The sequence below is a fragment of the Monodelphis domestica genome, chromosome 4 (genome assembly GCF_027887165.1).
Source record: "Monodelphis domestica isolate mMonDom1 chromosome 4, mMonDom1.pri, whole genome shotgun sequence".
Lineage (NCBI taxonomy): Eukaryota > Metazoa > Chordata > Mammalia > Didelphimorphia > Didelphidae > Monodelphis > Monodelphis domestica.
The window spans coordinates 361,677,764-361,821,942 of record NC_077230.1 but is presented as its reverse complement, the minus strand read 5'-3'; the positions used below and the strand labels follow the sequence as shown (position 1 = coordinate 361,821,942).

The following is a 144,179-nucleotide window of genomic DNA, read 5'->3' as shown; positions in this document are numbered from 1 at the left end:
AGGGAGAATTTCAGGGCATTTTAAATGGGTCTCAGTGCATACATAATTTGCCAATCATAGTTTTAAGTTCTTTGTTCATCCTCTCAACTTGTCCTGAGCTCTGGGGATGATATGGAACATGGAATTTGGGAGTTATCCCCAAGCAAGTATATATCTGATTTAGAACAGAATCAGTAAAATGACCCCCTATCGGAATCAATACATGCTGGCAGACCAAAGCGAGGAATAATTTCTTTTAAAGCACCTTAGCAACAAAATCCACTGTGGCTCGGGTTGCAGGAAATGCTTCTGGCCATCTGGTTAGTTGATCTACAATTACTAGACAAAATTTATAAAGTCCAGCCTTTGGTATTATTATGAAATCTATCTGTAGATGTTCAAAAGGTGTCTAAGCCAGAGGACTGTAAAAAATAGACTCGAACACAGGACTACAATTCCCATGAGCCTTTGCTCCACTTCCCCAGAATGCCTTGTAATCTCACCTGGGCTGAGATCGAGAAGGTATTTAAGCTGATTGAAAGGCTTTTGAGGGGCTCTCTCTCGACTCTTGGACTTCCATTTTGGAGCAGGCGTGGCTTTTTTTCATAATATAGGTGAGGTTGTGTCTAGGCCACTCTATGGCCTGGAAACGTGTTTCTTATCCTGTATTTTCTTTAATCCTTAATCTTCAATAAACCTCTAAAAAATATAATACTCCTTGCAGAGAGAAACTAATTTCTACCTGCTTCAGATGCCTCAGTCTCCCCCATATTCCTAAATTTTAACTGTTACAGGACATCCACCAAAGGCTTTTCCACAAAATGCATGTTGGTTATATGCCTGGCAGGTAGAGCAGGCTGAACATACTTTAGAGGCTATAGTAGTTATACCAGGGGCTATCCATACTCTCTTGACAGAGTCCACGATGCCCTGGGTGCCAAAATGACCGTTTTTATGAATAGGTTGGCAAATTTGGTTATAGAAACTTCTAGGGAGCAGGGGTTTTCCTTCAGATGACACCCATACTCCATTAATCTGTTTTGTTTTAAATTTTTGTTTCCATTTTTCCACTTCCTTTTCATTATAGGAAAGTGGTAGATTTAAATCATTAGTGGTTGTTAATGTTAAAATTAATTCAGGCCCTTCTATGGCTGCTAGCTTTGCAGTGGCATCTGCTTGATCATTTCCTCTAGAGTCAGGGTCAGTGCCACCTGTATGGGCAGAACAATGAACTACAGCTAGGGCTTCAGGAAGCTGGAGAGCAGAAAGAACTTCATTAATAATTTCTGCATTAGCTATAGATTTTCCAGCTGAGGTTAAAAATCCTCTCTGGAGCCATAACATTCTGACTGAGTGACAAATGCCAAAAGCATATCTAGAATCCGTATAAATTGTGGCCTTTTTTCTCTTGGCAATTATACAGGCATGTTTCAGAGCTATGAGTTCTGCTCCTTGAGCGCTAATGTTAGAAGGTAGTGAAGCTGACCATTCAGTAGCAAATTCTGAGACTACGGCAGCTCCAGTGTAACATATGCCATCCCTCATAAAAGAGGAACCATTGGTAAATAAAATCAGATCTGCATTGTCTAAAGGAGTGTCCAAGAGATTATTTCAAGACTTTTCTGCCATGGACACTAATGTTTCACAATTGTGTAATGGTTCTCCTGAAGTTGGTAAATCTGGAAGCAAGGTTGCAGGGTACAATGTTTTAAGGTAATGTTTTCACTACTTAATAAGGTCATTTCATACCTTATAATTCTCTGATCCGAGAATGCCTGTGTTCTATGTTTTATCAACAATGCTTCTACCTCGTGTGGGCACATTATTGTTAATTGACATCCCAATACTAAATCAACAGTTTTTGTTACTAGTAAGGCTGTAGCAGCTACTCCTCTAAGACATGGTGGTGCTCTTGATGCTACTGGGTCCAGTTGGGCAGAATAATAAGCAGTTGGGTGCTGAGAAGGTCCCAAAGTCTGAGTTAATACGCCAGAAGCTACTCCTCTTCACTAATGCACATATAAAGTAAATGGCTTGTTGTAATCTGGGATGCCTAAACCAGGGGCAGCCATGATAGCCTTTTTTAGATCTGATAGAGCTGACAAGTGTTCAGGCTCTAATTTGAGGGGTTCAGGAACCAAATCCCTTGTTAGTGCTATAAGGGGTTTAGTAATTTCCCCATAGCAAGGAATCCATTGTCTGCAAAACCCTGTTGCTCCTAAAATGGCTCTCAACTGTTTCTTAGTGGTAGGAGCACTTAAATTTTGAATATTCTCAATTCATTTTGGAGAAATATAACAAGCACCCGCAGACAGGATGAATCCCAAATATTCTACTTTAGGGAGACACCACTGAACTTTATCCTTTGAGATTTTATGTCCTCTTTTGTACAATTCCAAAAGAAGGTGTTTGCTATCTTCTTGACATGTTTTTGCATCTGTTGAAGCCAAGAGTAGATCATCTACATATTTGATTAATTTGCTATTTTTAAATGTTATATTGTCTGTGTCTTGGCTCAAATTTTGCTCAAATAAACTCGGACTTTCTATATAACCCTGTGGCAGCCAACTCCACGTATATTGTGAGCCCTTCCAGGTAAAAGCAAAAATATGCCTGGAGTTCTCATGTATAGGTATGGAAAAGAAAGCTGAACACAAGTCTACTACTGTAAAGTATGTAGCTGTGCTAGGAATAGAGGAAATAATAGTATTTATGTTAGAAACTACGGAGTGTCTCTTTATAACATGATTATTCACTGCCCTCAGATCCTATACGAATCTATAGAGGTGCTTGCCATTGGGCCCTCTTTTTGGTTTTTTAACTGGCAGAATGGGCATGTTGTATTCAGATTTGCAAGGGATTATTATTCCCTGTTCTATTAATGAGTTAATAACTGGTGTAATACCCTCAATTGCCTCCTTTGAGAGAGGATACTGAGGGATAAAAGGAGGTGGGCTAGATTTAGTTTTTATCTGCACAGGAACAGCAGATTTAAGTAAGCCTACATCAGAAGAAGATGTGGCCCAAAGAGATTCCGGTATATCCTTAGGTATTTCAAAAGTGGAAGGCTCTTTTGCCTCCTGGTTTTCTGAGAGAAGTACAGGGAGTAAATTTAAAGGTTCCTCTGGTACTTCCAATGATAAAGAACCATCTGGTGAACAAGTTATTGTGGCTCTGAGTTTGCATAGAAGGTCTCTCCCCAGCAAATTTAAAGGGGAGTCAGGCATTAAAAGAAAGGAATGTTGTACCTCTAGGGGTCCTACAGACACCATTCTAGAGGAAGGTTTTTCAACTCTTTGGGGTATTCCTGATACCCCCACTACACTTTGTGAATCAACGGAATAACAATTTAAATCTGGTATTTTCTTCAATACAGACCTGGTAGCTCCAGTGTCTAATAGACAATCATAATAAGTGCTACCCACATTTAAGGTAACATGGGGTTCACTAGTATGGGGAGGGCAGTGGATAGGGACAATGGGTAGTAGGACATCAGGGTCCAGAAAGTCAAAGGTTGTATCCTCTGATTCCTGTGCCCCAGCACCACCAGATGCCATCATTGTGTTTGGGATATCCCTTGGGCACCCCCCTGAAGGGCACCTCGACTATTTTTTGGACAAACTCCATTTCTTATATTTTATTGTTGGGTATTATCATTTTCTTCATTTGGAGCATTGTCATTATTTTCCCAGTTCCTATTTCTATAATTCTGGTTTCTAAAGTTCTTATTTCTATATTCATTATAGTTATTTCCATAGTCATTATTATAATTTCTAAAATTTCTAGAATTCTGGTTTCTATGACCATTATCATCATTTCTATAGTTGTTATTTCTAAAGCTATTATTAAACTGTGTATTTCTTCCAATCATCTTAAGAAAGGTTCTACATTCCATCATTTTGTGGCCCTTCTTCTCACAGAAGTGGCAAGTTACTGATTTATTTGTGAATTCCTGCAAAGGGACTATAGTCTCGCCCTTATTTTTTAATTGTCTCCTTAACATTTCAATTTCTTTCTTTAAATCTTCCACTGATGTATCGTCTTCCTCAAGTCTTTTTACATGACCTTTATAAACATAGGTTGCTACTTCATCGAGGTCCATAGAGTCCCAATTAGGACAGCTAGTTCTAAAGTAGTCTTTTACCACTGAACAACAATTCTTAGCAAATTGCCAACATATTTGTCTAATGTCTCTTTCTCTGGATAAATCAAGGTCCATATATGTATTCCCTATGTCAATAAGTCTGTCCATAAACTGGGAGGGTGTTTCATCAATATGTTGTCGGGTTTTTTAAAATTTTGACCATTTTTCAGGTCTATCAGAGAAAGCTCTCATGGCTGTCAATAATGCTTCTCTGGCCTGGTTTAGTTTTGTGTAATCTAGTTCAACATTGGGGTTCCAATGTGGACCTTCAGTTGGCCAATAATGTCCTCTTCTACCTCACTTTTCATTAGCCAGAGAGACGATATTATTTTTCTCTCTCTTTGTCAATAATGCTTCTAATATATTCTCAACATCCAACCAAGTGGGGTCAAAAGTTCTGAATATGTTCTCTAATTTTTTTTATAATTAATATTGGTTCGTCCTCAAATGATGGCATATCTTCCTTCAATTTTTTTAAATCCTCAGGGGTAAAAGGTGTATGATGTTTTACAGATACCAAATTTCCATTCTTATTAAAAGTGGGTACTTCCCTTAAAGGAAATAAGCTATCTGCATTATTTGGTACTCCTGTGTCTAGGCTTCTTGCTCCATTTTCAATTGGGTAAGTCTGAGAAATAGAAGAGTTGGGCACATTAAAAGGAAGGGTTTGTTGTCTCATAGTGCCAGAAAATTCAGAGGTAGGGTGTGAATTTAGGTTGGAATGTGAACTTAAAGTGGACTGTGTAAAATGAGAAGGAGGAGCCAAGGAAGAAGTGTGAAAGGATACAGAAGTGTTTGGATTGGAGGAATCAGTAAGGTTTGAAGTAGACGGATTAAGATCAGAAGTATGGGTAGGGTGTGAACTTAGAGTTGATTGTGTTGGGTCGGAAGCATGAGCAGTGGGAGGAGTGGGTGGGTTTTCTGAGGCCGAGGGCGCAGGGGGAGGGGTGGGTTCATTAAGAGGATTATTGTCCAGAACAGGGTGGGACAGAGATTCTGATAATGTTCTTAACTCTCTGTTAATGCTTCTTATAAAAGTTACAATCTCTCCCTGACTTTCCTCTATAAGCTCCTGTCGAGTATTTAGTTCTTCAATTTGTTGAATATTAGAGGGAGCAATTGGTTGGTTTGACTGAGAATTGAGTTCTTCAAGGAAATACAATATTAAAATTACAAGAATAAAAAACTCAGGGGAAAGTAGTATGTTGATTAGATTTTGCCATAAGTTTCATGGGATGAGCTCTTTCAGACAGACAAGGAATTCTGTATTTATAAGATTGGTCATGGGGCTGATGAGCCAGCTGTTAAGTAAGCTGCAGACCAATGCTTGTACTAAGAAAAGAACAAAGTATTTACTGAAACGCCAGTTGTTAACTAAGTTCTGAACTGTCTGTGACTCCATATTTCTAAAGTAAACATGTGGGGAGAAGGACAAGGCCAGAACTTTCCCCAGGTTTGTCTTAATCTTAATTTAGGCAGTTGTTCCCTAAAGGAAAGGATTTAGAAAAAGTTCTCCTAGCCAGGACTTTAGGGCCCTCTTGCTAAGATCTAAAACAGCTTAATTTGAGGAGAATCAAAAGGGTTTTTTACTCACCCGTTCTTGCAGCTGTAATTTTGAAGCCAAGTTAAAACAGAAAACAAAACTGACTGATAGGCAAGTAATAAAGCAAAGAGATAAAGGAAAGAGATTTCACAGAAGTCTTTTGAGGGCTTTATCACCAACTTTGTGATCAGCCATAAACTGTTATAATTAAAATAGTGGATGCCACAAACTGTAATAATTAAAATGGTTCTCATGTACAGGAATGGACAAAAAAGCTGAGCACAAGTCTACTACTGTAAAGTATGTAGCTGTGCTAGGAATAGAGGAAATAATCATATTTATGTTGGAAAGTATGGAGTGTCTCTTTATAATGTGATTATTCACAGCCCTCAGATCCTGTACAAATCTATAGAGGTGCTTGCCATCAGGCCCCATTTTTGGTTTTTTTAATGGGCAGGATGGGCATGTTGTATTCAGATTTACAAGGGATTATTATTCCCTGTTCAATTAATGAGTTTATTACTGGGGTAGTAACCTCTATTGCCTCTTTTAAGAGGGGATACTGAAGAATTGAAGGAGGTGGGCTAAATTTAGTTTTAATCTGCACAGGAATAGCTGATTTAAGCAAGCCTACATCAGAAGAAGATGTGGCCCAAAGAGACTCTGGTATATCTGTAGGTATTACAAAGGTGGGATGCCCCTTTCCCTCCTGACTCTCTGAGAGAATTACAGGGAGTAAATTTAAAGATTCCTCAGGTATTTCCAATGATAAGGAACCATCTGGGGAGCAAGTTATTGTGGCTCTGAGTTTGCATAGAAGGTCCCTACTGTGGTAGAGACTTGAAGAGAGAGAAGTTTTGCAGGACAAACCAAGATGCAAGAACCAAGGCTGTCAATCAGGAAGAAGATCCCAAATGGAATGTTCCCAGGAGTTGGCAGTTGTGGCTGGCTGAGGACCCTTGTGGAGCTGGCTTGGACTTTGGGCTCTCTGACTAAGGGAGAAACCTCTGTTCTCTCTGAGATTTGACTGACCAAGAGTTGGAGGAAAGCCAAGCTGAAGAAGAGACTTTTCTTGGTAGCTTGGTGAAGAAGAAAGATTTTAAACTGTTGTCCTCCATCTCTGACTGTCTCTCTGCCACAGTTTGTGACAAGACTGATTATTTCTATAACCTTCCTGAATTCTCCTTGAAGTTTAGGGAAACCCTCATCCCACTTACCTCAGTTTTCCCATCCTGTTATCACAATAAACCCCTTACATAAGAGAAAACTAGAGTATTTTATAGTCCACTCAGGGGGGAGGGAGGAAGCCAAAAGGCTTCCAGAAGAAGGTGATTAAGGGAGGGAGGGAGGAAGGAGGTTAGGAAAGATATCAATCTACTAGTCATCACTAGGGATCAGTAGGCAGACGCCAGAGCATTCCCCTTTAGCAATATCCTTGTGGCAACATTCCCCTGTAACAGTATGTCTGTAGCAAGTGTGTCCCCATACTTAGTAGCAGCTCTCTCTAGTAAGCCAGAGCATTCAGTTATTGCAAGAGAAATAGTTTCCACAGATTACCCATTTTCTATTTCACTATCCAGCAACTTTAAAGGGGAGTCAGGCATCAAAAGGAAGGAATCTTGTACCTCTAGGGGTCCTACAGACACCATTCTAGGGAAAGTTTTTTAACCCTTTGGGGTATTCCTGACACTCCCATTACATTCTCTGAGCCAACAGAATAACAATGTAAATCAGGTGTACTCTTTACTACAGACCTGGAAGCTCCAGTGTCTAAAAGACAATCATAATAGGTGTTACCCACCTTTAAGGGAACATGGGGTTCATTAGTATGGGGGGGCAGTGGATAGGAACAACAGGTAGTGAGACATCAGGGTCCAGAAAATCAAAGGTTGTGTCCTCTGATTCCTGTGCCCCAGTCCCCCTTCCACCCAGATACCTTCATAGTATTTGGGAAGTTCCTTGGGCACCCCCCTAAAGTGCACCCCCCTGAGGGGCATTAGCACCCCAAGTATTTTTTGGACGAGCACCACTTAAGTTATATTGTTGTGGAGTCATTTGGTTTGAGTTATTATTTTCCCAATATCTATTTCTATAGTTATCATTCCTACAGTTGTGGTTTCCATTATCATTATTATAGTTATTTCTACAATTATCACTTCTGTAGTTGTTATTAAACTGCAGATTCCTTCTGATAACCTTGAATAAAGTTCTACAGTCTATCATTTTGTGGCCTTTCTTCTCACAGAATTGGCAGGTAATGGATCAATAATTAGATTCCTGGAGAGGGGCAAGTGTCATTGGTTGAGTATCATGCCCATTTTCTATTTTAGCCATCTTATATTTTAAACATCTCAATTCTTTATTTCCTTCATGAGATCATTTTTTCTCTCCTTTTCTTTGTATCCCTTTGAAACATATAGAGCTATTTTCCACAATTCTTTGAGGTCCATCTCTGGCCATCTTGGGCAATGTGTTCTAAAATAATCCCTAATCACTTTGGAAGAGTTATTGACAAAATGCCTTCTAACTTGTCTTATGCAATTTTCTTTAGATAGGTCAAAATCCAGGTATCTACCCCCAAACTCGATTATTCTGTCCAAGAATCTGGAGGGTGTATCTTCCTCATTTTGCTTAATTTTTTCAAATTCTATCCACTTATCTGTACTGTCTGCACATTCTCTCATTGCTGTTAAGATGGCCTCTCTACAATGGTAGAGTTGTAAAAGAACCTCAGAGTTGTTATAGTCCCATTCAGGATCCTGAGATGGTCAATGTGTTGCATTCCACCCCTGGGTTTTGTTGACATGAACAATTATTTTATTTTTCTCATGTTCAGTTAAAAAAGCCTGTAACAAGTTTTCAACGTCCTTGTAAGATGGATTATACTGAAAAAATATGTCTGTCATATTTTTTGTTAATAGAAAGGGATCTTGTTCATGTATGTGAATATTTCTTGTAAATTCATTTATTTCTTGGGGAGTAAATGGTATATTGTGCCTTAAAGTCACCACATCCCCGTTCTGTCCTATTTCAGGTACTTATCTTAGAGGAAATAGGCCTCTAAGTGAATTTGGTACCTGTGGGTCAGTTTGATTAAGACGAGTTTCTTTAGAAGGATGAGATTTCCTTTGGGCTAGAATTTGGTTTTGTATAGGAGAAGGAACATGAGAAACTGGGATTTCAGGAGAAGGCTCTTAGGGATTAAATTCAGCCAAGATGTGCAGACTATGAGAGAACAAGTCTGTTAACTGAGCTATAGGAAAGGTGTTTTCCATCTCTATTTCGGGGAAGGAAATTCCTCATTTAGAAGTTCAGAAACAGGTCTGTCAGGTCCAGACCTGTTTCTGGTGGGGTGGATGTTTGCCAGTTTATCCTGTAAGAAACATTTTTAGTTATCCAATTGGGCTTGTATGTTCTCCTGCATTTTAGCCTCAATTTTTAAATATTTTCCTGTTTTATCTTGCATGTTTTTTTAATAATTTTTGTATTTTAGCTTCAAATTCTTGCATAATTTCTTGTATTTTAGCTTTGGAATTTTTCCTGTTTTTCTGAATTTCAGCTTCAAATAATTTTTTTATGTCAGCCTCTATTAACACAGTACTGAGAAGTACAAAAATGACATTACCTAATAATATAAAAAATTGGAGGTATATCAGTAGAATAAACTTGGGGTAAGTGACCTCAGTAAGACAGTATATGACAAACCCAAAGACCCCAGCTTCTAGGACAAAAACCCACTATTTGACAAAAACTGCTGGGAAAACTGGAAGACAGGGTGGGAGAGACTAGGTTTGGATCAATACTTCACACCCTCCACCAAGATAAACTCAGAATGGGTGAATGACTTGAACATAAAGAAGGAAACTATAAATAAATTAGGTGAACACAGAATAGATTACATGACAGACCCGTGGGAAGGGAAAGACTTTAAAACCAAGCAAGACATAGAAAGAGTCACAAAATGTAAAATAAACAATTTTGATTACATCAAATTAAAAAGTTTTTGTACAAACAAAACCAACGAAACCAAAATGAGAAGGGAAGCAACAAATTGGGAAACAATTTTCATAACAAAAACCTCTGACAAAAGTCTAATTACTCAAATTTATAAAGAGCTAAATCAATTGTACAAAAAATCAAGACATTTTCCAATTGATAAATGGGCAAGGGATATGAACAGGCAGTTTTCAGCCAAAGAAATCAAAACTATTAATAAGCACATGAAAAAGTGCTCTAAATCTCTGATAATCAGAGAGATGCAAATCAAAACAATTCTGAGGTATCTCCTCACACCTAGCAGATTGGCTAACATGACAGCAAAGGAAAGTAATGAATGCTGGAGGGGATGCGGCAAAGTAGGGACACTAATTCACTGCTGGTGGGGTTGTGAACTGATCCAACCATTCTGGAGGACAATTTGGAACTATGCCCAAAGGGTGATAAAAGACTGTCTGCCCTTTGGTCCAGCCATAGCACTGCTGGATTTGTACCCCAAAGAGATAATAAAGAAAAAGACATGTACAAGAATATTCATAGCGGCTATCTTTATGGTGGCCAAAAATTGGAAATGAAGGGATGCCCTTCAATTGGGGAATGGCTGAACAAATTGTGGTATATGTTGGTGATGGAATACTATTGTGCTAAAAGGAATAATAAAGTGGAGGAAATTCATGGAGACTGGAACAACCTCCAGGAAGTGATACAGAGCAAAAGGAGCAGAACCAGGAAAACATTGTACACAGAGACTGCAACACTGTGGTACAATCAAAGGTGATGGACTTCTCCATTAGTGTCAATACAATGTCCCTGATCATTCTACAGGGATCTAGGAGAAAAAACACTATCCACAAGCAGAGGACAAATTGTGGGAGTAAAAACACCAACGAAAAGCAACTGCTTGACTACAGGGGTTGAGGGGACATGATTGTGGAGAGACTCTAAATGAACACCCTAATGCAAATACCAACAACATGGAAATGGGTTCAAATCAAGGACACATGTCATACCCAGTGGAATCGCACGTCAGCTATGGGAGGGGTGGGGGGGGGGAGGAAAAGAAAATGATCTTTGTTTCCAAGGAATAATGTTTGAAAATGACCAAATAAAATGTTTTTAAAAAATTGAAGGTATGCTGAATTCCTCAATGTCCCTAATTCTTCAACCACCATATAAATGTCAAAGAATGTAGTATTCATTTTATATATATATATATATATATATATATATATATATATATATATATATATATATATATATGTTTTGTAATTATTTGCCTAGCAGGCTTCACAAAACATATGGGGTGCAGGGCAAGGCCCAAACTCTCTTTAGGTCCCCCTCACTCCTAATTAAGAGTAATCTAGGTATTTGTTCCCTGAGGGAAGGGGGATTTGTAGCTAAACAGATTTCCCAGTCCTGCCTCTTTGGATTTAAAAAAAAAGAAAAGAAAAACAGCTATATTCCATCTAATTTAAGGAGAGAAGGAAAAAAAATCCAAATTTACTTACCTCTACAGCTGATCAAAATAAACTATTAAAAGCTAAACTTAGGGATAGTCACAGTAGAGAAAAGGTTTAGGAATGTTAAGAAGATTGAGGGTATTTTGTCACAATCAATGTGGTCAGCCAAAAGTGTAAAGGATAATTTTAGCGTTGTGACCTAAACTATATTAATTATTGGTTGCCATGGCATATCCCAAATTAAAAAAAATACCCAAGTCAGCTTTAAATTTATGGTGTTTTAATTAATATAGTGGAAAGAAATTAAGAAAAAGGGAGAAGGAAAGGGTGTAAGATTTCTCCTGCCTGGCTTGTGCCAGGGGGCGATTAGAGGCTCTAGGAAGGTAAAGTTTTGGAGAGTAAAGGAGGAAGGAATCAGCCTGAACTCCAAGAGGGCTCAGCCAAGATGCCTGAACCTGAATAGCTCAAGGGCAAACTCACTGCCAAAACCCAGACAAATAGCTGCCACCACACCAAGATGTTGGAACGCTTAGCACGCTGCCAGCCAGAGCCACCTCTCTGGGAAAAGAGACCAATGAGAGCAAGCCCCACAAAAAAAGCTAGATGATTCTACCTCACTTTCCTGCATCTCCTCTGCACCAATTGTAGCCTAAGCTTGACTTAGGACAGCCCAGGAGTCTGTCAGCTGTTTCTGATTTGTCAGTTTCTCTATCAAAGGCCACCCTCTTAAAACTCAATCCTCAAGCATGGTTACAGACATCCCCGATTTTGTTAGACAAAGTAGGGTGGAGTAATTCAAAGTTCCCAAGACATTCCTGATTTTGTCAGAATAAGCATCTTCATTGTTACAAATCAGGAGATAGCTAAATCCAATCTTCACAGAACTCTCTTGTGTTGCTGATGTTTTGCAAAATTTTTCAAATACTGGACCATATCACCTGGTTGAAAATTATGAAGAGAATAACCAATGGATCAGATTGGATCAATACTCCCATATCATGTAGTTCTCTAAGCCATTGTTGTAATGCACTTAAATATGAAGCAAATTGACAATCTGCTTTTAGAAGTAATGTATAAACAGTCTTACGAGATTTTGCCAACAATGGAGCATGTCCAAAGAGCATTTCATAAGATGATATATGTAAGTCTGCTCTTGGTCTTGTACATAGGTAAAACAAAGCTATGGGAAGAATATTTGGCCATTTTAGATGAGTTTCAGGACAAATTTTCCCCACCATAGTCTTGAGTTCCCTATTCACATGCTCCACTTAACCTGAACTTTGTGGATGATAAGGAACATGATATTTAGGTGTTATTCCTAGATTCTCACAGACTCTTTTCAGGATATCTCGTGTAAAATGAGATCCTTTATCAGAATCTATGGTAATTGGTACACCAAACCTAGGAACAATATCTTTAAGTAACACTTTCACCACAAAGCTAGCTGTATTAGTATTAGATGGAATAGCCGCAGGCCACTTTGTTAATCTATTTACAATTACAAGACATAACTTGTATCTTCCAGCTTTTGGCATGCTGATGTAATTTATTTGCAAACTCTCAAATGGACAATATGCCAAAGGTCTACCAACCAAATCTTTCTTTCTGAGTGCACCTTCATTGAATTTTTGGCTAGTTGTACTAGAACAACTAGTACAGATCTTATTTGCAACAGTACTTATTCCTGGTGCTAACCACTTCCTTTTTACCGAATCTACTACAGCTTGAGTACTAAAATGACCTTTTGTGTGAATGGCTTGACGTGAATAGGTATATAAATCTTTTGTTAACAGCATTTTTTCAGGGTCTGCAACCCATATTCCATGTTCTTTCCTTGCTCTGAATTTCTCCTTCCACTTCTGAATTTCTGAGTCTACTAGACTCAATAGTTGACAAATTCATTACATACACTGGGGAATTCTGAGATGCAAACTTAGCAGTTATATCAGCTCTATGATTTCCTTGAGAAACTGAATTTCTGCCACAAGTATGACTTCTACAATGGGTCACCACTAGTTGTTTAGGTTTTTGGATGGTATCCAGCAACTCAGTTATTATTTCTGCATGTGCAATTGGTTTTCCCGATGCAGTAATAAAACCTTGTTTCCAGATTTTTCCTGTTGCATGATGTAACAATTGAAAATATTTCTACCCAGATATATATATTTTAAAGTTAATTGGAAGGGTAGACAGACATTCCTAAGTAAACTGACCTCATGGTGCCTAGCCTACCAGTCTCTTTCCTCCCCTCACCTGCCTACTCTGTTCTCTTCTCGGTTCTCCCCCAATTCTTTCTCGATTATCCCTCTCAGAAGCCCCAAACCATGCTCTTGATTGTAAATTTTATTTACTGGAACATGTGTGTAAGATTTGTGTCTGATCAGGTGAGTGGGGGTGTGTAAGAATGACCGAGATTTTGTGAGTGTGGGTGAGAATGCGTGTAAAGTATTTTCTTTGTTGCTATAGGCTTTTTGATTGTGATAGTTTTTCTTTGTTAGAGAGAGAGAGAGTAATGGGTTTTTCTCTGTTTTATAACTCAGTCCTTCTGTCATTATTTTATGTCTCAGCATCACTTTTATCTAAGCATCAGTAGCTTGTGTTTTTGTATTCCTGTCAATCTCACTCTGGATCATTTCATTTTGAGGATAGTCTGGGATGTTTTCTGATCTTGTCTCATTTGGGTTAGTGTAATGATTAAAATAGTGGAAGGCATAAACTGCCCAAATAAAATAGTTGGAGCCTTAAATTGTGACCACAGAAAATATGTTTTCAAGACAGTGTCTTGTTTTTAAATCAACAAAATTCCCAATTATTAAAATATACCCAAGTCAACTGAGTTTTATAGAGATTTTAATTAATACAAATGAGGAATTAAGAAAGAGAGAAAAGAGAAAAGGGAATAATGAGAAAAGGGCTATACCAGCCTAGGCCAGCATGAGCCAGCCTAGGAGGAGAGGGATCAGTCAGTCTTTTATCACTCACCACAAGATCTCTCCAAGCAAGGATTCAGAGGGACAGAGTCTTCTCAGAGGGAGTTCCAGCCAGAGTCAGCCTCCCTCAGACTGTCTTCAACAGACTGTATCAAGAGACTTTCTCTGCTCTCAGATTTTCATCTCCTTTTAAAGGGAATTTTTTCCTATGTCACCTCCCCTAAGTTCTCCCATCTACCAACCACAGTAGATGTTTTTCAAAAGACAGACCATTCTAAGTTCACACCTAAGAAGATTAATCTTTTGAGTAATTCACACCTGAGTAGACTAGAATCTCTGAGTAAGTTCTCACCTCTTTGCTCCTTGTAAGTTCACAAGTTGCCTGACCTTTATAGGTACTTAGCACCCTTTTGTATTATATTCAAAAATAGGCATAGTTTAAGAACTTTTTGTCTTACTATAAGTATGGGTTTAAGTACTTTTCATTGTTCAGCAAAGAGTTTACAACTTTATCTTCCCCTAAGGCATGCTTAAGTATGGTGAAGTAGAGTTCTCACATTCCTGATCAAGTACCTTCACTGCCCAAATGGGGAATAGTCCCAATGGGGAATGGTCTTAACTCAACCTTATGAAGTAGGGTCTGGGAATTTTTTAAGATTTACAATCCTAACCTTATGAAGTAGGGTCTGAGAATTTTTAAGGTTCACATTAGTCAAGGCAATTTAGCATTTAATGTGTGAGGCATGATACCATGGGTCTTCCTCTATGATTCTGATCAAGGTAGGTGTTGTGAATGCCACTTGGTGTGGTCCATTCCATTTTCGGTCTGCTACTGTCTTTCTCGCAAAGTTTTTTACATATACCGTGTCTCCAGGGTTGATGTTATGTAGTGCAAAGTCTAATGGAACTCTTTGCACAATTAAGCCAAGATTGTGTAGCTCTTTCAGCCTGTCTTATGTGGTTGTTAAATAAGTGTGTAGTTGGCATTCCCCTCCCAGTATGGAAAAGTAGATGGTTCTTCCTTGCCAAAGTGGCTGTCCATATAATAGTTCATAAGGAGATATGTGTAAATCTCCCCGAAGCTTCGTTCTTAGATGGAATAGTGTAAGTAGGAGAACTTCTGTCCATTTGAGATGTGTTTGAGCACATAGTTTTCCCACTACAGTTTTAAGCTCTCTGTTCAGATGTTCCACTTGCCCTGTACTCATTGGGTGATAGATTGCATGGAGATTTCCTTTTATTCCCAGATTCTGATAGACTTATTGTAAGATTTTTAGATGCAAAATGACTTCCTCTATCAGAATCTATGTTATCTGGAATGCCATATCTGGTAATGATTTCTTTCAAGAGGGTTTTAACTACAAAGGTGGTGTTGTTTTTCTTGGCTGGGTAAGCTTCAGGCCACTGAGTTAGCCTATCCACGATCACTAGAGCATATTTATAGCCTTTATCACTGGGCATGTTAATAAAGTCAATTTGCAAGCAATCAAAGGGTATGAAAGCTAAAGGTCTACCCCCTAATGCTTTGCTTTTAAAGTTCCCTTGATTGCATTACTTGCAAAGAGCACATGCCTGGCATACCCTTATTGTATATGTTGATATCCCTGGAGCCATGGAAAATCTCCTTATGCTCTCTATCAGTGCCATAATGGCCTTTTGAATGTGACATTGCAGAGATGGTAGTACAACATCCTGGGCAGAATGGGTTTCCCTTCTTCTGCTATCCAAACTCTGTGCACTAGCTTGGTTCCCAATTGTTGTTTTCATGACTGAACCTCTCTTTCATTGTAAGCTTGTGTGATCTCTTGCTTTTCCACTAGAGAGAAGTTCAGCACATGTATGGGTCCAAACCTAGCTGCAAATTTTGCAGTTATATCAGCTCCGTTATTCTCCTGGGATATCTTGTCCTTGCCAAAAGAGTGAGCCTTGCAGTGGAATATGGCTACTTTTTTTGGCAACTGAACTGCATTTAAGAGTTGTGATACGAGTTCCCCATATGCTATATTTTTTCCTGCAGATGTTATAAAACCCCTGTTTTTTAATATATCTCCTGTCCCATGCAAAACTGAAAATGCATACTGTAAGTCACAAAAAATGTTAATTCCCTTGTCCTTTCCTAAGGTGAGTGCCATGATAATGGCTTTCAGTTCTGCTCCCTGTGCACCAACATGTCTAGGCAGGGATGCATGCAATAGCGTGTCCATTTGGGTGACCTCTGAAGCTCCCATGAATCTTGTACTGTGATGTACGTATGAAGAGCCATCAGAGAACATCTCCAGTTCAGGAATTATGAGTGGTGTATCTTTTAAGTCCTGTCTGCATTTCTGCACTAGTTCTATGGTTTGTACACCGTTTTATAGTGGCTCTCCTGCTAAGGGTGACTCAGGAATAAGAGTGGCTGGATTTCATGGTGCACAGCGGTGTATGGACAGGTTCTCGTTGTCTAACAAGATGATTTCATACTGGGATGATCTGGCAGATGTAAAAGTTTGCATGTTACTCTTTTTTCAGTATTTTCTCTATTTGATGTACAGAGTATATATGTAGTTTATATCCCAGGACTAGGTCATTTCAGGACCCAGGACTAGGGTCCAGCAGAGCTTTTTCACCACTAGAGCTGCTGCTGCTATGCACCTTAAACAATGTACCATACCTTGAGCTACAGAATCCAGTCAGTATTGTGCTATAGTATGCAATAGGCCTCATTTGCAGTCCCAGAGTCTGGCTAGGACTCCAGAAGCTATCCCCTTTGCTTCAGGGACATAGAAGTGGAATTCTTTGGTGTAATCTGGAATTCCAAGGGCTGGGGCAGTGAGAATGGCTTGTTTTAGTTGTGTTAAAGCATTTAAGTGTTCCTTTGTGAGTTTCAAGGGTTCTTTCACTTCATTCTTTGTTAGGTCAGTCAGGCATTTAGAGATGTTAAGAGTACCCAATCACCCTATTTCTTGAAAACTCATAAACCCTGAGGAACACTCTTAGTTGCTTTTTTGTTTTTGGCACTCCCAGTTTTTGGATGTCTGCTATCCTTTTGCTTGAGATCTTTCTAGTGTCATTCTCTAGGATGAAGCCTAGATATTTTACTCTCAGTAAGACCCACTGTAGTTTTTTCTTTGATATTTTGTGCTCTTTCTTGTAAAGTTCAATTAGCAATGCTTTTGAATCTTACATGCATACTTATAGATGGTGATGCAAGCAAGAGATTGTCCACATAGTACCCTATTTTGCTATATTTGAATTTTATTGATTCTAGGTCCTTTTTCAATAACTGGCAAAATAGAGCAGCACTTTCAGCACAGCCCTGGACCAATTAGGTCCAGCAGATCTAGCTGTCCCCCATGTGAATGTGAAGATGTTCTGGCTCTCCTTATCGAGAGGAACTGTAAAATATGTGTTTGCTAAGTTAATAACAGTGTACCATTTAGCTGAACTAGGGATCTCTGATATTATAGCACTCAGGGATGGAGTGATTGTATGGGTTCTTTTTATGAAATTATTGATCACCCTGAGATCTTGCTCAAATCTCCATTTTGTTTTACCATCAGCTGATGTTTTGTTTTTCTTGATTGCTAATATTGGGCTATCGTATTCTGATATATTTGTATGTATATGTATGTGTATGTATGTATGTATAATATGCCTTTTCTATTAGGCTCTTGATAATTGGAACAATGCCCTCTGTGACTTCTTTGCTCAGCTTACATTGAGAGATTTTTGGGAGGTGGTGTTCCTTCGTTTACCTCAGTCTTCACAAGTGTAGTGAACTTGATTCTACCTACATCATTTGCATGTTGTAGTCCATATGCCTTCTGGTATATCTTTGGGGATTTCAAAAACTGGTTTGTCTATGTGCAGCTGATCAGGTGTTTCATCTAATTGCCGCAGGAACAGAAGAAGATAGTGTTTCAATGATTGCTTGGGTAGATGCAAATAGACTTTCCCTGATTGCTCACATTGGATAGTTGCCCCAATTTTACATAAAAAGTCCCTCCCCAAAAGGTTATCCAGACATTAATAGGAAGGTGTGATCGATCAAGTGTTAAAACACCTAGCTTTACCATCGATGACTTGAAGTTTTGGAACTCTTTGCATTTCCCTGGTAGCTCCAGATATTTTCATAAACCCATCTATGGTGTTGTTCTCTGGGGATGATTTGAGAACAGACCTAGTTGCCCTGGTATCAATTAAAGCTTTGTAGTTTTCTTCCCCAACTTTTATCCATACATAAGGTTCTTGATTGTTATTGCTTTGCAAGACAGGTAACATTGCATTGTGATTCTGTGTTTTCCATGCCTTGAACTAACTCTTTCCCAATGATTTCTTGTTTTAAACCCATGGCTTCAGTTTGTAAATCTGTTTCCCCTTCTGTTAGATGTTGATTCTCTACCCCGTTTTGTGAAGCTATCATGATTTAGTTTTCATTTGTATAGCATGATGTTGTATTGGGTGATGTAACTATTTTGAGGTACACTCTTTTGCATTCATGTCTGTGCCCCTTATTAAATTACTTATGTGAAGATTGTCTAGTGTTAGTTTTTTCTGGCTTTCTGTTACAGAGTGTGACAAAGTTGCTTCTTGATTTGAGTAAGCTCAGTGTTACAATTATGTAGACAAGGTAAAGTTGTTTGATCTTATTTCTTTTCTCCCTCACCCGTAACCCTGGAGTTTACAGAAAAACTGGTCCATGGGAAAGCATGTCTTTCTGATTTGAAGTTTGGACAGTGCCCTCCTTTTCCCAGTTTTCTTTCAGTGATCTCTTGTGTTGGTTTGAGACCATTGTCTGATTCTATGTTGTTATTTGAGAGTTGTAAATCAGCTATTGTTTTGGGGGGAAAGTCTTTTGCTTTAGGATCTAAATTGGACTTTTGTTCACTATCTTTTGGTTTCCTTATTTGTAGAGACTTGTTATAGCTCTTCGGAATGTGGGGGTATAGATTTTTGCATGCTAGAATCTGTAACACTGGACTTTTCTTGGGCTGTCTCATGCTTTTTTTTTCTATTTCCTCCTCTTTGGGGTTTGTAGAATCAGTAAGAAGTTTGGGTTTGTTAATTTTTCTGTTGTGATGCTGTATGTGATTTGAGGACTTATGAGGAAATCTTGTGTTGCTTGTTCTCAACCCATATTTGCATGGCAGAAAATTCTCTAAGTATCTTTTGATTTGTTCTTTGTTCATCCCATTACTCTCTTTTGTGCCTCTGTGTGTTTCAAAGATTTTATCTTTCATGTCTAATATCTTTTTGTAATTCTCTTCCTTTTTCCTCTCCCACTGTTTTAAGTTTCTGTTTTTGATCTGTCTCCCAGATTCTATTTTTTCTACCAAGAATTCTTTCAGCACCCTCTGTGGTGTGGTATCCCCTGCTTTGCATCCCTGTACTTTTTGAAGTATGTATGGCCTTTTCTTGGCTTCATAAGCTATGCTGTGCATTTCCCTTTGATACCACTGTTGCATATCTAGGTTTTGCTCCATCATTGATTAGTTTTTGCATTGTCTTCAGATCAGGGGTTGTTTGATTTCTCAGTTCACAATGGTCACAGCATTTTGGTTTGTATGTATTATAGGTGTTTTCTTAGTAATTATTTCTGTAATTTCTATTGTGACTGTAATGGCTGTTGTATTGGGGCCTCCTATTATTTCCTTGCTCATATTGTGACTTCATGGGACAGAATTTGATTATGTGACGGATTTTGTTGCACAAGAAGCATTTCCTTGCATCCCCTTGACCTCTCTGTTGGTACTGAGGTCTTGTTTGTGAGAAAGTTCTTACTGTTGCTAGATCTATCTCCTTTTGTTTTAATGACTCTTTGGTTTCCTCTAATTTTTGCTTTAGGTTCCTGATCTGGTCATCCTTCTCCCTTTGCTGATCTGAGTTTGTGTCATGCATGTTGCAGAGTCTCACAATTCTTACAAAGAGAGTGATTCAAATGTTGGACAGTAATTCTTAAAGTTTTAAGTGTGCTATGACACCTCTGTAAAAATTGTCTCTTCACATGTGGTATTGCCTGTTCACTGTCCTGGGGGTACCCTAAGATGGACTCTGCATTCATTAGGAACCTAGTTAAATAAATGGATGGGTGTTCTTTGGGGTCCTGTCTAATTCACTTAAATTTTCCCCATACATTCGGACGAATGCAGAAGGATTTGATTGCTTCAAGCAAATCTTCCCTAGCTTTTCTGAGGTATGTTAAGTTTTGGGGCCTGGAAAATTTGATGTCATTGTAAAACTCTGGCCAGCTGGTAAGATTTGTATTCCCTCTCATCTTCCTAAGGAATTGGGCTTGCTCTTGGGGACTAAATAGTTCTTGTAATAAAAGTTCAATGTCCTCAAAATTTAGCTCAAATAGTCCGAAGGCATGTTTCGGCTCCTTAAGGCACTTGAAAGGTTCAGTGCAGAAACAAGGAATTTGCTTACAAAGTGTCTCCAAGTCCTAGGCTGAGAATGGCTTATGAACTTTCATATGCACGATGCCAGAGTTCTGTGTTATCTTTGCAAAATCCTGCAGAGGCATATGTGGATTCTGTGTTGGTTTATTTGTACACCATTATTTTCTCTGTACATAGCCCCACAGTCAAAGCTGTTGATGTCACCTCCCCATTGTCATAGTCTTTGCCTGTACCTGTATTTGTCATAGTGTCCTTCCCCATTCCCAGTTTGTCCATCTTAGTCATGAAGTCTTGATACATGTCTGTCATGGAGGTTATTTGGGAAAGTCCTCTCTCTAGTTTACTGTCCATGTTGCTGTTGTCTTTGAGTCCCTTCCTTACAGTGGTGTAAAGTTGCCAAGCCATCATGAGAGACCCATAGATGGCTGGGAACACTGGCCATAAAGTTGTGATCTCAAGTGTTAGTTGTTCCCAGTACTTGGTTATGTTCATTGCTGCCCCCATGACATCTATAAATCATATTGGTTATCATCCCATAGAGTGAATAATAAATGTGTGCCATTATCAATAGCACTAGGACAGTCCACAGTATCTTTTGGTACATTTTGTTTTCCTTTGTACCCCACCCTCACCCCAGTTTCTGTGCAAGCCTCCCCCATAGGAAAAAGTTGTTCATTTGAATCTGCTGGTTTAGTCCTTCCCTACTATGAGAACTCTTCACAGGATTCTATGTAACAAGATGGCTACCCCTCCCCCCAGTCACTCCCAACTGCCAGTTGTAACTGCAAATTCTTTGTTCTCTGACTGGGGTGCCACTTGTAATATAAGGATTTTAAGGGGAATAAGGATGATGGCGGGAAAGGAAGAATGAGTTTGAGAGGATGAAGATTTTGTTCTTCTTCTCTCATCCTTTTGCGGGAAGATAGCCAAGTCCTGTCTCCATGACAGAGGGAGTATGTCTACTCAGAGAATGTCTTTTGGGAGATGGAGGACAAGAGATTAGAGGTGGAAGCCTTAGTAAGGCCCAATCTATTGAGAGGCAAGATGAATTATTATGCCTCTGTTTTCCTCAAGAACACCAACTGTCAGTTCCCTTCAGGATCTTGGGGCTATTCCACTACCAAGGAGAGGTTTATTCCTTGGGTCTGGTAGTCTTAGATCTCTGGGATCCAGAAGTCAACCCCCCTTTTTGGGGAAAGGTGTGACCCTCCCCAAATTTCCAATCCCCTTTACTATTAGAAACTAGTCCAGACCTAAATCTAGAATAACAGGTGATTTATTTGGGTTCAAACAGGGAAGGAGTGGTAAGGGAATCAATAAGGGAAGAGGGTGAACAGGAAGCCCTACAACTTGTCCCCTCTGGCAAATTGGCCCTCCAAAGTCTAGGCCCGGCAGGGGTCCCCAAAATTTTTACACAGGGGGCCAGTTCACTGTCCCTCAGACCATCAGAGGGCTGGACTAGAAAAAACAAACTATGAACAAATCCTTATTCACACTGCACATCTTATTTTAAAGTAAAAAACAAAACAAAACAAAATGGGAACAAATACAATATTTAAAATAAAGAACAAGTAAATTTAAATCAACAAACTGACCAGTATTTTAATGGGAACTATGGGCCTGCTTTTGGCTAATGAGATGGTCAATATCCTGTTCCATATTTGTCACTGCTAGCCATAACAAATGATGCAAGTGTGCCATCAGTTAGAGTAGATCTGGTTGGAGATTTCAGATGTTTCATTCTGGAAAAAGTCTGTTCACAGACATAAGTGCTGCCAAAAATGGTTGTTATTTTGAATGCATGGTTCCTGAGATTAGGATATGGCTCAGAGGGGAGAGATGCATAGAAATTAGGCAAGCTGCTTGACTTGAATGCATCTTTCAGAGAGTCACAATTCTGTAGTTCAGCCAGTTCCATTTGAATGAGAATGGTTATGCTTGTCCATCTCTTGGTTAATGTGAGCAATTACTTCTTTCTTAGACCCCACCATGCTAGGAGCACCATCAATTGTCACACTGGCTAGTTTAGCCCAGTCCAGCTCCAAATCCTTCACTGTTTGGGAAACCTTTTCATAGATATCCTCTCTTGTAGTTGTTACTTTGATGCTTGCAGTGCAGCAAGCTCTTCTGTGACTTCAAAATTGTCATTCATCCCACGGATAAAAATTAGAAGTTGTGCAGAATCACGAACATCATTGCTCTCATTGAACACCAAGGAAAAATAGGAAGTTTTCTTGTGGAGTTTTGCAAATTGTCTCCCATTTCTTCAATCCTTCCTGTAATTGTAGATCCTGAAAGAATAAGCCTGTCTTTTCTGGACACATCTCTTTGGTAACAGAAAGAAGGCACTCTTGAGCAAATTCTCCCTCCACGAATGGTCTGCCAGTGCATGCTATTAGCTTAGCAATTTGAAAACTTGCTTACAGTGATGAAATATTTAGCTGCTTCTGCTTCACAAAAGTATTTTGCTGAGTTGTCAATGTATTTTTCAGTTTTAATATTTTATCTTTTCTCACATCTCTGACCAAATAATCATATTTATCTTTATGTTGAGTTTGATAGTGTCTACACAAATTATATTCTTTGAACACAGATACTATATTCTGGCATATCACACAGCTCTTTCCTTGTACTGCATGAAAAAGTAATCATAAGTCCATTGTTCTTTGAATATCCTACACTCCGCGTCAATTTTTCTCTTTCTTGACATCATTGTTTCCTAGGGATTCCAAATTGCTATTAGTAAAATATCTATATCTCTATCTATACAGCCCTACAAAAACAACATACCAACAATAATTTTGCCCACACGAAGGCATGCAGACTGCACTGACCATCAATGCAGTCTGATCTGTGTCCATCAATGCAGTCTTTCCAGTCCACATCATTTCAGCCTCACCAGTGACCATATTGGTGGAACTCTACTTTTACCTAAGGCTCACACTGGTGCAGTGTGGGAACCAGCATGATTACAGAGCCAGTTCTTCTACCACCTTTCCAGTTCACACTATCTTGTGTGAACCTCACTGTGATCTTTGAACTCACACAGGAATCTGATCACATGGGTAAAACCCATGGCAGGAAAAAAGAAGGCATGACACTAGTATGTGTCCTCTTGCGGTCCATATTTATGGATCTGTAATTAAAGACCGTAATACGAAAAACACATGCCTCACTTCCCCTACATAGTACAATAGCCCCCATGTTCCCCCAGATATACAACATAATGGCCCCTATTATACACTGTCTTATATTAATTTGACCCCCCCAAAACAGGGGGTGTCTTATAAAACACCCAGTGGCAGTGGTGGGCTTCTCATAGTAGAGGCCCACCACTGATGTCACAGACCAGACCTCCACTATCTGATGCCTGTATACAGTACTGGAGGTGGTGCTGGGCCTGTGACACTGTATACTGCTGTCTGGGATATCGGAGGCTGCAGCACTGGCTGTGATGGGCCTGTCACACCTTGAACAGGCCCATCACCACCACCACTATACCAGGCAGCTTCAACATGCTGATGTCTTCCATTGTGCAGCCACATAATCCTTTGCATGGCACCTCATTTTCATTCAGTTACTCTCAGAACAAGGCGCCATGCAAAGGATTGTCACCAGTAGTACTGTATGTGAGTGATACCATCCTTTGTGGCACTGCCACATACAGTGCTCCTCTCACTGACCACCAAGGAAAGAGGTGCCCCTTCTGGAGGTGCGGTGGAGGCTGGATAAATAGCCTCAGGCTATTATATTACAAATGTGGCCCACAGGCCATAGTTTGGGGATCCCTAGACTCTAGGGGTTCAAGGCTTCTCAGCCTTGATCTCTCTTCTTGTCAGCTGCCAGTTGGTTCCTACTCCTCAGCTAACTAACTTGAATACAGGAGTCCACGGACAAGTAAGGGAGAGATAGAGAGGGAGATCCTTGAAAGGGATCTCTATGGATGGCTCTGATTGCTGTTATTGAGAGTTGATTGAGAGGTATCCGGTTCAGAAAGAGACAGTTGATCTCCAGAGAGACAGGCTTCTTCCCAGCCTAGAGATCTACCTCCTTCCTCAGGTTCCCAGCTGGAAGAAGTGGCCAGTTTGACTTCTCAGATTCTGATTCTCCCTTGGAATTTTCGGTTTTTCCTTCTTGCTCCTCCCCCACTCTCTCTTCAGCTAGTCTCTGTCAGAGGCTGTTTTCTGCTCAAAGTGGACTATCTCTCCTCCTATCTTACATTAGTTAAGATTAGGGGAGGGCATGTATGAACAGGTACAAGGCCAAAGGAGTCTCATAACTGTTGTCTTTTTGCTGATGGTTCTGGAGAAGTCCCAGTAGAAAAATCACCAGCAGAAGCTCTGTTGAAAAATCACTCTTCAGCAGCAGCAGTAGGGATAGGCAGAATCTCAAGAAAAGTTACAGGAAAGGGAATATCTCGCTTTTTAGATCAACCCCAGAATAACCAGACAGAAAAACCCTCCTGGCTCTTCTGTTAGGGAAAGCAACAGCCTGTCAGCCAAGAACTGCCTTCTCAGAGCTCTGGAATGTTGGCCTGTAGGATCTCCTGATTTATAGCAAAGCTAATCTTATATTTCCTACAACATGTGCCAATCGTGGCTGTATTGGTTTTTAATTTTGAATGACATTGGGAAGCCCAATGCTTCCCCTTCCTGCACTTTGGACAAGTGCCAGAAGGCTGCTGCCACCTTAATGTGGGACATGACTTTTGAAAATGACCTGGCTTCCCACATGCAAAGCAAGGACTTTTGGGTCTGCTTTGCTCAGCAGCCATCATTTTCTTATGAGTTATAGTGCCCACACCTTGACATGCCCTGATGTATTCTGTCTTGATTCCCATCATTCTTATGGGGGCCAGGGCACATCTACAGTCATTATTGGCATCCTTATAAGATAGCAGTTTAAGAAGTCTATCAGTCACACCATCATGGGCTACTTGTCTTTTGATAGCTCTTGTTAACCTATCCACAAATTATGGGAACAGCTCATTAGGTTCTTGTAATACCTTAGTAAAGGAATTAGTCAAATTTTCGTTTTCAGGCAATCTCTCCCAAACATTTTTAGCTGCTAAGCCAATTCTGTGAATCCCAACTGCTGTGGGATTGCTGAGAATTGATCTGTCCCTGTGAGCTGCTCATAACTGATGTCAACATTTGCCCTCTGATTAGCCTTAGATTGGTTTTTAGCATAAATGCTGATATGTAAACTTCTAGATAAGATAATTTCCATCATCAAGGGCTGCCTTTGCCAATGCTACCCAATCAGCAGGTGGTAAAAGCTGTTGTCCAATTGTGTCTAATAAAGATATAATGAAAGGAACAGTGACATGGAGCATATATCAAGGGTCACATGGGAGCCTGAGGGATCTGGGAGAAGATTCTATCTGCCCAACTGTCTTCTCTCCTGAAGGATTTGAGATTAAGGTTGGAAGAGGATTTTCTCCTGTGACCAACAGAGGAAAGAGGTTTTCTGGATCTGTTCTGCTGGCAGCATCAGTGAGAAGATCTCTGGACCTACTTGGACATCTACCAACTTGAGATCCTGGCCCTATTTAATTGGACTCCTGGTGTGAGACTTGGATATTGGGAAATTAATGTTTAGCTTAGTAATATATTTAGTTATAGATATTAGCTTTTAAATTAAGTATAAGTTTATTCCTAACCACTTATTCTTTCCTACCCTTCCCAAACAACAAATCAGAATTTATGTGTTTCATCTTGTTTTTTCCTCACCCCAAATCCTACCATAACAGAGGATAGGGAAAAGCTTCTGCCCTTTCTTCTGCAGGCATGCTAGCTAGTGCCTTCTGCACAGGACACATAAGTGTAGGAATAGCAGGAGGAGGTAGGGGAGGGAGAGGGATAGGCTCAGGAGTACAGGGATTGATGGGTATAATTAGAGAAGGTGGTGGGGGTTGCAGGGGAATATGAGGATATAGAGGAGAAGGAGATGGAAGAGGTAAAGTGAAAAAGAATCTTGCATGTATGAGGGAATGTCTAATAAAGATACATGATTTTTAATGTCTCTTGGTGGTTCTAAGGCAATTTTAACAAAACCCCAAGTCTGCCAAATTGCTGGCGGGATAATCTTACTCTGTTCCTGGTCTTTTAAAAAAGACTCCTACTCCTATCTGCCCCCATTTCTGTGCATCTAATGTCCTTCTTCCAGGAAATGTGGACTCAACTGCAAAATTACCTTTATCAATTTTTGTAACTTAGACTCTCGACACCTCAGTTCCCTGTTTGTTTGTGTTTTTTTTTTTTTTGGTGTTGCATTTCATTTCATTTTATTTGTTTTTGTTTTCCTATTTAAACATTATTTTATTTGGTCATTGTCAAACATTATTCATTGGAAACAAAGGTCATTTTCTTTTCCTCTCCCCCTCCCACCACCCTTCTCATAACTGACACGCAATTCCACTGGGTATCACATGTGTCCTTCATTTGAACCCATTTCCATGTTGTTGGTATTTGCATTAGGGTGTTCATTTAGAGTCTCTCCTCAATCACGTCCCCTCAATCCTTGTAGTCATGCAGTTGCTTTTCCTCGGTGTTTTTACTCCCAGTTTGTCCTCTGCTTGTGGACAGTGTTTTCTCTCCTAGATCCCTGCAGAATGTTTAGGGACATTGTATTGAGACTAATGGAGAAGTCCATTATGTTCGATTGTACCACAGTGTTGCAGTCTCTGTGTACAATGTTTTCCTGGTCCTGCTTCTTTTGCTCTGCATCACTTCCTGGAGGTTGTTCCAGTCTCCATGAATTTCTTCCACTTTATTATTCCTTTTAGCACAATAGTATTCCATCACCAACATATACCACAATTTGTTCAGCCATTCTCCAATTGAAGGGCATCCCTTCATTTTTCAATTTTTGGCCACCACAAAGAGTGCAGCTATGAATATTCTTGTACAAGTCTTTTTCCTTATTATCTCTTTGGGGTACAAGCCCAGCAGTGCTATGGCTGGATCAAAGGGCAGACAGTCTTTTATCACCCTTTGGGCATAGTTCCAAATTGCCCTCTAGAATGGTTGGATCAGTTCACAACCCCACCAGCAGTGAATTAGTGTCCCTACTTTGCCACATCCTCTCCAGCATTCATTACTTTCCTTTGCTGTCATGTTAGCCAATCTGCTAGGTGTGAAGGGATACCTCAGAGTTGTGTTAATTTGCATCTCTCTGATTATAAGAGATTGAGAACACCTTCTCATGTGCTTATTAATAGTTTTGATTTCTTTATCTGAAAACTGCCTGTTCATGTCCCTTGCCCATTTATCAATTGGAGAATGTCTTGATTTTTTGTACAATTGATTTAGCTCTTTATAAATTTGAATAATTAAACCTTTGTCTGAGGTTTTTGTGAAGATTGTTTCCCAATTTGTTGCTACCCTTCTGATTTTGGTTACATTGGTTTTGTTTGTACAAAAGCTTTTTAATTTGATGTAGTCCAAATTATTTATTTTGCATTTTGTGACTCTTTCTAAGTCTTGCTTGGTTTTAAAATATTTCCCTTCCCAAAGGTCTGACATGTATACTACTCTGTGTTCGCCTAATTGTCTTATAGTTTCCTTCTTTATGTTCAAGTCATTCACCCATTTTGAATTTATCTTGGTGGAGGGTGTGAGGTGTTGATCTAAACCTAATCTTCCCCACACTGTCCTCCAATTTTCCCAGCACTTTTTGTGAAATAGTGGATTTTTGGCCCAAAAGCTGGGATCTTTGGGTTTGTCATATACTGTCTTGCTGAGGTCACTTACCCCGAGTCTATTCCACTGATCCTCCTTTCTGTCTCTTAGCCAGTACCAAATTGTTTTGATGACCGCTGCTTTATAATATAGTCTGAGATCTGGGACTGCAAGGCCCCCTTCCTTTGTATTTTTTTTCATTATTTCCCTGGACATCCTTTGTTTTCAAGTTTTTTTATTTGCATTTCCAATTCATTAATCTCTGCTCTCCCTAGTTTGTTAATATATGCACTCAGGGATATGAATTTTCCTCTGATTATTGCTTTGGCTGCATCCCATAAGGTTTGAAAGGATGTCTCACCATTGTCATTTTCCTCGATAAAATTATTGTTTCTATGATTTGTTCTCTAACCAATTTTGGAGCATCATGTTATTTAATTTCCAATTAATTTGATTTGGCTCTCCATGTACCCTTACTGATCATTATTTTTATTGCCTTATGATCTGAAATGGTTGCATTTATTATTTCTGCTTTTCTGCATTTGTATGCCATGTTTCTGTGACCTAGTGTATGGTCAATCTTTGTGAATGTGCCATGTGGTGCTGAGGTGTATTCCTTTTTGTACCTATTTATTTTTCTCCATATGTCTATTAACTCTAATTTTTCTAAGATTTCATTCACATCTTTTACCTCTTTCTTATTTATTTTTTGATTTGATTTATCTTAATTTGATTTTGGTTGGTTCAGGTCTCCCACTAATATGGTTTTACTGTCTATTTCCTCCTTCAATTCTCCTAGTTTCTCCATTAGAAATTTGGGTGCTATACTATTTGGTGCATACATGTTGATTAGTGATATTTCCTCATTGTCTATACTCCCTTTTAACAAAATATATTTACCTTCCCTATCCCTTTTAATCTGGTCTATTTTTGCTTTGGCTTTGTCAGATATCATGATTGCAACTCCTGCCTTCTATCAGTTGAGGCCCAAAAGTTCTTACTCCATCCTTTAATTCTGACCTTGTGAGTATCTACCCGCCTCATGTGTGTTTCTTGACGACAACATATGGTAGGGTTTTGGATTCTAATCCATTCTGCTATTCGTCTACGTTTTATGGGTGAGTTCGTCCCATTCACGTTCAAAGTTATGATTATCACTTGTGGATTCCCTGGTATTTTGATATCTTCCCCTAATTCTGACCTTTCTTCTTTAGCTATAACCTTTTAAACCAGTGATTTACTTTAAATCGGTCTCCCTAGTCCCCTCCCTTGATATTATTCCCTTTCTAGCCCCTCCCTTTTTGTTCCCTTCTTGTTGGTTTGTTGGTTTTGTTTTTGCTTGTTTTTTTAGGATCTGTTAACTTTCCCCTCCCCCTCCCTCCCTTTTTGTACTCCCTTCCCCCCCACCTTAATTTCCCCTTCTCTCTTGCCCTGTTGGATAAGATAGAATTCAAGATCCCAATAGATCTAGATGTTCTTCTCTCTCAGAGTTGATTTCATTGAGAGTAAGGTTTAAGAAATACCAGTTAGCACTCTCTTCCTCTCCTGCTTACAGGAGATTTCTTCCCCTCCCCTTCCCATGTGTATCTTTGTGTGAGAAAGATTATTCTATTTAGTTTTTTTCTATTTCTTGAAGTATATCTTAGTACCATCAATGATTCCCCCCTCCCTTTTTCTTTCTTCCCCCCCTTCTCCATATCGTCTTAATGCCCCAATCTTTCCCTATGCGTGATTCTTCTAACTACTCTAATGATGCATACAATTTTTGAGTTACATATTACATTTCCCCCACATATTAATATATATAATTTGATATAAATTTAGTCCTCATAGAAGAGTTTGAATAAAAGAAAAAGATAACATTTTCCTCCTTTTCTCTTTCCTTCATAGTTACCTTTTCATGTTTCTCTTGCTCTTTGTGTTTGGATGTCAAACTTTCTACAGAGCTCTGGTCTTTTCTTTACAAATGCTTGGAAATCTTCTATTTTGTTGAATCCCCATACTTTCCCCTGGAAGTATATAGTCAGTTTTGATGGATAGCTGATTGGTTGAAGGTTGAAGACCCAGCTCTCTTGCCTTTCTGAATATCATGTTCCATGCCTTACGGTCGTTCAGTATAGAAATTGCAAGGTCTTGTGTGACCCTGGTTGGCATTCCTTTATATCTAAATTGTCTTTTTCTGGCTTCTTGTAAGATTTTTTCTTTTCCTTGAAAGCTTTGGAATTTGACAATTACATTCCTGGGAGTTTTTTTGGGATTTAGTGTAGAGGGTGTTCTATGAACTCTTTCAATGCCTATTTTGCCCCCTTGTTCTAGAATCTCCAGGCAGTTTTCTTGGATGATATCTTGTATTATGATATCCAGATTACTGTTTATTTCTGGCTTTTCTCCTCAGATTCTCTCTCCTTCCTCTGTTTTCCAGGTCTGTCACCTTGTAAGTGAGATATTTTGTTATCTTCTAATTTCTTAGTCTTTTGACTTTGCTTCATTAATTCTTGCTCTTTTGCAAGATCATTGTCCTCCATTTGCCTGATTCTGACCTTTAAAGACTGGTTTTCCTTTTCAGTTTGGTCTGTCCTGCTTTTTGAGGCTTCAAGCTGTTTCTGCAGTTGCTTGTTTTTGTCCATCAGATTGCTGATTTCCTTTTGTATTTCCCATTTTTCCTGCCAGAAGGCTTCCATCTCTTTTATAACTTCCAATTTAAATTCTTCAAGAGCTTGTGGACAATTTCCATTTCTTTTGGAAAGATTTGGAGCATTTGTTTCCTCTTCTTTTTCCTCTATATTCTGTATTTTCCCTCCATAAAATGTATACAAAGACACCCCCTTCTTCTTGCTTTTCTTGGAGTTGGGATGTTGTGATTCCTGGGCACTGTTTGCCATCTCTATGTTTTTTTTTCTCCCCTTTCCGGTCAGAAATCTGAGTGAGGAGGGCTTGCTCTCAGTGTATAGGTCTAATGATCAAGGCTTCAGCCTCAGGCAAATTCTCAGTTCTCTGCAGCTGCGCTGTCTTCCCCGGGGGAGCCCAGTGTCTGCCCTCCCCTGCCTGCTGGCATTTCAGGTGTTACTGCTTTCAGGAGTAGGTCTTTGGTGGTCTTAGTTAACTCTCAAGACCTGTAGGGGCCCCTTGCTCACTTCAGGGGATCCTTTCGCGTACTCGTTGATCATAGCACGCTAGTTCTGGGTGCCCGTGATCTGAGTTCTGTGACAAGGAAATTACTTTAAAAGACTGATATATATTAATTTAAGGTCACCAAGGAATTCAGCTATGTAATTCCTAAATGAAACTTCAAGTCAGCAGTCAACCTTTTATGGAGTTTTAATTACAAACAGGAGGAAGAAAGGTATTAGAGATAGAGATAGAGAGAGAGAGAGAGAGAGAGAAAGGGGAGAGAAGGGAATAGGGCTTAAATACCCCCTCTGTTTAGGCTGGGCCAAAAGGCCCAAGCCCTTAGATAGCTGAGGCAAAGAAAGAGATCAGTCCCTATCACTCACGTGACCAAAATGGAGAAACAGTCTCAGGGGCCTCCACCTCCAGCCTCCTTCAGAGCAAGCCTTCTCAGAGCACCACCTCTCAGAGCAAAACCTCTCCAACCACCTTCAGTCCTCAGACCCCGCTATCTTTAAGGAAACCATCTCAGTTCCCTCCCCTCAGTTCTCACATCTACCAATCACTGTCCATGTCTTCCCTGTGCCAATGGTGGCTCTAGCTTAACCCAGGACCTCCCAGAGGTCTGCCCCTTTGCACATGTCTGTTGAAGGTCATATTCTCAAATAATTAAATTTTGATCTATGCTGCAGCCCTTCCTAAATCCTGTTAGGACTGAGTAGGGTGGAGATTGTAAGTTCCAAGACCTGGTTCTGTCATTCCAAGTATCTCTATTGTATCAATTCTAAAATCAATCATGACTCAAAGAACTTCCTGTTCTATGCTTAAGCATAGATCAAAGCCCTTTCCATTGTTCAGCAAAAGGTTTCTGTCCTAAAGTAATCTTAAGTAGGGAGGAGAAGGACCCTCCCAGGCCAAGGGGGGTTCACATTCCAATAGACTATCAGTAGGAAATTTTTCAAGTATGAAATTTCCCAATGGTGAAATTTCCAACATTTATAAGTCTAAGAAATTTTAAGGTTTACAGTTCCCCTTGCCCGCCTGCCAGGATTTCAGGTGTTACTACTCACAGGAGTGGGTACTTGGTGGTCTTAGTCAGGTCCCCAGACCTGGGGCTGCCCCTCTCTCACTTGTTGATTCTGGCCAGTGCTGACTTTAACTCTGGCTCCAGATGTGTGGTGGGTGGGGGGAGGGTGGGTCAACTTTTCGTTCCCTTATACTGTGGAAATGCCAGAATCCCACCTACCTTCAGTGCTGGGCCTTAATGTGGGGTCTCTCAGATCATATGAGGATGGTTGTTTGTTTGTTTTTTTAGGGGGGAAGGGTCTTTTGAGGTCGTCTGTGTCGTTGGGTCTGAGGAGAGGAAGCAAGCCATGTCTACTCTGCAGCCATGCTTACCTGGAAGTCAGTTCCCTGTTTTTTAAGTAAACAGTGTAACGAACATATATATAGTTTACATGAGAAGAAATACTGTGATCCACTGTTTTAAAAAACATTGCTGGCAACTCACTCCAGTAGCCAACCTGTACGCGGCCTTAATCCTGAAGATGTCCTCCCAGATCCTCAAATGATGGGCGCCAATATGTTGCTGCCTGAGGGAATCAAAAACACCAGTGGGTTCTTGTAATCTGTGGAGGGAACCATGGACACAAAAATGTAAGGCAAGGGGAAGATTAAGAGGAAAGAGACACACACAGAATATATGGAAGCAGCTTAAAACATACTGCTTTGCTACTCTTCTCTTCCCAGAGGTTTAAGGTTTGTATTTAAATGTTAATGGACCAATGAGAGCTAAGCAAATTCACAATACAAAAGGTGAAAGAAACACTTGTTTTTACATAGGTATTAGAAGAATGTATAAGATTCCTGAGAAAGGATGTACATTCCTACATTTGCTGAAGGAGAAGTGAGATATAATATGTAAAGCTGTTACCTGCAGAATGTGACTTTGTGCCTATTCTACTGATCTTCCTGCATTTTATCTTATCTGTAGGAATTCTTTCCTGCTAACCCAGAGAATTGTATGTGAGAATTGGAAAGTTGACAGACAAGCAGTCTCCTTCCAGATACTTTAGCCCTAAATCAATTCCTTGACAGAGGGATCCAGTAAAAATCAATCTTGTGAATTATTAAATATAGCTACAAGAAAATTGCTTTTGCAACCATATCTTGCTTTCACTGTCCCTCAACTATTGTTTATTGGGATCAGCTTTGACCATACTTTTCAAAATCCTCAGGATTCATCACTCCTAATCCCTTCAGACAAACCATGGAAAAGATCTATAAATATTTTAATAACAGATTGATAGTGGAGTTTATTGTTGTTCAATCATTTCATTCATGTCCAATTCTTTATAACCTCTTTTGGGGTTTTCTTGGCAAAGACATAGGAGTGGTTTGCCATTTTATTCTCCAGCTCATCTTACAGATGAGGAAACTGAGGTAGTTAAGTGACTTGCCCAAGGGCATACAACTAGGGAATAGTTGAAGTCATATTTGAACTCAAGAAGAGTCTTACTGTTTTTAGGACTAGTCTTCTATTTACTGTGGCACCTTATTTCCCTTTCGAACCACATTTTGAAAGATAATTAGAAGTTTAGAAAAATTTTTTTTAGCAACTAGAAAAGTCAGAGCCATAGGACATTTTAGACGCACTGAGGAAAGCTGCCACAAAAGACATGTTTGCGAATCTGCTTCAGATCTTGAGCAAGGTTGATCTCATTTTTGCAGCTGCAAGGCTATGGCTGTAATAAAAATAGCTCTTGATAAAATAATTTCTCAAAAATGGGCTGAAGTCTTCTGGCATGAAAACAATAAAGCCTTAGGTCATGAAAGGTTTTCTTGAGTCTATCAATAGACTTTGAGCAGGGGCTAAAAATATTCTTGTATATGAATGACCAAAGAAACCTTTGTAGTCTATCTATACAGCTAGACATTCCTATGACCAAATGGGCACAGAGTTTCCTCACCTTTTCTATATCCCCAATTACTGTGATGTAGCGAATGTTTGCTCAGCACAATTTTCCTATATATGTGATGGACTGATATTGAATAAACGGAATAGCACAAAGAAGCCCAGCCTGGCCCCGCCTTATTCACTTCAACCATATGAAACACCAGTTGATTTCCCCTATCTAAGAGCAGGTCTCAGAAAGGGGAATCATCAGAAAGTGGAGAATTAGATCTAAATAGAACAACTAAAGAATCTTTGTTTGGAAGGGACAACTGTTAAGGTGAGAGACTTCCTGTGGGAGCGAAGGAACTCTTTTGGTCCTGAAAGGAAGAGGACAGGCTGGATTGTTGGAGCTTGCCTAATTCAGCCTATCTGTGGAGAAGGAAAAACCCTAAAATCATCTTTGGAGGTTCTTTGTTTGATTGGAGAACATCTAGAAAAGGATCTGACTATATCTGCTGTGTTTTTATCAATTTTCCAGAAGGTTTTATGTCAGTTTGGCTTTGAGGTTTACCTCAGGGTTCAGACCCAGTGGGTTTGGACTTGGCCATTTTGAAAGCAATCAGAATGGGTTTTGGAGAGAGCTTTTGAACTCAACCAAACCAACTACTGAGGGTCATAGATAGGCAGTTTAGCCAGCTCTTTTTGGGGAACAGCTAGATAGAAATAAGGGAGCTGGTAGATTAGCTTGATGACCGGAAGATTCCCTCTTGTTAGAGATGTAGATTGTGGTGGGTTGGATAGCTAGATCTTTAAAAGTGAGAGATACCTTGTTCTGATCCTCAGTTTGTATCCTCTCTTTGAATAGAGATACTGACTTTATATAACATTATCTCCAAGGTGTTTTTGCACAACTGACTCAGTGAGAGAAAGTGATTCTGTTTTATTCTCATTAACAGGTGGTTAGAATACCTGGAGACCACAGTTAGGTATTTAGGGAGTTCTCTAAGTGGACACTACATCTATCGACTTGAGTTCTCCTATTAGCCTTCTGGTTTTATTAGCTACCTTCTGTTTTTTTATACCCTAAAAATTACAATCCCCAGCAAAACCCATGATTCCCAGCACTCTACTCACTTCCCGTCATTATGTGCTGATATAGACAGGCTATAAATTGGGTGCAGTTCCGTCTTTGGTTCTCTTTCCTTGTCGTGGCCTTGGTGGAACGTGGATTTTGAGCAGGTAGAAAAACTTCGTCACATTGGTTCTGTTTTGTCAGATAATAAACTTACACTTATTGGACATTAATTTAAATCTTACACTATGTTCTATCTGAATATGCTAGAGAAAAAAAATCTTATCTTGCTAACAAACATAGTCCCTTTACTTTTAGTGAACTGTATTTAAAATAGTTACAATTTTAAAACTATTTTGAAAATCTAGAACATGATATCACTCCTGGGCAACTTATTTTCTTCTTGACAAAAGAGCTCCACTGAAAACATCAATTATTCTTTTGGTCAGTGAAAACCATCAAGAGATGCTATTTCTAAGGTACTGAGTGAAAATACATGCATAACCCAGTAGAATTGCTTGTCAGCTACAGGAGGGGAGAGGGGAAAGGGAAGAGGGAAGGGAGAGAAGATGAATCATGTGATCATGGAAAAATATTTTTTAAAAAAGAGATGCTATTTCTAGTTCTGTGACCAACTAATAGTCTGACTTTATGCCAGTTCTTTCATTTAATAAGGCCTCAGTTACCTTTTTATCTAAAGTGAAGGGTCTGAACAAGATGATTTCTAAGGCCTCTTTATCATTCTGTATGTAGAACACTGTGTATAGTATTTGGGAAGCAGGGTGTTAGAAAAAAAATGTAAACCATGATCCCTTTCTTCAAAGAATTTCCAACCTAGTAAGGGATGCAGAGTAACTAAAAGACAGAGATGGTTATACAAACTACATATATAAATGCTGAGAGGAAAAGAGTAGTATACTGGTCTATGTTTTATATCTTTGGACATTTTTTTAAGAGGACAAGAAGTTGTTTTGCTAGGAAACCTAGAATGTAAAATCATCATCTGACCTGGAAATTTTTTTCAAAAGAAGTATTGAATACTCCATCAAACTCTTACACTTTAGTTTATTCACCCAATATTTAAACAGTGGATTCTTCATTGTGCTTCTGGGAAAATATTGTGTTTTTTTTTCCTACAACACTGATAATATTTATTTATTTTTAGTTATCAAATTTTTTTTTAAGTTTCAGGGACTGTAAATTAAATGTTCCAATTTTTGTTCAAACATTTCAGTCATGTCTGAAGCTTTTAAGATCCCATTCAGGGTTTTCTTTTTTTTTTTTAATTAATTTATTTAGTCAATTTAGAATATTAGTCCTTGGTTACAATAATCACATTATTTCCTTCCCTCCCCTCCACTCACCCTTCCTGCAGCCGACGCGCAATTTCATTGGGTATTACTTGTGTCCTTGATCAGAACCTATTTCCATGTCGTTGTTGTTTGCATTAGGATGTTCACTTAGAGTCTACCTCCCCATTCATATCCCTTCAACCCATGTATTCAAGCAGTTGCTTTTCTTCTGTGTTTCTACTCCCAGTTTTTCCTCTGAATGTGAATAGTGGTTTTTCTCATAGATTTCTCCAAGTTGTTCAGGATCACTGCATTGCCATTAATGGAGAAGTCTCTGTGTACAATGTTCTCTTGGTTCTGCTCCTCTCCCTCTGCATCAATTCCTGGAGGTTGTTCCAGTTCCCATGGAATTCTCCACTTTATTATTCCTTTGAGCACAATAGTATTCCATCACCAACATATACCACACTTTGTTCAGCCATTCCCCAATCAAAGGGGATCCCCCCATTTTCCAATTCTTTTCTACCACAAGGAATGCAGCTGTGAATATTTTTGTACATGTTTTTGTCCTTATTATCTCTTTGGGGTACAAACCCCAGCAGTGCTATGGCTAGATTAAAGGATAGACAGGAGGGGTGGAGTCAAGATGACGGCTTAGCAAGCAGCAAAAGTTCAGACCTCGTGGAAGACCCTTCCTTGCTGATACAGACTGAATGCTCCTAGGGCACCGAAATTCAAACTGAACAACAAGACAGAAGCAGGGAACCCTCCTTCTGGACTCAAATCAAAAGGTATGCCCCCCAAAAGCCGGAATCCAAGAATACTCAGGGCTAAGGGGAAGGCAGAGCAAAGGTCCCAGGACCCATCCCCCACAACTCAGAGGGCTGAGCCCCCAGCAGCAGTGGTAACCTCTGAGCGGGCAAAGGTGCTGGTTTGGAGGGTCTACCTTGTGAGCAGCGGGGCGCCAGGCTCGGAGCATCCAGCTTGGACAGCTGGGAGGAAGCCAGGGAGAGAAGGGGCCATGGCTGGGTCCCTCCATTGGGCTCCAGTCTCACCGTTGCCTCGGGGCACATCCAGACCAATCCAGTTAAACATAATTCCATCAGAACTCCTCAGTTTAGGGAGGCGGGCAAAGGCACTTGCGGACATCAGAGAAGCAGCTGGAGAGAACTGGAGAGAGCCTGGGCGGCCCAGCCTTCCAGGAGTCTTCAGAGCCTCAGAGCTTCATACCACATACAGCCTGACCCAGTTGAACTCAATCCAATCAAAAGCCCCCAGAGGACAGGGAAGCTAACATTCCTCCCCTAGAGACTGTACCAAGAGATCTGACAAAGCTCCAAGAGGGGAGACTGACAGCCCCAAAACCAAAACAAAATGAGAGGAGCAAGAGCACAGCCAAATATGGGGAGCAAAGAAGGGGTAAACTCAAGCAAACAATAGAAAAAGAAAGAAATTACAAGAGACAGCTTCTGCACAGGTAATGAGCAAAGAGCGAATGAAACAGAGGGGGAGGGATCAGCAAAGGAAAAATCAGAAATCCCAGCGAATTGGATACAGGCTTTGGAAGAACTCAAAATGCAATTCAAAACACAATTAAGAGAGGCTGAAGACAATTGGGAAAAGAACTTAAAAACTAAGATAAGTCATCTGGAAACAGAAAATAGTGTCTTGAAAGTCAAAATCAACCAGCTGGAAAATGAGGCAAAGGAGATGAAAGATGAGGTGAAGAAGATGAAAGATGACCTCCAAAGAAAATCTGACCAAAAGGAAAAGGACAACCAAAAAACTAAGGATGAAATCCAGTCTTTAAGAACCAGAATACAACAACTAGAATCATGTGACCTCACAAGGCAGCAGGATACTATAAAACAAAACCAAAAGAATGAAAAAATTGAGGAAAATATGAAGCAGCTCATTCACAAAACTGAGGATTTAGACAATTGGTCAAGGAGAGACAATTTAAGAATTATTGGCCTACCAGAAGACCATGACAAAAGAAAAAGCCTGGATATTATATTACAGGAAATTATTAAAGAAAACTGCCCCGAAATCCTTGAACAAGAGGGAAAAGTGGAGATTGATAGAATCCACAGATCACCTCCTGTACTTAATCCCCAACTGACAACACCCAGGAACGTTATAGCCAAATTCAAGAACTATCAGACCAAAAAAAAGATATTACAAGCTGCCAAGAAGTCGTCATTCAGATACCAAGGAACCACAGTGAGAATAACTCAGGATCTGGCTGCATCCACACTGAAAAAAAGAAAGGCATGGAATATGATATTCCGGAAAGCAAGGGAACTAGGTCTACAACCAAGAATCAACTACCCAGCAAAATAGACTATATTCTTTCAGGGGAAAGTATGGTTATTCAACAAAACTGAAGAATTTCAAGAATTCGTAAAGAAAAGACCAGACCTCAACAGAAAATTTGATGTACAAGCACAGAACTCAAGAGAATCATCAAAAGGTAATTAAAAAAGAGGGGAAAAAAGAAAAACAAAAAAAAATTTTTAAGAGACTCAATAAGTTAAAATGATATGTATCCCTATAAGAAAAGAGGTCATTGGTAACTCTTAAAAACTGTTGTTATTACCTGGGCAGCAAAAAGAAGTATACTTAGAGGGAATAGCAACAAACTGTATAAGATGAAAGGACAAGACATAAATAGGTATATAGATATATGCATGCAAAAATACATACGCATGAGTATGCATATATATACACATATATATAACTAGAGCTTAAAAATTGGTTAATATTAAAAGAAATGGGAAAAGAAACAAATGGGGGTAAATTTATATGTCATAAAGAAGCTCATGGTGGGAGGGGGGGAGAACATCAATACACTGGAAGGGTAAAAAGGTCGGAGACAGGAAATACTCAACTTTTACGTGCTTTGAAAGTGACTCAAAGAGGGAAAAACAATCCAGTCCATTGGGGGCAGAGAATAGATTTGCACCCCATAGGGGAGTAGAAGGGTAACCAACGGTCTGGTGGGGAGGGAAGCAGTACAAGAGAGGGAGGGAGCGGGGGGGGGGGTTAACTTTAGAAAGACTACAGGGAAAATAAGGGGGGGATAAATAGGGAGGGAAGTAGAAAGGGAAGTAAAATAAGGGTGGGAACAAGGGGGACTGTTCAAAAGCAAACATTGGTATAGAAGGAAATAGAGAAAGAAGAAAAGGCAGGAAAAGGAGCAGAAATCAAAATGCTGGGAAATACACAACTAGTAATAATAACTCTGAATGTAAATGGAATGAACTCACCCATAAAACGCAAGCGAATAGCAGAGTGGATTAGAGTCCAAAACCCTACCATATGCTGTCTACAAGAAACACATATGGGAAAAGTAGATACACATAGGGTGAAAGTAAGAGGGTGGAGCCAAATCTATTGGGCATCAACTGACAAAAAGAAGGCAGGAGTCGCAATCATGATATCCGACAAAGCCAAAGTAAAAATAAATCTAGTTAAAAGAGATAGGGAAGGTAATTACATCCTGATAAATGGCAGTATAGACAGTGAAGAAATATCTGTACTCAACATGTATGCACCAAATGGCATAGCATCCAAATTTCTAAAGGAGAAACTAGAGGAACTCAAGGACGAAATAGATAGAAAAACTATACTAGTGGGAGACCTGAACCTTCCTCTATCTGAACTAGATAAATCAAAACAAAAAAATAAATAAGAAAGAGGTAAGAGAAGTGAATGAAATCTTAGAAAAATTAGAGTTAGTAGACATGTGGAGAAAAATAAATAGGGACAAAAAGGAATATACCTTCTTTTCAGCAGCACATGGTACACATTCACAAAAATTGACCATGTATTAGGGCATAAAAACATTGCAAACAAGTGCAAAAGAGCAGAAATAATAAATGCAACTTTCTCAGATCACAATGCAATGAAAATAATAATTAGTAAGGGAACATGGAGAGGTAAATTGAAAATTAATTGGAAATTAAACAATATGATTCTCCAAAACCAGTTAAAGAACAAATCATAGAAACAATAACTTCATTGAAGAAAATGACAATGATGAGATATCCTTTCAAAACCTATGGGATGCAGCGAAAGCAGTACTCAGAGGGAAATTTATATCCTTGAGTTCATATATTAACAAATTAAGAAGGGCAGAAGTCAATGAATTGGGCATGCAAATTAAAAAATTAGAAAGTGAACAAATTAAAAATCCTCAGATGAAGACTAAATTAGAGATCCTAAAACTCAAAGGAGAAATTAATAAAATTGAAAGTCAAAGAACTATTGATTTAATAAATAAGACTAGAAGCTGGTACTTTGAAAAAACAAATAAAATAGACAAAGTACTAGTCAGTCTAGTTAAAAAAAGGAAAGAAATAAACCAAATTGACAGTATCCAAGATGAAAAAGGAGACCTCACCTCTAATGAAGAGGAAATTAAGGCAATCATGAAAAACTACTATGCCCAATTATATGGCAACAAATATGGCAATCTAGGTGATATGGATGAATACTTACAAAAATATAAATTGCCTAGACTAAAAGAGGAAGAAATAAATTACCTTAACAACCCCATTTCAGAAAAAGAAATTGAACAAGCCATCAAAGAACCCCCTAAGAAAAAATCCCCAGGTCCAGATGGATTCACAAATGAATTCTATCAAACATTCAAAGAACAACTAATCCCAATATTAAACAAACTATTTGACAGAATAGGCCAAGAAGGAATTCTACCAAATTCATTCTACGACACAAACATGGCACTAATCCCAAAGCCAGGCAGGTCAAAAACAGAGAAAGAAAACTATAGACCAATCTCCCTAATGAATATAGACGCAAAAATCTTAAATAGGATACTAGCAAAAAGGCTCCAGCAAGTCATCACAAGGGTCATCCACTATGACCAGGCAGGATTCATACCAAGAATGCAAGGATGGTTCAATATTAGGAAAACCATCCACATAATTGACCATATTAACAAGCAAACTGACAAAAATCACATGATTATCTCAATAGATGCAGAAAAAGCCTTTGATAAAATACAACACCCATTCCTATTGAAAACACTAGAAAGTATAGGAATAGAAGGGCCTTTCCTAAAAATAATAAACAGTATATATCTAAAACCATCAGTAAACATCATCTGCAATGGGGATAAACTAGAAGCCTTTCCAATAAGATCAGGAGTAAAACAAGGATGCCCATTATCACCTCTATTATTTAACATTGTACTAGAAACACTAGCAGTAGCAATTAGAGAAGAAAAAGAAATTAAAGGTATTAAAATTGGCAATGAGGAGACCAAGCTATCACTCTTTGCAGATGATATGATGGTTTACTTAAGGAATCCTAGAGAATCAACCAAAAAGTTACTCAAAATAATCAACAACTTTAGCAAAGTTGCAATAAATAAACCCACTTCTCTAATCCACTTCAGCAGCAAGAATTAGAAGGCGAAATTCCATTTAAAATCACCCTAGACAATATAAAATACTTAGGAATCTATCTGCCGAGACAAACACAGGAACTATATGAACACAACTACAAAACACTTTCCACACAGCTAAAACTAGATCTAAACAATTAGAAAAACATTGATTGCTCATGGGTGGGACAAGCTAACATAATAAAAATGACAATCCTACCTAAATTAATTTACTTATTTAGTGCCATATCCATTGAACTACCAAAAAACTTCTTTACTGAATTAGAAAAAAACATAACTAAGTTCATTTGGAAGAACAAAAGATCAAGGATATCCAGGGAAATAATGAAAAAAAAATGCAAAGGAAGGAGGACTTGCAGTCCCAGATCTCAAACTATATTATAAAGCAGTGGTTATCAAAACAATTTGGTACTGGCTAAGAGACAGAAAGGAGGATCAGTGGAATAGACTTGGCGTAAATGATCTCAGCAAGACAGTTTATGACAAACCCAAAGATCCCAGCTTTTGGGACAAAAATCCATTATTTGATAAAAACTGCTGAGAAAATTGGAAGACAGTGTGGGAGAGATTAGGTTTGGATCAACACCTCACACCCTACACCAAGATAAATTCAGAATGGGTGAATGACTTGAATATAAAGAAGAAAACTATAAGTAAATTAGGTGAACACAGAATAGTATACATGTCAGACCTTTGGGAAGGGAAAGATTTTAAAAGCAAGCAAGATTTAGAAAGAGTCACAAAATGTAAAATAAATTATTTTGACTACATCAAATTAAAAAGTTTTTGTACAAACAAAACCAATGTAACTAAAATCAGAAGGGTAGCAACAAATTGGGAAACAATCTTCATAAAAACCTCTGACAAAGGTTTAATTACTCAAATTTACAAAGAGCTAAATCAATTGCATAAAAAATCAAGCCATTCTCCAATTGATAAATAGGCAAGGGACATGAATAGGCAGTTTTCAGATAAAGAAATCAAAACTATTAATAAGCACAGGAAAAAGTGTTCTAAATCTCTTATAATCAGAGAGATGCAAATAAAAACAACTCTGAGATATCACCTCACACCTAGCAGATTGGCTAACATAACAGCTATGGAAAGTAATGAATGCTGGAGGGGATGTGGCAAAGTAGGGACACTAATTCATTGCTGGTGGAGATGTGAATTGATCCAACCATTCTGGAGGGCAATTTGGAACTATGCCCAAAGGGCGATAAAAGACTGTCTGCCCTTTGATCCAGCCATAGCACTGCTGGGCTTGTACCCCAGAGAGATAATAAGGAAAAAGACTTGTACAAGAATATTCATAGCTGCACTTTGTGGTGGCCAAAAATTGGAAAATGAGCGGATGCCCTTCAATTGGGGAATGGCTGAACAAATTGTGGTATATGTTGGTGATGGAATATTATTGTGCTAAAAGGAATAATAAAGTGGAGGAATTCCATGGAGACTGGAACAACCTCCAGGAAGTGATGCAGAGCAGAACCAGGAAAACATTGTACACAGAGACTGATACATTGTGGTACAATTGAAGGTGATGGACTTCTCCATTAGTGGCAATGCAATGTCCTTGAACAATCTGTAGGGATCTAAAAAACACTATCCACAAGCAGAGGATAAACTGTGGGAGTAAAAATGCCGATGAAAAGCAACTGCTTGACTATAGGGGTGGAGGGGATATGACTGAGGAAAGACTCTGAATGAACACTCTAATGCAAATACCAACAACATGGAAATGGGTTTGAATCAAGAACACATGTGATACCCAGTGGAATTGCGCGTGGGCTATGGGAAAGGTGGTGGGAGAGTGGGGAGGGAAGAAAAGAAAATTATCTTTGTTTCCAATGAATAATGTTTGGAAATGACCAAATAAAAATTAAAAAAATAAATAAATAAATAAAGGACAGACAGTCTTTTAGCACTCTGGGCATAGTTCCAAATTGCCCTCCAGAATGGTTGGATCAATTCACAACTCCACGAGCAATGCATTAATGTCCCAACTTTTCCACATCCCCTCCACCATTCATTACTTTCCTTTGCTGTCATGTTAGCCAATCTGCTAGGTGTGAGGTGATACCTCAGAGTTGTTGTGATTTGCATTTCTCTGATTATGAGATTTAGAACACTTTTTCCTGTGCTTATTAATAGTTTTGATTTCTTTAACTGAAAATTGCCTATTCATGTCCCTTGCCCATTTATCAATTGGAGAATGGCTTGATTTTTTTGTACAATTGGCTTAGTTCTTTATAAATTTGAGTAATTAGACCTTTGTCAGATGTTTTTGTTATGAAGATTGTTTTCCAATTTGTTGCTTCCATTCTAATTTTGGATGCATTTGTTTTGTTTGTACAAAACCTTTTAAATTTGATGTAATCAAAATTATTGATTTTACATTTGGTGATTTTTTTCTAGCTCTTGCTTGGTTTTAAAGTCTTTCCTTTCCCAAAGATCTGGCATGTATACTATTCTGTGTTTACCTAATTTGCTTATAGTTTCCTTCTTTATAGTCAGGTCATTCACCCATTCTGAGTTTATCTTGGTGTAGGGTGTGAGGTGTTGATCCAAACCTAATCTCTCCCATATTGTCTTCCAATTTTCCCAGCAATTTTTATCAAATAGTGGATTTTGGTCCCAAAAGCTGGGATCTTTGGGCTTATCATAGATTGTCTTGCTGAGGTCATTTACCCCAAGTCTATTCCACTGTTCCTCCTTTCTGTCTCTTAGCCAGTACCAAACTGTTTTGATGACCACTGCTTCACTGCTAATGTTTAAAGGAATGGAAAAAACCTACTCAATAAACTGCTTCAAAGGAAGCTGAATTAAAGCTGGAGAACCTGGGCCACATGAGCAATAAGATGGCAAATTAGACATTTTCTACATTTCTATCAAATCTCAGCTTTTTCATATGGCCTACAACATACAGAATCTAAAAGAATGTAAAGTAAAAGCCCCAATCCCTTGAAACTCACAATCACTGACCCTGAGCTCACTCATCACTCCTCTCTCACCTCCCATGCTACCAGTAGCAAAGTCATACTTGCAGAGCAAGGACATAACATAGGCTTGCAATGAAATCTACCTTTCCTCTTCCCCTTCCTAGTGCCAGATGATGGAAGTTTGTTTTCTTAGGCTTTGACAGCCAGCTTGGCCTTCAGAAGCAAAAGTCTGCTCTTTCCTAGTGCCAGAGGGAATGAGACAGGTCATCAAAAGAGGACACCATATATGTGGAGGGAGGGCTGTGTAGCACTCTACCAAGCCTAAAGAAAAGAATATAGCATCTAGCTGGGGAAAGTTCTGTTCCCACAATGGTTGGTTAAGGCAAACCTGGAATGGTGAAATGTGAAGTGCCCAGTGTGGGAGAAGGATGAGCTGTTTTAAGATGCAGCTCCAGAAGAATCCACAATCAGAGGGGAGAAAGGAAAATAAGGGGTGTGGGGGAGGCTTATAGTACCAAAGATTTCAGGGAAAATAAAATTCATATGCCTTGAACATAAAAGAAAAATCAACAGGAAAAATGATGACAGTAGGATATATGGCCTCCAGATCTGGCAATGAGTTCATGAAAAAATATTGAGAAATAAAGGAAAATGATCTATCATTTGAGGAGAACATAAAATAACAACACACTATTCCTCAGTGTTTTAAAATAAAAATGAGAATTATCAGAGCAGAAATTATGTTCTGTACAGCAAAAATAATGAAGAGAATGGAAAAACTTTAATCTGCAATGGCAAGTTGCTTCAAAGAAACAAAGAGAGAATGATATTGGAGATATAAATACACAGAAGGGAAGGACAAACTGGAAGAAGAGAAACAAAACATTAATAGTAAAAGAAAATATGCTCACTATGCAAGCAAAACAAACAAACAAAAACTTAAGGATTATAGGTCTTTCAGGAAGAACAAGACAGGATGAAAAAATCTTAACACTATAATGAAGGAAATAATAGAAGAGAACTACCCAGAACTTCTAAATATAGAAAATGAAATTTCAGTTGAAAGAATTCACAGATCACTTCCAGAAAAAAACTCAAGACTATAAACTCTAAGACAGTGTTTAAATTTAATAGTTCAACTCAGAAACAAGTTTTGCAAATCATCAGGAGTAAGACCTTCAAATACAAATGAAAGGGTATTTGAATAATGTAAGACTATTCTGTACCCACCAGAAAAAGGAGGAAATGGATGTGTTCTGAAGAGCAAAAGAGCTTGGAATATAGCCCAAGGTGGCCTATCCTCAAAAATCTCAACTTAACCAGAACAAAAGGCATGAATGCTAACTATCAGATCTTCTCACCCTGTGACAGCCCAGTACAATGAGCCTTGGAAATAACTTTGCCACCTAACTCTGCTCATGGCCCTTTCCCTGCATCATCAGTATTGGTGAGGGAACTCACTCTCATTGTTACTCTCCTTAACTAATCATTGACCAATTGCCTTGGATGACTGAAGACAGAGCTCTCCCTGCCCATACTATTGTACCTGTTTCTAGTCCAACCCCACCAAAGGAAGCAATCCATGTCAGTCTGTTAAGTGTTTACTAGATGTCACGCATTATACTAAGGGTTGGGGATACAAAGAGAGACAAAAGACAGTCCTTTACAATCAATAATCAAAAAGAGTTAGAAACATTTTTAGAAAGAAAATTAGAAAAAAGGAAGAAAATTAGAATTGAAAAGATTTGCCTCTTAAATACCCCAAAGTATAGAAAGGAAGGAGTGAATAAATGTTCTAAATATACACAAGAAAGGAGTGAAGGGCAGAAATCTGGTAGAAATAATAGTGAAGAGGCAGAAAAAAGGTATTATGGAGAGAACTTGACAATACTCTGTGTACAAGTGAATGCTTCTTTTGTGGGACTACATTATAACATGGGAAGATATAGGAAAAGGTGGGAGGGGAACAGGGACATTGGAGAGGAGTAAGTGATGAATTGGTAAAATCAAGGGCTAGCAATGAGGGGGTGACATCTGTTGACTCAGAAAGAAAAGTGCCTTTAAGGGAGAGGGAGAGGGGTAAAGACAGAAGAGGTTGATAAAGGAAGTCTTACTTTGGAGATGAGTAGGGGTGCTGATGAATGCTCCTAAGGGTAAAGAGAAATGGTCGGTAAAGGGAGATGAGGACTAATGAGGACCTCACACTGGATGATATCTAGAGTATTTAGTGCTTGAAAAGTTTACTTGTCCTGGGAGGGAAGGAGTTGGAATCCATAGGGGCGGATAATACCTAGAGGAGTGGGAAACCATGAGGATTCAAGATTTCCTGGTAAATGTAGAAAAAATGTTAACAATAGAGGGTATAAATTATTAATGGCCTGCATAATCAGGGACATGGTAGGAGAGGAGCTTTACCATAGGACAACATCCTGTCTATCATCTTGTAATAGAGTGGTATAAGGGATGGGATCTGATGGATAGAATTGGGCCAATATCAGATTGATAATTGTGGTTCAGGAAGGCCAACAGAAACCCAGTTCAGACAGAGCCTGGCCTGAGACCAATGTACACAGACTACTTAATAACAGGGAAGTTGTGTTTATTCTAAAAGAAAAAGGATAAAGGGGAATTAGGAAGGCCTTAACACTAATATCAACTAACTAAAATTTCCCAGATCTAATAGACCTTTCACAGGGAATCTTCATAGTTTGATCTACACTAATCCTCACCTCTCTGACCTAAAGAAAACCCCAGTCCCTGCTCTACCTAAATCTGTACTAAACATCCCTCTTAACCCCCCCTTAGGTGGTATTAGTGGTAGTGGTCAATGGCAGTTAGGCAGGGTCCAAGGAAAGGTTCTGGATCCAAAAGGAACCCAGATCTGGTTTTACAGTCAGATAGTCAGATGTTTAGGATCACTAGGAAAACACAGCAGATAACAGCAAGGTAGCAGGTAGGATGGGAAATCAGGGTAGATCAGCAACCACAGGAAAAATTTAGTTTTGCTTTTAAAACACTAAACTACCAAATACACGTGTTTGTGTTATTTCTCATCATGTCTCTTAGAAGTACCAGGATCAGAATCCTGGTCACTTAATTCCTAGTTTAGAATTACACCATATATAATAAAAAAAAATATGAAGGAATAAGGTGGTATCTGAGCTAGTCTGAACTAAGGTAAAGATTCCAAGAAGTGAAAAAGAGAAAGGAGTTCGTTTCAGGCCAGGGGGATGGCTTGTGTCAGTGAAGAAAGTTGAATTCTTTTAAGAAAGTCTAAGCAATTTATTTCAATGTTGGCTTGTTTTTGCATTTCTTTATATTCCCAGTGTTTGTTAGAATGACTGGTATATAACAGGTGCTTAATTATGCTTGCTGACTTGATATTGGTTGAAATTATGGATAAAATCTGATTGACATTACTACTAAAAATCCAGAGAAGTTTATTAGGGGGATCAGTATACCACAGGGTGGCAGTGCTTCTCTAGGGATGAAAGGAAAAAAAACAAAACTTACTTAACTATTTAGCTCTGTTAGGTTTCTGAGCAGAGAATTATAACTTTCCTGTTTTCATAAAAGTGGTTTCTTTTCCTGAATTACTGAGGCCATCTGTAGCTTCCACACTTCAAATTCATGGAGTCTTTGAGGAAAAGAAGAACCTTCTATATTTCATATTAACCCTGAATAAAATCATAGGCCTTAGAATTGGAAAGTTTTCAAGTCCAACCTCATATATAATTATTTTAAAATGCTTTATTAATGCATTTTATCTTTATGTTATAGTCATCTCTCGAAAAGGAAAAAAAAACAAAAGCAAGACCTTCCCCAGCTCCAGAAAAATGTCCCATACGATGACTGCATTTTGCAAGAATTATAATGCTCTGACCTAACAGATTTCCTTTTCCTCTTCCCCTCACCTCAGTATTCAATTATGCTGAGGAAGAAACTTAGGCCAAGAGAGGGACTTTCCTAAGGTCATACAGGAACAAAGAAGTAGAGCTGGTTTTTAAACCCTGGTTCTGTTTCTAAATCTGAAAAGACAGAAGCTTTCACACTTTTCCCATGCTCTATGTGAGGTAGGCTATACCATTCATTACATAAAAGGCATAGCTTTGTGTGATAGATGTGGGTGCAAAGTAAAAAGAGGTGATTTGACCAGATCTTGTCTAACCTTTGAAGACCAAAAAGTTACAGACTAAGGGGTCCTAGATCCAGGGAGATCTCGAAGAAATGGCTTTTAGATGGAAGGAGTCTCCACAAAGACTTAGAATAAGGGAGTCTCCAAAGAGAGGACCCTAGATCAAATGGGACCTCATAAAGAGAGGCCTTATAACAAAATCCCAAAGAGGGCCCTAGACTGAAGAAGTCCCCAAAGAGAAGATCCTAGATCAAGAGGGCCCCAAAAGAGAGGGCCTTCAACCTAGTAAGGCCACCCATTGAAGGGACCATATAGAAATGGGGCTCAGATCCAAGGCAAAGAGAAGGTCTTGGATTAACAAAGTCCCCACAGAAAGGGCTTCAAACCTAGAATATGGAGCTTAAGCCCAGTGAACCCCACAGATCTGGAGTTCTAGATTTAGGGAGATGCCACAAAATGAGATTTTGATTCACTCAAACAGAGCGCCTTTTGGATCCAGGTAACCTCAAAGAGGACTCTAGACCCAGGAAACACCACAAGCCAGCCCTAGATGCAGGGAATCCCATAATGTCAGCCCTAGATCCAGAGAACCCTATTAAAGTCATCCCTAGACCTATGTTGCCCCCACTGAGAGGGTCCTAGGCCCAGGGAGTGCCACAAAGTGCGCCCTAGGCCCAGGGAACCCCACAGAGAGGGGCCTTGATCCAAGTAGCACCAAAGAGGTCTCTAGACCTAGGGAACACTACAAGGTTGGCCCTAGACCCAGAGAGTCTTATAGAAAGGGCCCTAGCCTAGAGAACCCCATAGTAAACCCTGGACCCCGGGAGTCCTCCAAACTCAGCCCTAGACCCAGGTACTTCCCGCAGAAAGGGTCCTAGACCCAGGGAGTCCCACAAAGTCCGCCGTAGACCCAGGGAAGGCCCTACAAAAGGCCGCAGAAACTACCTCGGGATTCACAGGTAGGTGGTTTATGGAGGTCATGCCACGGCCGCTGCCTCAGGGACTCCAGCCAAACAGTCGATTTTAGGCACGCGCAGAACTAAACCAGGAAAAAAGTTAAAGGTCACCACGCCTGACTGCGGGCACCCGAGGGCAGAGGACCTTAAGAGCGCTTGGGGAGAGCGCCCCCCAGCGACCTGCCTGAGAAGGGCAGGGAAACCAGTGCGCGCCAAGCACCTCCCGCGAAACGTTAGGAAGTCCCTGGCGGCGCCAAGCGTGGGGCGGGATCTCCATGACGTTAGAAGGAAGGCTGCGGGGATTGGTCGGAACTGGCAGAGGTGGGTCTTCAGCCGAATCTGAGCGCGAAAGCTTGAACGGCTGTGGCGGGAGCTGAGGAAACAGAGGCCCTAGTCTGACCCAGGGTCTGAGGGGATTGCGCTAGCGGCGGCGGCAGCGCTTCTTATTCTTTTAGGGGGAAGCTCTCGTGCATCAAAGGCCATGGCAGGCGAGGTGGCGGCTGAGGTGAGTTGGGGCACTGGAGTACCTTTCTTAGTCGGGGAGGTGGTGGCCGAGAATAAAACTACAAATCCCAGCATGCCCCGCGGCTCCGGTGGGGGAGACTACGGCTCCTGGAAAGAATCGATTGTTGCCTGTGACTGGTGACGGGTTAGATTCCTCTTTGATCCAAACTTTAGGAATATAGGGCTGAGAGGTGTTGCGGCTTTGGAGTCGGAGAGGGAGTGGACGTCGATACAGTCAAAGAACCTAGGTTGAAAAATCCAGTTTTGATACTCTTTAATTGACTGACCTTTGCAAGTGATTGATTTAGCCTCCTTTTCAAAAAGAAAATTGGAGTGGTAAATGCTCTCTAAAGTTCCTTCTAATTATCAAACCTTTGGTAGCATGTTATTTTCTTGAAAACATCAAGACCATTTAGGATCACATGGTTTATAGATTTAAAGCTAGAACGAACTTTAGAGGTCATCTAGTCCAACCCTCTCTTGAGAAGATGAGGCATAAGGAAATTTAAGTAGTAGGTTCGATTTGTGGAAACATTTTGGAATATTAGAACTGAAAGAAGGGCTTACAGATAGACAATACAAACTTCAAACCTCGCCTGAACTAGAATCCCCTCAGTAACCTCGAAAAGTCGTCTTACAGCTTCTGTTTGAGTATTACCAGTACTCATCTACAAAGACAACCCTTTCTGGTTTTGGACAGCTTTAATTAAGAAGTTTCTTTTCCTTTTACAGAGATTGCTTCTGCCTCTTACCAATTTCTGCTAATTTCTTCCAGTTCTGTCCTCCAACCAAGCAAGACAAACCTTCCATATGACAGGCTTCAAATATTGGAATAGTTTTGCCCCTATTAAATTATGTCTTCTCCAGACTAAAACTTGTTACAAATATTATCTCGATTGATCCTCACAACCAGAAGATCGATACTATTATTATTCCTGTTTTACAATTGAGGAAACTGAGGCAGTCAGGTAAAATGACTTATTGAGGCTTAAATAGCTCCTAAGTGTCTGAGACTGGATTTGAATTTAGCTCTATACTGATTCTAGGCCCAGCTCTCAATTCCATTCTTCCAGCTAGCTGCTTCAGTAGCAGTATTTAATTTTGTCTACTTTGTTTCCAGTTTTTTGCTATTACAAAAAATGTGGCTAATTAAAGATTCTGTAGGATTGATCATGTAGGCATATAGTTTAGTAGTTGCTAGTATCTTGCTCAGTTTTTGGAATGATTATACTGTCTACTTTCTTTTCCAATTTTTAGAACCATTATCTTTGAGATATCTTGAAAATCTTTTCAGATTATCCTCAAAATTGCATAGCTTTCATTATGTATTTCATCTTGCAGGTACAATCCTTTTTTAAGGATTTAATTTTCCTGAATGACATTTACATCTCAGTACCAGCACATCTGATTAGAGTTAAGAGTTCATATATTATGGTTTCAGTGTGATTGATTATGAGAATAGATTTCTATTAAAATGTTGGCAGAGGGAGCAGTTGGGTGGCTCAGTGGATTGAGAGCCAGACCCAGAGAGATAAGAAGGTCCTGGGTTCAAATATGGCCTCAGTCACTTCCTAGCTGAGTGACCCTGGGCAAGTCACTTGACCCCCTCTGCCTAGCCCTTACCACTCTTCTGCCTTAGAACCAATATACAGTATTGATTCTAAGAGGGAAGGTAAGGGTTTTTAAATAAATTTTGGCTGATCTGTTCCATTTTACATCTCTTTCCCTTCCAGTTTTGTAAAATGCTCTTGGAAAGATCTTGTTTATTTGAGTCTTATTCCAGATTTCTGTAGGCTTATTTTCTCCAAGACTTTCAATGTTTTCTTTTATCTTTCTTTTTATTTGCAAATGTTTTTGTATTCCTTGACTATCTTGTCTCTGCTTGGTAAGGAGACTGAGGATTTTAGTTTGTTAGCTTTCTGGCCTTAATATTTTGATGATTATTTTATATCAATTAAATTTCTCTAAGAATGATGATAAATTGATGTCTTTGTTTTTATCTATATTAAAAGCTAGTATTATGTTAGTACTTTTAGGTTTGCAAAGCACTTTACATAGTAACACATAACACTCTGAGGCAGGGGCTATTATTACTACACCCATTTTACAAATGTGGGAAGGCACAGAAAAGTGATTTTTCCCAGGGTCCCACAGCTAGTAAGTATCTGAGGCAAGAATTGAACATGAGTTTTCCTGACTCTATGGGCAGTAATCTATCTACCCACAAATCTGTTTTTCATTTTTTTTTCAGAGCTAATAGCTTATTTAAATATGTTAGGTTGGAATTGTTGTAATTCTATATAGTTTTTACTCATCTTTATCCTTTTTCTAATAATTTGACCTTTGCTCTAATTATTTCAGGACCTGATTACATTCAGACAGCTGATTCAATCATCAAACATTTGTTAAATATCTACTGTGAGATAGCACTGTGCTGGGTTCTATTGATGCAGAGAAAAAAAGAAAACAGGTCCTGTCTTCAAGGACTTTGCAGTCTATTGGGGAAAAGGGGTATATAGCATATGCAAAATATATATACAAAATTACAATTAGCATCTAGTTGCTTCTAGAAAATAGGGAATAAACTAAATTTAATCAGCATTCAGAAAAGATTGTGTTGGTTACCTAATAGCCTCAGAGTATCAGTCTTCTAAGAGACTTTAAAGATCACCTAGTCTAATGCTATCCTTTCTTTTTAGAAACATGCCTGTTATCATTCTTTGGTCTTTGTATTAGAGGTACTTTACTCCTCCCATGTGAAAAGGAAAAACAAGCAAAAATATTCAATAAAGCAATCCCTTCTGGCAACACACACAATATCCTATCCTAATAGTTCCTTAACTTTTTGCTGTTTTGGAGAGATCAATAGTCTTTGCTTTTTCTGTTACTTTTGCGATCTTTTCATTTACATGTATGTATGTATATTGCATTTTTCTTAGTTCTTATTTTGTTCTGTATCAGTTCATAAAGACATTCTTATTCTTCTGATTTAACCATTTGGAACTGAACAATAAGGTTCCATTACATTCATAGACCTTAGTTTTTTCAACCATTGAAAAATTGATAGGTACCCATTTTGTTTCTACCACAAAGAGTGTTGCTGGGAATATTTTTATCTATATTGGTCCTTTGTTTTTATCTTTGACTTCATTGGGGCATGTACCCAGTAGTGGGATAGCTGGGTCAAAGGGGAGGTAGTTCAGGCACTTTTCTTATATAATTCCAAATAGGCTTGAAGGTGGCACAGTGGGTAGAATACCTGGCTCAAGAATCAGGAAGAACTCATTGCAAATCTGGCCTCAGATTATACTGTGTGACCCCGTGTCAGTCGCTTAACTTCGATCTGCTTCAGTTTCCTCAGCTATAAAATTGGGATAATAATATACCTGCCTCCCAGGGTTGTTGGGAGGATCAGATGAGATGTAAAGCATTTTGCATAAATGCTAGTGATGGTGATGATAGTAATGATGATGATGACAACAACAATGATTACAGTCATAGTGGCTGGACCACTTCTCAGGTCCCCATCAGTGTGTCTATTTTCCATCGCTTCTCCACCACTGACTATTCATATCTTTTGTCATTTTTGCCTGATAAGAACTGAAGCCTCAGTTGTTTTAATTTGCATTTCTCCTCACTAATAGTGATTTGGAGGCTGTTTTCATATGGCCAAAATTTACACTTCATAAGAATTGTTCATATTGTTTGATCTATAAGGGAATTTGATGATAATTAGATATTTTTATCAGTTACTTCTATATATTTTCTTATTTCTATTTTATTGCCAAACCTTTTGTTTTTTTTAAATGGATTTTATTATTGTGCCTAGTTCCATAAGCATTAATAGTTTAGAATAGTACTGAATATGGAAATTAATTTAAAAATCATATCATTTTTATTCTAGTGGCACAGATCAATTATGAACACTGTTGCTTTTGTTAAAACTCGATGTCCCCATGGACCATAGCTATCTATGGGGTTTTCCTGGCAAAGATTTTGGAGTAGTTTGCCATGTCCTTCTCCAGTATCAGGCAATCCAGGTATCAGGCAATAAGACGGTAAGTGGTTTGTCTAGGGTCACACAGCTAGGAAGTGTCTGAGGCAGGATTTGAACTTACTTCATCTATTGAGCCACTGAGTATCTCTTTTATTTTTTAGTTTGTAAAAGGTGTTTTTATACTTGTAGTTATGTTGATAGAAATCTTGCATATATATTGTTAGATTAACTCAGATATTTTATTGTTATTTTTGTATCCTTTTTTTTTTAACCCATACCTTCCTTCTTGGAGTCAATACTGTGTATTCGCTCCAAGGCAGAAGAATGGTAAGGGCTAGGCAATGGGGGTCAAGTGACTTGCCCAGGGTAACACAGCTGGGAAGTGGCTGAGGCCAGATTTGAACCTAGGACCTCCCATCTCTAGGCCTGACTCAATCCACTGATCTACCCAGTTGCCCCTATTTTTGTATCTTTAATGGCATTTCCCCCCATTTTTGGTTAGTACTGTATAGAAATGCTAGTGATTTTTAAGTTTTCTTTTGTATTTTGCTACATTGCTAAAACTAGTAATTGTCTCAGGCACTGTTTGGTGATTCCTTAGACTTTTGTAAAAACACTGTTATGTCATCTACAAATAAGGACAATTTTGGCTTCTTTTTGTTGAGATGACAATTGTAATACCTTTAATTTTGTTCACTTGTTGCTGTAGCAACTGTTTCTAAAACCATGTGAAATAATTATGGGAAGAGGAGGCATCTTTGCTTTGCCCCTCTTTGTACTGAGAAAGCTTCTAGGGTTTCTCCATTGCCAAAAAAAAATACTTCTTCATGATTTTAATTAATACTTGCCTTTGATCATAGGTAGGATCCTTTTTTAGGGCTTTTAACACAAGAGAATACTGTATTTTATCAAGGGCATTTTCTTCAACTATAATAATTATGTTTTTTGTCTAATGGTTGATTAGAGTAAATATTTTCCTAATGTTGCTATCCTTACTATCTTGATACTAGTCCAAGTTGATCATAGTGAATTATTTTCTATCTATTGCTACTGGCACTTTTTGAGGATTTTATTTGTAATCTGCATCAGCATATATTAATGAGATTGCTATTTAGTTCACTTTCTCTGCCTTTTTTTTCTCCCTGGTTTGGTGTCTCAAAAGGAGTTCGGTACAGTTCCTTCCATTTATTTTGAGAATATTTTCTGTAGCATAGGTACTAATTACTCTATAAATGTTTGATAGAGTTTATTTGTAAATCCATCTGGATCAGGATTTTTTTCTTTAGCAGTTCATTTATAGTTTGTTCAATTTCTTTTTTCTGAGATTGGGTGGTTTAATATTTCTATTTTTTGTTTTGTGTGGGTATTTTGTATTTTTGGACACATGATTTTCTTTGACTTCTTAATTCTTCTGGCACATAATTACATACAATAATTTCTGATGACTTTCTTTCCTCTTTTGTAAATTTACCTTGTTCATTTTTTATTTTAGTGATTTGATTTATTTTTCTCTTTCTTGGTCAGGTTAGCTAGTTGTTTATCAACTTTTTATCTATTTCAAAAAATCAACTCTTAAACAAAAGTATCAGTACTCTAATCTTTTTATTCTAAGGTTTTTAAAATTCTCTAATTTTCCAAAATTGCTTCTTCTGTGCTTGTTTTAGGTTTGCTGATTTTTTAAGTTTTCATGGTCAGTTCTTTGATCTTTATTTTGTTAATATGAATTTTCACAGACACATTTTTCCCCTATGGGATGTCTTACTTGTGTCTAATATCCTTATTTAATAGTAGAGAAAATTAATACTGAGTAGTGAAGTCAGTTAGACAGTCATATAACTAATTTATTTGTGACAAAACTGGAAAAAGGGCCTTGAAATTCTTACTATGTTTTGTTCAGTGACCTTTTTGTTCCTAGTTAACAAGACTCCCTAAATAGTAAGTTGTGGATAATAGCATCATTTTAGTTAGTGTTCACTGAATGCCCACTGGACAGAATGCTTTGCCACTATCTCACTCATTCTAGGCACTCAAATGTTTGCTGATTTAAATACCAATATGATCCAGTATTTAAATAGCACTTTAAGATTTGCAAAGTACAATATATAATGTTATATCACTGATCCTCACAATACCCTTGGGAGAGTATAGTTTATATAACAAAGAGGAAACAGGAATGAACCGATGACACTTGAGTCTCTCTTCTGAACTGGTTAAAGGAGGAAAGAAAACACCAACACATACAGTTGAATACAGAAATACACCTCATCAAACAGTGAAATAAGAGATAAAGAAGTTACAGGGAAAGGGAGGATTATTAGGGAGGGTAGATCAAGGGAGGCTTTAATCAGAGGCAAAGCATTAAAGAAGTAATAGGAAAAAGAAAAGGAAAAGTATGAGAATAGGATGAAGGGAAATAGCAATCATAACTGTGAATGTGAATGACATGAAATCATCCATAAAACATAAGACTATAACAGAATGAATTAGAAACCAGATTTCAGATGTGTTATTTACAAGAAACACATTTGAAATCAAGATGTACACAGTTAAATTCAGGGGCTAGAGCAGAGTATTACTAGTCAGCTAAAAGGGGGTAGAGGGGGATGCAGGAGTAGCCATTTTAATCTCAGGGAAAAAAAAGATATAATTGAAAGAAATAAGCAGGAAAACTACATTTTGCTAAAAGATACTATAGACAATGAATTGATGTTAATACTGAATATATGCAAATAGCATAGCATTTATATTCTTAAAAGAAAAGTTAAATGAGTTCCAGGAAGAAATAGACACTAAAATTCTTAATAGTGGAGAGATCTCAATTTGCCCCCTCTCCTACATGGATAAATCAAACCAAAAATAAGAAAAAAGTGAAGGACCTGAAAAGAATTTTAGAAAATTTGGATATGAAAGATCTCTGGAAAATATCAAATAGTAATACAAAAGAATATACCTACTCTCAACTGTGCTTGGTACTGTTATAAAAGTTGAGCATATATCGGTCATAAAACCACTAAAAATGCAGAAAAGCAGAAATATGAAATGCATATTTTATCAACCGTAATGCAATAAAAATTAGATTAAATGAAGAGCCTTTGAAGCAAAGGTTAAAAATGAATTGGAAACTAAATAACTTAATCTTAAATAATGGGTGTCAGAGAACAAATCATAGAAACAATTGGTAATTTTAATAAAGTGAATGATGACAGTGAAACAGCATACCCAAATTTATGGGATGTAGCCAAAGCTATAAGAGGAGAAAGAAAGAGCAGAACATGAGTTTGCCCTAGAAGGTGATACAAATGTATATATGATACTATCCTTATCTTCATGTAGTTTAAAATCCAGTAAGAGAAATAAGATATATCCACATATAATACAAATTATGTAGTGCAGTGGAAAGTGTGCTGGTTTTGTAGTTGGGAATTGTGTTTAAATCCCAGCTATTCCACCCCCTGCTGAGACCTGCTCTTGGATAGGGGGAAATCAATCAGAGTTTCCTATCCTTGAAATGAATAAGGTGGGACCATGCTGGGCACCTTCATATTAATCTGTTTATTCAAAGTCATTCCCTCACATATATAGGAAAATCGTGCTTAAAAAAACAATATACAGACAGGTGATTCATAAAAAGTGATAAAGAGAAAGGGGAAAGACAGCTGCACCATGATGTCACAGGCTGTTTTAGATTACATACAGGGTACAAAGATTTCTTTGGTCATTCATATACAAGAATACTTTTAACCCTGGCATAAGGCTTATTGATAGGCGCAAGGAAACCTTAAGGTTTTTGTTATTTTCATGCTAGAAGACTCCTAGCTTACTTATTAGGAGTGCTTTTATCAAAAGCTATTTTTGCAGCATGTATCCTGAGTTGGACTTGCCAAATCTGAGGCAGACTTGCAAACATGACTTTTGTGGTCATTTTACTCAATGTGTCTAAAATATCCTATGGCTCTACCAACCTACTACTACCTTCAGATCTTAGAATATATGACTAGAGTGATTTCTTATAGGTCAAACAAAATTTCAGTGCAGTAAGTGTTCAGAAGGGTACAAACAAAGGGTTACCAAAGAAGGAGACAATGGATCTAGATGGTATGTGGGAATTTGGTTTATTATTATACTGTCTTTACATTATTGTATATATTTCTGGCATGATTGTAACCTGATATATCCTTAGTTCAATTAGATTATGTCTAAGATCAGTTCCGTTGTTCAATTGTTTTCAGCAATGTCCAATTCTTCATGTTCCAATTTGTGGTTTTCTTGGCAAAGATCAGTATCTTTGTGGTTTGCCATTTCTTCCTTCAGCTCATTTTAAAGATGAGGCAACTGAGGCAAATATGGTCAAATGACTTGCCCAGGGTGACACAATATGTGTCTAAGTCTAGATTTGAACTTAGAAAGATGAGTTTTCTCACTCCAAGTCTGGCACTCTAACCACTGTGCCACTTAGCTTTCTCAGTTGGATAGAATACTGGGCCCAGAGTCAGGAAGATTCATTTTAAATTCATTTAAACTTGGATCTTCCTGAGTCTCAAGTTCTATTCTCTATCCGCTGTGCTGCCTTATTGTAGGTCAAAGGTGGAAAGATCCAATATACACCAAAAATTCATAGCAGCCCTTTTTTTGTGGTAGCAAAAACTTAGAGACAAAATAATTGTTCATATTTGAAGAATGGTTAAACTATGTTTTATATAAATATTACTATGCTTTGAGAAATGAATATGAAGAATTCAGAGAAGCTTGGAAAGACATATAAACTGAAGGATAGTAGATTCTTTTCCCCAAGTGCATCCACATAATAATAAACCAAGAAGTCAATACACAGACCTTTGAAATCAGATTGATAGACTTCTGTGATCATTCATAGACAAACACACACACCCCTCCACACCCCAGCTTAGCTTGCCCTGGTGCTGGTGAAAATGGTATATGTAGCAGAGTTTAGAGAAATATGGAATTCACAACTGGTCTGATGGTCAGGACTTGACCAATCAAAGAAAATGAAACCTCCCAAAATGAGTAGTTTTAGTTGTTTCTGGCCCTTTGTGACCCCATTTTGGGATTTTCTTGGCAGAGATGCTGGATTGATTTCCCATTTCCTTCACCAATTGATTTTACAAATAAGGAAACTGAGGTAAATAGAGTTAAGTAACATGCCCAGGGTCACACAGCTAGTAAGTGTCTGAGTTCAGATTTGAAACGAAGAGTCTTTTGGACTTCAGGCTTTGTGCTGTAGCCACTGTGCTACCTACCTCCCCTAAAATGAACAGAATTAATAAAATGTCTACTAATGTTCAGGCAGATAAAGGTTGTTTTGTCTAGCCAACTGTGCTTGGTTTTTATATTGCCTCTGGAAAATATTTTGTATCTCTAGCCCTTTGTTTTGGTTTCTGTTTCTTGATGCAGTTCTTTTTATTCCGCCATATTGTTTCTTTGTTGCTATCTTAATCCAGTTATGATGATCCCAAACAAAAATTTTTTTCCACAATTTACTAACCATTAACTGTAAATTCAGCATTACAACAAATATGCAAGGAGATATCCGTTATCTATGACATTGCCAGAAAGGCTGCTTTGCTAGCAAGTTAATTAAACATTTAACTTCAATTTTCTAGCTTCCCCTAGAATGCCTAAGTGTTGAAGATGCCAAAGTGAACACAAAGGAAGAAACTGATTCAGACAGTGGGCAAAGCAGCTGTGAAACAGGATCTCCAGGACATTCCAACACAAAAAGCATATCCCTGGTTGAAAGAGGTTTGTAATATTATCTGATCCCTGGTTTTCACAGGTACAACTTCCAGCGTTCACTTAGTACTTAAATATAGTTTAAGTATTATCTTTTTTGCAGAGGACATCATCATCTTCCCAATTACCCAGGTTCCTAGATTCAGAGTCATCTTTGATTATTCCCTGTTACTCTCCTCTTCCCTCCTATTAGTTTTCAAGTCTTGTTGCTTCCCGTTTCTCATCTTTTTTTGAATGTGTCTTTTTCTCTTGTCATATTGTAACCACTCTAGTTTCAGCCCTCCTTTGCCTGGACTATCATAGTCACCTTCTAATTGGTCTCCTGTTTCTTATCTCTTCCTTTTCCTAGTTATACTTATGACTGCTGAAATGATCTTCTAAAGGCATTGAATCTGACCCAAACCTTTACTGACTTCCTATTGTCTCTAAGATAAAATACAGATTCTTCAGTTTGGTCTTTAAGGTTCTCCATAGTTTTTCCTGAGCTCACCTTTCCAATCTTGTTTCACATCTTCCTTTGAGCTAAACTGCTGGATATTCATTGAACTCATTAGGTTACCTTCTTCTGTGCATTCACTCTGGCTCTCTCCCCTTTGCCTGTAATCCATTGCTTCCTCATCTCAGCCCTTGACTTTTTTTGGTATGCTTGTTTTTAAGATAAGCCATGCCTTTTTTTTTAAAGACTCAGCTCAGAGTTCACCTCTTTTTTGCAATATTTTTCTTATTCTTCCCAGTTGTTAGTGCTTTTCTTCAAATTGCACTGAAATCCCCTGAGTACATTCTATATTCCTCCAGTAGAACATAAGCTTATTGAGGGCAGGATCTGTTTCATTTATGTATTTGTAGCCCTAGTAATGAGCACAGTAGCATAAACTTACTAAATATTTATTTAATTGAATTGAATTGACTTGAGATCAAATGTGTAATTTCATTTTGAGAATGCCCATATGCATTTTGCCTCATTGAACAGATAGATATAGATTGCTGGGAATCTAGAGACTAGTTTGATGGGCATTAGGAGACCTAAATTTTAGTCCCAATCTTACCACTAACTCATGTAATCTTGGACAAGCCCCTTCCCTTCTAAAAACTAGTTTTCTCTTCTGTAAAAATGAGAACATTGAATTAGATGATCTCTAAAGTCTCTTTTAGCTCTAAAATTCTATGATTTACAAAATATATTTGGATGAATTCATTCCAGCTACAATATCAGGATTGTAAAATTTCATACAGATTTGAAATGTTTTCTCCACTGAGCTGTTAAAGTGTGGATAATTATATTTCTCAATATGTGGAAGCTATGTTAGGCTTGGGAAAATGTTTTCATAATGTGGATAAGGCTCAATTTGCTGTGCTAGAATAAACCTTTAGTGGTTGTTGAAAGATTTCACAAGCTGAAATAAATCTCTGATGCATCATAACCATCCACTTCTGCTGATGAATGTTTTGGGGGGGAGTAGGGACAAGTCCAAGTGACTAACATTCTTTCATCTTTCATTTATTCCAGACTCAGATGAAGAGATCTTTGTGAGCAAGAAATTCAAACGTAACAAGTTTCTCCTGCAGGACAGTGACAGTGAAGAGGACAGAGATGCCCTTTCTAAGAAGGCTGACTATGACAGTGAAGAGAGAGAAAGTGGGGAGAATAAAGAAAACCTATATGTAGGAAAAAAAGGAAAAGCCCAAAAGGTTTACAAAGCTTTGAGGGATAGTGATGAAAGTGATGTTGGGGAGCCACTGTACCAGAAGAACCTGGACAGTCAGATGATGGCTCCTTTGGCTGACAGTACCTTGGAACTGGGTTCCCAATCCCCAAAATCTATGATTTTGCCAGCAGGTGCCAGGAAAAGTTTCAAAGAATGTACTCAGAATAAAGAACATGCTGGAGGAAAAGTAAAAGGGAAATCACAGAGAAGACTTGAGAAAGAAGCCAAAAAGATGGAAGTGATTAGTCGGCTGAAAAAAAAAGAAAAGAAAAATGAGGTATTTTTTTAAAGGCCATATGGATATTTCTAGGATATATTTAATGTATTCCATTTGTATTTTAGTTACTTATGTCCATATTTTGTTTTTTCATTCCTTAAAGACAGGGACCATATCTTCCATGTACCTTTTCCCTTCATCACTTAGCAGTGTGAAGAGATGGGTGATATGAGTGAAAAAGAGATTGGATTTATAATCTTGGGGTCTGAGTTCTAATCCTGGTTCTCTTGGTGGGCAAAATCCTATTAACTTTCATGACATCAGTTTTCCTAAGTGCAAAATGAAGATAATAGTTCTTATATCACAGGATAGTGTTTTTAAGGAAAGGGCTTTGTAAGCTCTCAAGTGCTATGTAAATATGAGCAGTTAATGTAATAGACTATTAGTATTTGAACTGAAGAATGCAAGTTAACTTTGAAATGAAAGGATTTTTGTACTTTCCATGTGAATTAGCATGCTTCTACCAATTAGAGATCTTGTTTTCTTAGTCAAAATTCAGCTCTAATTAGTTTTAAAAGTAAGCACCTAATAAATGTGATTCAGTTTTCCAAAAGCCTTCACTAATTTTAAAGTATATTTTGGGCAATTGTTTGTGGACAGAATTTCCCATGTAAGATATCTATCTTATCTATATATGTGTATGTGTGTGTTTATTTAGAGAGAGAGAGTAAAGTAATTAACATAGGCCTTCATTCTGACAGGTGTTACCTATTTCAGAATATTAACTTATATACTTTAAAACCCTTTTCAGATAAAGCATAAATCTTAAATGAATAAAAAATCAATAATGTTAAATTGAAGAGTGAACAGAACATGGATTTTGTTTTTGCTTTTGTTTTATTTATGTTTTTATAATACCACATAGGAAAGTGAAACCAAACAGCCGTTCAATGATAGTGGCTGTCTTCTTGGGGACAGTGAACTTTTTGAGACTGGATTGGAAGAAGAAAATGATTCCCCACCAGAAGATGAAGAATCATTAGAATCAATACGAGCTTCTGTGAAAGGCAAAGTCAAAAAGCACAAGGTGAGCAAAGGGTTAATGGAACTAGGTCTTAACCCACCATTGCCAGCCATTGTTTTCCCTCCTTAGCTTAGAGCTGGATGTTGATAAAGATTTTTTTTTTTTACTTAAGAAAATCATGTGCTGATTGATTTAGGTTTTTCAGCGGTTGTTAATTTTGGAAACTGTTGTACAGGTGACAGACATGCGAACCCGTCGAGAAACTGGGGCTGAGGTAGTATTGCCATATTAGGACTGACTGATAGCAAGTGTTGCTTCAGATTCTGTAAAAATGTTAAAATTCTCTCATGGGAATGGGGATGGTCATTAGGACGTTTTCCCCAATTTGGTTGGTAAATCACACATACCCTGATAGGAGGCAGTCAAAAGGTGGTGTTGAATTCTAGCCAGGGGTGTGAAGCTCACAGCCCAAGATGGAACAGGTCCGTAGTGTCCCCCCCCCCCCCAATAAAAACAGATTCCAGTTAGGGGGAACAGAGTATAGGGCAGAGTACAGGTAGGGTCAAAAGGGGACAACTTTCAGAGAACCAGAGAGAGATGGCAACAAGAACCGCCTTTCCCTGAGCCTTCTGAAAGAGACACACTAATGATGATTGTTTCATCATTTCAGATTCGTCCAACTCTTTGTGACCCCATTTGGGTTTGTTTGTTTTTTTGGCAAAGATACAGGAATGGTTTGCCATTTCTTTCTCCAGCTCATTTTATAGAAGAGGAAACTGGGACAAATTAGGTTATGTGACTTGTCTAAGGCCACACAGCTAGTAATTGTCTGAGGCTAGATTTGAAGTCAGGTCTTCCTAACTCTAGGCCATGTGCTTTATCCACTGAGCTGCTTAACTGCTCCATGATGATAATTACTGACGTGTTCTTGATGCTTCGAGAGGTAGCATGACAAGAAACAGCCTTGGAATCAAGGAGATCTGGATTCTGTCTTATGATGCATACTAGCTGTGTGACTTGGGGCAAGTCACAAAGAGTCCTTTCCAATATACTCATTTGGCCCTCCCAACAATCCTGTAAGACAGGAGATGGGTACTACAGATATTATTATCTCCATTTTATAGGTGAAGAAACAGATTTGTCTGTGCTTACAGAGCTAATAAAATCACAGGCTGGATTGGAATTCACATGTTCTGACTAAGCCAGATACTCTATATACTTGACCATGTTGCCTTCTTTAGAGGTTTTTTCTGATCGTGGAAGCATAAGAGGTATTTGGAAGAGAAGGAACTGCTATTGAATGCTTATTACATTGTAAGCCTTGTTCAGGCCTTTTTTCTGGGCATTCTTATGCACATGTGGGATCCAAACAACTTTACATTCTTTTTTTTTTTTTAATAAAACCCTTACCTTCCTTCTTGGAGTCAATACTGTGTATTGGCTCCCAGGCAGAAGAGTGGTAAGGGCTAGGCAATGGGGATCAAGTGACTTGCCCAGGGTCACACAGCTGGGAACTGTCTGAGGTCAGATTTGAACCCAGGACCTCCCATCTCTAGGCCTGACTCTCAATCCACTGGGCCACCCAGTTTCCCCCTACAACTTTACATTCTTTAGGACTTTTATACCCATTAAATAATCAGTTCATTCTGACTGAAGACAGTGTCTGGTATGCACACAAATCTGTGTTCAAGACTTACTGTTAAGAAACATCCTCTCCAGGGCAGCTAGGTGGCTCATTGGGTAGAATTCTAGGTCCTGAGCATTTAACCCTTGTGGCCTAGCCCTTACTGCTCTTTTGCCTTGGAGCCAATTCTTAGTAATAATTCTAAGACAGAAGGTAAGAGGGAAGGAAGGAAGAAAGGAAGGAACATCCTCAGTCTACTTAGACTTTTGATCCCTTTAGTCACAGAGAATTATAGCATATAAGAACTGGAAGGTCTCTAAGAGAGATCATCTGATAGCTAACAATAATAACAACTAAAATTTAGGTAATACCTATTGTGTGCCAAGCACTGTGCTGAGTGCTTTACAATTATTGTCTCGTTTGATCCTTTCAGCAGCTCTGAAAGGTAATTATTATCATTACCCTCATTTTACAAGTGAGGAAGTTGAGGCAAACTAAGGTTAAGTGACTTGCTGGGGTCATACAGCTAGTAAGTATCTGATAGATCTGAACTCAGATCTTCCTGACTTGAGGCCCGGTGCTCTAACTAACTGAACTATTACATTGCTCTCCTTACTTATCTGGTCTGACCAGAAAGGGGATATGCCAAAAGTTGTCCTGTACTGAGTTAGTGCTTGAGCTGGGAGGTCCAGGACTCTTGACTGTGCCGTGTCAGCTCATCTTTTAGGGATAATCACTTTGCTGTCTTCCCTTTTAGAAAAAGGAGCTGTCTTTGGAAAGTGGGGGCTGTTCATTTGAAGATGAAAAGGAGCTGTCAAAAGGAATGATAAGAAAGGTGAAGTTATGCTCAGAAGCCATGCTCCCTTTGATTTCTCCTCTTTGAGTAGTTCATTTCTCCCTCCTCAAGTTTATTCTGTACAGAGTCCTATAATAGTCCTGCCACCCCCCACCCCCTTTCCCTATCCCCTTTCCTTGTTTCCTTAGAAAGAGCCTTTTTCAGGATGAAGTATCTATCTTTATGTAAAACACCAACACAGGTTTCTTTTTTCCTTAAGGAGAGGAAGGCGGCCAAGCTAAGTAAAGAAGCTATGAAAAGACTACATAGTGAGACCCAACGCCTTATTCGAGGTAATGTTATCAGTGCATTGCACTTTGTGGAAAACATAATGTCTTTATAAGGAAGTCAGTTTTGGCTCAGAGTATGCTTCTGACATTCTTGAGTCTAAATTTGGTTTATACCCCTGTTTTGCTCAGTACTTACTAAGTTTTTGGATGGTATGAAGCTGGAAGGGAGAGTAAAGTAATTCATATAACTCCCATTTATATACCACCTTAAGATTTGCCAAGCACTTTGCTCACTCACAGCAACCTTGCGAGGTAGGGGGTACAAGTAATATTTATAGAAGGTGCCAACAAATTATGGCCAATATGATTTATTATTACATTGCCTTTTTAGATGAAAAAAAATGAAGGCAGTGATCATTTTAGTTTCCATAGCCAGTCAGAGCTAGAATTCAAATCTCAAATCTTTTTCTTCTAACTCTCAAGTCTAATGTTCTTTCTGCTATACACCATTGCTTCACAAAGCATATGACTTGCCCATGGTTACATAGTACATAATGGATCTGAATCTTAGATCCAAAACTCATACTACTATACTTTGTTGCCTCTGTAGAGGCAGGAATGAGGAAACTTGGGTTCTGATTTGACATTGTTCTTCACTGGATGACCTAAGGAAAATGTTTAAGCTCTCATCTGTAAAATAAGAGAATTGAATAATATGATCTCTAAGGTACCTCCTAGCTTTAATTTTTTATAATTTTATAGCATATTGGGATCATGTTCTTAAAGGGCATTCCAGGGCATTATCCTAAGTGTTCCATAAACTGTAGGGAGTTTAGACGTATAACTCCACATGCCATCTCCCACAAGTTGATTTAACTTTATACTTGCATTCTTGTATTTCTATGCAAGTCTCATGTATATGTGTGATTCTTTGTAGCAAAAAATAATATTGTACCATGAGCAAGAAGAGTTTGTAATAATAATAATAGAATTGGGATGCCAAAGGATTTTAATGAGCTAGAACAGTGACCAAATTGAATAATATTAATTATAATAGAGATAAAAAGCACTTAACATTAAAAAAAATGCAACTGTACAAGCCTGGGATAGAGAGACGGCTTAATAGCAGGTTAGATGAAAAAGATTTGGATCTTTGTGGACTCCTGAGCTCAATGTGATTTGGCCAAAAAAAGCTAATGTGATCTTAGGCTAGATCAATATTAGTACTAAGAACCAGGAAGGGGTGGGCTTAGGTACTCAGCTCTGATCAGTCCATATCTTGGCATAGGTTCAACTATATTGTAGGAGAAATTTTGACAAGCTGGAGAATGTTCAGAGGTATGTGACCAGGATCCTTGTCCAATGAGGAATGGTTATAGAAACTGAGAGTTTTTTGGTTTGTTTTTTTTGGAAAATTTTATTTAATTAGTTAATTTAGAATATTTTTCCTTGGTTACAAGAATCATGTTCTTTCCCTCCCCTCCTCCCACTCCCTCTTGTAGCCAATGCACAATTCCACTGGGTTTTACATGTGTCTTTTATAAAAACCTATTTTCATATTATTGATGAAACTGTGAATTTTTAATTTGGAGAAGGGGAGACTTTAAGGAAACATAATCATCATCTTTCAGTGTATAAAGGGTTTTCTAATAGAAGAGGGATTAGACTGGTTGGCTCCAGAGAGCAATGTTAGAATAACGGGAGGCAGATTTTAATCTCAGCATAGGAGAGAATTTCCTATTAGAAAAAGTCTAAATGGACTGTCTTAAGAAGTAGCGTGTTTCCCATCACTGGAGGTACTTAAGATGAAGCTACATGACTGCTGGGTATATTATAGTGGGAATTTATGCCTCAGGTAGAGTTAGATCAGATGTCCTTTGAGATTCTTTCAGACTCTGTGATTACATGTTCTTCAGGCCTAGAGGATCTTGGTGAAGAGTCACTGTTGGGAAACTTATGGCCTATTAATATAAATTGAACTGCAATTACCTTCACTTCTCCATAAGGAAGATACCTTGCTTCCAGGCCTTACTTTTGTTGGAATGACTATGTCTTTTCTTTCTGCTGGTGGCTCTTGCCCACTTGCCGTTGGTCAGTAGAGTTTCATGCACTTGTTTGCTGTGTATTTGCTTGTCTTTGACTTTTTTGCTTTTGTCCTCTTTCATAGAATCTGCACTCTCTCTTCCCTATCATGTACCTGAAAGCAAAACCATTCATGACTTCTTCAAACGCAAGCCAAGACCTTCTGGCCAGGGAAATGCCATGGCCCTGTTGAAGTAAGAGCCCTTTCTGTTTGTAACTGAATATTCCTTAGACAGATTAGTTGAGTAACCAGTTGCTAGAGCAAACAGGTATTTCATACCCCAAGTCCTTGTTCCAAGTAAAAAATTTTCAAAATTGCTGAAAGACTACATAGTCTAATGGAAAGAGCCTTGGACTAGATACTAATGACCCTGGCCTTGATTTTTGAGAACCAAATTGGCCTTGAATTAGCTGTCATCCTAGTTAGGTAAATCATTTCACCTCCATCTATAAAATGGGGAGGCTATTGCCTACCCCGCCTTCCTTACAGGGTTGTGAATCACATGAAATGGAAGCACTTTATTAAGGGTTAGAATATGCCACATTGAAAATGGGATTCAACTCGGGCTGTTTCCCTCCTGACAGGTCATCCAAGTATCAAGCACACTTCAGCAAAGAAAGCAGCACTGCTAACCCAAGTGATATTAACAGTGCCAGCCATGCCAGAGACTCTAACCAGATTGTGGGCACTGAGCCAGAAAGTGAGAATGGCCAGCCCTCTTTAGCTCCTGAAGCTGCCCAGACCCCTGCTGACTCTGCTGGGCAGCCTGCTTGTGAAAATGTGACAGAAGATGATCCAGGACATCATGAGAATGAAGTTCAGAAGGAAGACTTGGAGGCTACTACAAACCCTTCATTCAGAGACATCTCAGAGCATCAGCAAAATTCCAGTGTCTTCAGTAATATGGGGGTGCAACCGACAGAGGCTGGGACCCCTGTAGCACTTGAATCTAATGCTTTGGAGGAAGAGAAAGAGCCACAGGATCTTAAGGGAAAAATAGAAGAGGTCAGGCAGCAGCCAACAGGGACAGCCACACTTCCACCAGAAAAAGGAAGGAAAGTCACACTGGATAAACTGCAGCGACTAGGAGTAGATCTCTCCATAAAACCAAGGCTGGGGGCGGATAAAGATTCTTTTGTGACTCTTGATGAGCCTGAAACCAATAGAGGTAATCTTTTGATCTGGGCCTTACCTTCTGAATAGCAGTTTTCCCCCTACTTGAGAGAGCTAATGCAAACAACCTTCATATATCTGTGATGATTTTAGGTAGGGAAACAGGAATTATTGACATCAGTGGGTAATTCCCTGACCTGTTAGCCAGTACAGATAAAATCTTTTTTCAGGAAGCCTGACAAGATATTACATTTTGTGGAAGAGGCATGGAGGAAGAGAGAATTTCAAGCATGCAAGAAACAAAGCTGGGGACCTGATCTGTCAATCAAGGTGAAGATTCCAAAACAGAATGTTCCCAGGAAAGGCAGTTGGGAGCTTGGCCAGAGGAGATGAACTGAGAAAACGTCTTCTCTGGAGTTACTGACCAAGGGAGAGACTTCTTCTCTGGGGGGTGTCTGATCAAGGGGAGACTGATTTCGTCTGTCCTGGGCTGAAGGACCTTTGGGGGGGCTTCTGGAATTAATCTAAGAAGAAATTAACTTTTTTGGTGGTTTTGTGTAATTGGAAGAAGAAAGATGATTTAACAGTTGTCCTCTATCTCTCTGACTGTCCCTGAGTCACAGTTGTGACAGGACTGAATTTCCCAAAGTCCTCCCAATCCTCCTTATAGATTAGGGACACCCCTTTCCCTTTCACCTCAATCCCCATCCTGTTGTTCCCTATAAATCCCCTTACTTGGGGAAAGAAGAGTGAAGAATATGTCTCTGAAATCTCATAGTTCCCCCTAGTTACTTAAAAAGGTGGCTAAGACTGGGGGAGGGGAAAGGGAGGCAGAAGGACGTGGGTGGAGATTGGGAGGTAAAGGGTGGTATCGAGGGAGGAGGAGGTTAGGAAAAATATTGATCTATTGGCCATCAGCAGTGATCAATAGGCAACCCCAGAGTAACCCCTCTAGCAGCATCTCTCTATCTCTAAGAAGTACTTCTATCTCCATTCTAACAACTAGGCACCTTGAGGTTTCCCCTAGTACCTCTCTAGTCTGCCAGAGTATCCATTTACCACAACCAGAAATAGCTCCAGATTATCTCTTTATTACAACTGGCACCTCAAAGTCTGACTGAACCCTACAATCCTTATACAGGCAGAGTAGTAAAGAAAGACAATCTTTAGACAAGTTATTTGTCAAGTTGTGATTGTGACTGTCATAGCCTGTTTTGGGGTCTACCACATATTGTATAGCAGAATAACCCATATGGTAGTGGAAACTATTGATTATATTGGCAGCGTAACAAGGTCTGTTTTGCAGTTGCCATTCTAAACAGACCCTATACTCTGGCAGGTCCTGGGTCAAGTGTATGTGATCTTTATGGTTGTCCTTCAAACTCTAACCCAACTTAAGAAGATCTTTAGATTTGTGGTTCCCCTTAAGCCAGAGAAGATATTGGCTATTGATAACAACCTGGAAGGCATGATTAAGGCTGTGTTTGAGCAATTGATTAAGGAGAAAGGGCTAGATCCAGTTATGGGTAAGGACAATGAGCAAACAGAGAATGTACCTAAGGAAAGTGGAGATGAAACTGAGAACAAGCCTGACTGTGACCCTGAAAAAATCTGTCCACTAAAAGAGGTCACCAAATCGTCCAGTAATGCTGGTGTGATAGATTCCAAAGCCCATAGACAATTCTCCCCACAGGAACTTGAATCCATAAAGAGCCGTTTCCCTAAATTTGTAGAAAATCTTTTCAGATCTCAGAAGGAGTTGAAACAAGCTTTCAGGATCTTTGAAACTGATTTTGAAGATGTTGAGTTCCTATTATCAGAACTGTTCGGCCCCCATGAACAGAGACAATTCTTGGAAAAGACAAGATCTGATAGCAATTTAATTAGCTGGCCCCTGAGTGGACTGTGAGATTTATGAGGAAAACTCCTTTCTTTTCCTTCCTCAAGTTAGGGGATTTATTGGGAACAATAGGATGGGGATTGAGGTGAAAGGGATAGGGGTGTTCCTAATCTATAAGGAGGATTGGGAGGATTTTGGGAAATTCAGTCCTGTCACAACTGTGACTATGGAGGACAACTGTTAAATCTTCTTTCTTCTTCCAATTACACAAAACCACCAACAAAAGTTAATTTCTTCTCAGATTAATTCCAGAAGCCCCCCCAAAGGTCCTTCAGCCCAGGACAGACGAAATCAGTCTCCCTTTGATCAGACACCCCCAGAGAAGAAGTCTCTCCCTTGGTCAGTAACTCCAGAGAAGATGTTTTCTCATTTCATCTCCTCTGGCCAAGCTCCCAACTGCCTTTCCTGGGAACATTCTGTTTTGGAATCTTCACCTTGATTGACAGATCAGGTCTCCAGCTTTGTTTCTTGCATGTTTGAATGCTTGCATGCTCTCTTCCTCCATGCCTCTTCCACAATTCATACATTGTATTTAAACAGCATAATGGAAGACTGTTCATATATAGAGTGCAAAAAAGAGTATCTTTTTATAATGGAAAACCAATGTTAAGTATATATTGTAATTGCAAACAATAATAAATCAAGTTAAAGGATGGGAAGGAAAAGAGAATCCCTGTCCTCAAGGAGCTTACTATCTAATGGGGAAAGATGATACATAAATGGAAGCTGGAAAGGAGAGGTGGAGGAGAACAATAAGGAGAACCTGGTTCCACAGAGTTAACTTCAGTTAGTAGATTCTCACTGACCTGGGGAGGCTTTGGTGTAGGATTTATTCAAGGCTGTGGTAATTTAAGCAGCCATTGTACCAGTACAATAGTAATAATGATGTGATGATCTAATACAAGTAATAAAAATGGCCTTCTGGCTGAACCAGGAAGTTTAATCCACATCATTTAGCTTTGTCCTTTATTCCAAAGTATTTTAGAATTTGACCACTTGCCATTATTTTCTTCAGTAGTTTGACTGCTAACTCAATTTGTGAGCACATCTGTTATGCAAGATTTCTTGCTCAACAAAATGTGTTTGGTCCACATTAGTGAAGTGGTACTGGTGTGAGCTGTTGAAACAGTGTAGCATATTTTGAAGACAACAGGGAAGTAATCTCATAGATCAATAAGAAAAAATCCTACATATAGATGTAATTTGTAAATGTAATTTTTTTTACCAAATCCCTTACAAAACCTTTTTACAGCATTATCTAGATTAACCAGTTGATTGATTCTTTTGCTCTTTACTGGTAAAGAAGCCCTTTGGGCTTAAATTATATAGTGGGATTTTTGGTTTAGAATTGGAAGCTTTGAAGGAGCGTTTCTGGAAGCACACTCGTCCCACAGCCAAGGCCCAAACCATGTCTGAACGAAAGATGAACCTGAGCATTATAGTGAAGGAGACAGGTGCCGATGGCAAGGAAGAACTGAAGATGGACACAGTCCCCCTAACTTTGGCAACAGAGAAATTAGATGGTGTGAACTATGCAAAGCCAGGTATGTAGAGAGTTCTTATGTTTCTAGGACTTTTCTCAATCCTAAAAATGCCATCTGTTGGCAGATCTTTGGGACATTACAGAATTCTAGGAGTTTGAGATCATCTAGTTTAAGCCCTCGTTTTGCAGATGAGGAACCTGAATCTTCAGGTAAAATGGGGGAGACAATTTGCCCAAGGTTCAATAGTAAGCTTAGTGGCTGAGCCAGGATGCAAACCTCAGCTCCCTATCTATTGGTCTTTCCAATGCAACCTCATCTGTTCTCCTAATCTTATTGCTGGAATAAAGGATTCCAGGATATAACATCCTGACTATCTGCATTTTTTGAGATCTCCTGTCTCCATAGATTCCAAGATGGCTGATAATTATTTCTTTTCCCCTGGGGCTACCTGCCCCAAGGCCCTGAGTCTTCCCCCAGATAATATTATAGCAATTGATTTGTCCAGGATGTGTTCTAGAGGCAGTTAGAAGACTTAATGGATAGAACACTGGGCTTGGAGTCCTGAGTTCAAATCTTGCCTAGACATTCATTAGCTATGTGGTCCTGAGCAAGTCACTTAAACTCTGCTTTAATTCCCTGGAGAAGGAAGTGGCAGACCACTCCAACATCTTTGCCAAGAAAATCCCATACAGGGTCACAGAGAATTGGAAATGATTGAACAACAATAAAGGTGTTTGTTGCCTTAGCTCTTGACTGTAGCTAGTATTCAACCAGCCTCCTACTCCAAGCCTCTTTCCCTGGAAGTTTTATACATAGGAGATATCTCTGTCTCTGTTTATATGTTCTGCTTTGCCCAGAAACATGATAGTGGATCTGATGATCATTTTGAGGTTTCTCTTCTTGATAAATTCAATTCAGTAAGCATCTATGGAACACTTTCTGTGTGCCAAGCACTGTTCTAAGTGCAGTTAATAGCATTAAAAAAAAAGAGTCCTTGCCCTTAAAGAGTTCATAATTTAATAGGAGGAAACAGAACTCATTGGTCAAGGATACTGTAGAGGGGATTTCTGCATCAGATAAGAATTGCACTAGATAAAGCCAGGATCCTCCCAACTCTACACTTCTGTAACTCTATAGATCCTCAGATTCACTCTTTTATTGCTTTGTAGAATGTTCTGTTTAGTCCTAAAGCAGAGCATCAATTTAAGAAGTCCATTTACCAAAAGAAGAAAGATCCAAAGCACTGGAGTCTCTAATTTTCCTTTTAAGAAGTAGCATTGCTGTTTAAGTCTAGTTAACTGAAATTGCTTGTTTATAGGATCCATTGTAATATGTCTAATGTATTTGTGTTATTCATCCTTGCCCAGGTGAAAAACTACAGGTGCTAAAAGCAAAACTCCAGGAAGCAATGAAACTCCGAAGACTTGAGGAGCGCCAGAAGCGACAGGCGCTGTTCAAGTTGGATAATGAGGATGGGTTTGAGGAAGAGGAAGAGGAGGAGGAGGAGGAGATGACAGATGAATCAGAGAAGGAGGAGGAAGTGGAAGAGGAGGAGGAGGAGGAGGAGGAGGAGGAGGAAGGCAATCAGGAGGTCTCTGGCAATTGTGTAATTTTTTCACCTTTTTAATGCTTGCTGACTAAGTCATGATTAATGAAGGAAAGAAAATCAGACTGGCGGAAGATATTATTTCTGGCATTGTTGCCAGAGAAAGATAATAAGCATGTTCAGTTACTTAAGAGATTTAAGCTGCCCAGATTGAGGTGACGGCATTGCCTGTTCCATGATCCTCAGGGCTGTTTTCCAGAGTTTTCAATAGTCAGCACCATTTATTGAACACCTACAATGTTCAGAGCCTTGGCTGTGACTCTAATTTGTTGGTTTCTATTTTTGAATGTTAAAGTGATATTGAGACCCCTTTGCATAAATAGGATCTTGCTCTCCTTTAGTGATTTAATTAATTCTTTCAGTGCTTAGAATACAGGGGAAAAGTAACCTAGGCCATTGTTAATTGCTGACTTTACTGGGTGTAGGAATGAAATCTCAAGGTCAGAGAAGCTTTTCTGGGTCAGTGATAGTCCAGATTGAGGGAATCAACCACTCCCAATCCTCATTCCCCTAGCATGGAATTTCATGTAATTATATTTATATATGTTATCTCATTAGGTTTCCTACCTTTTAAGGCTGGGGAAGGTGGTTAGTTTTGGAGAGGAAAAAAATAGCTTTGTTATTTGATGCTACCTGGTTGTACCGAAACAGGCTAATCATTGGTATGGCCTATATAGCATAGACTAGTGGAAAACAGTACTGGTTGAAGGGTTCTTCTCTAATTGGGTTGGTTTAATGCCTGGAAGAAGAGGCTAAGAGGAGATCTAATTATCTGAAAGGTTGTTATTTAGGAAAGAGATTCAATTTATATTTTTGTAGCCCTAGAGGGCAGAACTAGGTGAATAGAAATTTCAGGGTAGCCCCTCCAGACCTGTAATAAGGAAGAACTTTTGTACATTTGGAGCTAACTGGCAAGAGGACTTGCCTTATGAGTTCCTTGTATCTGGAAGTGTTCAAGCAGAACCCTGATGACTAAGTTACCTGTTGGGGGTATGTGGCAGAAGATGGAGCTAGATGGCCTCTGAGGTCTCTCTAAACTGTTATGGTTCTGAGATGCCAGCCTTGGGCAAATCACTTAATCTCTTGGTGTCTTGGTCCCCTATCTCTAAGCTGGATATAACAATCCCTCTTTCTTTTTTCTTTACCTCCTAGAGCCAAAAGAGTCAGATGAGATAATAGGTGCAAAAAGTGCCATGGAAATGCAAGGATTAAATTATCATGGCCTTGCCTCAGAACAGGCTAAATTTAGGTCGCATTTCTAGACTAAGAAGAGAGAACAACTATCTTCTAGGCTAATGGTTTATTGGTTTTCTCTTTTTTTTTTGTGGGGATGTGTACTGTCTTTAAAGACAAGAGAATTTCTTCTTGATGATGAAGAGTTAGAAGACAGTGATATGAAAGAAGATAAAGAAATGGATAAAGAGAACATTCTTGGGCATAGGGAAATTTTCAAGGCTGTTGACTGTACCTCTCTTCCTAAGCCTTCTGCATCGGAATCTACCCTGCTCCTATTCAAAGACAGTTCCTCCAAAATGGGGTAAGTGATTCTGCTTGAGGAAGGAAATTTCTATTCAGGATTTGTTTGTCTCTAGTTTTATCTTTTCTTGATAACTCAAAATCATGCTTCTGAATACCAAATATCATATAATATGCAAGGACTCTGTTGCACTTAGAGGCTATTGAAATGTTAAGGCTAGGGGCAGCTGGGTGGCTCATTGGATTGAGAGCTAGGCTTGGAGATAGGAGGTCTTAGGTTCAAATCTTGCCTCAAATCTTTCCAGCTGTGTGACCCTGGACAAGTCTCTTATCCCCATTTGCCTAGCCCTTGCTCAGAGTTGTTATGAAGACAGAAAGTAGGGTTTAAAAAAAAAAAGAAATGTTAAGACTATTTGCCCAAACTGGTTGGCCTCAGACTATTGGGCAGATTCAAGATAAAATCATTAATGACTCTACCTTCCTTTTGTAGATATTTCCCTGCTGAAGAAAAATCTGAGACTGATGAAAGCATAGGCAAAAGACCTAGCAAAATAGGTAAGTACTTGGTCCCTTCTTTTTCAGGCTTTCTGAGAATGGGCTTCCTAGAGAATGGTAACCTCAGAGAATGATAACAATTCCTGATCAGATTCAACTTAGCCATGCACAATCGTTTGGACATGTAGCCAGGACAGATACTTTTGCATGAATTAGAAACAGCTTATTAGGATAAATTTAATGTCTTACACATAGGTTTTTAAACATCAGATGTGTACAAGTCCAAGATAGAAGAGACATGAAAGACAATTTTAATAAGGAGCTCAATATGAATTAGTAGTATGCCACAGCAGCCAAGAAAGCTAATACATTAGGGAGCTTCATTAAGAGAAGCATGTGGTCTGAAGAAGGGAGTGGCTAGTTCGACTGGGCATTATGGAAGGACATTGATAAGTTGGAGTATGTCCAGAGGAAGGTGGCCAGAATGGCCTCAAGACCATATCCCACAATGATTGGTTGAAGGAACTGGGGATCTTTATCCTGAAGAAGTTAAGGGTTAGGAGGTGCATAACAACTGTCTTCAAGTATTTATGTAGAAAATGGATTAAATTATGTGGGAAAAGGGATTAAATCTATTTTGCTTGGCTGTAGCGATCAGAACAATGAATGGAAGATACATTGTGACAGATTTTGGCTCAATGTAGGAAAAGCTTCCAAACAATTAGAGCTATTCAGAAATGGAATGGACTGCCTCGGGGAACAGATGGCTACTTGTTGGGGATATTGTAAATGGGAGGCATTCCTGTTCAGGTACTGGTTGGACTGGATGATCTATGGGGCCCCTTCCAACTCTGAGATTCTAGGTTTCTGCCAAGATTCCAGAAACCTGCATGGAGTCATTTGCTATATAATTGCTGGGCACATAGTAGGTATCATCTAGGCACTTGTTAATTCATATGATTGATAGTGAGGTATTTAACATTACATGGTGGTCATAGCCAAGTGTGTAAAATCAAAATGAAGCCTCTTTGATCAGCTTCATGAAAGAGATGAGAACTCACTAGCTTTTTGATTTAAAGTTAGAATCTGTAATTGTAGGATTTTTTTTAGGGCTTCAATATTTTACTCAAAAGAATTTACCTTCCCTTAATGTATTGGAGCATGTAATTTGTGGGGATTGTCAGGTATTTTTCCTGACAGTTTAAGTCACAACTCAACTTTGCTCCAAACAGACCCACCCCTATCCTATTTGTAGGATAATGCACTTAGAAGCTATATCTCTTTATTTAGAAGAAGATGATTCATGTTCATTGCTAACCAAGGAGAGCAGCCACAACAGCAGCTTTGAGATGATTGGCTCCATGATTGCTCCCTATCAGCCTTGCAACAAACAATCAGGCCGTGGGACCAGCTTCTTCCCTGGGGCAGGGGGATTTCGATCCGTCTCTCCTGGATTATTTCGAGCAAGTTTGATCAGCTCTACATCCAAAGTAAGATGGTGATCATTTCCAATTCTCTTCCCTATCTCCATTCCCTCTACTTCATTTCTCCAAAGAGTGTCTATGCCCACAGATTTCCACTTTTTTGCTTTTCAGTTTGGATGTATTAGAGTTCTCTGCCTCCATCCCTTTGCCTAGGTAGTTCCCCCAGATGTCTCAGCCCCATCTTAACCTCCACCCCAAAATCCCTGGCTGCCCTCAGACTGCTTAGTGTCACCTACTACCATGTGACGCCTTTCCAGGTTCCCTCCAGTTATTATCATTCTCTCCTTGAAATTACTTCATATATTCTCTCTCTCTCTCTCTCCTCTTATGTAATTATGTAATCTAATTATGTCTTTATGTAATCTTAGCTTTCCCCAGGCAAATGTAATTTTGTTGAGGGCAGAAACTATTTTGTTCTGTGTTTCCCCAACAGTTAGCCCAGTGCTTCTCACACAGTAGGCACATAATAAATGTTTGTCAAATAGATTTGCAGAGCCTAAAATATCTGCTCATCCTTCTCTTCACCTAGAGACCTCTAATACACTTCAGAAAGAAGCCCTGGCAGCCTCCTTTCATCTTGGAGACACCTTCTCTTCTTCTTTCATTACTGTACATTGTCCTCTTCAACTGTAAATTCCTGGAAGTGGAATAAATGTTTCATATAGTAGCTTCTGTTGTTGTCATGGTGGTGAGTGACATTTGTAAAACGTTTTGTTTTTGTTTGGTTTTGTTTTGCTTCCAGAGTTCAGGGAAGCTGTCTGAGCCCTCCCTTCCCATAGAGGATTCCCAGGAGCTGTATAACGCCTCCCCGGAGCCGAAAACTCTCTTCCTGGGAGCAGGAGACTTCCAGTTTTGCTTAGAAGATGACACTCAGAGCCAACTGTTAGATGCAGATGGGTAGGTAGTCTTATGTTCCCGTGGGTGGGAATGCTGGTTGGGTGCTGCTTGATTTTGTTAAAAATAAAGCGAATTTCTGTCACTCCATCTGTGCTGAGTGTCGACTTCTGAGAAAGAGAAGGTGTGTGGACCACTAGGATAGTGTTCTGCAAGTTTGAACAAAGTATCCTCCACATAGATGACAACACGTAAATAGACTTTGTTAGGGTTGTTTCTTGGCTGACTTGCTTTTTTGAAGCACACACACAGATGGTGTTCTATAAATAAACAAAATTCCCCTGCATCTTCCTACTATTTTGTATGGTCACTATTTCATTGGAGTGAGGATTGACAGAGTTCTAGCACACTAAATGGACATAGCATAGGGCCCATGTGGACCCCTTGGAAGGAATGAATGTATGTTTTGAAACTTAGCCTAATCCTTTTCCTTTAGAATAGTCATAATTCATTCCACAAAGAATTCCATTTCAGAACCCCATTGGATGAGTAAGAGATTGAAGTTTGGGTTTTTTAATTTTCTTATTTTGAATTGAATCCTGTTTTTTTGTGTGCCTTTGTGCTTTTGGAGGCAAGAATGAGTTTGTTAAATCTTATTATGGATGCTTTGAGTCATTCCTTTAACAGATTTTCCATTAAGCACCTGCCTCGAAATGGAACACTAATAGGCACTGAGGGGAAAGGAAAAGTTTAGTTTTTCCCTCAGAGAGCTTACATCTTAATAGGATGGGAGTTAGGGGTGTCGGGATAAGAGAACTACATTATACTATTATTCCATGACAAATATTTTACAGAGGGGCACACAGAATTCTGTGTGAGATCTCAGGGGGAAGATACTTAGCTAGAGGCTTTCCCCAGATAATTAACACGATACAATATTTTTAGGTTCTTAAATGTTGGGAATCACCGAAATAAATACCAGGCTTTGAAACCACGGGTGCCATTGGCCAGTATGGATGAGAATGCTATGGATGCCAACATGGATGAGTTGTTGGATTTATGTACAGGAAAATTTAAGTCTCAGACTGAAAAACCTTTGCGTGAGAAAGATGAGAGAAAGGAAAACATGGAGGAACTTCTGGGTCTTTGTTCAGGGAAATTCACTTCTCAGGGTAAGTACTGTACTGTAGTTCTAAATCTGACCATAACCTGATTTCTGCTTCACAAAAGAGTCTTGCTTTTCCTTAGGGTGACAAGGTCCCTAGATATAGTAATGCTTCTTCCTAGAATTAATGGTATCATTCCCTCTCATTTGAAGTGTTTTTTCTCATCGTGATAAAAGAGAAGCTATGAATTTTTTCAAGAATAGTTAGGGCGGGGGGAAGCTGGATGGTTTAGTGGATTGAGAGCCAGGCCTAGAGATCAGAGGTCTTGGGTTCAAATCTGGATTCAGACACTTCTGAGCTGGAACTCCAATTTCCTAGCCCTTACCATACTTCTGCCTTGGAACCACTGCAGAAGAAGGCAGGGTTTAAAAAAAGAGAGAGCTGTGATTTGTGATTTGCTGCTTGTTTACCTATGATAATTTATAGAGAAGGGAAGAGTCTTTAGCTTTTTGACTTTGAGATTTGGTGAGCTAGCAGTTCTCTGGTTATAGGTGAGGAAATGTCCCTTGGTAACAGATTTTCTTTTTGTTATTTATGATGACAGGTTCTTCAACTCCCGCTCCTTCAGAGTCCTCCAAGCAGGAGAAGGAGATAAACATTGATGATCCGATGGCTGAAGCTCTTGCTCTTTGTTCGGGCTCCTTCCCAACAGACAGGTGAGTCCTCATGAATACTGAGAATACTCTGGTCCTCCTTGGCATTAGATCTCACCTGAGGAACTTCCAGGACCGTGTTCATGAGGCCTGGTGGGCGCTCATTTTTCATTATCCTGTGGATTCTGTCCCCTGGGAAGGGGAGTTTAGTTAACCTTTCAACACATTGGTGTCATACTTTTGCATAATAAGGAGATATCAGTGGCAGGAGGGTGTTGGAGTAGTTTCACTTGAGTTAGTGGGGAAGAGATTTAGCAGAACTAGTGAGCTCACTATTACTATGGTTATTTCAGGAGCAGGGTTGAAACCAGGAATTTAAACTCTGCCTTCAAGAATATTTTTTATGGATTTGCATTCCAGGGAACAAGAAGGTGAAGAAGAAGAGGAGGAGTTTGGTGATTTTCAGCTTGTTACTGATAGCAATGTGTTTGATAGTGAGGAAGTGAGTATCAAGTCACTAAAGAGATGATTGACACTATCCACAAGCAGAGGATAAACCGTGGGAGTAAAAACACCGATGAAAAGCAACTGCTTGACTACAGGGGTGGAGGGGATATGACTGAGGAGAGACTCTAAATGAACACTCTAATGCAAATACCAACATAGGAAATGGGTTTGAATCAAGAACACATGTGATACCCAGTGGAATCGCATGTGGGCTATGGGAGGTGGTGGGAGGGGGGAGGGAAGAAAAGAAAATGATCTTTGTTTCCAATGAATAGTGTTTGGAAATGACCAAATAAAAATTTAAAAATTAAAAAAAAATTTAAAAAAAAGAGATGATTGAACTCTTTTGCATGGATAAATTGAAGCTTTCCTCCTGCCCAAGTATTATAGCAGAAGTAATTCCCTAGAATGAAATGCTTGACTATTGGGCAGAAGATTGCAAAGGTTGCTTCCATTGAAAGCACATTTTAAGTGTGTTTAGCCTCAGGTGTGATTCTCTTTTACATGGCAGGAGGAACACTCTGAATCTGATGATGAAGCTTCTGAAGCTCAGCAAGATAATGATGAAGCCTCTGAATTGGAAGCCCATGAGGAAGAAGATGATGATGAGGAAGAACTCTTGAAGCATTCTGAAAGACAAAAAAGGCAAATGTGAGATCCTGCTCCCCTCCTAGAATTTCCCCAATGAACCTTAAAGCTTCACTGGGTTAGGTCTATATTTGTGAGTCAGCTGGTTCCTATTGGGGGAAACAGGGTTTCTCTTGAGTGACATTTAACTCTTTCTGTACTTATAGAATCCTAAGATTTTGGAAAGATCTTAGAGAGGATCAAATCCAACCTCCTACCTACATGCCTTCTAGATGGTCATCTAGCTTCTCCTTAAACATTCCCAATGATGGGCAGCTCAGTGGTATAGTGAAAGCAGTGCTGGAGGAGCAGCTAGGTAGCGCAGTGGATAGAGTACCAGGCCTACAGATGGGACGATTTGAGTTAAAATCTAGTCTTAAACACTTCCTAGCTATGTGATCCTGGGCAAGTCACTTAACCCCAATTGTCTAGCCTGTCTAGCCTTTGCTACTTTTCTGTCTTAGAACTGATAATAAGACAGAAAGTAAGGGAGAAAAAAAAATTGGACTTGGAATGTTGAACTTGGAATCAGGAGAACCTGGCTTTGAGACCCAGATCTGACAACTGTGAACCCATGTTATTTTTGGCAAATGACTTGACCTTCTCTCTGAGCTTCAGCTTCTTCATCTATAAAATAGGAATAACAACAATAATAATAATACTTGTCTGTGCTTGTGAGATAGAATACCTACCTCACAGGTTAGGATAAGGAAAACACTTCATAAATCTTAAGCATTATTGTAACATTAAGGTATTATGTATGCAGCCGCTTAACTTAACTATTTTTGCTTTGAGATTTGCTCCTACAATAAGACACATTTCTCCACAGCATTTTAAAGTAAAAAGAATATAGGTTTATTATTATTATGCAAAGATCCAGCAATTTAGCTTACAACAGAAAGCATAAATGAATCAATAGAAAGCATAAATGAATATAAAAACACCAGCAATAACAAGAGAGAGATAGAAAAGGAAGATACTCGCTGAATGGGGGAAACACCAACACCTGAATATTCTAGCTGAGGGGGGTTGGGGGCTCAGCATTCAAGGTCCCATTCAGGAAAGTCCTAGGCAAAAGTGTCCTTTGCCATGGGTGAAACTATAAAGTCCACCTTCCAGAAGGGGGTTTTATTGACCTTGAAACAAAGATGGAATTTTGCCAACTGTAGTTTGCACCACTGGTTCCAGGGTCCCAGCAAGTCAGCCAAGATCCCAAGCTCCCAAGTGGCCAGGCAAAACATGTCTCAAATTTAATCAACAGTTGTGAAGACAACACATTCTGTGAGACAATGGTTGATCTCAAGAAGTATGTTTATCTTCCAGACAGTCAGAGAACTTGGGAAGCTGCTGAGAACTCTGGCCAAAGTTCAAAGCAGCCCCAGTCTCTGCGTGGTAAATGTGAGGCCTATGATATACAACAGGGATGGTTTACTAAAATTTTACTTTAACCCTTCAATTATATAAAAGTGAATAGTATTTGTATACTATTGTATTTGAAAATGAACATTATTGTATTTGAAAATGGACAGTTCTACTTGATAAAAAATTCCTCCTTTCTATTGACCCCAAATCTTCCTTGTAACTTCCATATGTGAGTCCTATTTCTGCTCTCTAGAGCTACAGGGAATCCCTTCCTCCATCTGTCAACTTGTCTCTTCACTCAGCTTTTAAAACATCCCTAATTCTCTCAACTCTTCCTCATAGGGCATGGTTTCCATTTCTCTCTTTTCCCCTACCTGCTTTATACCCTGATTTGTTAAGCTTCCTAAAGTGTTGTCTGTAACTAAACATAGAACTTTACCAATGCACCATTTAGTGAGCTATTGCCTTCCTTGATCAAAATACTATGCTTTTTTTTTAAGCCCTTACCTTCTGTCTTAGAGTCAATACTGTCTATTGGTTATTAGTCATAATCTAGACCCGGGATCAGCAAATGGACAGCGGGCCATACAGAAACAGATTTGGCCTTTAGGCCATAGTTTGCCAACTTCTGATCTAGACTGTCACAATATTTTTGAATCTTAATGTTATCATTTGCTCTATTAGCAATCTCAATCATCTTCCTCTAATCCACACACTTGATCAGTACGCTTTTTATTCAGGTTGTTGATAAAAGCCTGGAGCAGAGCCAGCCACCCTGTGCACATAAAGGATGAGACTTTGGCACCAGGGTTTAGTGGCAAACTCTCTGAGAGTGACAACTGGCAGATCTGTTGTCAGTGAGAGCCAAAAGCAGGGTTGCTCTGAGAACCTTACTTAATGCAGGGAAATAAATGCTGGCCTTGGAATCAGAAGGCACGAGTTTAGATCACCTCTGTGACCCTAGTCAAGCCACTTCCCTTCTTGGGCCTCACTAGCCTTTCATAAATTGATCTCAATAATCTCTAAAACCTTAAGCTCTTTGGTGCTCATTCCTAGTGAAGATTAGGCTGGGGAGGGGATTGGGGGAGGAATAGGAGCATCTGAGAAGCTGTGAAAGGAAAGCTTTCATACCACCTGCCTGTGCTCTCTGTATCCAGTCTCTCTCACACCCATTAAGCCTCCCTTGACGGACTGTAATTGAAAGCAAAGTATTGTTGATTTGATCAGTCCAGCAGGTACACTGATTGTAAGAGAGCCTGTTGGGGGTGGGAAAGGAGTCTGCTTTTTTCCCAGTGGTTCCTTAGGGGTATTTTTGTGTGCGTGTGTGTGATGTTGTGTGTTGTTTTTTAACAACCTTCAAATTTGCTCTCTAGGAGGCTGAAGAAGTACCTGGAGGATGAGGCCGAGGTGTCAGGGAGTGAAGTGGGAAGTGAGGATGAATACGATGGGGAAGAGATCGATGAATATGAAGAAGATGTAATTGATGAAGAACTTCCTTCCGATGAAGAGCTGCAGGATCAGGTCAACAAAATACACATGTCAGTGTCCCGGCGCACTTACCTGAGGGGCGGGTGTAAGGCTCTGCGGGGATTTTTGCATTTTGTCCCATTGTTGATTTCGATTTTGGCCTCCTATTTCTGATGGCTGTAGGAAAGCTATGCTGGATGATGACAAGCGACAGCTGCGTTTATACCAAGAGAGGTACCTTGCTGATGGAGACCTGCACAGTGATGGCCCTGGACGAATGAGGAAATTCCGTTGGAAAAACATAGGTAAGTATTGAGGCAAGGAACACATGCTTTGTGGATTTCTATCTTGTGCAGGATGAAAATGGGAGGCCAAATGTTATGCTAGAGAAAATGCCTAAAACCCAGTGGCAATCAATCTCTTCCCTCAGTGGCTTGGATAAGTTTTATATTAATACAAGTGAATTTATGCATGCCACAAGGTAGGTGTATGCACCTGCCCAGTTTTTGTCTCTAAAACCGATCCATCCCCAAAACTCTCTTGATTTAGATGATGCTTCCCAGATGGACATGTTTCACAGAGACTCTGATGAGGATCAGAGTGAAGAACAATTTGATGAGACGGAAGCCAAATGGAGGAAAGAGCGGATTGAGCGAGAACAATGGCTTCGGGACCAGGTACTCATTAATGGGAAATTTACCGGGTCTTTTATCACAACATCCAAGTGAAAAGGCACAGGAAAAAGCTTCAGCCCTAGTCTCAGATTCACACCTTACTGGCAAATCTCTTGGTTTTTTTTTAAACTCTTGCCTTCTGTCTTAAAAGCCATATTAATTATTGGTTCCAATGCAGAAGAACAGTGAGGACTAAGTGACTTGCCCAGGGTCACACAGCTAGGAAGTGTCTGAAGCTAGATTTGAAGCCAAATTTAAATCCAAGACTTTCCATCTTGAGGTGCTCTATCCACTAAGCCACCTAGCTGCCACTACTAGCAAGTTTCTTAACATTTATGGACCTCAGAATTCTCTTCTATTGGGTTAGACTACATAGTCTCTATGTTAAAGTTCTATGACTATTAGGGACCATCCAGTGCCTCCATCGGTGCCCACAGTAGTTTATGACAGTGGCTCCTTGGGGAGCTCTGTTCATGGCACTAGCTTCTTTGGTTATATTGTTTCTCAGTCCCTGAAATCTTTGTTCCAGGAAGTAACAATCTCCAGCTATTCCTTTGCAACTGTCTGTGTAACCACGGTTACTTGATACAGCTCTGGAAGCCAGAAGAAATACAGAAACACACCTATGTGTCAACTTGTTGCTTAAAAACATACTGCATACTGGCTGCTCTGTAGCCCCAGCCCCATCACCCCAGAGTTGTGTGGTTCTTCTGCTAATGACATATGAATTTTATTTTCAGGCACAGCAGGGGAAAATTATAGCTGAAGAGGAAGATGAAATTGGAGAAGATAGTCAGTTTATGATGCTGGCTAAGAAAGCTACTGCCAAAGCACTTCAGAAGAAAGGTGAGCTGGCTGCCCACCCTTGGGCCAAGCCTGCTTGGATTTATCATGGAGACCAGCCCAGGCTGAAGGAATAATTATGGCACCTTATTCCTCAACATCTTGGGGCTCAAGGGAGCTTCATGCTTTTAATTTCTCTGGCTTATTTGCATAATATTCTCCAAACACATTACATCAAATGATTATGAGGCCATACAACAACCCCAGCACAATTCCAATATGGCACAGGGGTTATCTGGGAACTTTTCTAATCTTGGAAGGAAAATCAGGGAAACTATCCATCTTTCAGGGGAGTCAAAGGGCTGCCTACAGCCTTCAAGTCATGTCACATCCCTCCCCCCCCCCCCCCTTTATTTCTTTTCCTTTTACTTTTTTACCAAATACATGTAATAACCAATTTCCACACTAGTTTTCCTAAGTTATATAATTAAACTTATCTTCCTCCCTCTCTTTCCTCCCCCCTCCCAGTGCTGGCAGGTGATTCGATTTGGATTATCATGTCACATTTTCTTAGGGCTCCACAGCCTCTTGATAAGCCTGCTTTGCAGAAAGCCTACCCACAGTGTGTTGGGAAGGGTCTTTGTGACCTAGAATGTTATAGGAGGGGGTCCTACTTTACCTTTTTTCTTTTTAACCCTTACCTTCTGTCTTAAAATTAATGCAAAGCATCAGTTGCAAGGCAGAAGAGCAGTAAGGGATAGGCAGTTGGGGTTACACAGGGTCACACAGCTAGGAAGTGTGAGGTCAGATTTAAATCTAAGTCCTCCTGACTCTAGGCCTGGTACCCTATTCATTGTGGCACCTAGCTGCTCCCTACTTTATCCCTAGAACAATAACAAAACTCCTATTTCTATGGTGCTGTAAAGATTTACAAAGTGCTTCCCTCCCAGCAGACCTGATCCTACAGATTTCTTATGGTTGCCTACTCTAGTCTGAGCTACTATTATAAAATTATCACAGTACCTGCTTCCAGGTTCCTAGGATCATATATTTGGAGCTGAAAAGGATTTCCTGCCATCTGCCATCCAGTTCTTGGTTTATTTGCATGGCTGGCTAAACAGTTAAGAAGTAAAGGCTTACTTATGCAACTTTGTCCAGAACACATTTCTTCTGTGCCATTGCTGAGAAAGATGCTCATTTTCTGTTTCCAGCCAGCCATGTCATTGTTGCTCAGGAAGCAAAAACCTTGCCCAGGAGCCCATTTGAAGCCATCAGACCTGGAAGTACCCACCAGGTTGGTTGATTCCCATTTTCAAAGCTCCTTCTCATGGTCTCCTTCACACCCAAGTCATGCCTACTAGCCATGGATGTCTCTCAGGGTGCTGTATTTTGTCTGTCTTTGTATCCCTCAGTCCTTAGCATAGTGCCTCGAACATAGCAAAAATGTTTATAATGACATGCAGGCAAGCTGGGCCCTCTTAGAGCCTGGGGCTTCCTGTGCTTCACTTGCTGGTGGGAGGAGAAAGACTGTAGACTCTGCCTCGTTAGGGGTCAATGGAAGCAAAAGGAGAATCTGTATTACTTCTGCAGTGAAGCAGGGTGGGCCTTGGAAAAGGATTCTTACCAAAGTCCAGAGAAGGGAAGGATTCCTCTCCCTGATTCCGTGCCCACAGTTTTGGACATCTGATACCCAGGTTCTTGTCTCTCTCCTCAGCTAAGGACAGGTTCGCTGCTGAATCAACCCAAAACCCTGCTTCAGAAGTTGTCAGCCCTCTCTGACCTCAACCCTAGTGCTCCTCGAAACTCCAGGAATTTTGTTTTCCACACATTGTCCCCGGTCAAGAATGCGGAAGCAAAGGAGCCTTCTAAGCCTCAGGTAGGAAAAGAGCAAGCTGATGTAGGAAAGTACCTTGGCACCGTGAGTCCTAAACAGTTACTCAAATCATCCTGGGCCTTCTGAATTATGTTCCCTCCTTTTGTGACTTAAGCTGCTGTTGCAATCGCTAATCCTTTCAGTGCTGGATTCCCATATCCTCCAGCATGTCCTCTCAAGCATTGATACACTCAGTATGATCAGTGTGTAGACCTGCTCAGAAAATACGCATTTTGTTTCATGGTTAACCTATTGATTTTAGTGGCTTCCGAGTTAAGAGGTAAGTTCGTTGATTGTGTGGGGCTATTTACTGACTCCCTGTCTCTCTTGTAGGTGAAGAGAAAGGGCCTACCTTTGGCTTCCCCATCTCCCAAGCACCTCAAAGCAGACAGCACTTTAGGACCAAATCGAAGCATCTTTAAGTACTTGGAGAGCTAACTTCGGGTGCCAACAACCACCTCCAGTTGAAAAGTCAGAATTGGAAGCCCTCTTGGGACATTCCTGGCACCAAGGGCTGGAATCGATTTTTGCCCCATCCTACTCTCCACCTTTCACAGTCAGCACATTAAGAAGAAGCTTTAAGGGCTGAGCCCAGTACTATCTGCCTTTTGTCTCTGAATGCATGGCTTACCTTTGCTGCTGCAGCAGACTCTAGATTGAACACAGATCTGCTGCTGCAGTGCTTGGGACACCGGCTCTGGAATAAGTGGCTGACTCTTACCTCCTCCATTCAATGCCTGATAGACTTTGTCCCTACCGAGGCCTACAATGATGGCGGGGGAGAAATGAAATATAGAGATTATCATTTAAAGGAGTATGGTATTGAGGAAGAAATCAGTGTTAATAACAGTGGCACTGGCACTGGCAGTCACTGGTAGAATTCTGTTCCCTTCAAAAAGATTCAGGGTGATACAACTTCAGAGACTGATCTTATATACTATTATGTACTAAACCCTTCTGTGTGCACAAATTGTATTTTAATTATATTTCTTTAGGGCTGAATGCATGACCCCAGACCAGGGCAGTGGCATTTTTATCTTTAATGAATTATTCTGAGAGTGTGCCATTGAAAATTTTTCTTTTTTGCTAAAACATAGGAGCTTTGAGGTTGAAGAGAACCATCCAAGCCTCCTTATTCTCTCTTGGCCTCCCAAGGTTCCTGGAGCTTTTTCTTGACCTGAGGAGCTCAGCTGCCTCAAAGAGAAAACTCTGAATGCTTGGGAAGGTAGCACAGGTTGTACCTTCTGTACCAAGTTCAGCTGATATCATTAAGTCTAGGGTTTCCTTCAGGGATTTCTGGTACTAATAATTCTGATGGCATGCAACAAAGAAAGCTGTTTGTACATTTGTAATTTTATAAAGGGGGAAATATGTAAAAATGTTTTAATGTATATGTAGTTTGTAATAAATGTCAGTGTGGTGACCCATAGAACAACTTTTTAAATTATCAGTCAGGTATCAGTTTAGAACACATCTGCCTCATTTCAAAAAATTAGGAAGAATATCTTTTCAAAGAGCTTTACCCTTAGCATGCTGGTCCAAAGCCCTGCTGCAGTTTTCTCTTTGTTGGCCTCTTGGAATCAATGAAAGATTTATTGATTAGAAGGCAGGCTTATATCCAGCTTTTCTTTCTGGGGTTTTGTATCTTTCAAGACTATTCCTCATGTTTCCAGCAAGCTTGTTTCTGGCTTCTTTCCTTATTCCTGGACCTGCATCCCCTGCTGTGGCTCAAAATTTTTTCTCTTGCAGGGAATCCCAGAACTAAGCATCCTCAACCATTTCACATTGGGAGAGAAAGGGGATCTGAAGCCTGGTACATAGCTGATTCCTCACCCAAAGTGGTACCATTTGGAAAGAAGCCTGATCCCAGCTAGGTTTCTCTTCCCTTTTCCTTCAGAAAGGGAGGCTCCTTCTTCTCTAGCCAGCTCTCTGATGACAGCTTCCCCACCAGCTCAGGTTGCACTCCCTTTTCTCTATGTGGCTGAACAGAATCAATGTTTTCTACCCTATGATGGGAGAGAGAGGATTCAGACTGAGTCATTCATATGGGAGTTAGCAGGTCATTAAACATGCCCGTCATTGTGCTAAACTCTAGGGATACAATCCCCAAAAAAGGAAAGATAATCCTTGCCCTCAGGGAGTTTATAATACAGTTGGGAAGAATCAACACCCTAAAGGGGTTACGGGAAGGAAGGCACCCAACACCTGGGAAAAGGACAATCCTAAAGTTGTGGTCAGGTGAGATGGGAGCTGTTCTGAGCTGTTTCTTTCTTCAGTGAAGCTTTGGGAGTTCATAGCACTGGGACAAAGGGCGGTGATCCAGATGGGTTTTTCCCCACTACAGACTTGCTGGGGCCTGGTGGAAGGAGTGAGGGAAATCCCAAAGGAGCAGGTCAGTGATAAATGAGGAGGTCGAGGCAGGGCCCGCCTAGGGCAGACCCTCCAACCCTGGCCTGTTTGTGTTAGCTGCACCTCCTCACTGGAGTAGACTGTCCAGGGGATGGGGCAGAGGCAGGAGTGCTGAGTGTTATTCTGGAAGGCTTTTACATGGCCTGAGCTTGGGGATCCAACTTTACTCTGTGGCAGACTTTTCTTTTAAGTTTGGTTGGAGAATGATGGAAAAAACTGCTCTCCCATCTTGCCTTCACAACCAGAACAAATGAAAGGAAATTGAGGGGGCCAGTGTGAATGGCCTGAAAGCACCTCCACATTAGACTGTGGGCTCCTTGAGAGCCCAGACCATCTCTTCCTTTCTTTGTCTCCCCAGCACTTACTCTACTGCCAGGGACCCCTTGTTGATGGGGGAATCTAACAGCTAGATAGATGCCCAATGGATACTGTGCTGGGTATGGAAGTCAGGAAGACCTGAGCTCAGTCTTGCCTTAGTAACCAGTTGTGTGACCTTAGATAAGTTAGTTACTTAACTGTTCTCAACCTCAGTTTCCTCATCTATAAAACGGGTATAATAATAGCACCTGCCTTTCAGGATTGTTGTGAGGATCAAATGAAGTGTCTTTCCAGTCTTGTCAGACTTGAGCTTTTCTTGGCAGAGATACTGGAGTGGTTCACCATTTCCTTCTCCAGTTCATTTTACAGATGACGAAATGGAGGCAATCTGGCTTAAGTGACTTGTCCAGGGTCACCCAGCTAGGAAGTGTCTGAGAACAGAGTTGAACTCGGCAAGAGTAGGCCTGGATACTCTATCTACTGAGCCACCTGAATATTTACAACGTTCTAGGGCCATAGAAATTGTGCTTTATTTCTCTTACTATTCTATCACTTATTTCACTCACATTCTAAAAAAATCTTATGATTCCAGAGTGTTTCCCATGTAGATAATTTAGTATTTGCAGCCTCCTAATAGTCGCCCCCCAGCCCGCAGCATCCATCCAAGTATCCCTGCTTTGCAGATGAGGGAAGGCTCCAAAAGGCAGAAAGCTTCATCCAAGGTTGTGGCGGCAGCTCTGGTCCGGTGCTTTCCCCTATGTCATCAGTCTTTACTCTGCCGCAGTTCAAGGCTGAGGCTTCCAACCCGCCATTCTCTATGGACAGTCACGGGAGTTGTGCCCAGTTCCCTGTGGCCCAGAGGTCTGGCCTCCCTGAGAGCCAGGGAAAAGGGAGAGGGAAGGAGGGTGGCGGGCACTGAGCCTCCTGTCCTTCCTTCATCCTCACGCTTCCTTCCGTGCTTTTGGCATGTTGGAAAATGGAAACATGGGCCTTTCCAGGACGGAAGGATGGCTGGGGCCAAAGAAACCTGTGGAGTAGGTGCCCTTTTGCTCCAAATGGCTTCCTTCAAACTCTCGGGGGCCACTTGAGACTGGGGCTCTGCTGGTAGGGAGGGGAAGGGTGAGTGCAGACCCTTACCCTGCCCCAGCGGCCATTCAGCTCACCCCAGATGAAGGATCTTGGTTTAATCTGCCCAAGTGATGAATGTAGAAGAAGTAACTAGGGAGGGAAGTCACTGTCTACCTGCTGTACCCTGTTGAGGTCTGGGCTGAACAGCTCAGCTCCTGTTTGGGGTTCAACGCTGGCTTGAGTCTTGGCTTCAGAGAAGCAGCTTGAGGTAGAGGGAAAGTTCCTAGATTTGGTATCAGAAGATTGACATGTGCCCTTTGTATAAATGGAGATTTTGAACCTTTGACTTCATTCCCCAGAAGTCCTTATTATTTCCCCAAATTTCCTATAATCTTTCCTGCTGGCCGGATCACATTATTGGTATTTAACTGGTGGTAACTCCTCCCATGCCCTCTTTTTGGGCAACAATCAGCAGTGATGGAGGCGAGTGGACACGTGGGTTTTATTTTGTATCCTCTTTATTCCTTGATGTCTAATAATCTTTAATAAACCTCATAAAATATAATATTTTTATTATGAAGATATAATTTTAGATTTTACACTTTGAGGGAGTCCACTTCTCCAAGTCTCAATTTCCTCATCTGACCAATGGGAACAATAATTTGGTCGGTAGCTCCTTCCTTGAGTTGTCTCGAGGGTCAGCTGGGATCTTGTCTAAGGGCTGCTGTACAAAGTAGGGGGCAGCTAGGTAGCACAGTGGACAAGAACACCAGGTCTGGAGTCAGGAGATATCCTGGGTTCAAATTGGCTTCAGACACTTCCTAGCTCTGTGACTGGGCAAATCACTTAACCCTGTTTGCCTAACCCTTGCCACTCTTTTGTCTTAGAATTAATAATGATAGAGAATATGAGTTTGTTGTTTTTAAGAGAGTAATTTTTAGGAGATAGCTAGGTAGCTCAGTAGTCAGAGCCAGGCCTGGAGGGGGGAGAGCTTGGGTTCAAATTTGACCTCAGATACTTCCTAGCTTTGTGACCCTAAGCAAGTCATTTGACCCTGTTTGCCTAGCTCTTGTCACTCTTTTGTCTTAGAAATAATATTAACAGAGGCTGAGTTTTTTAAAGAGTGGTTTTTAGGAGATAGGGAGCTCAGTAGGTAGAGAGAGCCAAGTTTGGCGATGGGAGATCCTGGGTTCAAATCCAACCCCAGGCCTGCCACTCTAGTCACTTTGACCAGTCCACTCCAGGCACCAGGTACAGTGAGCACCCACCAGGTCACAGATAACTCCCTCAATGTGTAATCCTGGGCAAGTCATCTAATCCTCATTGCCTTCTGCCTTGGAACCAATTTTTTGCATGGATTCTAAGCTGCAAGATAAGGGTTTCAAATAAAGAAAATAGGGGAATCCTGGGATGGGGGGAGTGTTGCTAGTCCCCTTCATCAGTGGCTGCTCCTGGAGGGTGAGGATGGCTGAGAGCTGTGGTCTGTGGGAATGTGATCTGGAAAGGAATGAATGCAGCCAGTGGTCTGAGACAGAACCCTTGCTGAAGAGTTGGAGGTTGGAGGCTAGCAATGACAGCAAATCCAGGCTTAATGAGCTCTCTATTCCCTTGCCACCTCATTACTTTAACACAGATTAGCACAAGCCCTTTAGGGGTCTCTTTATAGGTAGCCACAAGGTTTTTCTGCTCAGTTGCTGAGCTGTGTCGACAAAGTGCCCTCAGTCCCTTGTGTGTGTGTGTGGGGGGGGGGGGGGGTTATGAGCATCTCCTTAGCCCCCCCTCCTTGTCTGCCTTTCCCTGCTTTCAGAATAGACTTTTAAATGGCTCAAGTTGGATGTTTTTCAGGTGACAAGAGGGAGGATTTGGGTTGATGCCACATAGTGAAGCAATCAAGGATTCCCTGAGACCTTGTTTCCCAGGGTCTGGAGAATCACGTGGCTCTGGGCTTATTCCTAGGGAGTAAGCAATATTATATTAACACAACCAGACGGTGAGCTTATGGAGGGCAGGAACTTTATCCCCTTTAACCATCCCCTCCTCCATCCCCCCAAGCACAGGTACAAGACCTTCAGTCTGTCCTTCTAGAACAGATTCTCTTTTCCAGCACTTAGCATGATGCCTGACCCATAATTGCTGCTTAGTAAAATGTTGGTTAACTTCCTATTTGGGGGGATGATTTGATTTGATTTATTCAATTAGCTGCTATCAGAGGGCTGTAAAAACTTGGCCTATCTAATCCTTACAGTGAGCCTAGGTAAGGGTACTATTTTCATCTTGTTGATGGGAAAGCTGAGGCCTAGAGAGGAAAACATATGCTAGTTAGTAGGCATCAAGGTGGCAAAGGGACTAGAGTGCCAGGTCCTGAGTCAGATTTGAACTTGCTGAATTCTCCTTTGATACAGGTTATGCATGTGCAGTCATGCAAAACATTTCCATATTAGCCATGTTGCAAATTAAAATTCAGATAAAAAAAAAAACAGAAGAAAAAACACCCAACCAACTGCACAAAAACAAGAATAATAAAGTTTTAAAAGAAAAAAAAAGAACTTGTTGAATTCAAATCTGGACTCAGACACTAGCTGTGACCCTGGGCAAGTCACTTAATTCTGTTTCTGTTTCCTCATCTATAAAATGAACTGGAGAAGGAAATGGCAAACAGCAGAGAAAAGCCCCAATGGGTTCCTGAATAGTCAGACATGACTGAACAACAACAACAGAAGTTAGGATATCGAAGGGGTTCCTATTTGAGGGCTGTTTCCACTAGTCTAAGCTGGGAAGGGAGTTAGAAGGCAGAGGGGAGACAGGAGAACTAAGAGAAGTCCGGCCCCTACACCCAGCTAGAAGAGGGCCATTTCTGCTTCCTCCCCTGGGCCCCTGAAGGATTCTCCTGCATTTTAGTCAGCAGGAGCACCAGAAGTCATCTAGCTTAGCTCCTGCGTTTCAGAGTTGGGGAAGCCACAGCCCAGAGAGCAAGGACTTGCCGAGCTTCTCCACCGATGCCTGCCCATGGGTAGGGATCATAGGAGGCTTTGTAAGCCTTGAAAGGGTTATAAACATGTCAGCCACTACCAGGGTTTGGGGGAGAGCCTCGCCTCGCACCTGGGACTCCTGGACTCCAATTTGAATTAACTTCCAGTGAACAAGCCTGGTAGGATGATGAGCCTCCCTCCACCGAGACAGGCTTTGCTCGGGCTTCTTCCGGGCTCCCTCCCAGATTCTGCACCATTCTGGGAATTTGTGGTACCTCTGGAGAGTTTGCCTGCTTCCCCAGCAACCCGAGTCTGGCCAATGGCGCTCTGACCCTTCCTTTCCCTCTTCCCTCTCTCCCTCCCTCTCTGTGCTCTCACCTCAGAGGCTTTTCATTTCCAGGTTATTGATCTGCTTCTCCCCTGTGGTGGCCGGCCGCGCAGGAGGCGCTCCTGCTTCCCCGAGACCTATGCCCACAGCTGTTGCCTGGGGGCAGCGGGCCCAGCTTCCAGCCCTCGGGGCCCAGAGCGAGAAATATTCTGAGGAGCTTCGGGGTGAGGGTGCCAGGCTACGGAGGACACCCCGTCCCCGCTTCCCCAGGGGCTGGCGTCTGCTTTGTTTAAAGGCGACGGAAAGGGGCTCCCAGCTCCCCAAGACCGGGGGAGGGTACCCTGGGGCCGAGAAGTGCTGGGCCTATGCTGAGCACTAGGGAGCGGCTGACCCATATTCTGTTCCTCCTCCCCCACGCCCCCACCGCTTCCCAGGGAGGAAAGCCAGCCTCTGCCTACCCCAACTCTTTGTCTTGTCTAATTTAACTTACGTTATTTATCAAAGAGACAGGTTATTTGGCAAACCAGATGGACCCGGGCAAAAATCATCTGGGTTTTCCAAATGTGAAAAATTAGATCCCAGTGGCCAGGAGGGAAACTTGAGCCTTTGGGGCGCGCGCGCACGGGGGGAAGAGGAGTCTCGCGGGATTGCTGGGGTAGGGGGAGCAGGGGCAGTTACCCACAAACTGCCCCTGCCCCAGGGTCACCGGCATCCTATCGCTGGTCCTGGGCTGGGAGCCTCTCGGTGGCCCGTCGCTCTCATGCAGAGGACAAAAAGGGAGCATTTCTCCGACCCGCTGCCTTTAGCTTTAGCCCCCTTTCCTTTGGAGCCTTTGGGACCTGAGTCCAATAAGAAAATTAAACAGCCCTCTCAGGGAAAAGAAAACAAATCCTGGTGTTCAGTCCCTGCCTGCCTTTCCTCTTCCCTCACCCCATCTGGACAGCCGAGATACAACCTGCCCAGAATGTGTTTCCTGTGCCTAGCCTTCGGAATCCTCCCTGGGCCCTTCCTGGCCCCCTCTGACGTTCTTAGAGGATTAAATAAACCAATACCTTTACCTTCTGCCTTAGAACCCACACTAACAATCGATTCCAAGGCAGGAGAGCAGCGTTAAGGGCTAGATAATTGGGATTAAGTGACTTGCCTAGGGTCACACAGCTAGGAAATGTCTGTGGTCACATTTGAACCCAGGACCCCAGACTAACAGGAACTCTTATCCACTGTGCTACTACCTAATTGCACTGATCAAATAATTCTTAATCACAGAAGATAGAACCCAAGTTAGACACCAGGAAGAAATTCCCATAGCTGCCTTTTTGCTCCCTGGCTAACTTGGTTGGGTGTGGGATTGGGGATTCAAGAATCGAGATGAGTACTAGAGTACTGTATTCTTTTAAAATATCAAGATAAGGGGGCAGCTGAGTGGCTTAGTGGATTAAGAGCCAGGCCCAGAGATGGGTGGTCCTGGGTTCAAATATGGTCTCAGACACTTCCTAGCTGTGTGACCCTGGGCAAATCACTTGACCCCCATTGCCTAACCCATACCAATACACAGTATTGATTCCAAGATGGAAGGTAAGGTTTTAAAAATAAAATAAAATATCAAGAGAAAGAGGCACCATTAGCCTTCTGGAACCATTAGCTCATACTTTCTCTGGTTTCTTCATCTGTAAAATGGGCTAAGTGGCCCGGATAGGTCTTGGGTCCTTCCGCTCTAAGTACTGGCCAATTTGCTGTACATTAACTATTCCCCATGCTTGGAAGAATTAATACAAGGCTGTCCTTCTGCAGGAAGCTTTTCCTACTCCCTCCCTCCACCTGGCCCCTAGTCACTAGTATGTTCCTAGACAGATCCCTTTGTTTGTATTTTGTATATCTATATCTACATATGCGCCCATGCATTTATTACCCCCTAGAATGTGAACTTCTTGAGCAAGGCAAAAGTTTTGCTTTTGTCAGTATCTCCAGGACTCAGTACAGTGTCTGGCATTTAACAAATATTTAGTTGATTAAACTAATTTAATTCAACAAGCATCTATCTATTAAGGATCTGGTGTGTGCCCGGCCTTAATGGATCCGTGATTCCCTTTGTGTTTGGGTATTCCCTTCACCAATCCAGATCTCAGCCCCACCAAGCATTGATAGAGGACCTTGGCCATGACCAAAATTCCTCTTGCTGCAGATAAGTTCCTACTGCCTTAGCTAGGTGGTTCCTCAGAAGATAGAAATAAACCTTAATGCACAATTGTGTTTAACTCTTGCCTTCTGTCTTGGTATCAGTTCAAAGACAGAAGAGAGGCAAGGACCAGACAATTGGAGTTAAGTGACTTACCCAGGGTGATACAGCTAAGGAGTGTCTGCGGTCAGATTTGAACCCAGGACCTCCCAACCTGTCTCTATGTCCATTGAGCCACCCAGCTGCTTCCTTGATGTACTGTTTAAGCTCTGCCAGTTTTCATCAGTTTTAAAACTGTTGCAGATGGGTAGACCCTGCCAAGGTTTACACCAGTGTCATAGGCTTGGAGAACCCAGTCACCTCCAAGAAAAGACATTAGGAGATCACTGGAGTAGGGGCCTGGGGGTGATGCCACGATGTGACAAAACCTGGCACTACCCTCAGAGCTTCCTATGTACTATGTACAGTGCTACAGGAGTTCAGAATTAGATCTGGAAAGTCTTTTAGAAATCTGTCAGTCCAATCCTTCATTCTACAATTGGGAGATTTCAAGGGGTGAAATGACTTTTCCAGGGTCATACACAATCAAGGAGTAAAGGAGTAGAGATACTATTACAGGTCCTCTGACAGTGTTCTATCCTACTGGCTTAGGGTCACCAAGAGAGGAAAGCAAGGAGGGCATCATGGAGAAAAAGGAAATCAGTTAAAATCCCAAGGCTTCAAAAGTTCTGGGTGGAGGCTTCCTGGAGGCAATTTACCAGAGATGAAACTTCCAAGTGCCTAAACTCTCCTTTCTGATTTTTCTGGTCCTCGACAGTATCGTGGTCTAGACAAGAGTACTTGGGAGAGTTGTGAGTAGGAGTGGCCTTTTCAATAAAAGGGTCTGACAATTATTTAGTGCATTGGATAATGCTTCCCAAAGATTTGAGTTGAGGTCCACAGCTAGGGTCATAGGCAGGATTTGAACTCCACATCCAAAGCTATTCATTATTCCACTCAGTCCCTTTGTCCATGAGTCTGAAAGTCTGAAGAGAGACTCAAAAGAAAGGGATCCAATGTTCATTGGATGATGGAGGAAAGTACAGGATCTCAAGAGGTTAGAAATCCTGGCCCAGGAGTAGTGAGGACTTGTCCTATCTAAAGAACCCTAATGTGCTGAGGGATCTGGCATTCAAATTCCCCTGGGGACAAAGAGTATGGATTGGAAGTACTCAGGGGAAGGGGGTGTCCAGAAGGGAGGAAGAAAGAAAGGGAGAAAGGTGGGAAGGAGGGAAGGAAGGAAGAGAGGAAGGAAGGGAGAGGAAGGAGGGAAAAAGGAAGGGAGGGAGGGAGGGAGGAAGGAAGAAAAGGAGGGAGGGAGGGAAAAAGGAAGGAAGGGAAGGAAGGAAGGAAGGAAGGAAGGAAGGAAGGAAGGAAGGAAGGAAGGAGGGAGGGAGGGAGGGAGGGAGGGAGGGAGGGAGGGAAAAAGGAAGGGAGGGAGGAGGGAGGGAGGGAGGAGGGAGGGAGGGAAAAAGGAAGGAAGGAAGGAAGGAAGGAAGGAAGGAAGGAAGGAAGGAAGGAAGGAAGGAAGGAAGGAAGGAAGGAAGGAAGGAAGGAAGGAAGAAGGGAGGGAGGGAGGGAGGAGGGAGGGAGGGAGGGAGGGAGGGAAAAAGGAAGGAAGGAAGGAAGGAAGGAAGGAAGGAAGGAAGGAAGGAAGGAAGGAAGGAAGGAAGGAAGGAAGGAAGGAAGGAAGGAAGGAAGGAAGGAAGGAAGGAAGGAAGGAAGGAAGGAAGGAAGGAAGGAAGAAGAGGCCTACTCCTGGGGTACACTGGCTCATCAGCCCTCATAGGCCTGGCACTTGAAGGTGCTTCTCTCCCCTTTCCATAATGAGGAGAGATTCTTGCATCTGCCCAAGTGCCCCACAGGCTAGAGGAGAGTTGGGGCAGAGAAGGATGCTCCCTGGCAGAAGTGGCTCCAGGGAGCCAGCAGGCGCCTAGGTGTTCAGTGCTCCCCCAGTTACTGGAGCTGGTTGTTGCTTTCCTATCTGCAATCTTACCGCCAGAGGGCAGCAATGCCACAAGTACTTGGCACAGTCAGCGCTGCCGGTGGAGAGAGGGAGGAATCAGTGTAGGGGGAAGGTCTGGCTCTTGTCCAGTCTGTCCGCTTGTTTGAGCCTTCGCGTGGGGGCGCTGGCTCGTGCCTTCAGCTAGAGGCTTAGTTGTACATCAGCCAGGTCAGACTGAAGCTCTTCCTCAGGTGTCTTTGCCTTTATTTGCAATTTCCTAGTTTTTCTCCATCCCAATTTCCAAGAATGTGGACGGGAGCCTCCAACATCCTCCCTTCCCAACCCCGCACCCATTGCCAGGTGACCTGCTCTATCCACTGGCATCCTACCCCTCTGCCCCAACTCCATATCCCTGTATGAACCATCCGCCCATTCCAGAGCATCTCACTTCATCTTGGAGGGCCCCGGGGGTGTTTGGGGGATATAGGTGATGGTGGTGGTGGAGGGGGTTGTTTCCCCTAGCTCCAGCATTAACGTCTTGTCATTCATTCACAGCAGCCCAGTTCTACTCAGCCCCCTGGCCCTCCCTATCCCACTCCAATGTCTCCCACCTCTCTCTCCTGCCAACCAAGACAGATTGGTTTTCTCCAAGACAAAGTAATTACTTGGGCCTGAGGGCCCTGGCTAGACTGGGTCCTGGCACTGTGGCCCAGCTCTCCCAGGCCCACTCCTGATATTGATTTTTATTTTTATTTATTATTATGATTTGTGTGTGAGAGAAAAACAGAGAAAGAGGGAGAGAGAAGAGAAAGAAGAGGGATATAGGAGATAGGGGAGAGAAGAGAGACATAGAGAAAGAGAGATGGGGAAGAGAGGGAAGAGAGAGGAGAAACTGAGAGAGAGAAGGTATGAAAGAGAGGAGAGAGGGAAAGAGAAAGAGTGAGGAAAGATGGAGAGAGAGAAGAGAAAAAAGAGGGATACAGGGAAATAGGAGAGAGAAGAGAGACAAAGAGAGAGGAGAAATGGGGGAAGAGAAGAGAGATTGAGAGAGAGAAAATGAAAGAGAGGGAGAGAGAAAGAGTGAGGAAAGATGGAGAGAGAAGAGAAAGGAGGAATTCAGGGAAATGGGAGAGAAGAGAAAGAGATAGGGAAGAGAGATGAAAGAGAGAGGAGAGAGGGAAAGAAAGGAGGGATACAGAGAGAGGAGAGATGGGGAGAGCTAGAGAAAAGAGGGAGAGAGAAAGAGTGAGTGAGAGAGAGAGAGAGAGAGAGAGATTTAGCTATCTTGGTCTTGGGATAGGGAGAGGTAGATTAACCAATTTCTTCCCATCACAATACAGTTTCTCATGCTCAGCCCAAGTCAGCCTTCTGACAAATACCCCTCTCTTCTTTCTTAGCTCCTCATGCCTCTTTTTCCCAGATTCCCAAGAATCTCCTTTTATCTTTATCCTCCATTCCCAGCACTGTGCCTTAAACTTAATAAATGCTTGTTGGATTAAATTGAATCCCTTCCCCTTCCCCAAGCTCCCCTCATGAATCTCTTTCTGTTCTCAATCTTCCCTCCTTTCCCCAAAGCTTCTACAAGTAGTCCCCTTCCAACTTGAAAAAGAGCAGTGAGTCTCATCTGTCAGGGCAGGATTAGGAATAGTGCTTCACAAAGAGAGGGTAATGGACAAAATGACCTCTGACCTCTCCCTCGCCCCTCTTCCCCCAGCCTGGATTTGGAGCTAACAGAATAAAGAATGATGACATTTGCTGTCACTTCTCAGTTTAGGGCCACAAAACTAGGTCTAAGCATCTTCGCTGTATCGCCCCTGCTCCTGCTAAGTCTGGGACATGGAGTTAGGACGTTGGTGCCAGGGGGACAGTCTGTGGCAGTTTACCAGTTACCTCTCTTCTCCAGCTTCCTGGGGAGGGCACTCCATCTCCATTCAGACCCAGGGGCAGTCCTTCCTAGAACTAGTTCAATTCAATTGAGCATTTTCGGAGTTTCCTCCAAAGCTCAGGCTCCCTGTTCTTCAGATGACAATAAAATTATATTCTTATTTAATTTCCTTCAGAGTTATTCTTAAGTGATTCCCCTCAATGATTAATTGGGTGTTATTGCTAAAAGTAACTTCATTTCTAAGAAAATATCGAGGTTGGTTTGACTTAGCTGATAGGCCTGGCTAAGAACTCTTACTAAAAGAAACCATCAGAACAAAGCAAAGGAATCCACATCAACTCTCCATGAAGCTGAATTGTTTTCTTTCTCTATGCTAGATACTCTGCTAGGTGCCAAAAACCCACCCCAGACTCAGCCCTCAGGGAGATGACACTCTACTAGAGAAAAACAATATGAACACACGTGCCAAATAGATACAGAATGGTTTTCCTTTATACTTTGAGCTAGGGAGTCTTAGAGACAAAGGTGGGAAGGAAGGACATTCCTGGGATAGGGGACAGCCTGTGCTGTGCTTCATCTACTCTCTCAGTTGGCTCCATTTGTAAACTGGATCTTCAGAGTCTGGCTAACCCGTTGTCATACTATAGAGGAAATTCTTGTTCAGGTATGAGTTCGACCAGAGAAAGGGTTCTTAATCTATTTGTGTGTAACAGATCCCTCTGGCCATTATTCTTCTCAGACTAATGTCTTTTAACGCAATGAAATAAAATACGCGGGATTTCCAAGGAAACTAATTCTGCTTACACAGAGATGTAATTCTTTCCCCATCTAAGTTCAAAGATCCCCTAGAATTTATCCATAAACCTTCTGGGATTCTGTGGACCCCAAGTTAATAAAGCTTAGACCTGAGGGTCACTGAGGTCTCTTCCAATTTTTGAATTATGGGAAATTGAGGAACAGAAAGAGAAAGAGCTGTCCTGAGCTGTTGATGACTCTTTAATGTACCTCTAGGTGTCTGATTGTAGGATAGTTTGGGCTATCTGGGGGACATGAGTTTTAGACTAAGGTTTGCAAGTACAAGAAGATGAGCTGGAGGCAGGGGAATGGACAAAGAGACCCTCCCAGGGTCAAGGGAATGGAGAAATTACATTCCCCTCGCAGCTATCTTAACAGATCCCCAAGAACCAAGGAGCTTTCTGCAGAAATAACTGAGTTCAATGGTCCCTGCTCCCCCTGCCCATCCCTCGGCCCCTCTCGGGTCCATAGGGATGAATAAATCATTGCTTAATAAAAACCAAGAGGCAGCTGCCTGGTTTGTGACATCCCATCCTGGTCCTTCCAGCCCGCCTCCTCCCCGCCCCAGGCACATGCCCTGACTATTGAGGGCTGGTGAAGCAAAGCAAATGATACACCCAGCTCCCGAGACCCATTGAGACCAGGCCCCTTCGCACGAGCCGCTGCTCTGCGCCCATTCATTTGGCCCTTTGTGCTGGGGGTTAAGTGGCTACACGTGGGGGGCCCGAAAGGGCCCATCAGCCTTTGAAAAGACGCTTGACACTGAGCCCTTCTCTTCCTCCTCCTCCTCCTGCTGCTGCTGCTTCATGAGGAGGAGGCAGGAGAGGTGGGCGGCCCCCCGGAGGGCCCATGGATTAGGGAGTCTGACCGGACAGCTGCTGGGAAGGGGGATGAGTCTAGGCTCCCCCTTGCTCTCACCCCCTCCTGCCCTGCTCGATCATTTGGAGAGTCTTAGCATTACAGAGCTGGCAAGGGATCCAGGAGCCATTTCCTACTCCAGCTTTCCCTGGCTATTAGTTCTTGCTCTCCATCCATTGCCCACTGGACGGCAATGGTGTAATGAGCACAACAGTTCTAGCTTAAATTCTCTACCAAAGAAGGGACTGCTCTCTCGTTCTTGATGCTCTGGGAGTCGGAGGAAATAAGCATTTATTAAGCACCTACTATAGGCAGTTGAGTAGAGCCATAGAGTGTGGAAGGCTAGCTCTGGAGTGAGGAAGACTTTTATCTTCCTGCGTTCAAATCTGCCCTCAGACACTTAGTGCCCCTGGGCAAGTCACTTAACCCAGTTTGCCTCATTTTCTTCATCTGTGAAATGAAGAAAGAAAGAGGAAACAGCAAAACCATTCTAATATCTTTGCTGAAAAAAAAACCAAACCTATGGATGTGACTGAAAATGACTCAACAACAAAGTCCCTCGTTTGATCTTCACAGCTCTGTGAAACAGATACTAAGGATCATTAGGTCCTCATTTTATAGTTGAAGAAACTGAGGCAGAGGTTAGGTAATGTGCCCAAGATCACAAAGCTAGTGACTGAGGCAGGATTCAAACTTAGATTTTTCTGGCTTCAGACCCACTGCTCTACCCACTCTACCACCTTGCTGCTTCTTAGCAGTTCTGCTCTTTAAGCCTCAACATGGTGGCCCTCCATGGCTCAGAGAACCTGTGGGTGAGCAAAATATGCCCTGAACCATGAATACTTTATGGATCATGAAAATTGGCCATAGATTGGTGCTGGAAACCACTGAACTTGGAGCTCTCTAATCTCTTTTTCAACTCAGATGTTCTAGAATTCATAATTGAAGTTGGAGAGGAAGAGATGAGTCATTTCTTCTTCTTGTTGCATTTCCAAGGCTTCTTTGGAACTCCCGTCTTCCCTAAGAGCTTACAGCCACAGAACCAAAGAACTAGAGATTAGAGCTAGAAGGGGCTCCAGTCATAGAATTTAAAAGTGGAAGGGACCTCAGTGGCCTTCTCCTTCACCCATACCTGTAAAGGAACTCCTTCTACAATATTTCCAACAAGTTGTCATCCAATCTCTATCTGAAAAACTCCAGGGAAGAGGAACTCTGTTATCCTTTTTTTTTTTAAACTCATCTTCCGTCTTAGAATCACTACTGGGTATTGGTTCCAAGGCAGAAGAGCAGTAAGGGCTAGGCAATGGGGGTCAAGTGACTTGCCCAGGGTCACACAGCTAAGAATCAAATTTGAACCCAGGACCTCCCATCTCTAGGCCTTGCTCTCCATCCACTGAGCCACCCAGCTGCCTCCCAACCCTGTTACCTTTTGAGACAGTCCATCCCATTCTGGGACAATTCTATTAGTTATAAGAGTTTTCCTGAAAGTTCCCTTCAATTAGTCTCAACAACTTCCATTCCATTGACCTGGTTGTGTTCTCTGGTGCTAAAGTCTAATCCTTCCTCCACATGATACCCCTTCAAATACAAAAACTGGAAACGGCTATCATGCTCCTCAAGTTGACTCTTCTCCAAACTCAATAGCACCTCCTAAGCTTCACTCACAGGCCATATGGTTTAGATTCTCTAATCTAAACTATATCATGTTGATATATGGACAATCCATAGAGATGGCTCATTGGTACATATATTTTGGGCAAACACTGCAATCAATCAATCATTCGCCAAGTATTTACTAAGTGCCTGGGGTATATGGGGTGTTCAGGGAAGACGAGTGCCTCTGGGATGAGGGCATGGCTGCTTTCTTCCTTTAGTGTTCACCTGCAACCCAGGTCTCACCTGTGGTTCCAAGAAGGGGCCCCATCCTTGTAAACCAGATCTCAGCAAGTGAGCTAAACCAAGTGGAGGGCAACAGACAGGCCTCAAACCCATTGGGGGATTAGTGGGATGTCTACCCCAGGCGTATGAGGACTCTCCCTGGTGCAAAGGGCATATAAGAACAGTTGGTTCCAATGGCAACGAGGGCTATGGAGGAGCACGTTGCACTTGATGAGACATTGAAAAAGCCAAGGCTATCTGCTGAATCCTGAGCCATCACCAGTCATCTTGACTTTTGTCTTGCCACTGTACTTTGATGACTCTGGGAGATGTGGCTAATGACTTTGTGCAACTCTGCCTCAATAAAATCCCATTTATTTGAGAGTCAAAAGACATCACAGTGATGCCTTTTTGGACCTCTTTGAGTAAAAGGACAACTAACCAATCATCCATTAAATATTTGATATATGTTAGGTCCTATGCTAAGTGCTGGAGATAGAAGGAAAACATGAGCTCGTTCCTGTCCTGGAGAAAGTTACAATCAAGGGGAAGGGAATAAAAGGATGAGATAGAATATGTATTGTCCATCTCCCAACGGGCACTGTCTCCCTCCCTGGAGCCCTGAGCCCCTGATTAATAAGAATTCACCACAGAGGCCCAAACCCATCATTACTCCACACTATGGACATTTTCTTATTCTGCTGCCTCTGCTGCCCATGTAATATAAAGGACATTCCAGTCAATTATCCTATGAATCTACTCATCAATCCTGTGACTTATCCCAACTAAATGCCCTTCCCTGGTCACGAATCCCCTTTATTAGGTCATGTTTCCATTTTAGAACATAAGTTCCTTGAGGGCAGAGACCTTCTTTTGTATTTGTATCCTTACAGTGCCTGAAACATAGTATTTACTTAATGTACTTATTTAAGTATTTGCTTAAACATGTTTTCTCATTCATTAAGATATAAAATAGATACAAGATAATTTGGGGAGCAAATTAATCCCCCTGGAAATCTGGGGGATTAAGAAGATGTAGAAGGTAGCACTAAAATTGAACCTTGAAGGATTGGTAATTGTCTTTAATACTTGAAGAAGACCAAAATGACATCACTACGTGGGGGTCCATATATATAGTGTGTCTGACTGTGGCTCTACCACAGGTCTGGCACAATTAGCCTATAACCTTGAAGGATAGACAAAGAATAAAGTGGGTGCAGAATTGAACAGGAGGAAGCTTGCTTTGCCAGAATCCTGTCTCTATGGAGATTTTTGATGCTCAACCAGATTTGGATTCCTGCTTGCAAAGATTCTCTATGGCTCTATAGACTGTCTGATTTTTTATAAGCCTTTTTAGCTTCTTTCCCCAATAACAACAACATTAATAATATATTACAATAGCACTGTAAGGTTTCCTCTGGGGGAAAAAAAAAACCCTTAGTGCGTGCCTCTATAGTGGGAGATTGGATTTTTAAGTACCAAGCACAGTGCCTAGAACATAGTGGGTGGTTAATAAATGTTTGTTCCCTTCTCTTCACCCATGTGACTTTAAAAAGTCACTTAACCTTTGTCTGCCTCTGTTTCATCATCTATAAAATGGGGATAGTATTAGCCTCTGCTTCTAAGAGTTGTGAGGATCAAATGAGATAATATTTGGAAAGTGCTTTGCAAACCTTAAAATACTAGAAAATAGTACTTATTGCTAGTACGACCATCCCTCCTCCTCCACTGATCATATCTCCCCCGAATCTTTTGTCTTCCAGGCTAAAGGGCTCCAGTTCCTTCAAATGATCTCTCTGTGCCATGGTCCTGGGTCCCTTCACTGGTCACCTTCCTCTTGTGAAGACCGTTAGGCTTTCTGAATGTAGTCCAGAGCTCTTTCCAGTGCACCACAGAAGTGACAATCTCCCCATAAAGCATCCACCCTGTAGTTACTGCTGTCTGGTTCCCAGCAGCATCTAGCAGATCATTACACTGGAAAGTTTGTGCTGCCCATTTTCCTCTACCTGAGCCCTCTCTGGATGCCCTGTTCTAGAACCAGTCTGGAGATCTGGCAGGGGGCAATCGAAAGAGGATGGAATGAGGAGTCAGGGAGAGGAATACTCAGAGAAGGGTTGACTTTTCCTGTGGCTGGTCCCTACCTGAGATTCCCAGGACCTTGCTTAGGGGAAGCTTATGGGTAATAAGCAAAGTGAACTAGAGGTCTTAACTCACTGGTATATATTATACTACGGTTTTCACTGGGGTAGGACTTGGTCTAGAATGTGGCTCTGGAAATGTATACCTTAATTACAAAATAACAGAATAGATAAAAGGAACAAAGATAGGTACAAAGCTGGCCTCAGAAACTTCCTAGCTCTGTGACCCTGGGCAAGTCACTTAACCCCTAATGCCTAGTATTGATTCTAAGACAGAAGGTAAGGGTTGATAAATAAATAAATAAATTCTACAGAGCAGATCATCTTTTTTTTTTAATAAACTCTTACCTTCCATCTTGGAATCAATACTGTATATTGGTTCCAAGGCAGAACTGTGGTAAGGGCTTGGCAATGGGGGTCAAGTGACTTGCCCAGAGTCACACAGCTAAGAAGTATCTAAGGTCAGATTTGAACCCAGGACCTCCCATCTCTAGGCCTGGCTCTCAATCCACTGAGCTACCCAGCTACCCCCTAGAGAAGATCATCTTAAGAAAGATGAGAAACTACAGGGAATAAAAACAATTCCAAAGAGGAAAAATAATGAGAGAGATAGCTACAGACTGAGTGGGTGCTCAGTGAGCTGATCAAAAACATTGGATTTTTAAAAGAGAGGGTAGAAGTAATGTGGGTGGGTGTGGGGGATGATAGAAGAAGAATACAATAGAATAGCCTGGAAATTATTTTGTGAATAGTGTCAGTAACACTGAAGCTCAGAATGAGTGATGGATCAGTTAGTGAAGAATGCTTGGGACAATAACAACATCAAGGCGATCTTTTAGCTATGACAGGGAAAAGAAGAAGACTGATTCAGTTGCTCAACAAGTATTTAAAAGTATTAAAAAAAACCCCTTTATCCTCTGTCATAAAATTGGTGCTAAATATCCATTCCAAGACAGAAGAGCAATAAGGGCTAGGCAACTGGGATTAAATGACTTGCCTAGGGTCACACAAGAAGGAAGTATCTGAGGTCTGATTTGAACCCAGGTTCTCTCGATTCTAGGTCTGGCACTCTATCTATCCACTGTGCTGCCTAGTGACCCCTCATCAAATATTTATTCGGCATGGATGCTCAAGGCACTCTTCTAAATTTGGGAGATACAAAGACAGTCCCTGGTTTATATTCTATGGGGGCTTGGGAGTGAGGCTAGGAGACATTAGGGAATGAGACGCATGTGTGGGTAAAATGGAGGGCCCCACACCATTTACCCAGAGAAGAAAATGCAAGATAGTTTGGGAGAGAGGGAGAGAGAGAGAGAAAGAGAGAGACAGAGGGAGAGAGAGACAGAGAGACAGAGAGAGAGAGAGAGACAGAGAGAGAGAGAGACATTGAGACAGAGAGAGAGAGAGACAGAGAGAGAGAGAGAGACAGAGAGAGAGAGAGAGAGAGACAGAGAGACAGAGAGACAGAGAGAGAGAGACAGAGAGAGACAGAGGGAGAGAGACAGAGAGAGACAGAGAGAGAGAGACAGAGAGAGAGAGAAAGAGAGAGGAAGAGAGAGACAGAGAGAGAGAAGAGAGAGAGAGAGAGAGAGAGAGAGAGAGAGAGAGAGAGAGAGAGAGAGAGAGAGAGAGAGAGAGAGAGAGAGAGAGAGAGAATTCACAATTGTTCACAATTGGTGCGATCAAGAGAGGCTTCTCTGGGAGCTGGCAGGTGAACTGGTCCCTTCAGGAAGCTGAAGATTCCAAGAGACGGTGGTGATGGAGGGAGTTCATTCTCAGCTGGAGGAAGCAGCTTGTGCAAAAGCACTGGAAACAAGTAGGGCAGTTTGGCTGGAATGTTGTGTATGAATAGGAGTAATGGGCAAGGAAACTGGAAAAGTGGTCTGGAGTCAAATTGTGAAAGGCATTAACTGCCAAGCTGAGAAGCTGGTATTCTAGACTAGAAGCAATGGGGAGCCAGCAGTCAGATTGAGGAATTAGGAAGATTATTTTGGCAGCAGTGTAGAGGATTGACTGGGGAGAAGAGAGAGTGGAAGCAGAGCCCATTTAAGGTAATAATGCCATAATCCAGGCAAGAAGCCATAGGCTCACCTTGCCTCACCATTTCATCACTGGATTAATACCAGTTGTTGTTGGTTAGTCGTTTTTTTGGTAATGTCCAACTCTTCATAATCCCATTTGAGCTTTTCCTGGTAAACATACTCAAGTGATTTGCCATTTCCTTCTCCAGTTTATTTTACAGATGAGGAAACTGAGACAGAGTTAAGGGACTGACCCACGATCGCACAGCTCAGTAAATGTCTGAGGATAGATTTGAACTCAGGTTCTCCTGACTCCAGGTCAAGAGGCTCTATCTATTGGAGTCAGAGGATCTGAGTTGAGACCTCGCCTCTGAAATTTACTACCTGTGTCATCTTGGGCAAAACACTTAACCTTGTTGAGTTTCTGTTTCCTCATCAGTAAAATGAAGAGAATTAGAATACATGATCTCTCCAGCACCTTCTAGCCCTATAATCCTATGATGACTTTAACAAAAGCACCCACTTCTGTTCCTTTTTCTCTACTCACATAGCCACCTACCTAGTTCTGGCTCTTTTCATAATCTCTCACGTAGATTATGACAAAAAAAACCTCTTAATTAGATCCCCAGCTTCTTACCTTTCCCCTTTCCAACCTAATTGGATTTAATCCAATTCACAGAGCTGCCAAATAATCCACCTAAAGCACATCTGATCACTGATCACTCCTCTGCTAAAGAAACTTCAGTGGTTCTCTATTGTCTCTAGAATAATATATAAACTCCTGAGCATTGCATTAAAGACTTTGAAAATCTGGGTATCTCCAGATCTATTACATAGTTTATACTCTTCTTTTTCAAAATCCTTACCTTCCAACTTAGAACCACAGAAGAGCTGCAAGGACTAGGAAGAGTATTTGAGGTCAAATTTGAACCCAGGACCTCCCATCTCTAGGCCTGTCTCTCAATCCACTGAGCCACCTAGCTGCCCCTATATCCCTCTTCTTAATGTTCCAGCCAAATTGGCCTTGCTTTTCACCAAACTTGATATTCCAACTCCAAGCCCTGTACCCTTGAATAGACTGTCCTCCCTACCCAGAATGCATTCCCTCCTCAACTCTGCCTTCAAGTATCCCTACCTTCCTTTATGGCTCAGTACCCCCTCCTACAGGAAGACTTTCCACTTCAATTAACAAGGCCCCCTTAGTTGTGTGTGTATGTTCTCTTCCTCCTTTTCAAATGATCACATCTATACTTATTTCTTTATATGTCATATGCTCGTAACCTTCTAATAGAACTTAACTTCCTCAAAGACAGGGACAACTGTTTTTGTTTAGTTGTTCAGCTTTACCTTTGCAAGCCCAGAACCTAGCACAGTGCCCCGGACATTCATGGTAGGCATTTGTGGGAGCTTGGTCTGAGAGAAAAATTGAGAAAATACACCTTCCTTTCTTTGCAGAGATAGGGGATTGTGGGTGTGAAACTACATATTAAGTGGACCAAAAGTCTTGATTTTCCCTTGACATCAGAGTTCTTAATAGAATGTTCTTGTTTTTCAATGCCATGGAACTTTTTGTGACCCCAAGGATAATAGCACTCCATACTGTCCATGGGGCATTCTTGGCAAAGACTGGAGTGGTTTGCCATTTCCTTCTCCCACTCATATTACCAATGAGGAAACTGAGGCAGACAGAGGGTAAGTTACTTGCCCAGAGTAACACAACTAGTATGTGTTTGAGGTCACATTTGAATTCACGTTTTCCTGACTCCAAGTCTGGTGTTCTATCCACTGAGTCATGTAGCTGCTTCTGTATAATCTTAGGTTGCATTCAAAGAAACAGTGCCTGGAGGGATAAAACAAAGCAACAGTGCCATTGTGCCCTGCCCCCATTCAACCACCTCTGGAACATTATGTTCAGGGCTTAGTGCCACACTTTAGGATTGGTATTAACAAGTCTCATCAACTCATCAATGGCTTAGGTATGTCTTAGGCTGATGCTGCAGGTCTCTAGAGGCTGTGACTTGCCTGGAATCACTCAGTTGATAAGTCTTGGAGTCAGGATTTGAACTTAGGGCTTCATCTGTTGGTTTGCTTTTTCCTATCTTTGGTTGAGATAAAATTTAGTAGACTTCCTACTATTCTGTTCAAAGTAAAAAGCCTATTTTTGTGCATTGTGGTGGTTGATGCTATCATTTGCATTGATGCTATGAGACTGGGAGATGACAACAAATATAAAATAAAGAGAAACTTATTGGACACAGAACTGTGTTGAAAAACCAATAAATTATGAAAAAAAATTAAAACAGAGCCCAACCTAATGTCCAGAAGAGGGTGATTGGGGTGATGAGAGATTATGTCATGTTAAGATGAGTTGAAGGACCTTGGCTTATTTAACCCAGAGTAGAGGAGCGTATGTGTGCGGTTTGGAGTTAGAAAGTCCCAAATCTGCCATTTTATTCCCCTTATGGCCTTGGGCAAATCACTTTCCCTCTCCCCTCTCTGGGTTTCCATTTCTTACAAGATAAAGATGATAGGTGACTTCTAAGGCTTCTTCAAACTCTAAATCCCAGGCTCTAATGTTCCCTAAGTCAGGAAAGTGGAGGAGGAAGAGGAGAAAAGAAAAGGGGGAGGCAGGAGAAAAGGAAGAATAGATAAAGGAACGAGGGAAAGAAGGGCACTTGTTCTTGGTGAGAGTTTCCTGGTGCTTGTTTGGGTTCTGAAATTAATAAAAATGGAGGAGGGGAACCCAGAGTGGAAGAACAATTTCTATCATCCACCATCTGAAACGTCTTCATTTAGCAGCTGAGCTCAAAGTCTTGGGCCCAAAGGAAGAGGTTTCCTCTCCACAGGAGGGATTCAACATTGACACTAGATTGTTCAACAGATCTTGACCCTCCTTCCTATTTTGAGACAAACACCTTTGCCCAGGTTTTCCACCTCCCATGGAAAGTGATTTCCTTCTCTCACTATCTCAAGGAAGAAGGACTCCATCCATAGTCCTTACTGTTTTTGAGTTCTATTTCCCTGTCTGCCTCAGTTATCCTCTCTCCACTCTGCCTCTCCTATCCCCTACCACAGAGCCAGCCTATTACTTCCAGGAAGCCCACCTGACTACCATCACTTCTCTCAGTTTAGCTCCACAGAGAATCCTTCCATGTTTTCAATATTCCCAATGCACTGAGTCAATGTGACTTTCTTCTTGCATGTGAATGACCCAAGATCTTCTGGGAATGTGCACTCTTTGGGGGGGGGGGGGGAACTCCCATTGGCCATAATGGAAAGAGCCTATGAGCCTTTGATTTCTCCATCTTCTCCTCTAGGGGTCTCTGGCATCCCTATCTCCTATTCTGAGGATCTCTGGCATGCCCAATCTACTGAATAGGATCTCTAGAGTCCCTTTGGGGATCTCTAGAAGGGCTGGGGGGGGGGGGAGGAGGGAGATCAGCTTCCAAGGAAGGCCTCTGCCCAGAATACTTGTTTAATGGTCTTAACATTTCAAGCATTTTCATCTGTGGTGACTTCCCTCTGAATACAGAGCATCTCATTTCCTGTAGGGTTTAGGATATGGTCTTACAGACAGACTGGGGTGGGAAGATGTATCTTTTGGTGGGAAATCTGGTAATGAGCCTTTCAAACTTCTCTAGACTAGTCCTCAGACCAAAGCCATGGGGTATGTCATGTACCATCAAACCTTTTAGAAGGCTTCTTGGAAACTTTCTTGGAAAGCAAACATACCAGGGATTGTGTTCTGATGGCATGGCTTTTAAGAAGAATTAAATCCATATCATGACACAACACCAGCTAGGATTTCAATGGGCGGGAGGGTTGTATAGTGGCAAAAGTACTAACTGCCATCAGAAGATCTGGTTTCAAATCTTGGCTCTGATGCTTAAAACCTGTGTGACTTTGGGCAAGTCATTGGGACTCAGGTTCTTCATCTGTAAAATGATGGGGTTGACCAAGATGTCTCTTCCCATCTATAAGTCTATCTCTGTTGTAGTATTCAGTGTTCCCTATGGGTCTGTTCTGGGTTCTGGACTCCCTTTATACCAGACAGGGTATTTTCATATTTCATATGTATTCATATAGATCGGATTATCTTTCTCACTCAGGCTGTGTGGTCCTTGAGGACTGAGGCTCTATCTAGCCTTCCCCTTTCTCTTTTAACCTCATAGAACCCAGTTCCAGTTGGGTTGCTCCTACAATCAGAAATCAGGAGGAGAAATTTCTTGGAAAACAAAGAGTCCAAAGCTCAGTCTCCTCTTAGGGGAAAATTAAAATAGAAAGATGAATGAGGGAAATGACTGACTACCTGAGGGCAGATACTGAACTGAAGATAGAAGAAATGTCTAGGCCCCCAAGGACCTTCCTATCTCTGCCCCTTCTTTACCCTTTCCCTGCTACCTATCTCCAGAGAACCCCTGTCCAAACTCCTCACCTTACAGATGAGAAAATTGAGTCCCCAAGGCAGCTTCAATCATCACCACAACTCCAAGCGAATGTTCAAATATTCTTATTCATAGAATTATAGAACCCGAGCTGGAAGGGACCTCAGAGCATGTCTAATAAGATCATTGAATTTGGAAACAGTTTATTTCATTTTTGGTTGTAGCTGACTCTTTGTGACTCCATTTGGGGTTTTCTTGGCAAAGATCCTAGAATAATTTACCACTTCCTTTTCGAGTTCACTTAAAAATGAGGAAACTGAGGGCCACAGGCTTAAGTGACTTGTCCAGGGTCACAGAGGTATTAAGTGTCTAAGGATGGATTTGAACTCTGTCTTCCTGAATCTAAGCCCACTGCACTATCTAGCTGAAATCAGAATGAAATATAATCTCCATCTTTGTCATTTACTAATTGTATGACCATGGATAAGTCACTTGATCTCTCAGGTTCTCAGTTTTCTCATCTGTAAAATGATAGGGTTGGACTAGATGACCCCTAAGATTCTATGCTTCAGTCTTCCAGTTATAACTATACAGGAATATTCTCTCCAACATCTAGCTTCTACTTGAGTGCCTCCAGTGATGGACAATGTACTTCCCTCCCAGTCCCTGATAACTGAGTGGGTGGAATAGCTCTTCCCCAACTCAGGGTCTTGGTTTATCCAGGGACGTAAGGGACTGTCCTATGCCAGGGAAGCTCCTTACACATCATTCATTCACTCATCAGTCCTGGCATTCTTCCTTGCAAGCCTGAGTTTTGTCAGCCCCGTCACTTGCTTTAAAGAAATGCTATCAAATCAATTCAAAGTCCAAAATTCTTTGAGCTCAGAACAAAAGACTCAGAGACAGAGAGTTTTCCCAACATTTCAAACATTCTGTTCATTATGTTCTAACTTACAAATGCACATTCCTTTTTCTTGAGATAAATCATAAATAAATATTCTTAATAACCATTTTCTTAGGTGGCTTTAGGGTCAGAATTCAGGTAAAGAATCTAGTTTAGGAGGCAGAGCTAGAAGTCAAACCCAAGAACCAGAAGCCCTGGTTTCCAGTGTCATTTCTGCTACCAACTCACTAATGTGACTCTGAGCAGGTTCCTTCCCCTTCCTGGACTGTGGTCTCCCTGTCTGCCCATTGAGAGGTTTGAAGCAGAAGAAGCGTCTAAGGCTTTCCCAGTTATGACAATCTATGTCTGTATGCAGGGCAGCCGTAGCTGATCAATCTCTTTCCTATGGGAGTGATGGGAGGGACAATTTAGATTACTCAAATCCTGGGTAATCTGAAAATACTGGTCACCACCAGCAGAGAAGGGCAGGGTGTCTGGAGAGGGCTAGGGTGGTGCTGGGAGCCTTTCTACGAAGCAGTTATAGCATGGAAGGGAAAATGAGGAAAAGCAAGGGACCCACCAAAGAGAACTGTCAGTCCTTGGATAGCTGAGCACAGGCTGGTCGCAGGGTGAGACTGAATTTAAGAAGCAGTGGGTCACAGAGTGGGGAGGAGTAGGGGATGGAAGATGGTGAGAGGATCAGCGCTCAGCTTCTGTCTTGAGGCCTTGGTGGCAGCCCCTGCTGGAGGCCTCGGATGAGTTCCTTCCGGTTGTCTAGGATGGTGTCGAAGCTCTCTTGAAGCCGGGCCTGTTGGCCAGCCAGCCGGCACTGGAGGCCTCGGATCCATTGGAGCAGAGCTAGACGACGGTACATGACCAGGTGAACGTGGTGCTTTTCCTTCTCTTGCTCCTTGTATCGCTCCCGAGCCAGCAGCTGCTGGACTGCCTGGGTCACGGTGGGGAGGAAGGTGTCAGGGGCTGGGCCAGGGTCTGGGGGGCCAGGGCAGGGACTGAAGGTGTCCCAGGAGGGCCCCGGACTGCTGTCAGGACTGTCTACACTTAGGGAGCTGCTGGCATAGCCGACGTCTTCCAAGGGGGAGCCGGCAGCGGCTGTGGCTTCCACCCTGACATCCTTCTCTGGTTTGGGCCCTGCAGCCATGGGAAGTTCAGCCCCTTCTGGTGGGCTCCGTATCTCCCCTACTGTGGGGAGGAAGAAGTCATCAGGCGGGGAGCCCAGGAGCCCGGGGGCAGAGGGCTGCCTCTTGCCCAGGACAGCTTGGTTGTCTGAGGGTAGGTTCTGTGTGAGGGTCAGCTCCCTACCGCCTAGGTCAGAAGCCCTGGCTCCAGCAAGGGCCCGGCTCCAGTTCTCATTGGCATCATAGGTGCTGGTCACAAAGTTGGAGTTACTGTCAGGCTCATAGTCATGCTGAGACACAGAGGCAGGTGGGCCCCCCAGGAATGGGGGTTCAGGGGGCCCCGGCTGTACTGCAAACATCCTGACTGTTGAAGGGGAAAAGGAAAGAGAAAACATTTCATCTTTTGTATTTGTACTGCTCAACACAGGATCTTATTAATGGTAGGTGATTACCATTTGTTGAATTTAATTATTTATGATAAGAAAGAGAACTGACCAGGACCACTGTGTAAGGATCCTAGGGAGTGAAGAGAAGGAGAGGACAGGAACTTTCCCAGTATGCCATCTCTCACCTCAATGCCTTTGTATAAGCAGTTCCTCGTGTCAAGAAATGCCATCCCTCTTCACCACTTTCTCAAAGCTCAGCTGAAACACCACCCACTAGATGGTCCTGCCCTGTTCCCTTTGGCTCCCAATGCCTCCTCTCACTCCTACCTCTTCCATTCCTAGTACTACCTCTTCCAATAAGTTCTTGGAGAGCCAGGATGGTCTTTTGTCTTTCTTTATATCCCTAAGCTTAGCAGAGTGCCTGGCACATAGCCGGTGTTTTTGATAAATGCCTGTTCACTCACTGAAATTGCCTTGTGGATAAATTAGTCAACAAACACTTATTAAAAACACCTGCTAGTTAGGGGGCAGCTGGGCAGCTGGGTGGCTCAGTAGATTAAGAACCAGGCCTAGAGACGGGAGGTCCTAGGTTCAAATCTGGCCTCAGATACTTCCTAGCTGTGTGACCCTGGGCAAGTCACTTAATCCCCATTGCCTAGCCCTTACCACTCTTCAGCCTTGGAGCCAATACACAGTATTGACTCCAAGATGGAAGGTAAGGGTTTAAGTTTAAAAAAAAATACCTGATAGTGCCAGGCACTGTGCTAAGTGTTGGGGAATCAGATACAAAGAAAGACAAAGAAAGTACCTTCCCTCTCAGAGCTTACCATCTAATGGGATAAGTCAACACACAAAAGAAGGCTGAAAACAGGTGAGGCATCCCTAGGGATCTCAGTTGGCCCTTTACAGGGGAAGGAAGCTATACAACTTTAGAAATCTAGCCAACAAGGCCTAGAATTAAAAAAGATAAAAGCCCTATAGATTCAGAGCTAAAAGGAACCTAGAGATCCTCTGCCCACCCTCAAGCCAGCTTCTTCCTTTCTTTTCACTCATCTAACCCCTTGCAATCTGACTTTTTTTTAAACCTTATTTTTTTCAATACTATGCATTTGATTCTAAGGCAGAAGAGTGGCAAGGACCAGGCAATGGGGGTTAAGTGACTTGCCTAGGGCCACACAGCTAGGAAGTGTCTGAGGTCACATTTGAACCCAGGACCTTCCCATCTCTATGCCTAGCTCTCAATCCACTGAGCTACCCAGCTGCCCCCTGCAATGTGACTTTTGGCCTCCTAACAAATCTGAAACCACTTCCTCTAAAATTAAGAATGATCTCTTAGTTGCTCAGCCCAATGCCTTCTTCTCCATCTTCATCTTTCTTGACTTCTCTCCAGCTTTTCTGAATACCATCCACCACCTCTCTCCTCCAGGATACTCTCTCCTGCCTGAGTTTTTGTGATACTGATCCCCTCTTCTGGCTCTCCTTCTACCTGCTTGGCTGCTCTCTCTCTGATCCCTTTGCTGGCTCATCATCAGTGTCAAATATCCTTAGCTCAAGGACTTTGTTCTCAGTCCTCTTCTTTCTCCCTCATTTCTAGAAGCAGTGACATCATCAAGCTTCCATGGAGTCTTCATATCTATGTAAACGGCTCTCAGAACAAAATCTCCAGCCCTGGTCTCTCCCCTGAGCTCTCCTCCCACATGACTAATTACCTATTGGACATGTCCAAGTGAATATTCTGCAGGCAGTTGATTTCAAAAGGAAACAGCTAGCTAAAAAAGGTGTTTGAGCACTGGAAATGAATTTCTAACTATAGAGGCAACACACCAACTACTTGGGGCTTACTTATTTATTTTTTAAAACCCCCATCTTCTGTCTTAGAAAGTTCCAAGCAGAAGAGTGGTAGAAGATAGGTAATTGGGGTTAAGTGACTTGCCCAGGGTCTCACAACTAGGAAGTATCTGAGACCACATTTGAACCCAATACCTCCTATCTCCAGGTCTGGTTGTCTCTCCACTGAGTTACTTAACTGTCCCCAACTTAGACTTTAAAAAGAAAAGTACAGAAAATGAAAGCAAGACCAGGTAACAGAGGATGAATATAACAGCACAGCATGGTCCTGTAAAAATAGTATCAGAAATGCTGAAGCTCAGAATGAGCTAAGGCTGGTGAGGAGAAGCTAAGTACACACACACACACACACACACACACACACACAGAGCTTCTTCTTTTTTTAAAAACTATATTCAGAGAAAAAAGATCAAAGAAGGGATAGGACCTTTACTTGAGCTAGAGGGGATGATAATAACTGAGAACAGAGATAATAAGCCATTCCCATTTTGTTTCCATTTTCTGTGTCAAGGAGAATGACTTTTTCAGTGCAAAGGACAGACCATACATGGTGATGAGGGAGCTGATAGCCAAGAGAAGCAAAAAGGTGGGAACTTGTTTTTGATGAAGTCAAGACATCTGGCCCAGCCTCCTACAGCCTCTGGTCCTGAAGGGAGCAGGAGATGTGATTACTGAGCTACTGAAGGAAATCTCTGACAGACTGTCAGAAATGAAGATGGTTCCTTAAGTCTGCAGAAAGGCAAATGCTGTCCTAATTTTTCCATATAGGTCATCCTGACTTCAGTTTTGGGGATCATCAAATAGGATTATTTTAAGGAGGTGATGGAGGAACTGACAGAAAAGGAGCCAGTGCTTAAAAGTGAGCCAGAATGCTTTCATTAAGAATTGGTCCCGGGGGAAGCTAGGTAGCATCGGATTGAGAGCTAAGCCTAGACATGGGAGGTCCTGTGTTCAAATCTGACATCAGAAACTTCCTAGCTGTGAGACCCTGTACAAGTCACTTAACCCCCATTGCCTAGCCCTCACTGTTCTTCTGTCTTAGAACCAATAGACAATATTAATTAGTAGTAGTAGTAGTATTGATTCTAAGACAGAAGGCAAAGGTTTTATGTTTGTTTTTTTTTAAGAATTGTTCTTGTTCCCTCTTGTTTCCTTTTTGATAGAGCAACTAAACTGGTAGGTAAAAGATCATACTAAATTTATAATTTACCTATATTTTAGCAAAACATTTTACAAAGTATAGCTGTTAGAATGGTAGCATCTAATTGAATTTTCAATATTTGCAAAGCACTTGAGGAATATTATTTCATTTCTCACAAAAACCCTGAGAGGGAGGTGCTATTATCCCCATTTTACAGATGAGGAAGCAGGCATACAGAGGGCAAGTGACTTGCTTGGGGTCACACAGTATCCAAGGCTATATTTGGATTCAAATCTTCCTGACTCCTGGCTCAGAGCTCTATCCATTGTACCACACAGCTGCACCCAAAGGCATCTCATACTATACTTATGGAGAAGACAAGATACCTAGATAACAGCTGACAGTATAATGAGAAGACTTTAGAACTTGTTTATTAACCATGTCTGATGGATGAGAATTTATGGCTCATTGTCAACATGGTAGAAATCCTCCAGTGGGGTTTCCAAGAGAGCTATAATAACTATTAATAATTATTACTACTATTTTAACATGTACATAACACATACTACATGCCAAGTACTGTACTAAGTCCTTTACAAAGGTAGGTACTATTATTATCTCCATTTTATAAATGAGGAAACTGAGGCAAACAGAGGTTAAAGTAACTTGCTCAAGGTCACAAAGTTGGTATCTGAGACTAGATTTGAATTCCTGTCTTCCTGACTCCAAGCCCTACACTCTATCCATTCGCCCATCCAAATGCTTCAAACTGTGTTTCTCCCTGTGCTGTGTATAATAGGATCATAAATTCGGAGCTGGAGGGGACCTTATTGGGCCGTCAAGTTCATTCCCTCATTTTGCAGAAAAGTAGAATGAGAGTCATGAAGATTATTGAACTTGCTCCAGGTCACATACCTAGTAAGCCTCCTAGGCAAGATCCAAAGCTAAGTCTTCTCTCACTGTACCTGGCACTCTATTTAGTAAAATATATGGCCTCAATTATTGACTATTTGGATAAAACTATGGATGTTTTACATACTCAGAAAATTTGCAGATGGCACAAATTTGGAAGGAATAGATAACCCAATGGATAGCATTTCTGCTAAAATAATAATAATAACAACCAGAATTTATATAGCACTATGTATAGCACAGCTGATCATCCTAACAACCCTAAGGTAGGTACTATTATTATACCCATATTATAGGTGGGGAAAAGAGAAGGGGTCATATAGCTAAGTGTCAGAGTAAGCATTCTATTTGCCAATAGGTAAGAGCATTGAGTTGGATCTAATAAGGTGAAATTCCAAGAGGATAAACAAAGTCCTGTACTTGGGTTAAAAAAAAAAATCAGGATAGGGGAGGCATGGTTAGATAGCAGTTCAAAAAAAGTCCAATTTAAGTGGGCAACAAATTCAATATGAGTTAGCAGTGTGATGTGGCATTGAAGAAATCTAATGCCACCTTGGATCGCACTATTAAAAGAGGCACAGGAAGGACAGCTAAGTGGCTCAGTGTGTTAAGAGTCAGACCTAAAGATGGGAGATTCCGAATTTAAATCTGAACTCAGACACTTCTCAGGTGTGTGATCCTGAGCAAGTCACTTAAGTTGATTGAGAGTTAGGCCTAGAGACAGGAGGTCCTAGGTTCAAATCTGGCCTCAGACACTTCCCAGCTGTGTGACCCTGGGCAAGTCACTTAACCCCCATTGCCTAGTCCTTACCACTCTTCTGCCTTGGAGCCAATACACAGTATGGCTCCAAGACGGAAGGTAAGGGTTTAAAAAAAAATTTTTTTTAAATCACCTATCCCTTATAGCTCCTCTGCCTGGGAACGAATACACAGTATTGTTTCTAAGGTGGAAGGTAAAGGGTTTTATTAAAAATTTAAATAATAAAAAATTCAAATGAAACATAAGCTTCTAGGAATAAGGTGGTGACAATCTACTTGTACCCTGTCCTAATGAGATCACTTTTAGTGGTCAGTTCTAAGTACCACTAAAGGACATTTCTAATCTGAAGAATGGGGCAGCTAGGGGATGCAGTAGATAGAGTGCCATACCTGAAGTCAGGAAGACTCATCTTCCTGAGTTCAAATCTGGTCTCAAGTCACTTAACCTTGTTTGGCTTAGTTTCCTCATCTGTAAAATGAGCTGGAAAAAGAAATGGCAAACCACTCTAGTATCTTTGCCAAAAAACAACAGCAACCCAAAAGGGATCATGAAAAGTTGAACATGACTGAAAAATGAGTGAACAATACCAATCTGAAGAACATCAGGGCAACAAGGATAATGAAGGGTCTTGAGTTGGGATGTTTAGCTCAGAGAAGAGAGGACTCAATGGAGACATATGAAAGCTGCTTCAAGTATCTGAATGGTTATCAAGTGAAAAAAGAGATTAGATTTCCTCTGTCGTTTTCCAAAGGACACAGCCAGAAGTAATTGGAAGAAATGGCAAAAGAATCTAGTTTAGGTTTGGTTTCAGGAAATTGTCGTAATAATAATGGAGCTGCCCAGAAGTGGAAAGGGCTGCCTGCCTGAGGGGCTTCGGGATTCTTTTTGGAGGTCTTTAAGTAGTTCCTGGAGACCATTTGGCCTATTTGTTAAAGAGAGATTTCTTTTGTACATGGGATGGACCAGATGGCCACAGGTGTTCCCTTCCAATTCTCAGATTTTGTGATTCTCTGATTCTACATCCACAGCTGCCAAAGTAATATTCTTATAGTATAGTATAGGTATCCCTTCCATACCATAGGGGTTAGAAGTGTGGCACCCCTATGATCTAGAAAAATCTGTGTAAAAATTTTTGGCTTTCATAGTCTTTTGGCAAACTTTAACTTTTTACTTATGTTAACTTTAAAAAAGAAATTGTGTATATTTATGGTATTAAAAGATAAAATATGTTGATGTTATGCAGTACTATAGATATGTTTAATTAATTTCTTTTTAAATCCTTCCCTTCTGTTTTAGAATTTATTCTAAGGTAGAAAAGTGGTAAGGGCTAAGCAGCATGGTTAAGTGACTTGCCCAGTCACACAGATAGGTAGTATCTGAGAGCAAATTTGAATTCATCTTTAGGCCTGGCTCTCTATCCACTAGGTCATCTAGCTGCCCCCATATAAATATATTATATGTTTTTCTGAGTTTCTAAACTTTTCTCTGTTTTCTCCGGGCCTTCACGTGTCACGTGTGGCTTTCAAAAAACTCTCCCAAAATTTCCATTTAATTTCTTATGGTGAACCACAGTGGAGAAAGTTACAATTTGGAAGAGATAGCTGTACTGTCAAGGTTACTCCCAAGCTCGAAAAGGTCCAATGAAATAAAACTAATGTAACCAAGATTAGAGGGAAACAACAAACTGGGAACATTTTTTTATAACAAATTTCTCAAATTTCTCGAATTTATAGAGAAAAAGTAAAATTTATAAGAATACAAGCCATCTCCCAATGGACAAATGATCAAAGGATATGAACATGCAATTTTCAGATGAAGAAATAAAGCCATTGATAATCATATTGATGTGTTCTATATTACTCTTGTTTAGAAAAATGCAAATTAAAACAACTCTGAGGTACCACCTCACACCTATCATATTGGTCAATATGACAGTAAAGGAAAATAATAAATGTTGAAGGGGATATGACAAAATTGGGACACTAATGCATTTTTGGTGGAGTTGTGAATTGATCGTTAGATTAATTAATTAATTAATCATTCTAGAGGGTAATTTGGAACTATGATCAAAGAGCTATAAAACTCTATATATGAATATATATATATACATATATAAATATGTAAGTGAAGATCATGGGGATGTCCATCAGTTGGGGAATGGCTGAACAAATTATGGTACATGTTGGTGATAGAATACTATTATGCTGTAAGAAATAAGCAAGGTGATTTCAGAAAAAGCTGGGAAGATTTGCAGGAACTGATGCAGAGTGAAATAAACAGAACCAAGAGAACATTGTACAAAGTAATAGCAATATTATAAGATGATCCTCTGTGAAAACTTGGCTACTCTCAGCAATGCAAGAATCTGGGATAATCCTGAATGACTTATGACCAGGAATGCTATCCACCTCCAGAGAAAGAACTGTGGATCAAAGCATATTATCCTTTATATCAGTATGTTTACAGTTTTATTTGTTGTTTTTTAATAATGTATGAGTGTGATCTTAAAATAATGACCAACTAATGCATTCTTGGTGGAGTTGTGAGTTGATGCAAACATTCTGGAAGGCAATTTGGAATTATGCCCAAAGGGCTTTAAAAGAACGACTACCCTTTGATCCAGCAATACCAAAGCTCCTACCTAGAGATTTAAAAAAATGAGGACAGACCTGTTTGTACAAAAATATTTGTAGCTGCTCTCTTTGTGGTGGCAAAAAAAAAATGGAAAATGAGGGGATGACCATTGATTGGGGAATGACTGAACAAATTGTGGTATATGATGGTGGTGCTTTAACGAATGATGAACAGGATGATTTCAGAAAAAACTGGAAAGACCAACATGAACTGATGCAGAGTGAAATAAGCAGAACCAGGAGAACATTTTACATGGTAACTGAAACACTTTGTGATGATCAAATGTAATTGACTTTGCTACTAATAGCAATCCAGTGATTCAGAACAATCCAGAGGGACTTATGAAAAGGATGCCATCTACCTCTAGGGAAAGAACTGTAGGAGTAGAAATGCAGAAGAAAACGTGATTTATAACTTGGGTATATGATTTGGGGTTTTGATTTTAAAAGATTACTCTTTTACAAAAATGAATAATATGGAAATAAGTTTTGAGTGATAATACATGTATAACCCAGTGGAATTGCTGGTCAGCTCTGGGAGGGGGAGGAAAGAAAGGAGGGAGACAACATGAATCATGTAACCTTGGAAAACTTATGTGTAAATTTATTATTGGAATAAAATAAAGAAAAAAAATTAATGACCAATATGGATCTGTTTTGCATGATAATAATAAAAAAAGAAATTCCAGTGTCTCCCATATTCAAGGAAAAAATACAAACTCCTTTCTTAGACATTTCAAGTCCTTCCCAACCTGGATCTACTCTATCTTTCCAGATCTACTGCACATTCTTCTTCATTCCCTCTAGGTTCCAGCCAAACAGAATATATTTACTCTTCCCCAAACACATTTCCTCTCTTGTCCCCAAGCATTTGTACAGGCTGACCCTCAAGCCTGGGGTGCTCTTCCCCCTTGCTTCTGCTTCTTGAAATCCTTAGCTCCTTTCAATGCTCAATTCAAGAGCTTCTGTGTTTAGAAGGCTTATCTAGATTCTCCAGTTCCTGCTTCTCTCCCAATATGCTGTATTATTTTTGATTATTCTATAATTACTTTTTGGTATGACTACTTTGTATATACCCTATATTTATTAGTGTGTGTATTTTTGTATATATCAGATTTATTTATTGGGGTGAATTATGGGCAAATATTCTATTTTTACTTTTTTGGGGTACCCTCAAAGGATATTTGTCCATAATGTACCCCCCAAATAAATATGATATATACAAAATGCACACTCTCTGTCCCCACTTCCTACCCTCAAACCCTTTGAGGACAGAAATTATCTCATTTTTGTATTTGTATTTCCAGAGCTTAACAAAATGCCTCGCACATAATATGTGCTTAATAAATACTCTGTTTTACATTGATCGATTGATTGATTTCTAGGTGGATTAGACCACGGAGGCCTTGAGTAGAAAGGCCTTTTATAGCTGAGTTGGACTCCTGCTGCCTTTCACATGAGGAGGTCCTCTATATCTCCACCTTCTGTTGCTATGGTGCCCGTTATACCTTGCTCTGTCTGTTCTCTCTTGCTTGCACTCTCAACAGCCATTCCCCTTCCTGTGAATAGCTTCCATGGGCAGGGAAGAGAACATGTACACTTGAACAGGCTAAGGTCTGACCTCACAGAGAGGGCATCTTCATCAGCATTGTCCATTCTGTGTACTAGCAAACTAAACCCTCCAGGAAATAAGAAGTGATCCTGCTAGACAGCCTAGCGGGGGGGCTGAGCTCAGAGGACAGCATCAGAGGGATGAAGGCAACAGAAAGGCCACCATAAGGTGCAGGGAGGGAGGATAGCCTGGAATACTGTGTAGGAGGCTGGCTTTTAAAACAGTTTTCAAATCACCAAGTGTGGTGCCTATGAGGTAAATGTATGCCCTGGGAATACTGGGGGCTCTGCATAGGCATGTGTGGGCTGCTATATGCCCATGCACATGGGTTGTGTGCATATGGGAGGTAGAGATGCATATATTTTGTGTCTACAGTATGCATGCGTGTATTGTGTTGTGTGAATAGATTTATATACATGTATCTTTCTGGATGCCCTGTACCTCTGTGTGTAGCATAAGGTATGTGGAATCTCTGTGTATGTGTGTACATCTCTATTTGTGTACACGTGCCCTGGAGGGGAGATAGGGGAGTGGTGACCCTCATCTAAGGAAAACAGGCAGCCTGGCAGGCCTGGCACCTCCATAGGTGCTGCCACCAGAGGGTCTCCGACACCCACGCTCATTCCCTCCAAGCCCATTGGCAGAAGGCTGGGCTCAGCGCTGGCGAAGGATCCTGGGGCTGGTAGGGAGGAACAAGGAGTGAGGGGAGAGGAGGGCTTCAGGGTCAATCAGCGCCCTCACATACACCGCATCCCCGTGGTACCAGCAAAGACAGAATCCTCCTCCTCCGCCTCCCCCTCCTTCTTCTCCTCCTCCCCCCTCCCTCTCCCATCCCCAGTTCCTCCCCCAAAGTCCTCCCGCAAGCCCCGCCCCCACCTCCATTCCCAGCCATTGCTCAGGTTGGGGTGTAGGATGCTGCAGGAGACGCTCCTCCCTCCTCCTCCTCCTCTTCTTCCTCCTCCTCCTCTCTTCCCCCCTCCGCTTTTCTCGCCCCCACCCCCCACCCTCCGAGGCCAGAGGCACGTCCTCGCCCTACTAGCAAGGGCCGCTCCGGCTGCTGGAGCTCCCTCCACCACTTTACAGAGCCCCGATTCCAGGAGCGTCCCTTCCCCCCACCCAAAAAAAACCCCAAACGACCACCCAGCCCAGAACTCGGACTCACAGCCCAGCGTTGCCCAGGCCCACCCGGCTCCGGTCCAGCTCCAGCTCCGACTCCAGCCGCAGGAAAGCGTCACTGAGTCACCGGCCTGGCGAGGAGTGCGGAAAAGGGAGGGGCGGGGCCCTGGCTGCAGCGGAGCCTGCTCACACACACACACACAGAGGCACACACTGTCACACATGGACACACATACACTGACACTCAGACACAGACACAAACATAGACACACTGACACACTCAGACACATTCAGACATACACAGACACACACACACAGACACAGTCCTCTATGTAGGATTTCACACAGAACACATTGGCCCGGAGAGGTAGGGTGAGGGAAGACAGTGCACTGTAAACTCAGAAATAACACAGAACTACTAAAGTAGTCAGCAAAAATCCAATCTTTAATAAGGAAAGGGATAGTTCCAATATTCTGTCCACACCCTGGGGACTCTGGGAACTATCCTTGGGAGAAGACACCAGGCGAGAGGTTTTATCGGAAGAGTGACAGAACTTGGGGGTCTTTTATACCCTCTGGAGAACTTGGTACAGATAGCATGCATAGACAAGCTGCAAGCAAGCTGCAAAGAGGCTGCAGCCAGCAGCTGGGGTATCAGGGAGCGGTCAGCTATAATATATACAAAGGAAAGGGTCAAACCAAAGCTGGGCTTCCTGAGAGAGGAGTTTAATACCATGGGAAAAGCTTCTAAAACAAATAAGGTACTCAACATTTGACTATGACTACTAATCCCACCCAAACTAGGGTCCCCAAACACTTTTAAGGTTTATAGTTCAGCCCCACACAGGTGTGCCTGGTACTTGAGTTCTCATGGGGCGGGGGCAAACTTGGGGTGTCCAGATTTCAAGTTGACACCACCCTCCCAGAAATGAAGGATGCAGACAACAATAAACCTCTTTTATTTTCTACTGAGCAGAGAGGGGTACACACATCTGCAGGTGCACGTTGTGAAATTCAGTTGTGTCCAACTCTTCCTGACCTACTGGACCATAACATGCCAAAGCTACACATGAAGTTTTCTTGACAAAGATACCAGAGTGGTTTGACATTTCCTTCTCCAGTGAATTAAGGCAAACAAACGTTAAATGACTTGCCCAAGTTCCCACAGCTAGTAAAATGTCTGAGACTAGATTTGAATCCCTTACTCAAGGGCAGCTAAGTGGCAAAGTGGCTAGTGTGTCTGGCCTGGAGTTAGGAAGATTCATCTTCATAAGTTCAAATGTGACCTGACACTAGCTGTGTGACCTTGGGCAAGTCACTTAAGCCTGTTGGCCAAGTTTCCTTCACTGTAATATGAGCTGGAGAAGGAAATGTCAAACCATTCAAATATCTTTGCCAAGAAAACTCAAAATGGGATCATGGAGAGTGAGACACAACTGAAAGGACTGACCAGCAATGACTTCCTGCCTCCAGGTCGAGGGCTTTATCTACTGAATTACTTAGCTGCCTCCCATGAATAAATTCTTCTGTTTTCATTAAGTGCATAATACGAAAAGCTTCTGGGCTGACCAGATAATCTCTAAACACACTCTTCTACTTTTTAATCCCATAAATTCTTTGATCTTTGCAGTAGAAATGGCACAATGATGAATGCTCACAATTCAGGCATGTATGCTTTACATGTAGGTCCATGTGTTCATTTGAAGATATGCTCAGATACAAGCTTACATGCACAGGTATGTATATGAACATGCAGTCAGTCTAGGTGACCTATGTGTTCTTATGTGAGTTCTCCCTAATTTATTCCCTATCCCACTTACCCCAGAAGGTGATCCACATCTTTTCTTCTCTTCTCAAGTGCCCCATAGCACCCTCTCTGCACATATTTTCAGCAGAGTGCCTTATCTCAAAGCTTACCTGAAAAAATTGAGGCCATTTGCATCTTTTCCTTCTCTTCTCAGCCCATTTTCTCCTCTTATCATCCCCTCCTATCTCCTTTACTCCAGACACTGAAATGGTCCTCCACATCACTAAGGTTAACTCCTCTAATTGCACTCTTGACCTTATTCCATCTCTCCCATTTCAAAGTTAGTTGTCTTAAATGACTAATATGGAAACATGTTTATCATATTTACACATGTAAAATCTATATCAGATGGCTTGCTCTTTTAGGGAGACGAGAGGGGAGAGAGAGAAAAAAAATTTGGAACTCAAAAAAAACCAAATGTTAAAAATTGTTTTAACATATAATTGAAGGAAAAAAGAAAATATTATATTAAAAAGTTAGTTGTCTTTGCAATGTTTTTATTGTATAAATTGTACCCCTGCTTCTGTTTAGATCATTCTGTATCAGTTCACACAAGTCTTCCCAGGTTTCTCTGAAACCATCTTTATTTCTTACAACATAATATTCCATTACATTCAGACACCTAATTTGTTTCTCCATTCTCTAAATCCGAGCACCCACTTAGTGTCCAAGAACTGCTATAAATACTTTCATACACAAGTCCTTTTCCTCCTTCTGAGGCCTAACATGTCGGGTCAAAGGCTATGCACAGTTTGTTGATGTTTGGGGCATAGTTCTACACTGCTTTTCAGAATGACTCACTTTTTTCTAAAACTTCTGCAAGGGGGCTCAGTGAATTGAGAGCCAGGCCTAGAGATGGGAGGTCCTAGGTTCAAGAATTTGACCCCGGACACTTCCTAGCTGAGTGACCCTGGACAAGTCACTTAACCCTCGTTACCTAGCCCTTACTACTCAGTATTGATTCTAAGATGGATGGTAAGAGTTTACAAAATAAAAATAAAATAAAACCTCTGTAAGCTGGCTTTGAACTCAGCATTCAATTGAAACTGCTCTCTACAAAGTAACTATTTCTTTAAATTTTTTTTTAATTTTATTTTTCTAGATTACCTGTAGATACAGTTAAAAAAAAAAAAAACACCTCTTATCTTCTATCTTAGAATCTTACTGTGTATTAGTTCCAAGGCAGAAGGGAGAGAAGGGCTAAAAAATAGGGACTAAGTGTCTTATCCAAGGTCATATTGCTAGGCAGTGTCTGAGGTTACATTTGAACCCAGGACTTTCCATGTCTATGCCTGGCTCTCAACCCACTGAGTCACCAAGCTGCCTTCTAGATGTAATTTTAAATAATCATTTTCTGACATTTTGTAATCTATGTAACCACTTCTTAATGATCAAATCTAATGATACTTTCTCATGATTCCTCCTTCTTAAGTTATCTACAATATTTTACATTGTTAATCGCCTCTTCCTCTTGGTTACTTTCTCCTCTCTGGGTTTTCATGATACTGGTTCTCTCCTGATTCTCCACCTACCAGTGGAATCTCTCAGTTTACTTTGCTGGAATGTCATCTATATCACAGCCTTCTAACTACTAACAGACCCCAAAGTTCTGTTCCAGATCCTCTTCTCTATATTCTTCCACTTGAAACCATAGGTTCCTTGCTTGTGTCTGTGCCCGTGACTCCCGGATCAATATATCCTGCCCAAGTCTTTCTGGAGTTCCAGTGTTTCGCCATTGACTGCCTATTAGACATATAGAAATCTATATTCTTGGGGTATCTCAAATTCATCATGTGTGAAACTGAACTCATTAGCTTTCCTCCCAAGTGTTCTCCCCCACAAAACTTTCCTATTACTGTCAGAATCACCACTGTCCTGGTCACCTGGCTGTCCCACCTCAGTGTCAGCCTCAACTTCTCAGTCTCTCTCATCTATATCTATTCAGATGCCAAATCTTTCTGTTTCTAGAACAGCCACAAAATCAGTGGGTTACTTCCCAGTGACTCCTCGCTCCAAACAGAGCCTTCCCTTGTAACAACAAGAGCATCCTGGTGATTGTGGTAGAGTCTTGGCATCTTGTCGTTTCATTTTTCTTCATGTTATTGTGTAAATTGTTCTGTTTCTGCTTCAGTCCATATGGGTCTTTCTGAGTGTTTCTGAATTCTTCAGACTATTCCATTCCATTCCCATCACTCACTTTGTTCTCTAAGTGATGGCCATCCACTTCATTTCTAGTTCTTTGCTACCACAACAAATGTTACCACAATTATTTTGACATATATGAACCCTACTCCTCTATCTTTGACCTTCTTGGAATGTAAACCTAGCAACAGCATCACCAGTTCAGAGAATATGTACACTTAAAAAAAAGCCAAACCAAACAACTTTTCTGGTTCAATGCCTAATTATTTCCCAGAACAGTTGGACCAGTTCACAGCTCCACAGGTATATTAGTGTGCTTGTCTTCCCACGGTCCCTCCAACACAAACTATTTTCATCTCTTGTATTTCTGTGCTAGTCTGATGGATATGAGATGGAAACCTCAGAATTATTCTAAGTAGCATTTCCCTTATTAGTGATTTGGAACATTCTTTCATGTGGCTATTGATAATTTGCATTTTTTAATTACAAGCATTTATTAAATGCCTACTATGTGCCAAGAACTTTGCTAAGCACTTCACAAACATGATCTCATTTGATCCTTACAATAACTCTGTAAAGTAAGGTCTATTATTATTTCCATTTTACAGATGAAGCAACTGATTCAGGCAGAGGTTAAATGATTTGCTCAGGGACACACAGCCTGTAAGTGTCTGAGGCCAGATTTGAACTAAGGTCTTCTAGATTCTAGGCTTAGGACTCCATTGTGCTACCTAGTTGATTCTATTTTTTGGCTTTATAAATGCTTCTTTTGACGGTGGCCTATTTATATGCTTTGCCTACTTATATATTGAGAGAATGGTTCTTATTCTTACATATTTGAATCCATTTTCTATTTATCTTGGATATAGACCTTTTAATTAGAGATATTATTTGATTCAAACATCTTGCCGTATTAGCAGTTTTTCTTCTTATTCTAGGTGCATTGGTTTTGCTTATGGTCTTTTTGAAAAATTGCATATTCTGTCTTTTATGATCACCTCTGTTCTTTTCTTGGTTGAGTTATTATTCTAACCATAATTGTGCAAACTATCTCCTTTCATTTTCCTCTCATTTAAAAAATAATTTAACCTTTTACATTCAGGTCATATATACTATATACACACTTATTTATAAACATATATATATAATACTTATATTTAGGTCACATTTTTGCAGCTTACTGTGGAATATTGTATAAATATTTGGTCTAACCCTAATTTCTGCCACATTGCTTTCTAGTTTTCCTATGATTTCATTTTGAATGGCGTCCTTATATAAATAGTTTGTGTCTTTATCAACTGCCTCATTTTACAGAAGAGAGAACTAAGGATCAGAAGGGTTACATGAAATCATAAATGGGAAAACTTTATGTAACCCAGAGAGTTCAGTCCAGAAGTGTTATTATTTATTAATATATTATTATTATCAATATCAATTTCCATCACTGAAAAGTGAGAGAGTCAGACTATATGATCTCTAAAGTCTCTTCCAGCTTGGAATCTCTGACCCTCTCTGTGACAATTTTACTCAGGTTCACTTTTCCAGAGCCAGGCAGGCTCCCCTTCAAGATTTTAGTGTATGATCAGAGGGGCTCTAAGGAGAGGAGAATCTCTTTCCTCTACTGCCAATAGCTTAGACCCAGCTGTCTATGGTTCCTTCTCCCCATCATTAGGTGCCAATAAGTAGTTCCCCAGTTCCATTTAACCACTTAACTGCATGCAGCTTTTACAAAGGGATATTTACTTCAAAGATAGAACAAGAACAAAATATGAATATTTCCTCTCAGCACCTCTTGGCTACCCCACTTCACTCTCTGGTGAAATTAGGCTCATTCATAGCGCAGTTCCTATAGAATATTGATCCCACCATGTTCAGGCCTAGATGCAGCCCAATTTCTATCTCAGGCCAAAGTCCCATTGATCTTGGTCCCAATGTCACTCCTGAAGGCTGTTTCTTTTTCCTCTGAGTTCCAATGCTGCCCTGGCTATAAACTGGGATCCTAGAATGCCAGCATGCACTTGGAGACACCATCCTTACCACAAAAATGGAAGAGAAGGATAGCAAATATCCAGAAGTAAGGTTCTCCTCACCCTACCCCCAAAGGGATACATGGCCCCAGAAGAGAGAAGGCCTCAAGGGCTTCCGTTATAGTGTTTCTCTCAAGGATGCTATGAAGGTAGGTGCCAAAGAGATTCCCCCAAGAGTGAGGAAGCCAAGGGACCAGGTCAGCCTTTTGTTAGACATTTCCAGCTCCAGCTACATAGCCAATGGAAAAAGGCACTTCCAATACAACAGTTAGCAGACTGGCAACAATGACTAAATGTCTATGCATACCCCACAGTCTTTATAAAACAAAACAAAACAAAAACCCTCAATTTATTTATTTATTTTTTAAACCTTTATCTTCCATCTTAGAATCAATCCTGTGTATTGGTTCCAAGGCAGAAGAGTGGTCAGGGCTAGGCAATGGGGGTTGAGTGACTTGCCCAGGGTTACACTGCTGAGCAGTGTCTGAGGCCAGAGTCTTTGTTTTTTTTTTTTAACCCCCACTTTCTGTCTTAGAATCAATACTAAGCATTGGTTCCATGTCAGAAGAGTGATAAAGGTTAGGTAATTGAAGTTAAGTGACTTGCCCAGGGTCACACAGCTAGGAAGTGTCAGGTCAAATATGAACCCAGGACCTTTCATCTCTAGGCCTAGCTCTCAATCCAGAGCCACCGGGCTGTCCCCACTGCCCCTTCCAAAGTACTTCATTCCACATCCTCCTGACTGTTCCAGAAGCAGGATCCTCATTCTCTCCATAGAGAGTGACTACATGGATGAGGTGTCATTCTAGGCACTCTGCATGTAAACATTTCCAGCTCTTTGCTAATCTGCATGTTTCCACTAGTGACGATTATGGGGATCTCTTCTTCTCCAAGCACAAAACAGGGAGTTGCTGTGGTCTAAGAATTCTTCACCTTGGTCCCAGCCCCAGGCTGTCACCAGTCCATACAGGAAGCCTTTTCCAGCTATTGCATCTATTTATATTTTGCATATGATTGCATCAATCCTTGTTCTTTTCCCCAGAGAATCCAGCTAGGGAGTCCCATGGGCCCCGGACCCTAGGGGCCTGAGAGTTCAGAGGGCCAGAATTCGGAGGCTACACCCCCTCTAGCCCTGGCATTCTGGGATTTGGGGAATCTGAGTTGATAGCAGTGGAGTCAGGAGGAAGGAGAAAGGACTACTGTCAGTTGTGAGCTGTTGATAGAACTTGAGCCCTAGAAAAAAGGAAGGAGAGTTAAAGATCGGGCTGGGGGGGGAGGGTTGGGAGCTGGGGGGGGGGGGCAGACTGTCCCCAGTGGATCCAGTACAAGCGAGGGGTGAGTAGAAGGACTTGCAAGTGCCTGAGGCTGGTGCTGAAATTGGATTGATAACCTTCTTCTAGGGTGGGGGGCGGAGCTGGGGAAGCCTCAGTGTTTATCAGCCTTAGCCTAGGCTAATGGCCTGGGGGTAGATAAGGTTTAAAGCCCCACTCTGGTGTGGGAAAGGGCGGGGGTGTTTGTGGGGGGAAGATGGCAGGGTGGATAGATATCCAGGGCTCTGGGAGTCTCCCAAAGGCTGGGGATTTGGACATAGGGGAGAGCTGGAGAGAGAATATAAACCAGGATTGGGAGATGGGAGCTGAGGGCTGAAGGGGGAGGGAAGAGGGAAACTGAGGACTACCAGCCAAGGGCACTGGTCTGGGGGCATTGCAGGGCAAGGGGCAGAGTTGGGGTGGGGGAGGGAATTGAGTCAGGGGAAGAGACTCATGAGACTCAGAGGGAAGAGGACTGGAGGGACTGGAAGAGTCAAGGCATGTTGCGTTGGACAGAGCACAGAAATTCAGCCTGGGGAATTTCCTGACTGTTCATTGCCACAGGGACCAAAGAGCCCCCAGCCCAGCAAAAAAGGAAATGAGCTCTTTGAAGGTCGGGGGAAGTGGTTTATCTTGGTCCAGTGGATGCCCTTTCATAATCATTTGCTATTTTTTATTCAGTTGTTGTATAGTCGTTTTTCAGTCGTGTCTGACTCTTTTTGGGGGTTTTCTTGGCAAAGATACTGAAGTAGTTTGTCATTTCCTTCTCCAACTCATTTTATAGATGAGAAAACTGAGGTAAACGGGGCTAAGTGACTTGCCCAGGGTCACACATCTGCTAAGTGTCTGAGGCTAGATTTGAACTCAGAAGAGTCTTCCTGACTCCAGACCTAGCATACTATCCACTGAATCACCTTTGCTGCCCATTTATTTGATTGAATATATTGGGAAAAAAAGAGAAGTAAAAATCTGGCTTGGAATTAATAGGGACCTCCCAACCTGGGCTGGCACCCCATTTCTGACACTTATTAGTTGTGTGACTTACAAATCATTTCCCATCTCAGAGGCATTTCCATCTTCTCCTCTGTTAAATGTGGAGGAAATCATTGTATCTCTGTCTGCCTTTCAGGATTGTTAGGAGAAAGGGCTTTGTAAATCTGAAGGCTGTTTAGAATTGGGAGACATGATGATGATGGAAATGATGTCACGCTGAAGGGAGTAGAGAGGGATGGTGGCTATCAGTAAGGAGACTGATTCCCACAAAACCAGCAAAGACAACTGATCATTCCTTTATTCTGTAACTATATACCCTGTCAGGAGCTCAGAAGAGGCAAGATCTCTAAAGTTTGGGAGGGAAGAAAGGCTAATATTATGGAAGACTTCCTGGAGGAGGCGGAAGGATTCTAGCTGATCCATGAAGGATGGGCAGGATTTGTGCTATCTGAGCAAAGGGAGAGAACATTTGGGTGGAGCCTAGGGAAGGCACAATTCTATTGTACCAAGTCTCAAAAGTAAGGACAAACCTGGAATATGCTTGGGTGGAAGAAAGGGGAGCATGACCAGATGGAAGTCAAGTCAGGGTGTGGAAAAGAGAAGATCATAGAAAGCAAGGCAGGTAGAGGGCTTTGAATGCCAGATAGAGAAACTTCATTGGTGTTTTGTAAGCAAAGTAAAAAAGAAAGAGAGGGGAAGAAATACTGTTAGAGGAACTGGACTCTCTCAACTTATGCACCTATTCATATGTAGGGTGATATCACAGAAAAGGGATCCATCAAGCAGTCAATAAACATTTATTAAATACCTACTGTGTGACAGGTATTGCACCAGAGATATAAAAAGAGGCAAAAGACAGGCTTTGCCCTCAAAGGGCTTAAAATCTATTGGGCAAGAGCCAGGCCCAGAGATGGGAGGTCCTGGGTTCAAATTTGGTCTCAGCTACTTCTTGGTTATGTGATGTAAATCTTGAAATCTCTCAGACTTGTGAATGTTAAAAATTTCCCCATCAGGGAAATTCTTAATTGGAACAAATTCCCTACTGAGAAACATTCCCCATTTTGATGTGAGAACTTGCCAGGATGAGAAATAGGAGGACCTCTACTCCAACTGTACTTAAGACTGCTTTAGGGGAAAAAAACTCCTTGCTAAACAAAGAAAGTACTTGGATCCATGCTTATGGTGGGGCAAGGAGTTCTTTGAGCCAGGCCTGTTTTTAGAATTGATACAATGAGATGCTAGGTACCTAAAAGGGTCTGGCAAGTTTTGTCTTAATGAGATTAGTTGACTCAGCTGTGTTTTCACTGGTTCAGACTTACTGAGGAGATTTGTTGACTTAGCAGGAATTCAGATGGGCAGTCCTTTGGGAAGCATCTACAGTGATTGGTAGATGTAGCGACTTAGGGGAGGTGACATGGGAGAAAAACCCCTATATAAGAAAAAGCAGAATCTCTTGATGGAAATCCTTTTGGAGATATCCTTTTGGAGAAAGCCTTTTGGAGGATCTCTGATGAGGACTGCTGAGATGGAGCTGGTCTGATGTCACTAGAATCCTTGTTTAGTCAGACCTTGTGGTGAGTGTTAAAAAACTGACTGATTTCTCTCTTAAGACTCAGGTCTAGGCCATATTGGCTTGAGGCCCTTCATACTTATTCCTTTCTTACTCTCTCTCTCTTTCTTTGATTACTCATTGTATTATTAATTAAAATCTCTATAAAACCCAATTGACTTGGGTATTTGAATAATTGGGAATATTTCCCTGGCGACCACCTTATATTTGATTTAAAAACCAAGACACTGTAGTGAAACATATTTCTGTGGTCAAATTTACTCACCTTCTCTTATATCACAATTTATATCTTCCACCATTTTAACTCACTACAGTTTAAGACCTCAACCATTTTAAATCTCACAGTGACCCTGGGAAAGTCACTTAACTCTATCACATAGTCCTTACACACTTAGAACAAATATGTAGTATTGATTCTAAGATGGAAAGGAAATTTTTTTTTTAATCTAATGGGAGAGACAAGTAAATGTGTACAAATAAGCTGTAGACAAGACAAATAAGAAATTATTGAGACGAAGACTCTAGAATTAAGAGAAGTAGGGAAGGGGGTCAGCGGGGTAGCTAAGTCCAGGGTTCAAATATAGTCTAAGACACTTCCTAGCTGTGTGACCCTGGGCAAGTCACTTAACCCCCATTGCTCTTCTGCCTTGGAACCAATACATAGTATTGATTCTAAGATGGAAGGAGAGGGCTTTAAACAAAAGAAGTTGAGAAAGACTTTCTGTAGAAGATGAAATTTTAGTTGGATCTTAAAGGAAGCCAGGAAGTGGAGATGACTGCATTTCAGGCATAAAGGAATTCCAGGTATGGGGGAAGAACATTAGAGAGCATTCACTGGAGTGTTCCCTATTGCTTACATTATAGAATTAGAAGGCCTGAGTACCAGTCCAGCCTCTGACATGAAGCCTGATTAACGTGTCTGAATTTTCTTCTCTATAAAATGAAGGGTTTGAACAAAATCAATTAACCAATTAGTCAGTAAGCACTAATTAATTAAACCACTACTATGAGCTAGATTAGAGCAGCTAGATGGCACAGTCCTGGGCACAACAAAGAGCTGGACACAACTGAAAATGACTGAACATCATCTTGACCCAGATTCTGTACTAAGCACTGGGGATACAAAGACAAAAATTCAGTTTTTTGTTTCAGTCACGTCTAACTTTTAGTGACTCCATGGAGGTTTTCTTGGCAAATATTCTGGACATGTCTGAGGCTAGATTTGAACTTAAACAAATCTTCCTTATTCCAGACTTTATTTGGGGGGGGGGGATATTTGTGTGTGTGTGTGTGTGTGTGTGTGTGTGTGTGTGTGTGTGGGTATGTGGGTATGTGTGTGCATATACCAAGTAAATAGAAGATAATAAGAGTCAGGGAGGCAATAGCAATAGGTGGGAGCTGGGGGTGGTATGTGAAGGAATCAGGAAAGGTCTCATTCAGGAAGTGATAACTGAGCTGAATTTGAAGGACACTGGGGATCCTATGAGGGCAGGCACAGAGAAAGGAAATGAAAGACATAGCAGGAGAGTTAGTTTGGATGTACAACAGAATTCTTGAAAAGGGACAATGTTAAAAAAAATCTAAAACTATGTAGCCAGATTGCTAAATCTTTAAATACTAAACTGAGGGATTCTATTTTATGCTAAAAGCAATAGGGAGGCACTAAAGGTTCTTTTAAAAAAATTTTTAATGTTTTATTTTTTTATCTTTAAAATTTTTTTTATTTAGAATATTTTTCCATGGTTACATGATTCATGACCCCCCCCCCCCAATTTTTCCTCCCCCCTCCCAAAGTTGACAAGCAGTTCCACTGGGTTATACATGTATCATTATTCAAAACCTATTTCCATGTTATGTTTGCAGTAGAGCGATTCTTTAACATCAAAACCCCAATCACATCCCTATTGCACTATATGGTCGATCATATATATATTTTTTACTTTTTTTAATTTTGGGAAATTTTATTTAATTAATTTAGAATATTTTTCCATGGTTACAGGAATCATGTTCTTTTCCTGTCCTCCCCCAACCCCCTCCCATAGCCAACGAGCAATTCCACTGGGTTTTACATGTATCTTTGATCAAGACCTATTTTTATATTATTAATATTTGCAGTAGGGTGATCGTTTAGAGTCTACATCCCCAATCATATCCCCATCAACCAATGTGATCAAGCAGTTGTTTTTCTTCTGTGTTTCTACTCCCACAGTTCTTTCTTTGGATATGGATAGTGTTCTTTCTTGTAAATTGTATCCCGGTTGTTCAGGATCACTGCATTGCCACTAATGGAGAAGTCCAATACATTTGATTGTGCCACAGTGTATCCGTCTCGGTGTATAATGTTCTCCTGGTTCTGCTCCTCTTACTCTGCATCAATTCCTGGAGGTCATTCTAGTCCCCATGGAATTCCTCCAGTTCATTATTCCTTTCAGCACAATAGTATTCCATCGCCAACATATACCACAATTTGTTCAGCCATTCCCCAATGGAAGGGCATCCCCTCATTTTCCAATTTTTGAGGCACGAAAGGTTCTTAAGTAGAAGAATAACATGGTTAGAACTCTGTTTTAGGAATATCACCATGGAATGGAGAGGAGAGATATGTAAGGTGGGGAGGCCAAATAGAATACAGTTGTAATATAGGTAAGAGGTAGGGTTAGGGTCATGGCATATATGAGAACTGAGGTGGTAAGTGAGTAAGCTTAAGGAGAGGACCATACCAAGGTTTCTACTAAGAGATGATGATGATACATACTTTCATCCATATACATTCATACAGCTGTACATAATCACATTCCACATATTTGTACAGAAAGTCTTTAGAATAAGATTGAGCACAATCTTTGATGGAGCTTGACATGTGAAGGCCCTGGGGGCTCTAGAACTTGCCCCCATCTCCCTTCTTCTCTCCATACTGGCACTTCATTCATTTTAAAGAGTGCCTCTCCCCCTCCAGGTCTAGGAACCATTGGAGGTTATCCAAATCTGCTACTTATTGGTTCCTATTTCAAAAATCCCACTGGCCCTCAGGGAACATGCTACCTCTCTCTCCAAACTTGATCCTTCCCAGGAGTCTCTCACAGCACCCTGGACCCCTCTCCCCCCTCCAAAAAAGCCTCCAAAGCTTCTGACAACTTGATTCCTTAATCATTTCAATTATCATCAACCTGTTTGAGGAAGAAATGTCAATGGGCTCCAAGAGGGGTGAAGAAAGGAGGGGAGATAAGGGACTTTCATCTAAAGCCTACATTGCCACTGGGTCCCAGATGGCTAATAAAGGAAGGGAACCTGTACTAACCTGCTCTCTGGCTGAGCCTGCAATACTCCTCCTTCATCTATTAATGTAGAATTACTTTAAACAGACTCCACTTCTACCCTACTCAGCAGAAAGGAGTCAAAGGGAAGTGAATAAGCTCTGAGATTCAAAATCCAGTTCCCCTAGAGGAGTCTGTCATGGTCTTTGTTTTCAAGTTCATCAGTAGATGATATTTTCACCTTAATTAGTTGTGAGGATGCTGATGACAATGGAGATTTGATCCTTACAACAATCCAGGTAGTTATGTGGTATAAGAATTTTTTTTATCTTTATTGAGCCAATGAGGAAACTGAGGCAGAAAGGGGAAAGGACTTAGCCATAGGACTGGGGAATTAGATAGGGCTTCAGAAGGATGGACTCCAATCCTCGTATAAAGGCTTCATGCCTTCCTTCCTTCACTGCACTCCTGAAATGTAGTGATATTTATCACCTATGAGTAACTGAAACAGGCCCTGATGGCCCCTCATGCTATCTAGGAACTCCTTCCTGAGCCCTTTCCTGCTAGATTACAAAAAAAAAAACAACAACTCTTACCTTCCATCTTAGAAACAATACTGTATATGGTACTGAGGCAGAAGATTGGTAAGGGCTAGGCAAATAGGGGTTAAATGACTTGCCCAGAGTCAAACAGCTGGGAAGTATCTGTGGACAGATTTGAACCCAGATTTGACCACTCATCTCTGGGCCTGACTCTCAATCCACTGAGCCATCTCACTGTTCCCCTTGTTATCCCTTCTGAAGATAATCAGGGAGGAAAGAAAAGATCTAATAAGGCAGTGATGATGCCCCTTCTCCTAAATCTTCTTTCCTCTAAGCCAAGCCTCCCCACTTCCTTTAAATGACTGCATATGACAGATCTTTGAGTCACTTCCTTTTTTCCTGGTCATCCTTATTTGGAGCTACTCCAGCCTGTGCATGCCCATGCTAAATTTTGTCCTCAGAAATAGGACAAAGCATTCCAGATACCATCTGACCAGAGCAGAGGGATGATGGGATGATGAAGATAGATAATAATTACCATAATACTAACTGATAACATTTACTTGATAGTTTACAGTTTATAAAGTACTTTCTCCAAAACAGCACTAGAAGGCAGACAGAGAACAGTAGGACGATGGATTCTTTTGTTGTTGACTATGCATCTATAAGATCCCATTTTATCTTGCATGGACATAATTGTTTGCATATTGTCTCTTCCATTAGATTGAACTCCTTGAGGGAAAGGGAATATATCTTTTTTTTTTTTGTATCCCTAGCATTTAGCACAATTCCTGGCACATAGTAGGAAATTAATAAATGTTTGTTGACTGACATTACTTTTTTGACTGCTATTTTATACAATTGGCTCACATTGTACTCACTATATCCCACCCCCCCACCCCCCCACCCCCCGGTTCATTTTTCACATGAACTACTTTCCCAATACCACAACCCTGTCTTGGTCTTTAGCAATTGATTTTTAAAATATATAACCTTTATCTTTTGTCTTAACGGAAGAGTAGCAAAGGCTTAGATGACTAGGATTAATGACTTGTCCGGAATCATAGAGCTAGGAAGTATCTGAGACCAAATTTGAACTCAGGTCCTCTCAACTTCAGTCCTGTGGCTCTATCTGCTGAGCCCCCAAATGTCTTTTGTAATTGATTGTTTGCACTACAATTTGGGCACATTTACTTTTTTTAAATTTTATTTTAAGCCTTTCCCTTCCATCTTAGAATCAATGCTATATATTGGTTCTAAGGCAAAAGTGGTAAGGGGTAGGCATTGGGGGTTAAGTGACTTGCTCAGGGTCACACAGTTAGGAAATGTCTGGGGCCAAATTTGAACCCAGGAGCTCCTGTCTCCAGGTTTGGATCTCAGTCCACTGAGCCACCCAGCTGTCCCTACACATTTACTTTTTACATTCATCCATATTGAATTTTAGCTTTTTAGATTTGACCCATCATATCCTGCTAATTCTGGATTCTATCATCCATCATAGAACCTATCTCTTTTAGTTTCCTGTCATCTTAAAGTTGATAAGCCTAACATTGATACTTCTTCAGCGTCATTGATAAGAATGTTGATCAAAGCTGGATGGGGAAGAACCCTCTAGATGACAGTACAGATCTCTTTGCAGATTGACATTAATCCATCATGCAGCATATTTTGAGTTTAGATATCTATCAGATTTTGAACCCATCACTCTATTTTGTCCAGAGAATATGGTAAGATTTTTTTTCAAATGTTTGGCAGAAATCAGATTCACAATGACTGTAGCATTCCTCTAATCTTCCATCAATTCTACATAGAGCTAGGAAGGGGTAGAACTTGGACCTAGAACCTAGGTTCTGCCTCATGGCCTCTTCCCACTGGACAATGCTGTGTCACGGAGTGATGAGGTAAGGGAGGACTGTCCTTGAGCCTACCTGGGGGTAAAGAGCAAAAATCTCTTGAGGAGCCTAGGATCACGGGATTTAAAGCCAAAAAATACTTGGAGGATGTGTGGTATAGATGAATAAGTCCTGGGTTGGGACTCTGAAGATCTGGTTTTGAATCTGGGCTTTTTCACTTGTGTGATTTTGAGCTAGGAACTTAGCCTTTCTGGGGCAGGTAAACTAGATGACCTCAAAAATCATTTTGAACTCCAAATCTATGATCCAGTAATCTTCTGGAATCATATAGTAAAAGTCATTTATTGACAGATGAGGAAACTAAGGCCCAAGTTGGTGGAAGCGACTTGTCCAAGGTCACACAAATAGTATCAAAGGGATTGCAGCCTAGACTCTTTGAATCCCAATCCAGGCCCCTTCCCATCACTCCATGGAATCAAAGACCTCTCAGCAAGAATTGGATATTTGGAGGAGAATACTATCCAAGACTAGGGGAGAAAGCCAGGAGCAGGCTCTGAATTTGGATGGGAGAAAGCTAAACTGAAGGTTTGGGGTCCTTAGCAGGTCTTTACTGAGCAGGACCCTCAGCTGGTGTTTGGTGGTCCCCGTGGGCGGCTCTCGGAGGGCCTGGAAAGGCAGGCTGGGCTTGGCCCCTGCCTGCCTCATATTCTCTTGTCCCCACAAGAGCAGACAATGAAAGCATGGCTTCAATGGACTTCTTAGAACCCAGACTAAACCTCATCAAATCCCATCCTGGCCTAAGCCAGGGCTGCCACAAAGGCTGGGGGCTGAGGAGGGCGGGGGGCCAGGAGGCCCTTTCTGCACAGATAACAAGTTTTCACAAGACTGTTTATCCGCACAATTTGGATGGACGTTTAGTGCCTCTAATCCCAATGAGCGTGAAACAGCTCTCCCTCCCAGGGAAGCAGGTGCATTGTCTCAGCCCTGCGGGCTGGGCAGCAGTCCCTTTGCCAATGGCATTCTCTGGCCTGCCTGGGGGGCTCGGCCTGGCAGGCTGGGCCAGCTGCCGTCTGAATGCCTGGGCCTTTCCCAAAGTCCCCCCAACCCACCACACACTGGTTTTGTCTCCTCCCTCCTTCGCCCCCTTCCCACTTAGCTCCTGCTCAAAGAGGCAGCAAAATGGTACAAGGGTTAAGGCCATTGAGCCAAATGCCCAACAAAAGGCAGGCAAAGGGGGGGCAGCCCCCTAATCCATGGGTGGGGGGGCGATTAGCGTCAGGTCTTTGGGGCCAGGGGGAGAATGCTGTAAGAGCAGAGGAGGGGGCCCAGGGGATCTTCTCCATGTGTGAGAGTGGATGCATAAGGGAGTATGTATTCCTCGTGTTTGCGTGTTGATGTGTGTGGGTAATACATGAAGACTGGGGGTGCATAGATGTGTGTATGTGAGTTTATAAGTTCACATATGAGTGTCCAAGTGTTTTTGTGGGGACATGCAGGTCTATATGGAAACATATGTGGAAACATATGTGTCTGAAGGTGTGAAGAGACAGATAGGAAGCCAACTTCTTTCCCTTCTTTCCATTCCTGCCTAAGGAGTCCTCCTCTGATGGAATTGGCCGGACCCGGTTTTGGGTCAGTGGAAGACTGGCATCATGGAATAGAAGGACAAGTCCTGGATTTGGAATCAGAAGGACTTGGGTTCAAATCTAGCTCTGCCACTTACTAATTGTGTGACAGTTTCCAAGGTTCAGCTTTCTCATCTAGAGAATGAAAGTGGGGCAGCGAGGTGGTACAACGGATAGAGTGCCCAGAGTCAGGAGGACCTAGGTTCAAATTTGATCTCAGATACTTCCTAGTTGTGTGACCTGGGCAAGTCACTTAACCTCATTTGCCTAGCCCTTGTTCTGTCTTAGAGTAGAGAGGGTTGGATTCCATTGCCCCTAAGGTCTGGTCTAGACCAGATTGAAGTTCTTATGACTCTTAGAACCAGCATTAAGGAGGAGCCTGGGAATGAAGGGAAAATGGGACAGAAACACTTCGGGCAAGGCTCTTCCAGACTTTCTAGCCCCTTCAAATTCTCTAACCCCTCTGTGTCCTTCAACTCTTGTCTTCTTCAGTTCTTCTACTCCTCCATTCCCTCCATTCCCATCTACCACCTAGTCTACTGCCTACAGCAGGGGTCCCCAAACTTTTTACACAGGGGGCCAGTTCACTGTCCCTCAGACCGTTGGAGGGCCAGACTATTAAAAAAAACAACTATGAACAAATCCCTATGCACACTGCACATATCTTATTTTAAAGTAAAAACAAACAAACAAACAAAACAAAACGGGAACAAATACAATATTTAAAATAAAGAACAAGTAAATTTAAATCAACAAACTGACCATTATTTCAATGGGAACTATGGGCCTGCTTTTGGCTAATGAGATGGTCAATGTCCGGTTCCATATTTGTCACTGCTAGCTGTAACAAGTTCCAGAAGTGTGGTGAGGGCCAGATAAATGGCCTCAGGGGGCTGCATGTGGCCTGTGGGCCATAGTTTGGGGACCCCTGGTCTATAGTCTATCATTTCCTCCAGTCCCTCCTGAACTTCTTTCCCCTGCACTCTTCTTGTTCAGCTAGCCCTGGAGAAAGGGAATTTAACTTGGAACCTGTCTTGTCTCCCTTGGTCACCCCTAGCCCCAAGGGAGGGAGCTCCTGATGTTCTAGTAGCTGAATGGGGCAGATGAACTAGATGACATCTAAATTCCTTTCCAGAGAGAGAGAAGGGGCAACTGGGTGGCTCAGTGGATTGAGAGCCAGACCCAGACCCAGAAACTGGAGGTCTTGGGTTCAAATCTAACCCCAGACACTTCCTAGCTGTGTGATCCTGGGCAAGTCACTTAACCCTCATTGCCTAGCTCTTACTGCTCTTGGGCCTTGGAACCAATACACAGTTCTGAGTCCAAGACAGATGGTAAGAGGTTTAAAAAAAGTAACAAAGTCCTTTTGAGCTCTAAAGTCAAATCTCTTATTTACAGATGAGGAAACTGAGGCTCAATTTGGGGAAGAGACTATTTCCCCCTCCTTCTCTAACTGCAACTCAGAGACCTCTCTGATGCCCACATTCCTTGACATGGACTCGATGGTTATTATATGGAACAATGATGGTCTGGTCTACATGGTAGGTCACATACATGTACACACTGACACAGTAAGCCACCCAAACTCTTACGTGCCATTACACAGTCATATAGCTAAGACTGCCCACATGGGTAACTACAGCTATGTGAGTTCACACATACATGTACACACAACTGTGCCTTCTCACAGATACATACATTTAATCATGTACATGTTTATACACATCCAAATGTTCATGTGATCATACTGAGTTACACATTATATAGTCATAGCACTCAAATGCACCAATATCCATGCTTTAAAAAAATAATCCTTACCTTCTATCTTAGAATGAATACTAAATACTGTTCCAAGGCAGAAGAGTGATAAGGAAGAGCTAGGCAATTGGGGTTAAATGACTTGCCTAGGATCACACAGCTAGGAAATGTCTGAGGTCAAACTTGAATGGTCCAGCTTTCTGTCAAGCTCCCCGTCCAAGTTTACTTACAAATTACTTACTTATACAAAGTTACACACTCTGAGTCACAGTCAAACAGTGTTCACACACCTAGTTAC

The 144,179-nt window shown here is 41.1% G+C and overlaps 2 protein-coding genes and 1 long non-coding RNA gene across 7 annotated transcripts; 1 reads left to right on the top strand and 2 right to left on the bottom strand.

Annotated features, from left to right (window-relative positions):
• Positions 1-29,511: 29,511 nt before the first annotated feature.
• LOC130453852 (uncharacterized) lies at positions 29,512-50,167 on the bottom strand. Of its 2 annotated transcripts, XR_008911478.1 has the most exons (4): positions 49,936-50,167; positions 36,555-36,910; positions 35,253-35,382; positions 29,512-32,850 (listed from the first exon to the last, which is right to left on the bottom strand). It is a non-coding gene; the product is annotated as an uncharacterized LOC130453852 (long non-coding RNA). The 2 variants fall into 2 exon arrangements; XR_008911477.1 differs by lacking the exon at positions 36,555-36,910 and having other exon boundaries at positions 49,936-50,164.
• Positions 50,168-50,267: 100 nt separating this feature from the next.
• On the top strand, positions 50,268-91,721 carry CLSPN (claspin). 3 transcript variants are annotated; one of them, XM_056795138.1, is made up of 25 exons: positions 50,268-50,451; positions 60,069-60,207; positions 61,706-62,181; positions 63,047-63,208; positions 65,527-65,604; positions 65,825-65,897; positions 68,002-68,110; positions 68,502-69,085; positions 72,277-72,474; positions 73,782-74,005; positions 75,370-75,557; positions 75,987-76,051; positions 77,282-77,481; positions 78,218-78,372; positions 79,255-79,481; positions 80,020-80,131; positions 80,489-80,570; positions 81,087-81,220; positions 83,938-84,102; positions 84,215-84,336; positions 84,581-84,708; positions 85,446-85,551; positions 86,700-86,782; positions 87,203-87,364; positions 87,695-91,721. In XM_056795138.1, the coding sequence occupies exons 1-25, from the start codon at positions 50,428-50,430 to the stop codon at positions 87,797-87,799; spliced, it is 4,101 nt and encodes a 1,366-aa protein (XP_056651116.1). In that variant the 5' UTR covers positions 50,268-50,427; the 3' UTR covers positions 87,800-91,721. The 3 variants fall into 3 exon arrangements, with proteins under 3 accessions (XP_056651116.1, XP_056651115.1, XP_056651117.1); XM_056795137.1 differs by having other exon boundaries at positions 81,087-81,226; XM_056795139.1 differs by lacking the exon at positions 50,268-50,451 and adding an exon at positions 50,676-50,698 and having other exon boundaries at positions 81,087-81,226.
• Positions 91,722-113,483: 21,762 nt separating this feature from the next.
• C4H1orf216 (chromosome 4 C1orf216 homolog) lies at positions 113,484-125,409 on the bottom strand. 2 transcript variants are annotated; one of them, XM_007492792.3, is made up of 2 exons: positions 125,047-125,409; positions 113,484-114,956 (listed from the first exon to the last, which is right to left on the bottom strand). In XM_007492792.3, exons 1-2 carry the CDS (start codon positions 125,288-125,290, stop codon positions 114,163-114,165), a joined length of 1,038 nt encoding a protein of 345 aa, XP_007492854.2. In that variant the 5' UTR covers positions 125,291-125,409; the 3' UTR covers positions 113,484-114,162. The 2 variants fall into 2 exon arrangements, with proteins under 2 accessions (XP_007492854.2, XP_001380643.2); XM_001380606.5 differs by lacking the exon at positions 125,047-125,409 and adding an exon at positions 115,164-117,599.
• Between the last annotated feature and the right edge of the window lie 18,770 nt (positions 125,410-144,179).

Bases quoted from the DNA above. Each gene is read 5' to 3' on its own strand.
- CLSPN (XM_056795137.1), top strand. From the start codon at position 50,428: ATGGCAGGCGAGGTGGCGGCTGAG. The intron at 50,452-60,068 runs GTGAGTTGGGGC...TCAATTTTCTAG, and splicing joins CAGGCGAGGTGGCGGCTGAG to CTTCCCCTAGAATGCCTAAG. The intron at 74,006-75,369 runs GTCTCTGGCAAT...CTGTCTTTAAAG, and splicing joins AGGAGGAAGGCAATCAGGAG to ACAAGAGAATTTCTTCTTGA.
- C4H1orf216 (XM_007492792.3), bottom strand. From the start codon at position 125,290: ATGTGTCTGAGTGTGTCAGTGTGTCTATGTTTGTGTCTGTGTCTGAGT. The intron at 114,957-125,046 runs GTGAGTCCGAGT...CCCCTTCAACAG, and splicing joins GGCCTGGGCAACGCTGGGCT to TCAGGATGTTTGCAGTACAG.